Below are 143,443 nucleotides of genomic sequence, written 5' to 3'. Positions count from 1 at the left end.
GCTCTGGTACTAATGTAAAAGCCCGGCGTTGAGTTCCGCCACTCAAAACACAATGCCTTCAGAAATAAGCCGAAAGTAGGGAACGGAGTGTCTTAACACTAGGTTCTCTCTGCTTAACCTGCTGTGTGCGAGATACAGCGTGAAGCTAATTTAATTTTTAATAAGTTATTAAGATAATTACCTAATTATAAGACCATATAGCGCTGAAATTTTTGATACTTATAATTAAAATATTAATTTGTCTCACATATATCTATAAACTGTTATAAAGTCTAGAAGCTATAAATCTCACAAGGTCTTCACCTGCATTACTAAATACAGGTCATAGGAATCGTATAATAAAAAAAAATGGAATAAATTTTATCTGCTTTCAGAATTCAACGTAAAATTGGTAACGGAGTGTCTTACCACTAGTTATCCTTTGCCTACCTTACATGCCTGCTGTATACGTTATACAGCGTGTAGCTATAAAACAACCATAAGTGATAATAACATTTGTCAATTAAATTTTTTGTCATGTCTGTCGAAATATCCAGAAGCCAGGTGAAAGGGCCGACCGGCATTCGCAAGGTTAAGTACACAATGCGATAACACCGCCTAATGCACTACTTGCGCAGCTCGTTACATATATATATATACACACGGTACGTCGTTATAGAATGAATAGAATTTAGTGTTAAGACACTCCGTTCCCAATTTTCCGCTGAATTCTGGAGGCATTGCGTGTTGAGCGGCAGAACTCAACGCCGCACTTTGCCTCGACACCAGGGGGAAGAAATGGAAATGTAAACATAAATAAATATTTCACTTCCTCGAGTGGGGATCGAACACAACCGTCGTCCTTTGGGGAGTGTAGGGGAACATTAGGAAAGTATTATCTGAAATTATTACGAGAATCAGAAAAATGGCATTTTATATTAGTCCACGTAGAAGAACTACTTTCATAAAGTCTATACTTATAATAAAATCGTTAGAGAGTCGGTGTCGGTACTTGGAAGATATAAAAAAAAATGTTATTGGGAACCTTTATTAACCTAGTAGAACCCAAAATAACGATTTTTAAAATTTTTGTCTGTTTGTCTGTGCGTTTGTTATCGCTAATCTCAGAATCAACTTAACCGATTTAGATGCGGTTTTCATTATTGTATTCTGGTTTTATTACAATCGGTTCATAAATAAAAAAGTTATGTCAATTTAAAGTATTTAGTTCTACAAATTTGCTAATTGCTGTAACAGTTATTTTATACAACTGTTTTACTGAATTGACTGAATCTTTAGTTTTCAATTTCTTTATTAATATTTCTATTTCAAGCGGGCGTAGCCCCGGACGGGCCCAGTAGTTAAATAAATGTTCGGTCGCGCGTTGAATTCTAAAATATGAACGTTTAACTTTTCTCGTCATATTTGATAAGATACCTAGATCGCTATCGTAGCAAATCAGTTCACATAATAATATTAATCTATATCTCAATTTATCGATTAATTTATACAGCTATTCGTATTTTCGTACAATATGGTACATTTTACAACTTAATTATAAGAAATTGTAATAGAATCAAGTAGTAATAGAATAGAGTTTCTTTTTTCTTAGAATATTGTTTTTAAAATTTTATGCAAATATATTTTTTACTTTCTTACATACGTTTAATGAAGTTCTCCATTTGGACCTAAAAATGGACTTTGTGAATAGGACAATTTAGAAGAATCCGCTGAAGTTCACGAACACAGACTTCATCATCATGTGAATTTTGAGGCTCACCAGCTCCTCGAAGACACTGACAAGAAGATGAAGTAGACGCTTACGTTACGAACAAAAAGCCTTAGTGACTAGACTAAGATTTTTCTTAATACCTATGATTATAGGTAGCTTACAATCCTTAGCCCTTCTATAGAAAGATGATATTTTAAAAAAATCGTTTCACGCTGTATCCCGCACACATCAGGCAGAGGGAACATAATGTTAAGACACTCTGTTCCCCACTTTACACCGAATTCCGGACGCCTTGCGCGTAGAGTGCCGGGACACAACGCCGCACTATGCCTCAACACCAGAGCGAAGAAATTAAAATATAAATATAAGTAAATATTTCGTTTCTTCGAGTGGGGATCGAACCCATGTCCACTTGGGCCACTAAACCTCGACTGGCCTCAACATCTTAAATGTTATTAAGATTTTAAAAAACTATTTTCTGATATACTGCCAATTCCTAATATATTGTTTGCTTTATTTACACAAGGCGAATGTTATCTGCACATTTATCTTAAGAGTAATTCTGTTGTCGAGTTCGAATAAAAAAATATTATAAATTGATCAATAAGTATCTATGTCGAAAACAACGTCGTTATGTTTCGTTAATACTTACTATGTTATATACTATGAAATATATGTTATATTTTTACAATTTTAAAGCGTTTATCCATACTGAGGGAAAAATATTTTTTAGAAAACATATAAAAAATTATTGTAGCGGGATTTGAACTCGCGCCTCTTGGAAACCGGCCCGTTGGGAGGCCCAACCCACACATCGAACAACTACCGTCGCGTTTATAGTCACACATATAACTAGAGTGTGTAATGTAAAATAATAATAAACTAAGAACGCTTAAATATATTTGCCATCTAAATTATATTAAAGCAACCTAAAATAATATAATTAAAACGAAGCTTCTAAGTAAAAATAAAATAACCCTAGCTGATTTACAAATTTTAAATAATTGCCATAATAAAAGCAGGTCAAATAACCAGTAATTATGATTTAAAGTGTTTTATTTCCTAGTTCTTAGTGATTTAAGATCTCGACTGCCTTCTTAATAGTAATATATTAGCACTACACATTTTTAACTAGAGTTTACTCTATAATAATATCTAAATCGTTTTTATTTAAATTATTTATTTAGCTTGCGTATTATTTGAATATGAAAAGGAAATCAGTTGGTACAAAAACAGCAATGGTTGCTGTGTTTTTTAAATAAATTATTTTTAGTAGAAGGTTAATCAATTTAGATACAATTAGAACTGAAATCACGATAGAAAACATTATATTTGGCCAGAGGCATGGACGGTTAAATATGTTGTTATTATGAATGTCGACATTTACATACGGTAATTTGAAGTGTCTTAATGGATTTGCTAAATAGGTACCTATTAGTTTTAAAACATCAGCTTCACGCTCTATCCCGCACACAGCAGGGTAGGCAGAGGGAACCTTTCCCCATTTTCCGCCGAACTCTGGAGGCATTGCGTGTTGAGTGGTGGTTGAGTTCCACCACTTTTTAAATCACTTGCATTCTCTTTAAAGATCTCTACATATTTTTATATTTTTGTCTTAATTATATGCATATATAATTCTGATTCGGACCAAGTGTTAGGCAAAAAGTCAACATGCCTCCAGAATTTGGCTGAAAGTGGGGAAGTCTCTTAACACTTGGTTCCCTCTGCCTACCCTGCTGTATGCGGGATGCAGCGTGAAACTGATATTTTAACTGATAATCAAGTATATCGAAATAATGATATTTTTCAACACTTATTTACATAATATTTATCTACGCAAGCTATCGTAATATCCCCCGATGTTTCAAAGATAGAGGCATCCTTGTATATTGTCGATTGCAAGAGGCTCCATTAGTACAATAAATAATGTATGATAAGGAACATTAGCAACTATAAACATTATATATATAGAACCTATTTGCGTGTGTTTTTTATTATCTTTATTTATTTAATAATGTTAGTTGATTTTTTTTACAATAAATAAATCAGCTAAGTTTTAATTTTATGTCTAAATTCATACATTTCTCTGGTATATGTCAATTTATTTTTATTTTCTTATTTTCACGAGTTTTCGTCTCTCGTTCCGAAGAACGTTGATATTAAAAAGATAATTTTGAACGTACCTTAGGTAGCCATCTATTGAACACTATAATTGCCTGAACTATCTATTATTCTCTAGAACTCGATCTTCTAATTTCTTGTTTCATATAATTGTGTACCTTATAAAGCGATATAGAATACAACGTAATTTATAATAAAAGTCGGCTTCACGCTGTATCCCGCACATAGCAGGGTAAAGGGAACCTAGTGTTAAGACACTCCGTCCCCCATTTTCCTCCGAATTTTTCAAGGCACTGTGTGTTGAGTGGCAGGATACAACGCCGGGTTTTTGCCTTGGTGCCAGAGCGACGAAATGAAGATATTAATAAATGTTCATTCCCCCGAGTGGGGATCGAACCCATAACTCACTTTACTTAATTTATTATTATTTATTATTTTTATTTACTTTTCACTTTACCTTTGTACCCCGGCGCCACGAGAACCTCTTATTTATAATCATGTTTGTAATATTTCATAACATAAAATATTTTTCGATTAACTTTCGTTTCGTTGAAAACAATTGCTCAATAAATCGTTCTAGATCTAAATAAGTATTTAGTTCAGTTTCAATACTTCCGCAGAATTTTATTTTTTTTGTTTATCGAATATTATAGTTTGGCAAAATAAAATAATTATTGAATTAGAATTCGATTTATGCTAGACTTGACCTTTAGTGAAATATGAAATATTGCCCCATATATTAAATATAAATGATGAAGGAATGTACTACATCAAAGGTTTTTGAGAAAATTAGAATAATATTAAATAGAAAAAAAAATATAATAAAACTATGTTTTTTTTTTGTAATAAAAAAATAAATAAATAAGTAAATCACGTTGTGTTCCGCAACCAGCAGGGTAGAAGGAGGGAAGTGTGAAAGGTAATGTTCACTCCGCCGAATTCAGAAGGCATTGCGTGTTGAGTGGCGGAACTAAACGCAGCGCCTGGAAACGAAAGCGATGAAATGTAAATATTAAATATCACATTTCTTCGAATGGGAATAGAACCCACACCCTGTCGCGTTTATAGGCAGACGCATTGGCCCCTGCGCCAAGACTAGCCTCATTTAAATTTTATAAATAAAAAGTATGCTCTTATTACATATTTTCTTTAAATTTCAAAAGTAATATTTAAGTCTATCACGACTTCACGAGTATGTAGCAACAGGTGCTTCGATAAATGACTTCTGAATAGACTTCCTCTGTTTCTGTATTTCTCTGCATAAATCTATTACCTAGTGTGTTAACGTAGATTTAGAATAGTTTATATAATTTATATATCTATTGTTCATTCGTAAAATGATTTCAATTTAATATATACAACGTACGTATATCTTTGGAAATTTGTATGTCTATATTTTTCAATGTCTAAGTCACTTAATAAAAAGCAGCTTAGGTTTTTTTCTCTCTAGCGGAGTAGATCGAGAGTACGTAGAGCAGTGGCGGACTAACCCCTTCGGAGGCCCGGGGCGGTTAATCCCGGCTATTTCCAGGGTCTGCCTTCCTACTCAACCTACTCCATATTGCACGGTCTTAAGTGCTTCGATGGTGAGTCCATTGGTTCTCATGTCAGCACTTCGTTCGGCGTTCGATAGGTCTCACTCCAGGGGCTGATATAGCATAGCGCTTGCATCCGCGTAACGTGGCCAAACCATCTCAGGCGATGCTCTTGGAGTTTATCCGCTACGTCACGGACTCCAAGACTACCTCAAATGAATGTGTTACGATTGCGGTCATAGCGTGTTACGCTGTACATCCACCTTAGCATCCTCATTTCCGGGACGTGAAGCTCCTGAATGTGCCGAGATAGTGCTGGCCAGCATTCACTGTCGTATAAAATAACAGGTAACCTCTCGTATATCAGCCGTCACCTGCTAGTCAGTCTGCATCGGTCCATTCGGCTACCACCACTTGATCTGAGGCTTACGTTTCTCGGCTACTTTTTTCTTCGGGGTGACGTTAAAGTCCAGAAGAAGACGATGTTGGGCCGTCAGGCTTTCGCTTGGAATTACTTTACAGTTAGTTACTCTGCCCATATGACACCGTCTGGTCAATAAGTAATCAATTTGAGTTGAGTGGGACCAAATTTATACGTAATAACGTGCTGAGGGTTCTTTTGGAAGAACGTATTCGAGACGGCTAGATCAGACGCAATATATCTCCGAATATTTTCTCCCTCTGTATTACGAAGACCGTATCTAAAACCCCCGTGAACACGTTCATACGGCTCAGCAGCCTTACGGCCCGTGACTTTTCAAGTCTTCCTCAACAAAAAACAACCATATCGGTAGACGGTATAGCAAGTAGAACCTCTTCATTCTGCTTACAGAATGACTCTTTTTTGGACACGCTACAGCCGGCCTGCGGCGCATGGGCATAGACCTTCAATCAGCACCCTTATACGCATCAAGGTCGCTGCAAATTTATTGCAGCGACCATCAGCTTCAAGAAGCCAGTTCTGAAGCTCTTCAGAAAGAACTATTGCCACACAGTTTTTACCTGAGGGTGACCCGGTGTATATAAGCCAGCAACCCTGTCCGTTATTGCGAGACTTATTGCCCTTCCAGCAAGCTTCCTGGAGGAAAGCACAGTGGACCCGAAGTCTTATAAATACATCTGCGAGTTCTCTGCATCGTCCGGTTAGAGAGCCAATATTCCACGTTGCAAAGCGGAGTTTCTGTCTGTGTACTAGCGTTTTAAACAGTGTTCGTACTTGACATGTTGTTGCGTTCCATATTAGCGGCGGATGGCGATTTTTAAATGGAACAACAGCCATTTGACTTCCAAAACCACTTTAAAAAGTACGCTATAATTTTACATATATTATTGATGGACTATTTTAAGACCCCTTATAAGCACCCAAACCGATCTGATGGCTCAATCATCCTCCCAGACACAGATGTACTTTATTTTGCGCTACTTCTGGAAGGGCCCCACTTTCAGGTTAGTGAGTACGCAAACTTTTATAAAATGACGTCGGTCTGGAGGCCCTCGGAACTTGAAATAAAAAACTACGAAACTGGAACCACATGCAAACTAAATGATTTACATTAGAAAGATAAAACTAATTTTAATTAATATAATGTAAATTATCGGTACAGGCTGCACTAATCCTTGTACTTATTTGTTTATTGGAGGCCCCCTCCAACCTCAAACTTCCTTTTAAGTAGATACTATGCGTTTTTTCAAAGGCTTGTTTAGGATTTGATCAAGGGAATTTGCACCATTTGGAGGCCCCCCAGGACCCGAGGCCCGGGGCGGACCGCCCCCGCCGCCCCCCCCCTTAGTCCGCCACTGACGTAGAGTAAGGAATCTATTCTCCGTTTCCGTGACTCGACATAGAGTCATCTCTTTTTTATCATAAAAGCTTCATTTACTCTTAGAGGCTATTGTAAACGCGGCTTGTGTGTTTATTATCTCGCGAGGAAATTAAATATTCAATACTTTCATTTCTTCTCTCTGGTAACGAGGGAAAGCGCGGGGTAGAGTTGTGCCACTCAACACGTAAAGCCTCCAAAATTCGGCGGAAAATGGGGAACAGAAGTGTTTTAATGGAGACGGAGTATCTTAACACTAGATTCTCAGTTTCGATCTGAATATCCTGTTATGTGCAGGATAGAAAGGAAAACTAAAAAAAAGCTTCATTAAAACGAGGCTTAGGTCGGGCTAATAAATATAAAAATGAATAAAAGGTAATCCACAAGGTCGGTGTTAAAAACAACTCCTGTCAACAAAAACTCAAGTAGGTGCAGAAATGAATAATTCACTAGAATATACCCAAGCAGTCGTACTCGGTCAGTACATTAGAAGTAATAAAAACTAACAACAATTTGTTGTTGGAAATAATAATATTTAATACTTGCAATATAATTGAAACATTTTCTTTAACTTTAAATTATTTAAACGTTTCTAGATATATATAGGTATATGTTAATTTATATGATTTTCTATGATTAGTTATTACTTTTAATGAGGTGAACTAGTTAGCATTTTGCAACTAAAATGTCAATGTTAAATACAAACTGACAGTATTTAATGGCGTAATTTATGAATTCGCTTCTTAATCGGTTTATTGCTTCTCGCTGTATCCCGCACTTAACAGGATAGACAGAGGGAATCTAGGAACCTATGGTTAAGATATTCTGTTCTCATTAACACAATTCCGTTCCCAACTTTCGACTGAATTGAACCCTCAACCACTCGTGTCCTGTCGTGACTCGTGCAGTCCTACTGACTAGCCTCTCAGTGTAAAATGTTTAAGAAAAATATAACTATTTAAAAAACGCTAATTACATTATATATCAAAATCCTGAACGGCTAGATTTCTATATATAAATGAAATCATCATTAATAAGATATCGAACTACTAACAATAAAGTTTGACTATGGCATAATATGTCTTTTTTGCAAATATATCAAAGAAATTTATTTACACTTTAGACTTTTTATATGAAATATTTATTTAAATTTATATTATCATTTCTTCGCTGTGTTGTCGAGGCAGAATGCCTACGAAATTCGGCGGAAAGTGGAGAGCGGAGTGTCTTAACGAGGTTCCCTCTGCCTATCCTGCTGTGTACGGAATATAACATGAAACAGATTTTTACTTTTTCTATTACCAAGCAAATATAATGTATATTATATTTAATTTTAACTTTTACACCTTTTTTTCCACTTGTTACACATATTAGCAATTAATAGACATTCCTGGGTCGCGTGGCGCACGCTCCAATGCGCCCCGGAGTTGCATTAATTGGTCTAAACTATCATCAAATGTTGCATTGGAAACAGTTTCCGGTTGGAGTGCAAACAGGAAGATACAGTGATGGATTTTGACAGCACTACTTTAATGTTTATTATTCCTACAAAATATTATAGAATATTTTCTCTAATACCTCAGATCGCGCTCTATTCTGCCAAATTGGTTCTTAAAAGCTTCCCTCTGGTGTATGGTATGGTTCATTAAATCTGGCGTTCCGAGCATGCCAGTTGAGCGCATATCACTTCGCCAATAGCTTCCCTCTGCCTACCCTGCAGTGTGCAGGATATGGCGTGCTACAATTTGCCTTAGCAGATTTGTAAAATGAAAATATTTATTACAAAGAAGTGAAATTAATTAATAAGTAACTAATACAAACGTACGTCATCAATACAAACGTGTTTTAGTTAAGTTTCAATTTGTATCCCGCACACAGCAGGGTAGGCAGAGTTCCCCACTTTCCGCCAAATTCCAGAGCCAATGCGTGTTGAGTGGCGGACCTCAACGCCGCGCTATGCCACGACACCAGAGCGAAGAATGAAAATATAAAGCTACTTATTTAAAAAATAATCATAAATATCAATATTTTATATGAATTGTAAATACTATGCTATAGGAAGCTATATTAAAACTAACTAATTGTTTCAAGATAAGTAACATAATAAAAATTTATTGTTACCATTAAATTTAATGTGGAATGTAATTAATCACTCGAAATTTTATAACAAGTAGACATATAACTATGGAGCTTATAAAATTAAAATTTATAAGATACATTTGATTAAATATAGACTTAGGATGTATAATTAATATAATATACTTAAATATTAAATATAGCATTTGCAATTGTTAACTATTAAGCCTAACTTAAAATCATTATCGTTTATTGCTTCTAGTTTGTACATAACTTTAAATTTATAGGTTGACTGAGTCGTTCTGTATTAAAAGTAGATTTTAATTGGCATTACACGTAAAATTGAATTAAATTGTTACCTTTTTGTATCTAGAAGTATTGGCCGTGTTTAGATTATTATATCTCTATAGATTATTGGATTTTTTTGTGATTTTTACTAATAGACCGTTCAATGTATCAACTTAATAAAAACCAAAAGTTATACAATAAAAATGCAAGCATATTTAATTTATAATATAACAAATAGACAAGTCTTGGGAGGCCAGTCGTGGCGCAGAGGCACAGAATGTGACTGTAAACACGACTGGTTGTGGGTTCGATCCACACTCGAGGAAATGGAATATTTACTTAAATTTATTTAAATCATTTCTTCGCTCTGGTGTCGAGGCGTTAAGTTTCGGCATTCAATGCAATGCCTCCAGTATTCGGCGGTAAGTGAGGAATGGAGTGTCTTAACTAGGTTCCCTCTGCCTACCCTGCTGTGTGCGGGGTACAGTGTGAAGCTGATTTATTTATCGGTATGCTAAATATTTCAAATATGATTTTGTAGAGCCATGAAGCCTAGTGCTTATGAAGAGTAGTTATATCTTATTGACTGTACAAAGAGAACGTCAGCAGTGGGCGCGGTAGGTTTGTATCGGAGAATTAGATTTTCGTACCACTTACACTGTTACTTTTAATATAAGGGCGAGTACAGACTATCTATTTGTATAAATGATAAATTATATAATTTAATAAAATAAATAGATACTATAATATACTCACTAAAAGATGAAAATACATAATATTGAATATTCGAATATAAAACTTTTATTAAACAAATACTTTGTTAGCTTTGTACACTCGTTGTGATGGACGTAGCGGCGCAGAGGCACAAAGGTACATCTGTAAACGCGACAGTTTATGGGTTCTATTCCCACTGGAGAAAATTAAACTGTTAAAATTTTTTTTCCCTGCTAAGGTAACGAGGCAAAGCGCGGCATTGAATTCCTTCACTTAACACGCAATTACACCAGAATTCGCGGAAAATGGGGACCGGAAGTGTTTTAATGGGAACGTAGTGTCTTAACACTAGGTTCCCAGATTCCCTTTAGGGTAGGCACCCTGCTATGCGTGAAGATTTTACGTAAATTATTACATGAGAGACTAACTGTCGAGGTTCCAAGTGACCCTTAACTCTGTGTCTGGTACTACAACCAGCTGGTACCACAATTACGATAAACGCATTGTCATTATTGCGTACAGGCCTTTTTATTTAGCCGTCTTGCTTCGTAAATATAGACATAATAATTACATAAATACCATTCCTACCATTTCATACATATTGATTTGAACTGATTGAAAATATAATTACAGTGGCCGCCAGTATATCTGTCACAAATTACATATTTGTCGCTTTATATGATTTATTTTATGAATGCATTGATTTTAATATGGTATGATATATTAATTGATAGATTATTTTTTAGATTTTATTTTTATTCTGTTTTACGTTATTGTAAAATTAATAATTGGAACTATAAAAGATAAATGATTAAATTAGAATATTTAAACATTTATAGAATATATAAATAACTTAAAATCAAATATCTATTAATATATATATTAATATCAACATAGGAATTTATTTTTATCTATTTCTATTTTTAATACTTTATTTTATTATGGTGTATAATTGATATTAATTAACTAAAACACAAAATTTAGTATGGGGATATGAGATATCCTATTAAAAATTCCACATGTCCCGTGATATAAAGAAAGAGAATACTCTCTTTTCTTCACTAAATTTTAAACAAAACAACGAAAGCTGGCAACCCTATTAGTGAACGGGTGATACCTACCATCATAATGTGGTCTAAGTACGTGTAATCAAAAGATATTAGGGCAAGAACGCGGGATTGGGTGTGTCCCGCCTTCTATTATGAACGTTCCAGACCGTGTTGGCACATTGTAAATTAGATAAACTATAAAAGATGTAAATAAATATATATATATATATATGCTTATAATAACATAAATTATGTTAATCGGTATCATTATGTTGTAACAATTTTCCTTTGATTGTTATAAATACAAATATTGAGATATATATAATATCTCAATAAAATACTATTTAATTTTTGCTTTGACGATACATTTTTTTAAATAAGATAAACTATAATTATTACTGTATTTGTTTATGTGTTTAAAAAATCTTTACAGCGTATTCCACACACAGCAGGTAGATGAAACAGGTGTTAAGACACTCCGCTCCAATTTTCACCGAATTCTGGAGCTCAACGCAGCGCTTTGCGCGTCGACACCAGAGCGAAGAAATTAAAATATAAATTTAAATAAAACCAGTCGCATTGACAGTTCCACACTTCTAATAACCTATTTACATTTTCTTACTATCATCCTTTACTTTCTTCATACTTACAGCTTTCGATTTTTATCAGCTTCACGCTGAAGAACTTTGATTATAGGATATAGGATAGGCAAAACATACAAACAACAAAATAAAGAGATCTTATAATGCATCCACTACACAAAAGTATCCACTTTTTCCTTTGAACTACCCTAAAAAAGGGAAGCAAATTTAAAACTTGGATCTCCACTTTTCTCATTTTAGAGACATTACGTGTAAGGTGGCTGTCTGTCGCTGTCTTAACTTAATATACTTTTATCTAACCAGACCGGAGGAAATAATTTGAATAAAAATATGTCCATAAAAAAAATCGTCATTAATAACTTTATATCAGTAGTATCTACTGCTGATTGATTGTTATTTAAAGTATAAATATAGAATAATATACAAGCTATTATTATATAATCAGTAACTTTTTCAGATTTACTACATTGCATATCCAAAAGAATGAAAGGAAATGAAAGGGAATATAGAATGCAATGAAAGGGAATATAATAATTATAATAAAATAAATAAACGTATAAATTTCTTTTCTATTATTTATTTTGTTTGATTTTTTCATTAATAAGATTATATTACAATATAATAATTAATGATAATAATTATTAAAACTAGAAGTCGATTGTGTTATTATTTAAATATATAACAAAAAAAATAATAATTAAAAGAAAACAACAGTGCCGGAGACGTCGCACTTTGTCGCACCTCGCACAAACGTGACTATACATACAATGGTAAAATATAAAAATAATAGTTACAATTTACATAATACGTGAACACTATCTACTAGTTTGGTAATTATATAGTATTTATTTTACGTCTGTCGCGACACAGTGGTTAATAAACGTTCTTAGTCCAACTAGCAAGTGGTGGGAGGTTTGGAAGAGAACCGATGCGCCTACACTCTACGCTTGTACCTCTCGCCGATGCAGCTAATATATTGACGTCTCAGTCGAATTAATTAAATTATCTCTATAGTTGGGATTTTTAGATTTTAGGCTAACAAGTGAACGCGTGGCTCGTCCAGAGAGAAGCTACTCGCCTAACATTTAAGTACCAGCAATCTAACGCACTCGAGCTAAGTTAGAGCTTACAATTCAATTCCTTAGTGCTTCGCTCCCAAATATTGCTACGAATTTGCCTTTGTAGTGTACAACGGTGGCGATACAGATACTAAATGCTTCCGCGTATAAAACAGTGTTTATATATTACTACACTATTTATATATATATAGATATATAAAAATATCACTGGACTTACACAGCTAACGAAGTCGACCAATACATAAATATAAAACCTGCATGAAATTTCGTTGCGATTAATTTGTAGAATTTAGAATATTTCGACGGTCCCTGGGTAAAGTATCGAAAGTAGAAAATTGTTTTAAACTACTAACAACGGTAGTTTTCGATTCCTGCACACAATAAATAACTATTTATTTTAAATTTTGAAAAGAAAATCCTTAAAACTACATTTCTTAGTAGGTAGTTTAAAAGAGTAATAAAAACATTCGTGATTTTTCACTTTCGATACTATATCTAGGGACCATCGATGTGTCTGTTATATTTTTGTCTTAAAAAAAAAAACATTTAAATTAAGACATATACATATTTCAGAGAAAATATTACAAATAAATTACATAAGTTTAATCAATAATTTTTCTAATAGAACATTTTTGACCACCGCTGCACTCTCACGCGTGGCCCTCTGTAAAACAGTACGTACGGAGACCAGATGACGAGTCTAGTTAGGCTGTATATAAATTATTGTCATTAATTTTGGTCAGCTCGGGAGGAGGGTCGAGTATAGCCTCGTACACATACATAGGTAGGTACAAGAGATGTCACACATCAAACAAACGGAAACTCACAAGGAATACATATATAAAAAAATAATATTAATATTGGGTAGAGACGTTATTGTCAAAAATATTAAAACATTTTATATTCATTTTCATTGATATTATTATGGAATCTTGAAATATCTAAATAATAAAAATTATGGATTAGATAAATATCAAGTAGGTATCTGTGAGAAAAAAAAATAGTACAAATAATAATAATTAACTAAATTTGGATATTTATGACTAAAATCCTCGTTAAATTAAATAATAATAATAAGAATATGTATTCGCCTATACATATATGACTGGTAAGCTTAGTCGAAAATACAGTATGTATTAAGAACACTAATTAAAAGAAAAGTAATTAGCACTGTTTCCCGCACACGCACGCGCCTCACAGAATTAACAAACAAGCTAATACTATATATAGTATAGTATAGTAGTCGACTATGTACAGGCCGCCGACGCGCCCCGCCAACGTAAGGCAAATCTCGTGCTTTGCTTCATTCATATACATATTCATATATACTTTATATTTACAAATTATAAATGGCAGTCAGTTATACGACATACAACAGCACCTGCTCTTTTCGTACAATAAAGCGTCAAGTATAAAATTTTAAAAATTATTTATCGCAAGCGACAGATACCGTCGTACCGCTTCAGGAACGATCCGTCTAGATAACCTATATCTTAGTTCAGATCGAACGCGAATTAATATTGTATTAAAAAATTCAACATTGTCATATATGCAAAAATAACGCCTAAATTATAAACTAATGATATGAATATAATAATTTTGACTATCTAATATTATAAATAATAATATATCTCTGTGTTCGATAGTCGCAAGCGTGTGGGGGCGCGCGGTCGGCGGCTCGCTCTCCGTGGGGAACCTAAGCTCAATTCCCGATTACACTACAAAGTTTATCTTAGATTTATACCATTCCACGGTTTTATTTTTTTTTTTCTATTTAGGAATTTTTCAATCGTGAATTATCTGATAAGATGGAAAAAAATAGCTAAAATCACTATAGAAACTTACGATAGACTACATATTATACAAGAGTAGATCGAAAGTGCTAGTATCATAGTTTAAATCATGCCTACTACTGGACTCCGCTCTGCCTTTATATGGAGTATGCACAGTATGCACAGTACAAGATGGACGGCCTAACTTTTTGAATGTTCGACTTATCATTGTTCCGTTTGCAAATTCTACAAAACAATTGATCACAATAAATGAGCAAAAATAATATAATAAACGAATTAACAAATTTTGATTTTATAATCATATGTATAAAAAAACTAAAACCATTTACCATGTAGATACACTAACTTACACGGTGCAAAAATGCTTATGTTAAAAAGAAACTAATATTTTTTGCTAAAAACGAGTGATATCTTTGGGTAAATTCTGTAATAATTTTTAAAACGACGTCCGTACAATTTAGTAACAGTCAGTGCAAAAGTTGTTTATATAAATAAACAGAGCGAAGTTACTTTAGTAAAACTCTAATAAAAGCGTCTCATGCTCACTCCACTGTTACATTCAACCATCCTCTCGACAATCGCGAACAATCTTATCATATTATCCTATAAATATCATCTATACCTGCAACTGCATCTTTGACACTAAAGCAGTTATATAAACAATAATATACATCGACTGGCATTTTAAAACATTTGTCTTGGATCCTTCAATGGATTTATAAAACTCAATTTTATTAACGTTTAAAATAAAAAAATAAACCTATGGTCACAGTGTATTAAAATGTGACTTGTCATATACATAAAGCGATAAAAATATATTCAAATTGCCAATTTGTCCTCTTGTCTTGCATTTTTTTTCCATATTAATAAAAGCTTAATAAAGAAAATATTCCAATACTAACAAATGTTAAATAATTTATTTTATTTAATTATTGTATGTCATGCATGTAATAATATATTATTTAATATAACAAATTAAATATCTATCTTAGTGTCAGAAACACTATTGCGTTCATTAATAAAGTAAATTTGGAGTGCTACAAACTTAATATTTTATATAGGAAACGCCCTCCCGGTTCCCATTTATTGGCTAAATCAAATACTGTCGTATTTATGGAAGACTTAACGAAAATACAATATAACAAAAGATATATTTTTAAAAATAATCGTATAAATAAGCGATAACTAGAAATTATTGCTGTTATCACGAGATTTATTTACAAATACACATGAACTCATGGTAGCAGTAACGCCTTTAGGGGGGCCATCCATACATCACACAATGAGAGACATCAACAAGGAGAAAATTGACGAACTGTAATCTTTGTGACAAGTGGTGGGAGGACTCCTGAATTTCACCACATAATTTTCCCTATATAATATAACAATAATATCCTGCTATAATTTATAGGTATAATTAATAGTTAAATATGTAACGTTTTACAATATTAGCGGCGAAGTCTTGGAAAAATGACCAAGTGTTAGTGTTGATAAAGAGAAAAATCACACAAAATCTTTATTATTCGTGTGACGTAATATATGGAAGGCCCTTAGTTCAACGGAGAGTAAAACCGAATGATTCGTTACTGAATGAAATGACAAAGCAATAACGGGAGGGCTTGACAGTCTCAGTAATAAATGAAAAGGGTGAAATGAGGCGCTGTCGCTAGAAGTGATTTTTATCTTTAAATAATTGAATGAATTATCTTTATATATCTCGAACAGGGGTTAGAGAATACAACGATAAGATATCGCTAGTATGTCATTGTGCATTTTTGATTACTATTAATACATAATAACTATAATACAAAACAATAGATATATCAAAGATACATTTAGATTTTGACGACAGTTAAAATATACTTCATTTGGCAATTTATACAACATGTTACTTAGAAATTGCTATAGTGACATACCTATTTATTTATTCTAATATTCTTATTATTTTTAAAGACAGGTTAGACAGCAGTCATCCATTACGCAATTAACACAGGCACTGCCTACAATTATTACATTTAATTTTCAAATATTTCGTTATATATTCCTAAAACAACTTTGCGCTAAACAAACAATGAGCCATATAGCTACAAAATTCAGTAATATCTACAGTTTCTAAGTATTTATTATCTCATTCTAACACAACTAACATGTAAAACATCGCGTACATTATGTACATGGGGTAAGTGAAGCAGAAAAGACAATATATTTTAATTTACAATTGCACTATAAAATAAACATTTCACATTCGATTATGTACGAATACAAAACACAGTATCAGCACATCAGCATATTTAAAATTCACTTCCATTAAAATCATTCGATTATTCTTCCTAATAAATCTTATGGCTAAATATATTATTTTTAAAATGGTGTTGCGAACTCATGAGACACTTTTTTTATATAAGTGAGTTATATCTACGTACTATTGTCACTAGACACTAGTAGCGACAGCACTAGCTGGGCAGCATGTATGACATGAGAGAGGGTTATTGAGATGGGTCGTGATATATGAATGTGTTTTGGAATATAATTATACACAAAACTGCAGTTTATCACTAGTGTGGCCTAAATAAATTTAAGCAATCTAATATATATAATGACATGGTCATCACTGCGATTGTCACCTAACTACAGCTTTGTAATGAGTGTTGCCAGACGTGCTCCGCAGAGTATAATTAAATAATTATTACATTTTCAATGAACAGGTTGTCAGAGTGTGCTTATTGCGTAACGTTAGAAAGTTATTCCTATATCTGGCAACACTTTTAGCAGTGTGATGATTTAAAGTGAGCCTGCTGGGAAACTGGCTGAAGAATTGCTGTGAGCAAGAGACAACATGGAGCCTGATAGCGACTGCTCCTCTTCGCCGTAACCTTCTCGGCTGCCTTCTGCAATCGCCATTGCACTGTAATATTAATAAAAAAAATTAAATGAAAGTAATAGAAGCTAAAATGAATAGTTGATTTTGCAAGTACATATGCGAAATTTATTTTATGATTTCATCCAGTCTGGACTTTCAGTATGTTTTATAAATAACCAGATTCCTTTGTTTTGTTTGTTAAGTGTAGTAGTATTGCACCAAACGGGGACTAAAGAAAAACTTGGGTAACAAGTCCCAGACACTGCTCTATGGTCCTCACTCCACTACGACGAGAACCATCCATGGAATTCATTTACTAAGTATTTTCTTATTTATAGGGTAACACTAATATTCCGTACCTAAAGCCGAGTCGTGCACTCTCGCTGTCAAAGTGTTCGAGCTCCCGCTCGTGGCGCTCGTGCAGCATCCGCGTGCGCTCAGCGCGCTCTGCCACAAACTGCGCGCACTCCGACTCCATCTGTTTTATGTTATGTTACATATTTAGAGTTACGTGTAGACTATTCTATTAGTCTGGTAGCTAATAATTGTCTATACGTTGTCATATATTTATTTGCTTTCTAACTTTCAAACAAAAATAAAAGTTTGTTTTTCTTTGCATTTAACGGCCATTTGTTATACATTATAAAAATGTATAAAATGTGTCTTCAGCTGACTTTACATTGTATTTACAAATATGGAAACGTAAAAATCCTAGGATATTTTCTGCATAATATTTCATTATATGTGATAGTCTATAGCAAATCCATAAAAATATATTATATACAAACATTTCATTACCTTATTTAAAATAAAGTTATTTCAAAACATAGATAACACAATAATAAGAGCACTAAATGAAATTTAAAGAACGGAAAAATAATAAAAGAGAGCAAAAAAAGTACCTTCGCCTCCAAAAGCGCTCGCCGTACAGCGACACGCTCCTCCAGCTCGCGCCGCTCCCTGTTGCGTTGCGCCTCAGCTTGCATCTTACTCTTGCTCTGGTACGCGGTTAGCATGTCCAGCTCGTGGACTAGTTGCATTTTGAGTTGTTGACACTCCATCTAATATAATAATATAATGTAATTCAATCATATAGAACTAAATACAAAAATATTCATAATTTTTTAAAACCAGTAAGCAGTATCCGCTAAAATAGGTATCGGCTGGTAAAGTAAATAAATATCAGAACAAAATAAAAAAAAAAATTGTTTACCATCTGACTCTCATCAAGACGCACAGTTTGTTTCTGCAACATCTCACAGATACTCTGGTCATACTGCTCACCGAGGAGAACTAGTTTGCGACGTTTCTCATCTTTGAGCGATTTTATCACTTCTTTTTGTTGTTCCTAAAGAATAATATTCATATGTTTAAAAATGATAAATAAAATTATTATTGAAATTTAAGTTTCAATCACCTACCATATCTGTTTATAGTATTATGGTCAATTGCAGGATAGAATGCAGAAAAAATAGGTTTCATATGCACTGAAATGACTGTATTTAAATTGGGCAGAAAGTGACATCGTAATTTTTTGTTCCTAGAGAATAATATATAACACAAACATTGTTGATAGTGTTTTTATAAATTAGTTGCTACCATACCATAAAAAAACTAAATGCTATTAGAAATGCTTAAAAGTTAAGCAAACTTACCTTAGGTGTCATTTGTAAAATCTGCGTTTTGAGTGCTTTGTACTGGCGCGTCTGTATCTTGCAGGTTTCACGGAATTGTTTACGAATTTGCATTTCTTTTTGCTATGAGAAAAAAAATACACAATTAGATAATATAATTCTCCTTAATTTCGATTTGGATAAAACTGTGTTCATATTTTAAAGGGTCCTTGGATGGTTAGATAAATACAATTCAACACTTAGTAGATGCCATTTCAGTCTTTATTTACTGTATTAACTAGGTGTATAAGAAATCACGAGATAGATTAAATAAGAATAATATATAATATATTCATGATTTAAGAAAGGACAACGTTTACAGGGCCTGCTAGTATAATTAATAAATATACCTTTAAGCTCTTGGGTTGCTGTTTAAGCTGCAACGCATGCTTCTTGCGCAATTCGTGCTCAGCACGCTGCATGTAATCGCGCTGGTTCGCCAACTCGGTCGCATGCTGGTTGGCTAATTGCTCTTCCCTATAAATAATTAAACAACTGTAGCTGATGAGTTGAGGAAGCACCCTCAACACTGGGTATATTTTCAGCATAACAGAGTTTTAGTTCATAAAATAAAAAAAAATATAAGAGGCCAGTAGTGTTGCAGAGGCACAATCTGTTATTGTGTGATGCGACAATTTGTGGGTTAACCTCCCACTCAAGGAAATAAAATATTGAATATTTCCATTTCTTCGCTCTGACAACGAAGGCAAAGCGAGACGTTCGAGTTCCGCCAATCAATACGCAATGCCCTCAGAATTCGATGGAAAATAGGAAATTAAATAAAAATAGTGTCGAAACTCATATCAAAGGCATTAATCAAAAACACAAACTTTTTATCTGTGTTTTTGAATGAATCAACACATACACCATGATAAGAAATCTTATATCTTACAACAAAGTGTCTACTGATCAACGCAACCTTTGATCATGACGGCCAGACGTTTCCGTCAAAATGGTACAAGATGAAACAATGTAAAATTTACATTATTTTATTGTATGGTACTTATTGATTACATAAAAATTTTGTATTTTTATGGTTTATCTGGAGATCTTAATATCTTTTTTTTTTCAAAAAGGTCAATGAAGTTATCAATAAAAATCAGTACCTTAACGAATGCACTCCTTTCTGTTGCCTGTACTCTAGATCTTGCGTTTTTTCATGATGACGAAGAAGCATTGAATGTGCTTGTTCTAATTGCGTCTGTCGCTTATTTAACTCCTAAAAGTAACAATATACTTACAATACATCACTATATGTGTTTAAAATATTGCAAACAAATTTTCCAATAAATAATTAAAGACATAATAGTGGTAGTACTTATACATTACCACAAAAATATCAATCACAGTACATAAACCAAGATTAAGAAATGGAGTTATACAAGGAATGCATATTAGTTTCATCCAACATTTAATCTACCTCTCTAAGCAACTCCTGCTCCTTGTGATGCAGAGCGAGCATACGACGTCGTCGGAACCGTCGCAGTTCGAGCTCGAGGTACTCGCGTTGGGAACGCACTAGCCGCGCTTCCTCGACCGCCTCCGCCTGCTTGAGGTTATCCTTTTGGGACCTGGGGATTGTTTAATGTTTATTGTTATTCACATAAAAAGGAAAGCCAGATGTTCAGAATTATTCTTTCTTGTCAAATGATAATTATTAGCATTAATCTTGGGATAGTGGAAAGGGCAAGCAAGATTTGAATAAGACAACTGCACTGACTTTTAATACGATGATTGCAGAGATTTTCATCCAAATTATGGCTAATTCAATTTTTTTGCCCAGAACCAGTATAGTAAGGGATTTATGGAGCACACAATCCTTAACATAAAGAAATATTTTCTCAATATCTATCAAAGATAGATTTTTCACGGGACGGAAGATATATTTAAATTGATTGTGACTATTCATATGCTCATTAATAAATATTACTTTAGTGCTTTTGTATAACTCCTCGTGGATTGAACTACCAAAATATGCATAAGTTATAAAACAACTGAAGTGGAAATGACTTGAAAATAATAAAAACCGTAACCACCCGTTACATTTAATATTTTTCAATAGATTTAGATTATAGTATTAAAAATTATGCAGTTTTAACACTCACTGTAATGTAGCATCCCTTTGCCGTTTAGGCGTGGCATCGTCCATACTAAGTTCTTTTTTCCATCTTTCCTTGTTAGCCTTATATTCGCGCTTGCGTTGTGTCTCGAACGCCTTTTTCTCCTGTTCTTGACGCGCTGTTATATCTTTTACGAGCTTCTTTTCAGCCGCGGCGTTTTGTTTTTGCTTTCTCTCCAATTCTTGTACGTGTTTTGTCTGAAATACAAAATAAACTTTTGTAAAATTATTTATACCAAATAGTCTATTTTTAAAAGTGTCTTGCATGGTTTAGAGGAAATGAAAATAATAATAATTTTATAAGAGCAAGTTTGGTTTTATTTTGACAGATTCGCAATTTTAGTAATAGAGAACGGAATGAAGTCAATGAGGTCTTCTAGTTTAATAAACAAACTGCAGAATATCTTATATGAGATATTAAAAATTAAATAAAAACATGTGTGGTCTTCACTTTTCGTCAAAATTCAATAACACGTTTTGTTCAACTAAAATAATTCATTCTCATAAGTGGGAATCGAAACCACAACCATTGCCCTATAACGGCGGTTATTGAGTTTTTCTTGTTATCACTTCAGCCCCACAACCAACCTGCAGCCGCTCCAGCTCCCTGCAAAGCTGCTGCAACAGCGAATCGTACTCGCGGTCGAGCTGCGCCTTGTGCGCCTCCACGTCAGCCTTGCAGCGCTCCTCCAGCTTGAGGAGCGCGGCCTGGTGCTCGCGACGCATACGTTTGTAGCCGGACATTTGTTCGTGCATTTCCTGAACGAAAAATATTTTATTAAATCGAAATATTTATAATATCACGTTTATTTTATTTTTCACATAAAAATATAATATTTGCAGAGATCCTAAAATCCTAATAGGTTAATTTTTTACATTTCGTGATGAATGATGATACGTTTTTTTTGTTGTTGTTGCTCTTTATTTATGGCATTCCGAGCGTGAGCGTTTTTTTTTTTTTTTTTGTTTCGTATAGTGTACAATATGACAACTGTCATATTTTAATTCAGACGTGTCTTAAAAATGTCATAGTAAGAATTCAATTTCATACAATTAATTTCGTGGTAAAAATATTAGAAAAATAATGTTAACTGCAAGAAAAATAAAAGTAGAGCGTATATAAAAATACTTATGAATAAATCAACGAACAAATCAAAAAAATACCTGATTGTGTTCCTTCTGCTGTTTCGTAACAATACTGGTGGTTCGTATCGTAGCAAAGTTGTTCGCGCCGTGCTCTGATACCAGAGATATTGCGGCTGACACATTATTGCTAACGCCTGAAATAAAAGACATATAGTTAAAAAAATACCATCTTTTTCAGCTTCACACTGTATCCCGATCGACGTTCCATTTATTCCATTTCCATTTTTTTAATTTCCATTCCCTTTTTCCGCCGAATTCTTGAGACAATGCGTGTTTAGTGGCGGAACACAACGCTGCGCTTTGTCGCGTTCCCATAGAGAAAATGCAAATATTTCATTTCTCTTAGCTCCCATAAGTGTCGCGTTTACTTACAGTTGAACTCTTAATAAACAAAAACAAAACAAATAAGAAACTCAAATAACCTCTATGGGACTGTCTACGCTGAGTATTCCTATTATCATCACCACTGTCCTGCTGCCAGGTCGACGGCGCGTTCACGTACTCCCTATACTCATTCGCCTGCTTCTCCCTCTCCCTTTCCCTCTGAGCCTCTCTTATCGCTTCGCGATTAGCATAATCATCGCCATAGTCGTCGCACAAGGAATCCCTATTCGCGTAGTCCCGTAATACTTCTCTGTTGACGTAGTCGTCGTGGGAGCCCGGGACCGGCGACTCGCTGTCTCTGCGTATGAAACAGCAACATGAGTAAAGCCAACCCTTGCTTGCTCTGAAAGGAAGAGGTCTAACTAATGCGTGAGGTGCGTATAAGATGGCGCAAGCGTGATTGGTGTGTAAACAAGTTTCTTTTTTACATAGCAGGTTAGATAGAAGCCGCGCTTTACCCACATATGCGGGGTAGGCAGAGGGTTAGTGTTAAGACACTCTGATTCTCACCTCTATTGGCAAACGAATGGGTTTTAGCGGAGCAAGAAAATAAAAACAATTCTTTCCCCTAAGCGGGAGCTGAATCCATAGCCGTCCCGTTTACAGTCAGACGCTGTGCCGCTACTTTATAAAAAATCGATATTTCTATCGATTCAATAGTGCATGCAAAATATTTAAAATATAAATAAAAAAAAATGAACTAAGTGTGATGGTTTGGGTGTTAGTGCACATGAGTTGGTTAGTAAAATAGTGAATCCATTATAAATAGAAAATATTTTTCATAAAAAATAGTTAACAAAAGTAAAGAAGAAAATATATATTTAAACAACAGACATAATTGATACATAATTGTTTACAAAAAGCGGTAGGTAAAGCAATAATACATATAATAATCATTATTGTTAACTATTTACAATGGTTTAGATTATGCAAGTGATGTGGTACCTGGCGGAGTGGGCCGGTTGGTGGTTGTATTGCTGGTATGTCGGCTGTTGCTGGTTTTGGTGGTTTGCGTTCAGCTGTAAATGGTACAGGAGTTGTCAATTTTGTATTTGTTTAGTTTGGTTTGTATGAAAAAATATTAATTAAAAAAATAACAGATACAATTAAAGAAAATAAACATAACCTAGTAAGCATTTAAACACAATACAATTATATGAAAGAATAGATCATATAAATCTACACATATAATACATGAACATAAAAAAATCTCTATTTTTCAAGCAACATAATTAAAATGGAGACCAAAGTACAGCGGCACAGCGTCGGAGTGCAAACACGACAGCTTTATTTTCGCTCTCCACTACAAAAAAAAATATTTTCATTTCCTCGTTCTGGTAGCAAGACAAGGTTCAGCGTTAAATTCTCATTTTAGTTTCAGTTAATTCACTTCCATTTCTCACTTTCCGCCGAATTCTAAAGACATTCATTGCGTGGTACGTGGAGGAACTTTGCCTCGACAATCGAACTCACAACCTATCGCATTTGCAGTCACACACATGTGCCACAGGTCCACAACTGGACTTGATAATGGCTAATTAATTTATTTATAATAACTACCGGTCGCCGCCTTCTCAAGCTTCCAGAAGATGAACTCTGGCTGGAGGCGCCCGCTGCACTGTGTTCTGAAGTAGCGGAGTTTGACTTGGAGCTGTCACCGCCCGAGCGCTCCTCTGCTGTCTCTTCACTGTCGCCTGGAAGGTAAAAAAATAAAATTAATCTTATATTGTAAATATTATAAGAAGTATGAATTAATATTATTTTCTGTATTACTAATAGTATTCCAGATAAATTGCTAATTAAATAAAAAACTATTAACAAAGTTTATATTCTGTTTATGTCTGTGTGTGTGTATTTATATGTGTAAAGTAATGTAAAAAAAAATACTTTTGTAAAGTTAATCTTTATAAGAAAGTCCATTTGTAATCGCTAACCGCAAGAATAAAGTTACAAAATATGTAAAACCTTAAGTAATTTTTTTTTCTGTCAAACAATGCTTACCAATTGCACTTTCATTATCCGCATCAACCATCAATATCTTCTTCATTTTCCTATAATTCAGGTTGTCCAGATCTCGTACGGCCGCCTTGGTCCTCTGTATGAGGTCCACAAGTACGTTGGGTGACCGAGGCCTTGTTATGTATGGGTGGGAGAGGAGCTTGGTAGAGGAAGGACGATCTTGAGGATTCTTTTGGAGACAAGCTTCAACGAAATATCGGAAGGTGTCCGTCCATTCTGGCGCCTGGTGAGTGGATGTGTTAATGGTTTTAGAATTTAGAGAGATTTATGTCATAATCTATACAAAAGTCCGGAACGGAACGGACGGCACAAGCGTGCGAATTGCGTGCGTAAATGTGACCGTTGTGAGTTCTATTTTCCCTAGGTAGATGAAATATTGATATTTTTAAATTTCTTTGCTATGGTAACGAGGCAAAGCCTTGCGTTGAGTTCGCGCCAGCGCATGTTGCGCTACTCAACATGAAGCCCTCCAGAATTCGGCGGAACTTGTGGAACGAAAGCGTAACTTAACGGAAAAAAAGTGTCTGAACACTATGTCCTCAGGTTTCCTCTGTCTACTCTGCTTTGTGCGGGATGCAGCATCAAGCAAAAAAAAATAGCAAGGTACGGAACCTCTCAGCCCCATCTATGAAGAGGAGACTAGTAATAAACATATTTATATTTCTGTGTGCAAAAATACACGTAACTTACTTGTAATGGAGGGGAGTCATTTTGTGCAATGTGATAGAGAGCAGACATAGCATTCATATTAAAATAAGGGGGTTTTCTCTCTGCCAGCTCAATACAAGTTATACCGAGCGACCATACATCCACCTGAAAGTTGACATTTAAAATTAATACAAAAATCAAAGATACACAGAAGAACTAGAATATCTTAGTAGCAGTGTAGTACTACACTCAAATAAAAAACACACTTTCAATGTGAAGTAAACATAAATTAAATAATAGCTTCGGCTATTTATTGACATTTTAAATTTTCTACAACAAGATAACTACACGTCATATACTTAAAATTAATTAATATCAATAAATAAAATTCTAGTAACTTAATTTATATTCAATATCAACACAAATATAAGTCTAATGAAATATTCTCAAGTGTCCAATCTGGATCACAACATTTAACATTAAAAAAATGCAATTTTTAATAGTACTACAAATAAAATACCTTTCCATCGTACTGTCCTTCATCCATAGCTAGTATCACTTCAGGTGCCATCCAGTATGGAGTACCAACAAAGCTGTTTGCCGGACATTTTATGCTTGCACTGCCGAAATCAGCTAATTTTACAGTGCCATTTTCCGTTAGCAGAATGTTACCAGCTTTGATGTCACGATGGATACGACCCAGGCTGTGCAAGTATGATAGGCCACAGACTACACCCTCGCATATTGCGGCTATTTCTTCTTCACGTAAGGGACGCTTGTGAACCTATATTATCATTATTATAGTTTATTATTGAGAACATAACGGACTAAAAAGGAAACTCTTTATTAAATAGGATATACTGATTCAATAGTTTCATAAGCATGTGTAATTAATATCAATTTGAATATATAATTGAATAGTTTAATATAATTAAACAAAATAGTCAACAATTTCATGAAACTTAAATTTATCTTTTACAGCTTATTCATTTCAATATATGTATAGGTATAAAATTGACAAAAAAGTCAGTCTTCTATTATAAAAGTGTAGCATTATACAGAGAATTAAGGAAAAAGAATTTTACTAGGAAATTTTTATAAAAAAATAATTACATATATTTTTTCAATTAAAACGTTCCAATTATAGCACAATATGGATTACATTATTCGATTGATTTTAAATATTCACAGCAGTTAGTGAAGCTAGTACAATATACCGATTAGTAAAAAATAAAAAAAAATCTGCTCCACGCTGTTTCCCACACACATCAGGGGTGACAAAGGGAACCTAGTATTAAAACATTCCGTTACCCACTTTCCGTCGAAATTCTGCCTCGTCAGCAGAGGCAAGCAAAGGAAATATTAATTTAAATAAATATTGAATTTCCTCGAGTGGTGATCGAACCCACAACAAGGCGCGTCTACAGTCACACTTTGCACCCCTGCGCCATGACTGGCCTCCGATTAGTAAACAAATAAAAAACAACACGTCCCCTTGTAGGTCGAAAGCTCAACTCATATCCTGTGTAAAATAAACAGGAAATAAACTTCACATATTATAATAATAATTACGTAATTAGCATACAGCGATTCTATCGGGAATGTGTCTTGCATTAATGACATCGAAACCGATATTAATTACTTTTTTATAAATAAAAACTAAAATGTTTAATTTAAAAATAAATGCAAGCGTAAAAGGCTAATTTTTTTTTCTGTTTCACAAGAAACAATAAACGTGACGTTCTTAGTGTGACGCTGTATCCCGCAATTAACATGGTAGGCAGAGAGAACTTAGTGTTAAGACACTCCATCTCCCAACTCACAACTGTCTGATTCATTATGAACCTTTCAAATTCTGAGTATTTCAATATTTTTAATTACAAATCGGAAAACTTGAGGATTCCCCGGAGGACATGTATGAAGAGGTTGATGACAGTGGACGAGGCGAAAGAGGGATGTAGAGACCGTAGCGTTTAGCGTCCCGTTCTCTCTGACTACCCCGCTAGGGATACAGCGTGAAGCTAAATCGGAAAACTTAGAACAATATGGCTGATTTTGTGGCACCTTTTTTGTGGATTATCTCACCCGAGTAAAACAATCTTTTTTTTTTAAATTTCAACCTGTATCCCGCACAGAGCAAGGTAGGTAAAAGAGGGAACCTGGGAATCTAGTGTGAAGACACTCCGTTCTATTCAAGATGCTTCCGCCCAATTCTAGAGGCAATACGTACGGAACTTAACGCCGTGCTTTGTCAAGGAAATAAAATATTTACTATTTCCATTTTCGTTCCTCACCACGCAATGCCTTGATAATTTGGCGGAAAAAGAGGAATAGAGTCTTAACACTTTTCACTCTACGATCGGATACAGCGTGACGCTAAAAAAAATCTGTAATTACACATCTCTAGTTATCGTATTTCTACCAAGATCATTAAAATATTAACGGCATTTTAAGGTAACTTGGTCTAATTATTAAATCTAATTATCCAATTATAAGATTAGGTGAATGGGAAGTGAAAATAGAAGGCGGTTTATTGGCTTAAATCAATAAATAAATACTACATTCAACGAAGTTACACAATATGTAAGTTTCTCGATAAACAAATAAACAAAAAAAAAGATAAAATGATAGAATTCCAAAAATATTAGGTACCTACTCGGAGCAACTAATTAAAAATTGTCAGTATTACACATATTTGTACATATTTAAAATCGTATTAGCCGGCAATATATAAGCTAGTTGTGGGTTCGGTCTCCACTCGAGAAAATGAAATATTTATTTAAATGTAATTTCCATTCCATTAGTAATTCCATTTCCATTTCTTCGCTCTAGAGTCGATGCAAAAGCGCGGCGTTGGGTTTCGCCACTCAACACGCAATTGCGTCCAGAATACGGCGGAAAGTGGGGAAAGGAGTTTTTACAGTAGGTTCCCTATCCTATCCTGCTGTGTGCGAGATTCAGCGTGAAGCTAATATAAGCGAATACGTTTAGTTCAGTTTTTTATCTATAATAAAGTGGAATTTTGATAAATCGATGATACATAGTACCTATATCTGCAGTCTGATAACGTGATATAATAACAGTTACGACTGTGATTGGGAGATGACTCAAAAGCTCATGTGTATATTCTGTTAAATCACATCTCCTTCTAAGAAACAAATGACCTCATTCGGAAATTGCACATATTTTGATCCTGCATAAGAGTAATTCTACCGAATTTCAAATAAGTAATAATATATTATAGTAATTCTTTTATTATAAAAAAGTTCATGATATGCAACCTGATAACAGACAGGCCCTTTTACCCGTTTTGGCCGTTTTACCCTTTAGTTGCGGAACCCTAAAGACATACCCAGCTCTCAAAACTATTTGTATTTATAAGCTGAAATTTGGTTTCAAGAATGTATTATGTAGGCAGTTTATACAGTACATACACTTTTAAAAAAATTAGGAAGTCTTACCTCAATGATATCGGAAGCTGAGCCTACACAGTACTCCATGACAAGCCATGCTGTATGCTCTCTTTTGTAACAACCTTTGTATTCTATGGTATTAGGATGATCCAGTTGTTTTAGAAACCTATAACAATAATTAGTATTTACAACAAAACAATACCTAATAATTTATTTGTACAAATGTATAAACTCTGCTTAAATGATAAAGATAATTACAAAAACATTTTTTATATATAGAATTTTTATGTTTGTTATATAAATATGGTTTTGCTATTTTTTTTCTAGATAGCTTGGTAAAATCGGGAAGGAAGAACACAATGATATGTTACTAAGATTTGGAGACCATTGCAGTGCAGCATATGTCTGTAAGCACAATGATGGAGAGTTTGATCCACTCAGGCAATTAATTAATTGAATTTCCCTGTTTTGTCCAGACACAGCATTTTGTTGCACAAAATTTCCCAAATCCAGGCAAAGGAGTTATATAAACTTCAAATTTTATTCATATATTGGAAGCTGATAAAAAAATATTTTATTTGACATTTCCCCATTTAATAATCATTCTAATATAAGGCTTTAATTTTAAACATAAAGGTATTATAGATCTTACTTAATTTCTTTTAAAATGTCCTGCCACTTTTCCTCACTCTGCTTTCCAAGATATGACATCTTCTTAATAGCCACAATCTCTTTGGTGAGATTGCATCTGGCATAATACACAGCTCCAAAGGAGCCATGGCCAATTTCACGTAGATCCTCAAATATTTTATCAGGATCATGTTTGCTGAACAATTCTGCTATATCTGGGTCCTTGAGACTGCCAGGACGAGGCATTTTTCCCTATAATTTTTATTTATGTTATTATTCATTTTCTTTGAGAGAACTACTCAAGCATCAATAAGATTTACCTGTATACACAATTTCTTATTAATACTGCTCAATAACAGTATTGATAAGAAACTGTTTACTGTTACTGTAATTACTATTTAGGATATTTGAATGTATACAAAAAATATATAAATACATTTAAAAAATAAACACAATAAAGAATAGTACAATCAGATATCATATATTACTTAAGGATTAATTTTGTTATTAGGTTCCCTCTGTCTACCCCGCTGTGTGTGGGATACAGCATGAAGCTGATTTATTTATTTTTTATTTAATTAATCTTGTTAAATATTAAATAATTAATAAATCATAGTTGCTTTTCTTTTTTAACATAAAAAGGACTGGTGATAGGAGATACTTTAAATTTTAAGTAAGTTATCCTTACAATAAGATGTATCTGTGTATAATATCATATTTCATATATATTTTATGCTAATTTAAATTCAAAATTAATGAAATCAATTATAATAATATATAGGTGATATGAAATGATAATTTTAGAAATCAGAATACACTTCAAAATGCCATAAATTAAACAAATGAAAATATTAAGGATTTAAGTTTTTAAATTTAATATTTTCAAATTATCTACATTGTTGGAATTATAGTAACTAAGAAATAAAAATCAGTATGAAATTTAACATACTACTTGTGCCAGCCGAAAGCCGGCGGTGTCCGTCAGTTAATTAGAGCAATTCTGCCGCCTCGGGCCATCCTCCGCACCCGCTATCTGCAATAGTCGGAAACGACACAGATAACAGGCCACGCCGAATTATAACTCTTTTCTTATATACCAAAAAAAATATAAAAACATACTTCTTTATATCGTGCATTTGAAATATTCAAGAAAGAAACAAGAATATCTATAATCAAATTAAATGGTATCTTCAGTCAGTCTGAAACCAACCTACCTCGGGACATCCACGATCCCGACCCAACAATGGGGTATTTCGAACTAGGTAGAAACAGCCATGAACGCCTTTTACACTTATATATATAAATATAAGTCAGTAATACCCATTACGAGGGTTAGAAAAGAAAATATTGCGAAATACTTGGCACTTACAATACAAAATTTCGCCTCAAAATGGCGTTGGGGTAAAGTATGCGAAGATAGCTTTTTGTTTTACAACGCACACACTTTATGGTTTTCCATCACTTTCGCCACTCATTTATTACACATCTTATCACTTTTTATTTATGATACTCATTTGTTACAAATATTAAGTCCAAATTTTATTGAAAACTATTTACAACTTTCCCGTACTGGAAAATAATCTCTCTCAATGACTTCGATTAAGAGCGCCCTCTTCTGACGCTTATTGTAAGTTTGACATGTATTTTTTTTAATACAATATGACAATGATTACCTTATTTATGCTATGCTTCTAGTCTATGCATCAAGAACATGGTACTCTATAGAGCATGGCATCTTAATAGTTTATTATTTGGTGAATTAAGGTCCGGTATTAAATTTATTAACTCGGTATTGCTTTATATCTGATAATAAATAAAACAAACATAAATTTATATTTGAACTCGCCTCTACTTTGAGTTTCGCCCCTGGACACACAATGCCTCCAGAACTTGGCGAAAGTGGGGAGCGGAGTGTCTTAACACTTGGCTTCGTCTGCCTATCCTGCTACATGCGGGATACAGTGTAAAGCTTTAAAAAACTCGCTTACTATACTATCTATAATTAAAGTATAAATTTAGGAAATTAGAAGTAACTCAATAATGAATATTACAAAGTTTATATTTGATAACCGTCCATAAAGGAAGTAATTTAATTTATAATTAAAAATTGTAGCTAGCCGATTTACAATAATAATTATCCTGATTTTATTATACACTAGAAATACAACACACCACGTAGGACTCAAAATTTCGTACATCCGTTTTTGAATGTACCGTTTACGAGTTACATTTAGAAAATTATAATTTTCTGTTTTTAATTAATAAAATTAACATTTGAAAAAGTGCAGTTTCTATAAAGCGATAATTTAATTGTTTGAAGTATATGTAACGATACTTATTATTTTGTTTTTAGAATAGGTGAATAAATATAAAAGAAAAAATATAAAAAAATATTGAGTTAACTGGCTCGCGTCATGAAGTTTTATTGTTTTAAAATGTACTTTTCTGGATATAGATATTTATCTATTATTTTTTAATATTTATTAAATAATATCTTATTCTAATATGTAAGAATAGTATTCTTTATTGTGTTTATTTTAACATTTAACAGTAAAGTTGTGGCCAATGGCCATACGCCATAGAGCACAGAATATAAAACAGTCATATTGTGCTTCATTGACTTGGACACAGGGCTTGAAATAACGTTAAAAAGTTGGTATTGTTATTCCGGGTATCGATACTTGAAAAGAAGCGCTATCATATTTACCATTATATTTAGATAATTTTACCGTTAACTTGAAATCCACTGTATCATTAGGTATCGTTATAAGCTAGTTTTGTTACCGTCGCTCTCGTCTAATTCCGAGTTTTGAGTGTTTTTGTGAATATAGGTACATCGTTGGTTTAAAATAGTTAAGCATTTAATTTTTTAAAACTTAAATAGGTAATTTTAATAAAATTATTATCATTATAAAAAATATTTTGTGAGACTTTCTTTGTTTCTTTTTCTTTTAGCTTCACGTTGTATCCCGCACACAGCAGGGTAGGCAGAGGGAACATAGTGTTAAGACACTCCATTCCCCACTTTCTGGTGAATTCTGGAGGGATTGCGTATTGAGTGGCAAAACTCAACGCCGCACTTTGCCTCGACAACAGAGCGAAGAAATGGAAATAATGTAATGTAACGGAATAGAACCTACAACCGTTGCGTTACTGTCACACCCTTACCTATCACCTATTTTAGTTAAGCCGCCGCATTAAACTATAATTCGGTTACTATTTTCAATATTAACGTAAATTACTTTTGTGAAAAAATATTTATTATAGAATTACACTTTTTTGTCTTATTATAGTATAACCCATAATACGTACGTCCCATCTTTGCTTTTAACAAAATGAGCAATTGTAGCGAAATAAAATTTAAGGGCAACGTCGCATAAAGGTAACAAAAAAAAGGATGATTTATACCGCTACTTTTATCGGTACTTTCGATGTAACACTAAATTTAACGTTTAGATTTAACTCAAAATTAACCTTATTATAACAGTATTATTCCGTTAAGTTACCAAGTATCGCTACAAAATTGTAACTATACTTAGGTATCTATATAAAATTACCGGTAACCGGTAATTAAAGTTAATTTAAGTGTGAATTGGTAACGTTAACAAGCCCTGCTTGGACAGCATAACGCTTTGCCGGTTTAATTTGTTTTCTTCTATTTTATAAACAATATAAACTTTTTCAATAAAGGTGAGTGATCTTTAAAAAATTTACTAATATAATAATAAATTAAAAGTCAACAAATGTTTTTGGTCTAAGTTTACAATTTGGTTAGCTTACTTGCTATATAATCAAAATGGCGGTTTAAAATTAGACATTTATACAACAATATTGTTAATTTCTCGTTTTTATTATGTGAATAATAATTTCAGTTGTCAATGTACATCTTATTTCAAGAATAAAACTTTGGGAAAGTTCAATTTACTCAGCACGCCATGGCATACCAAACAACTTGTGTTATTTTTCTGAATTTGCGCGGCATAATTTGTATTTTATATACCGCTTAAGTCTTTGAGAACTTTCAAGCGATTGTGTACATTACTTAACCATATCCAATTCAGATTTACCTGTACTGTTGATATTTTTACTTATCAATATTATAAACAGATGGCTGACAAGAAAAAAGAAGGACCTGAAGCAGAAGGTGAAGAAGAATTTTCCGTAGAAAAAGTATTGGATAGACGCGTGAGGAATGGAAAGGTGAGCAATTACTAGTGCACAAGATCTATTTCAGTAAATAATTTATTTTAATGTTAATTTACGAATGCTTGTAAAACTTCTTATAACTTTATTTATAATTAGGTGGAATACTACTTAAAATGGAAAGGTTATAGTGATGAAGATAACACATGGGAACCAGAAGAAAACCTAGATTGCCCTGACCTTATTCAAGCCTTCGAAGAAGCAAGAAAGAAAAAAGAAGCAGGTAATTGTATTTATTTTTCCAAAAGTGTGGTGTAGATACATATTGTCAATATTTTTATTTACTGTAACATAATTACAGAGGGAAAGGGTAAGATTGAAAAAGATGCTAAAAAAAGAAAATCAAGTGCAGCAACTCCAGATCTTAAAGGTGCTAAGAAAAGTAAAACTGATGACAAAAAAGCTTCTGGATTTGACCGTGGTCTAGAACCAGAGAAAATTATTGGTATGTAACATTCATAAAATGCTTAATAATTTAAATTTAAAAGTAATTGGTGATTTATATACCATTTCTTAATCCAAGTCTTGATAACCAATGGATCTCCTGGATGCAATTTAAATTGTGCTTTGCGGTTATCCTCCTAAGCACTTTATTTTATAAGCTGTAAAGTAAGTTGCACTATATCATAGTGAATAGAGAAAACCTAATAACAATTCTGTTCTTTTTTTAAATTTGGTTTTGAATCTATTCAATAAAAGGTGGTATGCAGGCTGCCACAGTCAGCATGTACAAACAAATTAAACTTGTTAAATAGAGAATGCCTCCCTCCCTATATGTTTTAAGGTCAAGTATGTAAATACTGTGCCATATGATATTTTTCATGCAAAGTCAACCATAATTGCTTTCTTTTTAAGCAGTCAACGTAAATCAAACATTTGAATTGGTTACAATTAGTTAGTAGTATCAATAAATTTAGGTATTTCTATTCAACAATGAAATGAAGCAAGTATTTTCACTCCTGGAAAATTTGTGTGCATATTGCAATATATATAAAATACACTGTAAGAGAATAGGCATATAGAACCTGGGAACCAATTGTTAAGACACTGTTCCCAGTAAAACACTCCTGTTCCTCACTTTCCACTAAATTCTCGAAAAATTCGATGTGGAGTGGTTGAATTGATTGCCATAATATAATTACATATATTCACTAAAAGACCAAATGCTAATTGTAATTGCAAATATATTTTTATTTTGACGGTTCCGATACCAATTAGCTGAAATCTAAAATTGTGTTTAGTTTCACAAAAACCACATATAATATTTTTAACATCCATAGAGATTAGAGAATTAGATGTAGCCCAACTGCATCACTACAGTCTTAAATATGTTTCATATTCTTTATTGCAAAGTGTTAATAGAATTTATGCAGACATATACTTTATAACTTGTAAAGAAATATTATTATTATTTATAGGTGCTACAGACAGCAGTGGAGAGCTAATGTTCCTAATGAAATGGCAAGGCACAGATGAAGCAGACTTAGTGCCAGCTAAGCAGGCAAACATCAGATGTCCACAAGTTGTTATCCAGTTCTATGAAGAGAGATTAACATGGCATACACCGGCGGCAGACGAGGGAAATACTGAGGATTGAGGTAAACAATTATAATACTTTTTTTTAGTTTTACCCTGTATCCCACATATATGTGCCTCTGCACACCAGTTTCCCTCTGCCTTCCTTACTATAGTAAGGGAGGCAGGGGGAACCTGGTGTGCAACTTAGTGTGTTGACAACCCATTCCCTACCTTTCACACAAAGTGGCGAAAGTCAACACTGCTTTATTTTTTTACCAGGTTCATGGTGGTCAAAATAATTTATCCTCCAAGTGGGTATCTGGCCCAGAACTTTTAAACCCTACATTAGTCTTACGTCTCAACAACACAAATTACAATTAAGCAAATTCTCAGGAAACTAGAAACTTTAAAACTATTTTATCAGATGGTTTGAAAATTGATTTGTATTCCAGTAGGGATAAAAATTGTGAAATGATAAAAAAACCTATGTCTAAACTATGAATGAATTGGATATTCCTTCCTTCCTGTATACATATAAATTTTCTTAGGTCTCATTGATGTAGGTTCTATAAAAAAAATATCGATGTTGATAGTCTGGATAATCGTGAATCAGTTATATGGAATAACTAAGGTGCAGGATAATCAAGTTCCTACTGTATTTGTCTTTTAAATTTTTTTAGTTTCATATTGTATCCCATGCATAGCAGGGTAGGCAGATTGAACCTAGTATTAAGACACTCCGTTCGTCACATTCCACCAAATTTTTTGAGGTATTGTGTGTTGATTGGCGGTACTCAACGCCGGCCTTTTGTCTTGGGGCCATAGCGAAGAAATTAAAATATTCATAAATAATAATTTATTCCCCACAGTGTTAAACAACCGTCGCGTTACAGTCATACCCTTATGTCCTTGCGCCACATCGGCTTCATTCTATTGTTATATAAAAATTGGAGATCTGGAACATCTGATGAATAATCGAAACAGTCTCAGATTCATATTGGAGCCCAATTGGAACCATATTGAGCCGTCGTGGCGCAGCATCACAAAGATGTGACTGCAACGCGACGGTTGTGGGTTCGATCCCCACTCGAGGAAGTGAAATATTTATTTACGTTTATATCTTCATTTCTTTGCTCTGGTGTCGAGGCAAAGCGCGGCGTTGCCTCCAGAATTCGGTAGAAAGTGGGGCACGGAGTTTCTTAACACTAGGTTCCCTCTGCCTACCCTGCTTTGTGGGATACAGTGTGTAGCTGGAACTATATTATAAATAAAATAAAGTGACAATAAAATATCTTACTGGACTGTGTACAAACAAACCAGAGTTTGTTAACGTTATCAATTCACATTTAAATTAACGGTAATTTTATATAGATACCTAAGTATCGTTACAATTTGGTAGCGATACTTGGTAACTTAACTATAGGTATAATAAAATAAGGTTAATTTAAAATAAAATAAGGTTATTTAAAATAAGGTTAATCTTAACGTTAAATTTAGTGTTACATCGAAAGTGCCGATAAATGTGGCGGTATAAATCATCCTTTATTTTGTTACCTTTATGTGACGTTGCCGTTAAATTTTAATTCGCTACAATTGCTCATTTTGTCAAAAACAAAGTTGGGCGTACGTATTATGGGCTATACTATAATAAGACAAAAAAGTGTAATTCTACAATAAATATTTTTTCACAAAAGTAATTTACGTTAATATTGAAAATAGTAACTGAATTATAGTTTAATGCGGCGGCTTAACTAAAATAGGTGATAGGTAGATACACAAGGGTGTGACAGTAACGCGACGGTTGTAGGTTCTATTCCGTTACATTACATTATTTCCATTTCTTCGCTCTGGTGTCGAGGCAAAGTGCGGCGTTGAGTTTTGCCATTCAATACGCAATCCCTCCAGAATTCACCAGAAAGTGGGGAATGGAGTGTCTTAACACTAGGTTCCCGCTGTCTACCCTACTGTGTGCGGGATACAACGTGAAGCTGAAAGAAAAAGGAACAAAGAAAGTTTCACAAAATATTTTTTATAATTATAATAATTTTAAGTTTACATTTAAGTTTTAAAAAATTAAATGCTTAACGATTGTAAAACCAACAATGTACCTATATTCAAAAAAAACAATCAAAACTCGGAATTAGACGAGAGCGACGGTAACAAAACTAGCTTATAACGATACCTAATGATACTATGGATTTCAAGTTAACGGTAAAATTATCTAAATATAATGGTAAATATGGTAGCGCTTCTTTTCAAGTATCGATACCCGGAGTCAAGCCTTGCAAAAAACTAACTGAAATTTACAATTATTTGTGGATGACATATTTTATTTATTTTTGCTGTTATGGTTCGTTATATAGTTTCGGTCATAGTAGTCATAAGTCAAGTACAAATAATATATTTGGAAGGTTTACACTCTAAGCCAACGATATATTATTTCATTTTGCTTTAGTTGCATTTTTGTAAGACAAAGTTTCTAATTTCTCGTCGTCCTTGTGCTCGGATAGGTATTTAAGACATATTGATGAAGATAACAAATTGTTAGTTTTTTTTAACATATGCATGAAAGTTTAAAATAAAAATAATTTTACTATCTTATGTTTCAGGTACATCATTCTCCATAACATGTTTTACAGAAAAAGCTGTCATAGTGAAAACTAGACAAAAGTTTTTATATTATCTTTATAAGTACTTTTTTGCACAGATATTATTTTTCGTATAATAATAAAAATGCTGCATACTGTAGATGGCATGGCATTTGTAAAAAGTAAAATTGTTCACTTTCAGAAAAGACAAAATTCAATGTAATACAGATTTACATTAAAATGTAATGACAGTAAATACTACTTAAAATAGTTATTTCCTTTATATATCGAAAAATGTTGTATAGATTTAAAAAATATGCTATATATAGAGAAATATTCTTTTACTTTTTGACAAGTACTGAAAATTTTACTAATAAGTGTAGCAATAATAATTGACATAACATTTGACTTTCAAAGAGAAATTTTTTATTTTATTTTATTAATAGAATAAAATCATAAAAGAGACATGGATCAGAATATTCTTGGTGATTATAAGTATCTTATTTGGTATCTTAACCAATTAAGAAATAACATTCGATAAGTAAAAAAAAATAGCTGTATATGATTAGATATAAGATTTAAAGCAATAAAAAATATTTGCCAATTCTTTTATTTATTTAAATTACCACATATTAATCCTCAATGCTCATACATCAACTGCAACTACTGGAGTTGTGAATTCATAAAATATTCCTAAAACCATATTCTAAATCTTAATTTAAACTGAGACATATTAATTATAGAAAAAAAATTAACATTATTTATGAAATTATTAAGTAAATAAAAGACATCAATATATTTATATATATATATTTTAATTACATGATTTTAAAATCAATGAAAAAATGCTATCTATCCATATTTGGTGTAGATAACAGTATAAAACATTTCATACAATTTTACAAATTATTTACATTACATTTTGATTCCATTTGGGATGATATGCTGTTGGTTAAAGAGAACCATACTAGCATTTCCAAAAAAAAATAAAATAAAGAAAATCATATAAATGCATATACATATGACAACAAAATCAGCTGCATGTTGTATACAAATGATATTAGAGTTGATGGTATTTTTCTTTTATGAATTTCTTAAAAATGCTAGTGTGATATGCATTCTACCTGCGCTTCTATTGTGTAGGTGAGAACTCAGTGGGTTCGAGAATACGGCAGTGCATTTCTCGAATAAGGGGTACTGTATACGCAACACATTCATCCCAACCTGGATTGCGCCATGTGCTCTCACGGGTTTCACGACGGGCTTGCAAATCTTTGTAGCCTAAAAAATATATAATAAAGAACATTATTAGATTTATTAATATCACAGTAACAAGAGTATGGAAGAACATGTGAAAACTATTGTGGCCCAGTGGAACAGCATCTGACTGCAAAGGTGATGGTTGTAAGTTCAATCTCCAGAATCTCCAGACTCCTCTGGTCGGCTAAGTGCTGCATTAAGTTTTATTAAACTGTCACGGTCTGAAAGTAGGGCAAACAGCAGAACATAGTATTCTAGCACTAGATTCTCTACCTAACTCACTTAGTCGGGGGCGGCATTAAGAGGGTTTCTCGAAATTCCTGAGGTAATAAGAAAAAACTTAAGATTTTTCATTTTACATCTTCAAATTAGTAAAAACAAAACAAAGTCATGGACGATAACTAGAATAACATCATATTTAACTTACACCAGATATGATGAACATTATAAAGTCTGCCAATTTGAGAAAAGTATCCTGCAAATGCTTCGTTTTGTGAGCGTCGGTAGGTGAGACCACGAGCCCAGTTGTTGCCCCACTCAATCATGGTGCCTGGTTTGAGACTAAAATTGTGATTATTTGAAATTAGTGTTATATTTGTATATTTTAAAATTGTGATTAGATATTCTTTTATATATACCTGTAGGACCTAATTTCATAAATATTTTTGTCTGGGCGTGGTTCTCCTGATGGCCAAAAACTAAATGCAAGCAAATACTGCAAGTGACGAGATCTCACAAAGTTACCTCTCTCTTTTTCTAATGCACGGTAATCCTAAAAAAGAATAGAAAAAAAAACATAAAAAAGAATAGAAATAAAAATACAATATTTCATAAACATAGGTTCATTACAATATTTAAAAAAAAGACTGTTACTTTATATTGTTAAAATCATTTATGTTTAATATATTTTTTACAAAATATATATATAAATATATATATGAACCGTTTATTTTGAGAGTGGTGTAAGTCCATTTTCTTTTGTTTCGAGAAAATTAAAGTTTAGTATGTCGCTGATTATGCAATTTCATTGACCAACCGATTTTAAGTTGTTCAAAACATGGGTTTTTTTTGAGAAATTAAACACGGACTAGTTGTATATAAAAAAATTACATTAAATTAAGCATGAATTATGTGATAGCTCATTTTTCTCAAAAATGGACTTACACCACTTTCAAAATAAACGGTCCATATTATTCTCACTTGTCAAATGATAATTCTAGGGAATTATCTTTGGGAATTGGAAATTTGTAAAAATCTCCCTACAGAGATGCTAGCAACAATAAATATAACTAAATTGTTAAAAGCTTGTTACTAGCTTATAACAATTTAGTTGGTCAGAGTGTTGGATGGTTTCTGAGAGGCTGCGGGTTCAAATCCCGTTACATTGAAATTATTATTAGTCAATAGCAATTATTATAAATTTTATACATTATTTAAAAAGAGTTTTTCTTTCCTAATTGTGGAAATAACTAAATATATTAATATAGTTTAGTGTATATTTTTTTTATTTCAATAAAAAAGGAGTTGACTTACTGGGTTTTCTTTAAATAATATTTTTGCTTTATCAATTTTCTCAAATCCACCCACATAGCGCCAGAGATGAAGAGCTTGATCCATGTCTCCTACAGATACAGTCCATGATCCAACTAATTCACATCCAAGTTCAGATTTGCGAGATTCAACAAATGCCACTGATGTTTTGCTATTTAAAAATTGGGTGAATTAAATAATGACAAGAAAAAATAGTTATATAAAATTATATAAATATTTATGAATCTATTAATGTTTAAGTTTACCAAAAAACTTTGATTAAAAATGTTTATTTATAATAAAAATATATATATTACAGTAAAAGGTTCCTTAAAAATGCTTGCAAATATTTATATTTATGAGTATATTTCATAATTTATCTTAAGGGTCATGGACATCTAGAGATAATTCATAATATTTGCAAATAGATATATATTTCATATAAGCAACTGACAAATCTATTTAGGGAATGTTGCATAATCGCAAACTTATTTGATGTACGATTAGAGTGCAACACATATAAATAAATGTATACAATGTACGTACTAATTTTTTAAGTATTTATCCACCGAATCGGGCCGAATATTATGAGTGTGCAACGCATACACTATCTCCTTGTCGCTAAGCATACGACTATGGGATTCTTTCGTCGGTTCTATCTTTCGCACTAATAACTTCGACAGCCAGCCATCATCAGCATTCAATCTTGTACTTGTTGTCGATATTAACCTATAATATAAGCCATTGTACATGTTAGATTTTCCATAATAAAATTAAACAACACATATAATTTACATTTATACCTCGAATTTTTAGGTATTGCTGAATTTAAAGCTAGAACTCTATTAAGAGAATTCATCTTCACAAAACTCTAATAGTGTTTAAATGTTTTGCAAAATTCACTTAATTTCAAGCCGCCAATATAACTACTTGCTGTTATCAATTCATTTGACTAAATCACTTGAAGGTTATCTCGAAAATAGAATTCGGTCGAAAAGTGACATCTGTTGTAGATGACCGCAAACAAAATGATAACAAATTTGACAATATATTTTAAAATATGACAGACTATAAAATTGTATTTACTTGAAAACATTTTGTGAGCCTATTGTACACCACTATATTAATACGCATTATTATTTTTAAATTACTTTAGCAATTTATATCTTAGTGTATGCTCTTTACTTTTCACAAGAAATTGACACAAAATTATATTAAATTTGAAAATTTGAATGAAGGTAAAGTACCGTAAAATAGCATGGATAGTAATTAACAATACTCCCTTATATATGCAACAAGTAAAAAGTATACTATAATGTAATATTACTCTTTAAAAATATATAATTTCATACTGACTAGACTGTATAAGTATTGTAATTTACACTCCGGTGTTTAGCGGCTACACCGGAGTGTTAATCATTGACAAAAGAATTGTCAAATGTCATTTTCATCGTTAACTTGGAAGTAGATTTTGTATTTTTATTTTGATATATAAAGCAATAAAAAAATTGGCCTTTATTACGAATATAATTGACTAATTAGACCCCGTTATGGGTGAGTGTATACAATTATTACTAAAATATTCTCTCTTTATTTAAGTGGGCGGTGTTGTTAAAATCTCTAATTAAAAGCGATAAAAACTTGAAGTTATGTTTCTATATACAGCGTCGAGTGAAGTAACAAAGCTTCAGCAACATTTGGCGCTACTGAAAGAAGAATATGGGAAATTGCAGAGTCACTGTTCAGAAGTGGAGCGAAAATACACTCTCGCTGCTGCGTCTGCTGGTGACCTAAGTGAAACCAGTTTTGTTGCTAGACTTCTTATGACTGTATCTACATTATATGGTCGAGAAACTTATTCTGATATCGTAATTAAGCTCCAGAATAAAACAGTTCCTGGACATAAGTTTGTTTTGAATGCTCGTTCTGATGACTGGAATGAAGAAGCCCTAAAAAATTCATTGGAACTAGGTAATTTTCACTCCTACCATTATTCATTACAAATATAATTCTCATTATTTGGTAGATGTTATTATATGTTTACTAATTTTTGTAGATTGGTCAAATTTGCCAGATGATGTTGGCTCAGCCTTGTTAAAATGGTTGTATACTGATGTGGTAGATCTTTCTCGTGGTGATTCCTTTGCACTTCAGCTTATGAAATCGGCAGCAAATTTCAAGCTGTATGGACTAGTTGGAAAATGTGAACAAGCACTAATTGCATCAGTAGCAGTAAGGTAAGCTCATAAGAAATATTTTATTTGATACATTTCTTTTAAATTTTCTTTTCTAAAAATGTTCAAAATATTATAATCAATTTTTAGTGTTCCATATTTTAAAAACTGGCATTCTTATAGGATCACTCTTATTTATGTATCAAATACTCAAACCTACTGTAAGTACAGAAAAAATTAAGCATCTAAGTCAAAGTGATCAAAAGATTGAAACATTTGTATTAACATATTTTTTGTAATAAATTTGCTCTGACATCAAAGCAAACCTATTTCCCATTGACCTAGAATTATGATAAATTAAGGAAAAATTCTAATTATGTTATTTCAATAAAAACTTGTGGTAAATTATATTTGTAGTTTACAAAATGAGTAACTAAATAAACAAACTTAAATTTGTCAACTTTGATAAGTTGTGATCCTGTTAATCTATTAATAACCATGAAATTGGTAGAGAACCCCCCCTCAGTTGGTACACACTGTTTTTTTTTTAAATATTGAATTTGACACATTAAGTATGCAAACATTAGGAGTTCTTGGTCTTGTTGTTGTTTATCTATTTTTTTTTATGTCCCTACTCGGGTTGGCAAATTAATGCATTAAATTTTGACACTCAATAAACAATTTGTTTTGAAAATTCGGTAGGTTAATAAAAAAAACCTTTTTTTCTTTTCAGAACTTGTGTCAAATTTTATTCAGCAGCTGATGAAATTGGGGCATCGGCATTAAAAGAGCACTGTTCTGGACTAATATCAGCTCATTGGGATGATCTTACAGGTTATATTTCTTATATGTTATTGTTGTTTTTAAAGGGAGATCTTATTCTGAATTTGAAGTTTTGTTATATTCTATGAATGATGTTGAAATACTTCTTACTGTTTCATATCTTAAAAGAAAAAAAAACGAAAGCCATGGAAGATCACTTTCTTGTATGTCTCTTTGTCTGTTTGTCTGCCGAGATCATCCTATCGTAAGATAGATATATTTCATACAAAATTTCTGCATATACCTGCAAACTATAGTTTGTCAACCTTTGTATCTTTTACTTCACATTGACCTACAATCCATCCATCCATCCATCAGCTACTAAATCATACATACATCTTCACAATTCATACTTTGCAAAATTGTATTGTATATTAAATTCTATAAATGTTTTTCTTTTCTTGCTTATTTATTTATTGACAGGTAATGTAAATATGTAAATGTTGTGCAAATAAAAAAATCCTTTAGAATGAGGCTTCAAGTCAAAAATATATATAATGTTAGAAATTGGAAGCAGTAAACATTTTTAAAAAAACATGATAAAAACGAGAAGAACATGATAATAAGAAAGAGAAAGAGATTGACACAATTTCACCCTCTTTTACACAATTTCATTAACATTATATGTAAAATTTAAGTCCATAATTGCAACACTATCACATAGCTATGTATATGAACATGTTTCAGGATTTTCAAGTCATGTAAAACCTGGCCCTGAAAATTCAGTCATTAATCATTAACACTTCAAGTAGACGTCCTTGATGCAAATCTCTTCTTTCTTAAAATTTATTTTCTATCCTTAAACTTGTAAGGAAGTAAATACTATGGAATTAGGCTTGTTTTCCACTTAGGACAAATCTTAAGATTATATTAAGCAAAAGGTGACGTTGGATTCCTCTACCTATCGCGCACAAAAAGAGTGCATTCTCTCAAGGCTGGCTAGATATTTTTTCAGCTAAAACATAAGGAAAAAGACATTGCTTCTTATTGTCAGACTGAGAAATGAAAATAATTAATTCCTCACATAGAACAGTTTATAGATAGACGATCTGTGCTCCGCCACAATAGACCGAAACAAAATATATCTAAATTTATTCCAAATGATTTTCTTTTGTCCTTTATATAAATATAATTGTGTAACAGGAGAAGACTTTGCACACATGTCATCAGCTCTGCTGTATCGTATGCTGAAAAGTAAAACTCCGCAGCCCTTGCATGGAGCGGTCAGGTTGCTGCGAGAGGATGTCGTGTTTCTGTGCCTCGTTGAAAACCATTCTAATGTGAGTGCTTTTATTGTTTGTATTTGTATAAAATTCCAAATATAAATCCTTGTATTAACAAAAATCTTACTGCGCGAGTTAACGGTTTCTTTGCCCATTATTACAAAGACTGTGGGGTAGCACCAACAACATCCTAAATATGATAGACTAGACTGTGTTTACGAAACTTGCTGCGCAATTTCGAGTGGGATGGAGATGCAATTTACTTAAAATACGAGCATAGATAATAAGTTTTTATAAATGAAAATAAATAAATAAAATAAACAATTTCCCAAATAAAACTAAAAACGTTGGCATTCATATTTTTAAAAATATTATATACTTATTTATCAATAATTTGTAAATCGAATTGATGTTCTGTTAGGGTGAGGATTTATTGATAATTGAGGATTTATTCGTATTATTTGTCATCACGAAAAATATAATTTTCGTTGTAGATAGGCCTGGGTCGTCATAGACTCTTGGTCAATACACCATTAATTATATTTAATGTGTACACGAGCAACCTTTATGGTAGGTTAACCCTACTAATATTATAAATATGAAAGTTTGTGAGGATGGATGTTTGTTCCACTTTCACCCAAAACCCACTAAATGAATTTCGATGATAAATTATTTTTTAACAAAAAGAAAAAGTGACTTCAAACAACAAACTAAAAAGTAAAAAATAATTTTACAAAGATTTTATAGTCGAGTATTTTGAAATCGGTGTCAAGTAAAACAAACAGGCTTAGTAATTTGATATTGTAGTAAGGTTGTAGCATTAGCTTGACACCGACTTCAAAATTATAAATTTATCTATCGATTTACATCTTTGTAATATCATTTTTTACTTTTTAGTTCGCTGTTTGAAGTCAGTTATTCTTTTTCTTAAAAATTAATTTATTTTACGATTTTAAGTGATGTGGACGTACCGTAGTGAGATAGAACTTAAAAAGAAGCTTCTCACACGAGTAGGTAGTGGTTGTTAGGCCTATGTCAAACTTCAATCTTAATTAGGTGCCTTTATTTTTGTGTAAAGTAACAATTCGGCATATGTATAAATTTAAATAAATATTTCATTTTCTCAAGTGGGGATCGAACCCACAACCAGTCGTGTTTACAGATACGCTTAGTGTCCCTACGCCACTACTAACCTGGAGATCTCTCTGTTTCCTATACATACTTTATTCATGTAGAACTGAAAAAAATAAACTCAACACCATAATATTTTCAAATAGCCTTAAAGTAGCCGTATATATGGAAACAAATTTATAAACAATCTTCAAAATATACGCAAAATATATGAAATATTATTACCGTTTACTTAAATAATAGTATTCGTGCTACACTAATTTTGTTTGAAATGAAAATGAAACTATTTTTAAATATAGATTTGAAATTGTTATAAATGTTTACTTGTCGTCGCCTTACTAGCATTAGAAATACAGTATACAGTAAGTTATACATACAGTAAGTTATGTACTTAATTACCTAAATTTAAATAATGATAAAAAAGAGCGTGGCCGTCACGCCGTGAAACAAGGAGACTTTGCACGCGGTAGTTATGCTTTTAACCCGGTTTTTAAAAACTTTTCATTTCCCCGCTCTGCTCTGGTAAGACTGAGGTAAACCAATCGTGTTTTATTTTTTTCTAAACAAGACAAATTTGGGAAGGAAGTGGAGCATAGAATGTACTGACACCAGCTGGCTTCATATTTAGAGAGTGTAGGAGAGCAACTTGGGCATACTGAACTGACTGTATAGGGAATAGGTAAATGTATTCGCATGAAAATTGAACTTACTATGAAGAAAAGGAGTTAATAGAGTGGTTATGAATATATTCGTCAAGACGCCGATACATATGAAATAACTAAACATTTATCTATTAAATATATGTTTTTTTAAATTGTGATTTATTAAGTATATAACAGTAACAGTATCGTATCGTAAATCGTACTAAAATAACCAAGCAATTTTTCCTTTTCAGTTAAATATTGTAAGATAAATAAAGCGCCGTCTAACTCGTACACGTAACACTATTATTTAATTGTTTTTTTTTATTGGAAGATTGACTTTTTCTTCGAAAGTAAGTTTTTAGGTATTTAGGTATTTATGGCATAGACAGAGAATTTAATGGTATGCCCATTGCCCATCCCATTTACTTCGGCCTCACTTCGTTCGTTGAAATTGTATTCATGACCATCGCATAACTGCGTCATTATGGCACGATCACGTTTTTTTTTGTAATATAGTAAATTCATTCACTTACAAGCGTGGAAAAGTGGCGATGAGTAATAAAAGGAGGATGTCTATACAACGAATCTTCGATAAAAAAACATTATAATTATAACGATGATACATTCATATGTATATTTTATATTTATAACAATAATTACAAACTTTTATATGTAGTTCATTTCAAATAAAATGGGTGCGGGCGTATTGCACACTTAAGTTTGTCAACTTTTTGAAGCTGTACCATAGTACATACTTCACGTTAACTTACCTGAAATAGATCCCCTCCAGAATAGGAACCCTCGGAAGTTAGTGTCGGAAACAATTGTTTTGCGTAAAGGTACATAATGAGTAAATAAATATAAAGTGGATTAAACTAAATGCACGAAAAATTGATAATTTATTAGGCCAGTGACAAGCTGTTTTTGTACATAATATGATATGAGCATAATAAACCTTAACATTATATATATAATGATTACATTCCTATATTACACAAAAATATATAAAAATTAAAGATATAAAAACAAAAATATACAAAAACGAAATATATAAAACATTACCTCGTGCATATTTTACAAACAAACAGGTTTAAACTTTAAAAGTACTAAGTAATATAAATGTATGTACAATATAAATGCATGTTTTATTAAACTCAAAACTATAGACTACTTGATAAGTTAACTTGTTTTTAGCATTAACCAACGTCGCGCATTTAATTAATATTTAAATTACAGATAGCTTTAAAAATTTTTTTTCTATTTTCCTTTTTTTTAGCTGTTAAAAAAAACGCAATTCTTATATTTCTATACTTTCTTTACACTTACAACTAACAGAACTTTCTTCATACAGTGGCTTCATAAAGTATAATAAAAATATTTAAAAAAAAATTGCTTCACGCTGTATCCCGCACTCAGCAGGGCAGGCAGAGGGAACCGAGTGTTAAGATACTCTGTTCCCCACTTTCTGTCGAATTATGGAGGCATTGCGTGTTAAGTGGCAGAACTCAACGATGCGCCGCGACAGCCTCTAAATATTTACACATACCTATTAATATATGTTATACCTTATGTTAAGTGGTGGATTAATTATGTAATTATCTATTATTAGGCTATTTTGACTAGTTGTGGATTAAAAGATTGATTGTTTCTTTCTATTTAGAACTTAAATGCATTTATTTAAACTTAATTAATTATTATATTTGTTAAAAGCCATACAAATACAGATTACATCCGAGAATTCCTTTTGTGTGCTTATAAAATTATTACCAATTAACTTTAGTGTATTTAAATAAAGAGGTTTTTTGGTTAGCGATGCTTATGCATTAAATCCATCTTTAATATAATATTATTATTAATATGAAATAATTACATAAACTTTCACAGCAATAGCATAATTTGTTTTCTTTTTATTTATATGACTAAAATAAATTATTTCTAAATGTCTTAACTAGCTAATGGCATATACTGTTAGAATAAATAAATATAAGCTAATGTTAGTTAAAACAGCACGAGCGCCATTACACAGGTGTCCTCTGCAGTAACAATTGAGGATTTTAGCTAGTCTCATGTCGGAAGTGTCCTCCTTGCAGTCTTCTTCGTAGACTTCGTACGCAGTGTAGACATGTTGCCATTTACCGTTTATTTTTGCCTGGTCGCCGTCTAGAGTTTGTGGGGCGCACCCCCTTTGTACGATTGTTACGGACGATGCTGCGTAAGAAAAATATATTTTTAAAAAATATTTCTTTATTATTCTTCTTCTAAAAAAATATTTCTTTGTTTATTATTTAATGCGTTGGATTGTTATTGTTATTAATAATACAAAACATTGTAATGTGAAGTTCATTACTATTTTTCCTCATCATTAAAATAACCTTATAATTAGGTAGATACATATATTATGCTATCGTTTAAAGTTAATAAATCGAGTCCAATGCACTAATTATGTTGATATAGTTGAAAAGGAAAAATGTACGTTGCAAATTAATTTTAATAGCTTCACGCTATATCTTCATACAGTGTTGACTGGCGGTTCAAACCTCGAGTGGGCATTGACTCCACAACCTTCGCGGTTACAGTCAGATGCTGTGCTATGACGGTCGGAATAACATTAAAACAAATGAATCACTGTAAAGGCCAGTCCTGTAAACACGGGAGGTTGTGAGTTTGATTTCCACTCGAGGAAATGAAATATTTCTTCGCTCTGGAGTCGAGGTAAACTGCGGCGTTCAGTTCTGCCACTAAACATTCAATACCTCCAGAATTCGATCAAAAGGGGACAGAGTGTCTTAACACTAAGCTTTCTCTGCCTACATGCTGGATACAGTGTGAAGCTAAAAATATCACTGTCAGAAATATTGCATACTTTTGTATCAAAAGTGATAAAAAAATCACAATATAAATAATTTTAACTCGAAGGATAAAGTTGTCGTTCCAATTAAAAGTTAAATCATTAGAGCGGCACACATTACGAGAAAGCGTGATTTGATATTCCAGTTTTAGCTAATGGGAAGTAAGTGGTTAACGAGAACAACCAGCGTAGTGATGTAACTCGCACTTGTTAATTGATCTCTACTATCAGCGGTTGCTGTAAAATAATACAGACGCCCTTTGTGTAATTTTTGTATTTATCTTCATACTGTATCCATCACACATCAGGGCCGTAACCACCCCAGAATTTAAAAAAAAAACAACATTTACACGAACATATATTATCTGTGGTAAGCTAGTCTAGACCCCCCAGAAAATATCTCTATATACGATAATATATTTTTATTTATATTCTCATTATCGTACATTTCTTGATATTCAATAGTAGGTTAAAGTGTTTTTTTTTATTATTCTATGAAATAAACTTTATTATAATATATTTTTAGCATCGGCCTTTATCAAAAAAACCTCATTGGAATGATTTGATTTTTAAAAACGCTTTTGCATATTGAAACATCTGTTTAGTGGTTTGGCGTTTTTCGATGACTTTGAAACATACGCCCATGTTTTTATAATGAGTAACATCAGGCGCCAAGGCATAGATTTTTTTTATTATTACCTACTTATATTATGTTAGTATCTAACTATTACTAATTTGATATTTAAACAAAAAAAGATTTAGAAAAGTTTATAGTGTTTATCAGCTTCACGCTGTATCCCGCATGTAGCAGAGTAGACAGAGGGAACCTAGTGTTATGACATTCCGCTCACCATTTTTCGTCGATTTCTGGAAGCATTGCACATGTTGAGTGGGGAAACTCAACGCCGCGCTCTTACCTCGATACCAGAGCAAGAAGAAATGAAAATATTAAATATTTCATTTTCTCGGCTGGGAATCGAATCCACAACCTCAAAATACAAATATTTGCTAAATTCAAAAACGAAATACCGTATATCTAAAAGAACAGTATAATATCATAGTTTGTGAGTACCTTAAGTAGTACTGTCATAATTAGAAATGTTGACGGTTCCATATAAAGATTAATAGGCCACACCTAATATGAGCTTAAAAATCTAAAAAGGCCTTACGTGTCCGTCCTTACGTTGTCCTGTCTGTAAAAGTAGCAACTAGATCAGAGCTATTTTAAGTTTCGATATATTTAAAAGTATATATGAAATTTAGAACAACATAATTTTAGAAGATTTAGAACAGCTTAAGACTTATATTATCATAATAACTAACGGTATGTTTTGCTTTAATTTATTAATAGTAGATATATTATACTACTGGGATTTTTTTTTATTATGGAAAAATGTACTAAATAATAAGGAAACCAAAGATATTTATTATATTTAATAAAGAGAAACGGAATTCCGGAATGTGTGACTAATTGGTTTTTATTTGCTTCTCAGTAATATTAATTTATAAAATTATAATATACTTGAGGGCAGTCGTGGTGCAGGATCACAAATGTGCGACTGTAAATGCGACTGGTTGTGGGTTCGATCCCCATTTCTTCGCTGGTGTGCTGGTTGAAGTGGGGAACGGAATGTCTTAATTAAGTTCTCTCTGCCTATCATGCTGTGTGCGGGATACAACGTGAAGCGGATTTAATTGTAATTTTATAATAATATACTCACTGGAATCCCCAAATGATAATGTAGTTTGTCTCTTAAAACACATGGTAGAGTGTTCGCAGTCAATTAAAAATCTATCGCTACCATCGAAATGTTTACATAATAATGAACCGTCGTTCGCTTCTTCCTCACATTTATAACATCGAAGACTCGATGAAACTGAAATAGAAAACCATACAGTATTTAATTATGTTTAAATATTATTTATTTCTTTATTATATTGAAGATTTAATATATATTTCTATATATATTATGGTCATACTTATAATAAAATCGTAATGGATCAGTGTCTGTACATGGAAAATAATATAAGAACAAATATTATTAACCTTTATATAAATATTATTATGTAACAGAACCCAAAACAATGATTTTTATAATTCGTCTGTTTATCTGTGCGTTCGGTTACGCTAAATCTCGGAAAAGGCTAAACCATTTTAAATGCAGTTTTCCAATATTGGATTCTGGTAAACTTCACTTAACATGTAGTGTTCGTTGTACTTCATATCGGTATCGGTTCATAAAGAAAAAAGTTATGACAGTATAAAACTAATTGGCTAAAACTTTAGCTACTAATGTATGGATATTGGCTTAAAAATTATAATTTTATTAGATCAGGAAAGTAATTGGGATGAGAAAATAAATAATTGTGTTGTACAAGCGGGCGAAGCCCCGCGAGAACGCCACTAATGATATAATATATGTAGTATGGTAGTCCATAAAATATTTAATACTGTGGGAGGACTAGACTATAATGGTTTCGTTGAATTTTAATAAGGCTTCGACAAAGAATCATTTTGTTATGTCCAAGGACTGTGAAATAGTATGTAGTCACGCAACAGACATTATTGATTAAATGTATACGTAATCTATTAACAAATTGTTTAATTAATTAACACAAAGATCGTCACTGTAACGCGACGGTCGTGGGTTCGATTCTCACTCTCAGGTACAAATTATTATTTAATAATATTTTCTCTGGTACCAAGACAAAAGCCCGGCGCTGAGATCCGCCACTCAACACGCAATACCTCGAAAAATCCAGTGGCAAGTTGAGAACGGACTGTTAATACTAGGTTCCCTCTGCCTAACATTATATGTGCGGGATACAGCGTGAAGTTGATTAAATTAAAATTTAATTAACATGTTGCTAATTTATTAACAGTGACTGGAATTCTAAAACAATTACACACACGAGAGGAATGTTATAATGCTTTTAAACGAAACCTAATTAAATTAAGCTATTGACAAATTTAAAAAGACGTTTGGAACTTGGATTGTTGTGTTTTTAAAACTATAGACAGGCTTACTTATATCTTTGAATCTATATATTACAAGTGTATAAAAGTTAGCATTTTATTGTTCATAGCTTATATTGCGTTTTCTGATTGAAATATTTAATTAAAGTATTCCATCAAAAACGTAAATGTGAATTGAGAGCCAAGTTAAATGTTAAATAATTCGTCATTAAAAAAAATAAAACCAAAAAAATATTTAAAAAATAATTTAACTCGTTTTCTAAAGAAATCTATAAAGTATACAATATAACGTTTTCTAAAGAAATCTATGTATCGTTTATATTAATTGTTTTAACTTACTTTGTATATAATAAGTGATATTAGTAGATCATTAACATAGTGATCGTCTGTATTGTATTTTTAACTGCGACAACTTAAGCAATTTTTTTATGCTATTTTGTAAATAAATTCTATGATTGTTTCTGAAATTTCAGATTCATTTATTTTATATAATTATTAAAAAAAATAATAAAAAAATTACATGTTCATTTTAACACAGATTTTTAAAAGGTATCCAAAACAAACTGCTCCTTAGTCATTTATTTAATTGTAATAAATTTATATGGATTCATTGATCTAAATAAACTAAAAAAAAAATTAAAAGTGCCTGCAACCATATTTTATCCTAAGAATGGGATTCAATGAAATGAAAACTAAAGGTGTATATACCTACGTAAATGCTATCTTTTATATCCAACCTATGTACGTGGGCCTAAAGTTACTTAACTTACGAGCGGCTTTGCTTAAACTTATAGTTATATTATAAAAAATATATATATTCTGATATATATAGGTATCAGTTATATTACTATAGTTTCATTTAAACCCGTTAAGAAGTTTTTGCGTGAAAGTGGAAGAAACATTTATCCGCACAACCTTTCTTATTAATAATATGTAAGATACTATATGTTCACATATAACCGTTTTAGGTATAAGGAAAGGTTATAAACCTTACAAAACCATACATTTAATATTATATGGATGTCAATAAAATAAATAACAAAAAATCAACTTCAGCTGTAAGTAGGGGGGATCGAACCCATAACGTTAACCTTCCGCCACAACTGACCTCAATAATATAAACATGAAATATTATAATATAAATATCAAAATATTATTTGAACAAAATAATTATCAGTATGTTTATTTATTTATTAACTGTGCCCATTAAGCAATCGTTACTTAGAAACAATAAATTTTCAACAAAATTATACTCTTTATTTTATATCATAATATTGTGAAGGTAACTCACGCTTAATAAATAATGATAACGCCAAAAAATAAATTGATAAATCCATTCTATATATGTTACACTTATTTAGTTCGTGCCGATAAAGTCCATTGCCAAATTCCTCACTGTACGGCGAAAAAATTTCGAAATTATAAAATAACAACACCGAACGCACGCCGTACGGTTGCGACCGCGCACTTCGCGCGTATGGTGGCTCGTGTGGGTTGCCGAGTTACTGGCTGATTTCGCTGCGGGGATGCAGGCGCTTAGACCATGAATCACAGGAAGGAAGCCCAGCGGCGAAACGGGACATGTTCGAACATCGTCTTGCTTCTAAGTAAGGCTCCAAAGACACGCACAGTGTAACGCTTGAGTCACGCGATCGATGCTGGCGCCGGCGCGACACTGGCCAACTTTTGGCGGTCTCGTTGACGTTTTTTTTTTTTTTCGTATTTTTGATGCTCGCACTTCGAGCGATTTGAGTTTTTGCTTTGTCTTTTTATCAAATGTTTACGTCGAATGTGTGTGTTTTATAATTATTTATAATGTTTTCGTGTACTTTGTTATTTATTTTTAATTAGATAATTACGATTATTAGAAAAACAGTCGTTAGAGGACGCAGTGGCACAGCGGCACAAGGGTGTGACTGTAACGCGGCAGGTCTGGGTTCGATCCCCACTCGAGGAAGTGAAATATTTATTTACGTTTATATTTCTATTTCTTCGTTCTGGTGTCGAGGCAAAGCGCGGCGTTGAGTTCTGCCACTCAATACGCTCCAGAATTCGGCAGAAAGTGGGAACGGAGTGTTTTCTTAACACTAGGTTCCCTCTGCCTACTCTGCTGGGTGCAGGATACAGCATGAAGCTGATTAGAAAAACAGTTTTTGTCGTATTTTTTTATTCGTAAATAATTATGTTTTTCTAAGTCTTAATAATGTTTATATATGTAGAGTAAATAATGTTATTCGGTTCTCAAATATTAAATTAAAAATATGTTTTTTTTTAATTATCATAGATTATGGATACTTTGTTAATTTATGAGTTTTATGCATTGTTGTGAAACGTTTCTCTTGATATCAGAATAATATGTCACATCCTTTACTTCTGTCGATAAAATGTCAACATGATATGATCTGGCAATTTTTATTTGTCACGCGCGTGACTGTTTTATACAAAAATATTTAGCGGTATTTAATACTTATTTTTATTAATTTTTATATAAAAGAGTCGAGAGGAAAATATAAGATGCTACTGAGTCCTTATAGTGTGTTTATGGTTATTGGAAGCAAAGGTCGAAATAATTAATAATTTATAATTTTCCGTTTTAATTCCATATTAATTCAATATTTAATTCCGGGCTCTTTTTAAAAAATTATATATGACAAAAAGGGGGATGGGTTTGTGGGTTGAGGTTCTACTTCTGACGATCTAACCTGTTACCACTGGCTTTTGACGCAGCGTTTTAGTGTTTTAGTCATTTGGTAAAATACGTAAATACATTTATATATACTTTTAAAATTATAGGAATATAGATATTTAGGAAATAATCAAGTAGGGTATGAGTGGATATAACAAGACATAAATAGGTTAAAAAAAATATAGATAAAAACATAGAAATAAAACAATTGAAACATGTTTTGACTACATTTTCATCGTTTTTGTTTATTTGTGGGGTAAGAAAATCTGTTTAAAATTATATTTTCGCGTAATTTAAGAATATAACTTCTTGTATAAAAAAGTTAGTACAAACACAAGCAAGCCTATTCAATATTAAAAAAAAATCATTTAATTATGACATGGTTCTTTATAATTTACTAATATATAAATGTATTGTTTTATATTAAGTAAAATAAGTGAATTATAAGCTAAACAAAATAGTACCCAACTGTTAAACTAACTGCAGTACCACTCGCTCCATTAAGACAAATCGAACGACGTATCATGTCAAAATCGTTTCACCGATTTAAAATTGTAACTTTAAGGGAACAAAAGAACGGACATACATACATATACGCTAAAGCCATAACCAATCGTAAATAGCGTGTGTAAGAACTTAATTTCATTAAGCAATCTATTACATTTTACGGCGTATTACTTTTTATTAGCGATTATTCGTCATTACGAACGGGTAAGACAAGTTGAAATTTAATTTAAGTTGACATATATAATTAGGTTTGCATTAAAAAAAAAGATAATTTAGCAAATGTACGCTTTATTATATTTATTCTTTTTTGATGTATGAATAAAAAATATGATAAACTTTTATTGTTCTATTTTTTATGATGTCCCATATATATTATCTATACTATCTATACTTAATATAATAAAGCGGAAGAGTTTGTTTGTTTGTTTGTTTGAACGCTAAGATCTCTGGATCTACTGGATCGATTTACTTTGTTTTTGTTTTGTATGAAAGCTGCATTCTTCAGAAGTGCTATAGGCTATATAATATTACATTACACATATATACTAATAAATAAAAATACTTTCTAATTTGACATGCAATTTATTCTGCCATGTTAATAACAACCGTCGTCGCTACGCGACCGCGTTCGTTACCGCGTCATTTTGATATTCATCCTTATAAAATAAATAAAATAGTATATTTCTATAGAAACTATACTCTTATATTTCAAGCAGGCGTAGCCGCGTCCGGGTCCGCTAGTTATTAATAATAATAAATATCAAAAAGGCACGGGCAACTATGCGCCCGTGGATGTAGTTTTTAAAATAAAAATAATAATAATAATAATAAATATCTAAAACAATATATTTAATCATCACATAGAAATAGATACAATAATAAAATTATTAACACAAAAAGCGATTAACTAATTTTACTAAAATATACATTCGAATTGTCATAAACACGGTATATAAGATTACTGTGTGGGTAACAAACATCACATTATATCACATATTTGCTTATACCGTTTACCCTAATAAACAATACTTACATAATCAATTATATTATTAATATTAATCAAATCATGAAAAATTTACATGTTCCCAGCACACTATCAATAATAGAATTGAAAACAATTATTTTAAAGATTAAATTGGAATCATATTTTCAGATATATCTTTGTATTATACAAATTACAATATATTTCTCAATGTCGTCCTAATCTATATATATAAAAGGACTTGTCCTCACTGACTGAGGTAAGACATGAGGTAGAAATTCGAAATTTGGACAGATGTTTCCTTTCGTAATCTGGACATCCACTAAGAAGGGATTTTGAAAAATTTTAACCCTAAAGGGGCGAAATAGGGACTGAAAGTTTGTATGGAAATTTTTTTAAATCTGCACCGATTTTTATAAAATTGTAAATTCAGACTCTTAAAAATATTTAATTGAACACGTGTTTCACGGTTTTTTAGAATTTATCCCCTAAGGGTGCCAATAAGGGGTTGAAAGTTCGTATGGAAAAATCTTTAAATCGCCACCGATTTTTATAAAATTTGAAATTTAGACTCTTAAAAATATTTCATTGAACACGTGTTTCATAGTTTTTTAGAATTTACCCCTAAATAAGCAAGCGAAGCTGCGCGCGTCCGCTAGTCTAATATATTTACATTTTTCTAGTAACAACAAAAGTTTGTCTTGTCTATATTTTTTTACAAATTATTATACTGCAAAGAACGAAGAAACACATACTTTATATGCAATGTGCGTTCTTAGAGTAGTATGCGTTGCCGTCATATGCCGAATGAATATGCCTTACAAAAAAAAAAGAAGAAAATAAAATATACATTTACTTATTACAAGATATTTTTGTTATATTAATTATAAGGTCACATTTATTATCGTACATGTATTGATTTAATTACGCTAAGATATTATTATTAATATTTATTTTATCTAATGCTATTAATATATTTCATAAGATTGAAAACCATTATCACACCCATGATGTCTGTATAACCCTCGTGATTGGAAGTTGGCGATGAATTGCAGAGACTTTGACGACAGTAGCAATATCTGGAAAAGAGATAATTTGATGATTATAATAACTAATTGTTTAATTAGCTTTAAAAAAATATAAGCGGGGTTATAAAATTAGAGATTATTAAATAATTGAAAAAAAATAATAATAATACAACATTTTCTATATTCCTGTAAAATGCTATTATTATATAGTAATTAATAAATAGCACTGCTCAATCTTAGATACTATTGAAATGGAGCTTAAATAGAAAAGTAAAACAGAAATATTAGTACCTAAATATATAAAATTCTAACATCCGACCATGAGGTCGTACTTGACAAATAATCATTTATAATAAGAAGAATCATAATATTTGCTGCTTTTATTGTACTAAATTAATTTATTGACATTGTAAGGTTGTAGAACGTCTACGAATAAATATGACACAAAATATCTATTTTAAGAAGTAGGTCGGTAAAAAAGTTTAAAATTTATATTATATAATTATATACAACAAGCGAAATTATACAGCGAGTGCTTCGTGTATATTAAATAAAACGTATTAAATATTACCAAGAAAAAACTAAGTGTAAAACTCAACTATGCTAATTTTCTTTCAATTGCTCGTAAAATGTCTTTAAAAAATGTATTGTTTTTATAATTAATTCATCATAAATAAATTAACCTTGTGGACGTGGTCCTCTGTCCTTTGTCGTCGATTTGAGAACAACCCTCTGTATATGGCTCTAGTATTTCTGTTTTAGATGACCACCGACCGTTCTTGTAGTCTTGATACTCATTCTTTTGTGGAGCGCAATCTCGAAGCACACCGGTAATTCTTACTGAAAATATTAAATGTTTATTCTTTATTTACTGTATTTAATATTTATTTTAATAAATAATTTACTTATATAGAAATTCTAAATTCGACCATCTCCATATATGAAAGAATTAAACAATACTAAAATAAAGTTTGTTAAACTAAAAAAAGCTTAAATTGCAATATAATATAAATGTACCTCCGTCTTGTATATCCAAATGAAATTCTTGCTTCATACACATGGTGGAGAAAGGACAATCAACTATAAATTTTTCAGAATGGTCAAAGTGTACGCAAAGCCGCTTCGTAGTGTTGTAGTATTGACCAGGCGGTGGATTGATGAGACACTGGTAGCACTGTAGTGACGACACTTCTGAAGATAAAACAAAATTATTCTGTCAATATAAATAAACAAAAACTTTTTTAATTATATAAAACTAACTAGCGGCCCGCCCGCGGCTTTGCCTGCGTAAACTACGTTTTTATTAATTTCTGTCTCCATGAGTACCTACGTCCCATAAGTGACGTCCATGCAAAATTTGAGACTTCTAACATTTGTAGTAACGAAGTTTCATACAAACTTTCAACCCCAAAAACAACTCCTTAGAAGTCGAATATTACAAATTCCCGTCTTAGCGAGCACCTACGTCCTATAAATAACTCCTATGCAAAATTTGAGATTCCTAGCACATGTAGTTTCTGAGATTTCGAGATGAGTGAGCGACCTTTCGATTTTTTTTATATATATAGATAAATACTTAATTAGAAATTACGAATTCATAATAAATAGAAAAAAATATAATTGGCATTATAAAATACATACTGAAGTTGTTACGAGTTAACACCATTTTGAGATAGTATTGGATTTGTGGGCTATAATAATAATAATAATCTTTATTTAAAATTGTAATAGAAACTAGTAGGATGTTTATTTAAACACAGTATGTCAAATTGTAAAATGTTTCTAAATATAACAATCATAACGTGGCTTTTATTTTATAATAAGTGTTTTTGTATCAGTGAGGAATATTATAACGATGATTTTTTGGAAAAAAATAAAAACATCACTTTTTACAATCATACAAACTCTCGAGAGACAGTTAAAGAATTTTCATCTAACTTGGAATTAAATAACAATTTTTTCGACCCTAGTAATTCACGAAAACAATATAATTTTAGCAGTAAGAAGAAAAATAATATATCTAATAAAGTTGAACCGCATGGAGTCACTGTTGGAGCTCTGGAACAGGACTGCAAAAACATCGGGAATTCCACATATCTTAATTCGGATAAAATTCAATGCACACAAAAGATATCACAGGTCATTGACTTAAAATCTTTTAGAGATTATGAATATGAGGGATTTGATACAAGAACTGATAAGCTATTTCCCATTTCAGGCCTTGAAACTAACCAAGGCATAAAAAATCAAAGTCAAAATGACCGTCAAAATCAATCTGAAACAATGAAGTCACCAAACGTAAGGTTTTACAATTTGGAATCGGCAATAAGTCATGTTGTAAAAGTAGAAACAAATAAAACTTTACTACGTAACAACATATGGTATGTGCCGCAAGAGTTCCCGTGTTGGGACTTACCCGTTATTTATGGTAAATCAGGTGAAAAGAAAAATAAATCTGAAATTTTTAAAATATACGGTGGCAATCTTGTTAACGTCATAGACAATTGGACTGAAGCACAGAGTACTTTTAAAGTCGGAGATCCTCCTATCTCGCATAGTGTTAATAAATGGTGTGGATTACAGCCATGTTATGCAGACCATACTCTTTGTCTGTTTCCAAATGCCGAGGTGTCAAATATATGCGATAAAGGATACAAAGTTCGGGCACCAACTGTTATGGATCAAATAACTATAATAAGTACTATAAATGCTATGCGCAATCGCGTCGCACATGGGCTAGCTGACATTTATTCACACCTGCCAACTGCTGCAAATATGCAACAAATAAACTATGATTATGATTTAGAAAAAATAGCTGAAGCATGGCTACGCCAATGTCTACCTGGTGCCGCGCCTTGTTCTGCTCTCGATGGACTAATGGTTTCCCAACTAGAATGTATGAAACATATGAAATTTTGCTGCTTAAAAAAGTTCAAAACTAGCTCTCATTGGTTTGTCTATTAAATCTATTTATTTGTAAATTTTCTATAAATAATAACATCAATATCTAATATTAATATATTTATTTTAGCACACCATCACCGGAATGCTTCATTCATCCTGTTATAGGATGCATTCACGTTTGGTTTTCTAGTGCTGGAAATGAATTGTCCAAAACAGACGTATTATGTGGTCGGAGCACTGTAAGAACATTTAATACAGTTCAATTGCTTTGGGCTAAAACAAGTAAAATTGGATGTGCCTATGGAGAAAGATCTAATGGCAATATTAGAGTTGTTTGTAAATTTTCCCCAGCGGCACTATTTCATCTGGACACTAAATTATTTTGTGGCATGATAGATCACGACGATATTGCATATTTTCGCAATAATGAAAACGTTACAAGTTTAAAATTTTTGTCGTCCTTCGGAATAAAATGGAATCATGTACGTATTGACAATTTTGAAAAAAATATTTCAATAGGAAAAGGGACAATTTTGCACAATAAAGTAGTGTCCACAACTGAATCCTTTCATTCTCAGTGGGGGGTGGATAGTTTGACAAAAGTTTATAGTGAAGGCTGGATAAGGAAACAATTTGATCATAACTCCAATGGTACAAGAGGTCTTGTTGCTAGATTAGTTGCGAGACATAAATTTACTGATGATAGTGAATCAAAATGTGATTCAGAGGAGTCAATATATGAAGTAGGATCCCCTGGATCTTCCTGTATAGAAAAAAGTAGTGTATTCGATGGATTATGCTATGAGTTTAGAGAGCCTACAGCAGGGTTCAGAGTTATTGCTATTGCGGCCCCCATAGCCCTTTTTTCCTTAATATTATATGATCTTTTTAGTGGTGTTATAAGACAGACAAATTATTAATCATAAAATCAAAAAATATGTCGTTGAAGTTTATACGGAACATATAGTTTATGTAATGAAACTTATTTAATTATTATACCTAGAGTTATATAATTTGGGTAGAAATAGAAAATGTAAATTTTACAATTAGCTCTCATGAATTTTCACACATTTTTGAGTCAGCTAGTCAGCCGTCTCAACTGCACTGCAGCTCAAATAACGTGTGCCATATTTATTTTTTGATAACTGAACAGAAAATTGATAAGTGAAAGCTGTAAGCATTTTTAATTATTTTCATTCCATCAACTTAAGTTTTGTTTGGAAATTGTCCACATTAAAATATTAAATATCCCGCCAGTCTCAAGGTAAACAAGCGATTTTTAAAAATTATAATATTTATTATTCATAAGATACTATTAAAATTTTATCGTTCTTGTTATTAACCTGAATAAACCCTCACTCATTTCAACCACATCCTTTTGATAATCAGTAAACATGTAAAATGTAAATAAATGTAACCTTATCTATGTTATATATTCTATTTGCCTTTAAGCTTCCACGAATTTCAATTAACAAATTTAATTAAGAAATCTTAGAGTTTTTGTATTTGCAGTTGTCAGTTATAATCTTCATCTTAGTTTATAGTAAGAATAGATGTATAGCAATTTGTGTTAAAAGTTTTTTTCAATTGAAAATCAAGTGGCGATAGTGACATAATATTATTTAATATGCATGCGTATTCTTACAATTTACATTATTTTAAATTGTTAATTTTCTTTGTAAGTTGGTGAAGTTCAAATAAATTAAATTAACAATGTTAATTTTAATGGGTCAAAATAAGTAAAAAGCATCCTCAAATCGGCCTCATTTAAGATTCATTTTAATATAAATGAAAATACGAATATTTATTTTTTGTTATTGTTCAGGCAGTTAATATAACGTACTTTCTACGTTTACTTTTAATTTTAAAATAGAAATTGTTTAAACGCTTTAGACTTTGTCTGGTCCAAATATAAACATATTCTTAGCCAAGTTTTATTTTTAGGCATTGTTGTCATTTATTAGTAAGTACATAGTCTTACTAATTCAGATATTATATTATAATAAATTCTTATGTTTTTTAAAATTTTATTATTATTTATGCATATTAGACTCGTAACGACCCTGAACGATGAGGAAATAAAATTGATTAAAATTTGCAAGTCAATTGATTATATAATACAGTACGGTCAACAAATCGTGGCCGCCCTGAAGCTAGCCATGGATAGCTGCGCGGATTTGATTTTGGGCATTTTTGTTTGAAATTTTAACACCAAGGCGGCCACAACTCGTAGACCGTACTGTACTCGAATAGGCAATGCGAGATATTAAAAAAAAACACACCTGTGCTAATAAAAGACATAACAATCGCTATACTTAAAGCGAATTGCTCCATGGCTATAAATCTTGTCGCCAAAAGTTGTTTGGTCCGGTTAACGTTTTCGTAATAGACCTTCTCATTGAATCAGCTGTTTCTCTTGCGTGGGAGGCTTTTTTTTTATAGATTTTCCCTTTCTTGAAATCTGCAATACAAATTAAAAAAATATAAAAAAACAATATTATCATCTACTTAGTTCTTAATTAAAGTTACGTTATTATTTTTTGTGTGTAGTAGAACTCAACTCTGTGCTTTGCCTCGACATGATGGCAAAGAAATATAAATATTTTTTTTATATACGACTACTTGCTTATTAAGCTCGAAAATAATAAACATACTTTACAAAAAATCCATTTTTATATCATAATAAAGTGAAAAGTAAAAACATTTTATTAAAATATAATAGTTATTTTATTATTCCAGTTTTCTGATTTTGTAACTAAATTCAAGTATGTAATAAACGTTACCCAATCCTAAAAGATCAATTTGAACCATCAACCTCAGGTCCATTAATAAAATAGTAACTCTATATACTTAATTATGCATACTGACATTGAGTTATTATTATAACTTTTAAAACGTTTTAATGTTTGAAAAATGGTCATAAATTACCAATATAAGTGCTAGTCGAGTTATTATCTCAATTTAATTATCTTCATTTGAAAATTAACTATATCTTATTAAGAGTTTTATAATAACTTCCTAATTGTTTTTAACTTAATCCATTCATTTATTTTCCTAATTCACTAATAATAATTGCAATAATTATTATAAGATATATTAATACTTTTTTATATTTAAAAATGCATGTTCATATTTTTTATTTATTTATTTATTTTAACACTTTATTACACCATAATTAAACTTAAATTGAATTTACAAATATAAATTACCTTAAACAAAAAAAAACAGAAAAAAAGAAACAAATGAAAAACGGTGTAAAGGCGGCCTTATCACCCACAGGTGATCTCTACCAGGCAACCTTTAACTTAAAAAAAAAAGAACTGCTATTATATATTATAATTTTTTATATTACATATAAATGTAATACAAGAATCATAATTTCTTTTAATTTTATACAATTGCTTACATATTGTATACGCTATCTAATTTCATTGTGCTTATTTCAAGGTTGTACTAACTGAGCCGCTCGTTGTTGCAACACTGTGCAAAGACAAGTTTCAGTGAATAGTAGGCACACTAGCATGCAGGTCGAACTGAAGTTATATGTTAGCGTCGGTGGCCATAGGACCTTGTAGATATTTTTATAGCGTCTAAAATATATTTTTATTTCTATGAATAAAATCATATAAATCAGCTTCACGCTGTATCCCGCTCTATTGCAGGATAGGCACAAAGAACCTAGCATTACGTGGCGAGTGGCGAAACTTAACGCAGCGCTTTCGCCTCGACATCAGATCATAGAAAAGAAAATATAAATTAAAATAAATATTTTATATCTTCAAGTGGGGATCGAGTCCACAAACACTCGCGGTTACAGTCCCACTTGGTGCCCTTGCGCTATGGCTGGCCTCTATTCCTCGATTTTAATTGAAAATCTAAATAGTTCATCTAGTTAGGATTATTATGATACATACTAATTAAAAATATTTTTTCAATATCAATGTCGAAACAATTATAACAGTTTAACCTTCATTCAAACAAAACTCCATTGGGAAAAGGCCTATGTTGAAATTTCCGCCTCAAGGTCTGTTAACACAGTTTTATATATAATATACAAGTTATATTTGTAATAATTATTATTATTAGCTAGAAGAAACACATAAACACAATCTGTGCATTTAGGACAACTTTACATAAAGATTTCTTCATATTTTAACCATGTTATTAACAGAGAATTTACAAATGAAGTGATAAATATAGCTATTTTTTTTTTTTGTAAAAATAAAAAAAATATTTAATCTTGAAAAAAGCCCCCCCCCCCCCTATAAATATGTGGAATATAACATTATAGTATATCAATATAAAATTGGTATGTTATTATATTTAAATAGCATAAAACATCTGAGATCGTAAACTAAACGGAGCTAAAGTAGGTTATCATTTTCTATTTCATACAATAGCCCACATTATAATGAATCTTCATTTGTCGCTATATTTTTAGCTAAAAAGGAACAACTCGGCGTTTGATAACCTAACTGCACGCGTAATACAAATGCTTGCAAATGTTTATTTATTTTATAACTACGAATGTTATTTTATATTCTATAATTAAGAATTACTTATAAGTCTATATATGTCCCACTTTTTGATGAAACAGATTATGCAAATTGGTTAGTACTACAGATGGTTCCAAATTTGGCAAGAAGAATTATTTTTTGTTTGAAGATTTTTTTTGTTTACTCTAACAATAAGTGAAAATAGGCGAAAAAAAGTCGCTAATACAATTATTGTAAGAAAAATTGTTAGAAAATCAATTTTTAAATATATATATTTTTTTGAATTTGTATTATATAAGTTTTGTTATAAAAAATTTTGACTGTACGTTTATCGTTAGTTAGGTTTCCTATGATTGCGTTTGTTGAATTGATCTCTTCTTACGCCATGAAGCTTTGTATAATTAACGCATTAACAGTGACACAGATTTCAATGACCTAACATTGAAAATCAAGTTTAAGTATATGCTTACACATTTAGAAACCTCCATTTGTAAATATTTGTTATATAAAAACAATATAAATATTATTGGCAGAGGGAACCTAGAGTTAACTTAAGTTCCGTTCATCAATTCTATAATTTGTTATTTTCTTTTATTTAATGACTCATTCTAGACTGGGATCCGGCCGTTGAATCCTGCATAAACGAGTTTTCTTAATTAAACCTATATTAATGAATAATACATGATTAGTAGAACAGATTACACCTGGGTTGCCTGGAAGAATCCTGCCGCAATCACCTTTAATTTCATTTTTTCGTAACTCGTTTTTGGAGATAATTGCACCAATACGTTTTTTATATGAATCGCACATCATTTGAAAGATAATCGCATAAGGAATTGGAAAATTAAGGGTTGCCAGCTCTCAGTCTGCCGCAAGTCTAGGGTTGCCTGGTTTAAAGATGTCACTAAATGTTAATAATTTGCACTCATGTGTTTTTTTAATGAATTATATATCAAATTAAAGCTTATTTTTTTCTGAACACTATAAAACAGGGTTGCCTGGAAAATTCCTGCCGCAAACTGGGGTTGCCAGCGTTTGAAATATTTTATTCCGGTTCCGTTTGACTATGAGAATAGACGATGAAATGCGCGGTCTGCCCTATGTTTTAAAGTAAAATATTATATAATAGAAGGTCAATCTTAAAATCAATGTTTATTCTAATTGTTCACCTGTTAAATGATGATTTTAATCATATTAAGTACACGTAGAAAACTATTTAAAGATGAAATCATCCTTATTTTTCAAGTAAAATAATGAATGTATAATATTGAGTCTTTGCAAAATCTATTTTCTAAATACTAATATTTATTTAAATTACCATTTTGAAACAACTAAAATATTTTATTAAATAAATGTTTACAAATATCGATCTACTATAAGCTATTAATATACATACATATACATCATGTTTCCTTAATATAATGAAGGGTGACCATTATTGCGGATATTTTTTAAATTAATTATATTGAAAAATATATTTCAATGAACTCTCTGTCTCTCTCTCTCTCTCTCTCTCTCTCTTCATCCTCTACTTGTTTGATTTGACAACGCTTGCCGCAACTTTTTTTTTCTCACGCAACTTTTAATAATTTGCATAGGAAAAAAAAATATATATATAATAGAATTATAATAAACAAAACTAAGTTAGCAAAGATTAATTCCAAGAAAATTCGGCAGTAATGCCGACTAATAAACGCTATTTACGATTTATGACCAGGAGTCGGCAAATATCAATTAGTTAGTTCGCTATTTTTTACTATAGATAAACATTTTGCAGCGCGAAACAAAGCAAACCACATGCAATAAAATTATTTTCGAAGATGTATTGTTTCTAAATGCAATAAAAGGGCAGATGGCCAAATGAGTTGTTTTTGAGCATATTACTTAGTTACTTACCTTTCGTTTTAGAGTAAAGACGTTTTTACTTGACAAAAATGAAGATGTGTTTTTTGTGCGGCCGGAGTGAAAATGTGATAGAATTTAACGAGGAATCTCTCCAAAAGTGTAAAATTATGCTATTGTTTCGCCAAAAAATGAATTTTAAATACAGTGACATTTTTTTTAATAGTGACACAATGCACGGTTATCATTTACAGTGTTACAAAAAGTTCATTGTTTTAAAACAAAAATATAAAGAAGTATTTTTTAATTATTTTCTAATGCAAAACGTAAGTATACTTTAATGTTTAATATTATATATTTTTATCTATGTAAATAACTTCTAATACAGAATAAAATCTAGACAATTGTGGCAGTGGGATAGTTGCCTCAGTTTTGATTACACTAAGTTAGGGACGTTAGGAGTGATTGTGCTTTATTATAATTATAAGAACAATTCTTTCAGACCTAAATGCCTTAACACTAGAAGTGCCGAAGATTGAGACCCCCCTTGAACCGCCGTCGTGACAAATTTGTCCCATTCTACTTATTATGTTGATTTTTGGTATAATACAAAAAAATATTATTAAAATAATTCGTAAAATATGTAGATCATCTTTAATGATCAATTTTTGTTCTTTAACACACATAAAAGTACCAAAAAACCAAACACAAAGAAAGAATCAAATATTTCAAATACGTTCTAAGGTCGTGACAACTAACTGAATAACTCTTACAAAATTATAAGTTATTGAAATTAGTTAATATTATTATTAGGCCAAGTAATGCATTAATATATTCTTCATCAGTGATACATCACAGATGATTTATAACATTGCATAGTAATGGCTCAAGAATTCGGCGGAAAATGCCAGCGGAGTGCATAGCACTAGGTTCCTAGGTTCCCTCCACCTACCCTACAATTGCCCACATTTGGTATCGAGTGATTTCTGAAATTCAAGCCTAACTTAGTCATCCTTTCATCTGATACCTCACTTGAACTAGCGGCAAAATTTAGTGTTGACATCAATTTTACCCCACTTTTCAGGCTATTATTTTTTAAGATTTATGCATAAATGTATAGTTTTCAGATTTTTTCCTGTACTAGTACTACATGTAGATGCTAACTGCCAAATTTCATAATTCTAAGTTAACTGAAAGTACCTTATTAATTTGATTCCCTTTATAGTGTCGAAATACACGTTTTTTACTATGTAAATGGTCATATCTTTTTTTAAGCGTGCTTTTTCAGGAAATCAAGGGACTGTAGATCGTCATATAGTTGATATTCATATACTCATATGAATATTAACTCGATTTCTCCAAGCGTTCCTGAGATAAAGGCAAAGACAGCCGGATGGACAAAAAATTATCTTATAAGGGTTTTTTTTCCCTTAAAAGCTACAGAACCCTATAAACTTAGGTATTGACTGCTAAACCTACTATTAAATTTTTTTCCGCCCCCGCATCGTCCTTTCACCTCCACCTCGTCCCTGAGGCATGAAAATATGTCAAATTATGCCCTCAAATAATAAAATAATAATGGCGGGACAAAAATGACCCAGCGGCAGTTCTAGGTAAATCTAATTTTTTTTCAAAAAGTATGACTGCTATAAAATTATTTATATTTTTAATTAAATAAAGGTGTAAAATTGGTAATAGTCAAAAAGTTTCATCTACATAAATTAACAAATAAAAAAGTTATAAACAATCAACCTTGCGTTTGGGATAAAAATGGGACGGCGGCGCTTCTAGTGTTAAAAACTATCAGCATAAACGGACAAGTTCTTGCTAGTGAAATTTTTTATTTATAATTTTTTAATAGTTATTATTAGTTGAATAGTTTTTCTTGGAATTAATCTTTGCTAACTTAGTTTTGTTTATTATAATTCTATTATATATATATTTTTTTTTCCTATGCAAATTATTAAAAGTTGCGTGAGAAAAAAAAAGTTGCGGCAAGCGTTGTCAAATCAAACAAGTCGAGGATGAAGAGAGAGAGAGAGAGAGAGAGACAGAGAGTTCATTGAAATATATTTTTCAATATAATTAATTTAAAAAATATCCGCAATAATGGTCACCCTTCATTATATTAAGGAAACATGATGTATATGTATGTATATTAATAGCTTATAGTAGATCGATATTTGTAAACATTTATTTAATAAAATATTTTAGTTGTTTCAAAATGGTAATTTAAATAAATATTAGTATTTAGAAAATAGATTTTGCAAAGACTCAATATTATACATTCATTATTTTACTTGAAAAATAAGGATGATTTCATCTTTAAATAGTTTTCTACGTGTACTTAATATGATTAAAATCATCATTTAACAGGTGAACAATTAGAATAAACATTGATTTTAAGATTGACCTTCTATTATATAATATTTTACTTTAAAACATAGGGCAGACCGCGCATTTCATCGTCTATTCTCATAGTCAAACGGAACCGGAATAAAATATTTCAAACGCTGGCAACCCCAGTTTGCGGCAGGAATTTTCCAGGCAACCCTGTTTTATAGTGTTCAGAAAAAAATAAGCTTTAATTTGATATATAATTCATTAAAAAAACACATGAGTGCAAATTATTAACATTTAGTGACATCTTTAAACCAGGCAACCCTAGACTTGCGGCAGACTGAGAGCTGGCAACCCTTAATTTTCCAATTCCTTATGCGATTATCTTTCAAATGATGTGCGATTCATATAAAAAACGTATTGGTGCAATTATCTCCAAAAACGAGTTACGAAAAAATGAAATTAAAGGTGATTGCGGCAGGATTCTTCCAGGCAACCCAGGTGTAATCTGTTCTACTAATCATGTATTATTCATTAATATAGGTTTAATTAAGAAAACTCGTTTATGCAGGATTCAACGGCCGGATCCCAGGGTATTCGTATTGTGCGAATTGCGAAGCTAAAGAAACATTTCTCACATGTCTGATTATGAATAGGTAGGTACATATTGAATCATTCGTCACATACCAGAATATATCAGTATTATTATGCGACTGTATCTGCGATGGGTTGTGGGTTCGATTCCCACTCACACAATGAAATATTTATTATTTTCATTTCCTTGCTCTGATAACAAAGCAAGGCGCGGTGTTGAGTTCCGCTACTCAACACGTAATGCCTTCGGAATTCGGCGGAAAGATGGAAACGGAAGTGTCTTAACTTACCCCACTATATACGAGACAATATGTAGCTAAAATAATATTTATATAACGTACGTGATCGAGATTTGTAGTTGATAAACAAATATTTCAATATATACTACGTATGTCACTATATTATTTAACGTCACTTGCACGTTATTTTAATTTTAAAGGTAAACACCACTAAAATGGGGATATTAAATGGATTTTAGTGTCATTATTGGTCTATGTCTCACCTATATTTTTTTATAAAACACTAACACATTTACAACAATAATTTTTCGTAATTTTTCGTTGCCGGTAAATCGTATGAGAACGACAAAGGGACGCGCGTCTCTGTGCGTTGTAAAGTCTTTACTGGGCATGCCAATGGTCGACTCGCGGCATTCTAGCAAGGATTTGTGTCATTCTACGTAACATGGAGTTGGAGTGTACTTGACCGCTCTAAAAAGAGACAATGTGAACCTTGCGCCAGTCTGATGGCTATAGCATGTTTGTGAACGAATTCCTCACGATTATTTTGTTTTCAGAAAAATTATATTGAACTTAAATTCCCGACAAGGTTCGAAAAACCGGCTTCGCGGAGATTGAAACTCGAGCGAATTAAGAATTATTATATTTTGATCTCGACGATAATATTATGTCTTGTAACCTTCAAATATTGAAAGTATAATCACCTCGGTTTTTGTACTTGTAGTGGTATGGGATGAGAATGATAGCTGTAATTAATTAATAGTAAATATAATAAAAATTGTATGTAATAGATTCGTTATATTAAATAATTGTTCTTGTTAACATCATACAATTAGATATGAACAATTTAACAATTGAAACTTGTAGGACCTAACTTGTGTTTTTTTCATCTTCTTAATCATCCATATTTAGTTGTGTGGACAGAATATCAATAATTATTCAATTCGCGACTTTCATTGCTTTGCTTGAACCTGATACTACTCTATATATATATATAAGGGGAATCTTGATTTTTAGGGTTCCGTACCGAAAAGGGTAATACCGAAACCCTTGTGGGATCACTTCTGCAGTCTGTCTGTCCGTCTATCAAGACTTTATATATTAAGAGATCTTATTTCGAGATCGCATGGAGGTATCAAGCTGAAATAAATATTAAATATGCAAATCGACGCACAATAAATTAATCGACTTCTAACAACGATCTAAAAAGTGAAAAATAATTTTACAAAGACTTTATAATTTTGGTTAATTAAAAAAATTGCAGTAGAAAGTGAACTCATGGTTTTGATTCAAATCTTTAGAATTACAACGGATTTTAATGTTCTTTTTTGTTGTATAGCTAATATTAAGCCTGTGTGAGTATAGCAAAAAATTGAGGCCATCTTGGCGCAACGGCACAAGGGTTTGACTGTAACGCGACGGTTGTGGGTTCGATCCCCACTCGAGGAAGTGAAATATTTATTTACGTTTATATTTCCATTTCTTCACTCTGGTGTGGTGATCTGGTCGAGGCAAAGCGCAGCGTTCAGCTCAGCCACTCAATAAACAATGCCTCCAGAATTCGGCAGAAAGTGGGGAGCGGAGTCTCTTAACACTATGGTTCCCTCTGCCTATTCTGCTGTTTGCGGGATACAGCGTGAAGCTGGAAAAAATAAATAATAACACAACAGTATTTAGTACGAGATTTTCAAACAAATTAATTATATAATTGTGAAAGTTGAACAATTGTCATTCATCACATTTGCTGTGAACGTCGCGATGCCTTGCATTGTTAAGGAGGTGGTACATACTACACACACTACATACATATATCATTTATCCGATTCTGCTCGCGACTTGTGACGCGCATCCAACTAATTATAGTTGCATACGCATAGGTAATGGTAAAACGTCGCGCTTCCGTTACCTCACCGCACCGGCGCGGCGTCATTGTTTCCGCGATGATTACTTAATGCTTGCCCAAGCATGACGTGAGATATTTTCAAAATTTTATTAAATACGCATGTTTAAAGTGCTACGTGTCAAATTTAGTGATTCGCTTTGTTATTTTGCAAACGTCTATCAAACGAGTGTCTGTTTGTGATCGCGGCTTCGCCCGCTTATAATTGTTAATTTAGTGTCATGCGTAGTGTAAAGACAATTTCGTTTTCGAATAATAATGTTATTTTAAAAGCAATATGTATATCTATATTGAAAAGTAATATTTCAGCCAATTCAATAAAAAGGTTATTTATAACAATTTTACCCAACGTACTGTTGGGACTCACTCGGTTCCCTACTTTCCGCTGAATTCGGAAGGCATTGCGTGTTGATTGGCGGAACCAGAAACTCCAAGAAATAAAAATATAAATTTAAATAAATATTTTATATCATCAAATGCGGATCGAACCCACAATATTAAAAAGTTTTTTTTTAATAATGTAAAAGGTACTTAATAAATACGTACGAACAAATACATATTAAGTTTAAACAACGAACCGAGTTCATTATAATATCAAATTAAACTACTTAATTATGTTATTGAGCAACAAAAGGCATATTTAAAACCTAAAGAAGCTATTTAACTGCTACAAAACAACAATATCTCATAAAAAAATTATGTAAAATTATTGCGTTCGGAATATTAACTCATAATCCATTGCATAGGCAGAAAATAGTTACGAAACTATTATAATTTGTTGTATAATTAATTCATTGCTTAATTTGTTTATATAACTTCTAATGCATATCGAATATGTTTTTTTATTACAGTTAACAGATATAGTCAATGCGATGTCGTCACGAGGGGAATTACCTTTAGAGCTGGCGCTTCGGGGGAGAAGTTCGTCAATTGCTACAACCCTGCTGCAGCACTCTGCTGATCCGGATGCGCGAGGTCCTCGGGGAAGAACCTTGTTGCATAGAGCAGTGGATGCCAGGGATGCCTTCTCCGCTAAATTCTTGGTTGATAATGGAGCCGATCCTAGTCTTACTACTAAGTAAGTTGTCTTTAATTTCTTTGTTCGTTCGATATTATTTAATATTCATTTATTTAAAATAAATTCGTAGAATTTCTTGCAAGCAACAGAGATTGTACTTATTATACCCGCGAGAAATGAAGTGTAAATGCTATACTTTAGTAATTCTTTTCCGCTATACTTTGACGTACAATAATAATAGTATTAATAGGGTTTCCGCAAGTTTTATAACTATCGGTTTACTATATTATTTATATATTTAAACTAAACGATATTTATTGTAATGTTTTTTTATATAACAAAAAATATTATTGCTTATCGTTTGATTAATTTAATTTACCTTATTTAATATGTACTGAATACAACAACAAAAAACTTGTATGTATGTAACCAAATTCCTCGCCCACGTATCTAATGATAGCTTCACTTACAAGGATTCATTGGACCGGTTTTGTAATGTTTCGAAAACGTTTTTTTTTATATATATGACAAAGTAAGACGGAGCTTCGTAGGTAAATTTTGGGTTTCTTAGATATTTTGCTTATATTATTATTAATTTCAATTCATTGAATTGTTATCGATTATTAGAACAGAAGTTATTGGAACAGGATGATGTGTACTATGAAAATGACTCAGTTTAATTTAATCGGTTTATTAATATTTTACATGCAGGAAAATATACCTAGCTATAAAATTTTTTTCTTTATTTGTATTGTAAGTTCTTAAATTTCATAACTATAGGTCCACGATAAGTGTAATTTTAACTTTCATAAAATATTGTAAAAGTTTGATATGAAGGAAATATTAAATATAATGTTTATTCTAAATTAATAATGAATTCTAAATATAATATAATAGGTGGATATATTTACTAAATTTTTTATTATTAAATTTTTTTATTTCCAAAATATTATACATTTTAATCATTAATATTATAACTTAGGGAAGAAGGTGACACAGTGCTACATTTGATAGCAGCACTCACGTCAAGTTCCTGCGATCCAGAGACCATGGAGCAGATGGTTGAAATAGCAGAAAGTGCCGTCAATAAAAAAGCCGATATAAACCGGCAAAACAGAAAAGGATAGTAAGTAATAGAATGATAATTTATTGTCATTAAGTTGTTATAATTTTGTATTTATCTATCATCTATGATTGAGGCCGTCTTGGCTTAGCGACGGTTGTATCTTCGAGTCGAGCGATCAAATTATTTTCTCGCCCTGGTAACAAAATAAAGCCCAACAGAAAGAGAAAATTGGGTGGAAGGTGGGAAGCGGAGTGTTTTAACATTAGGTTCCAGTTTTCCTACCCTGCTGTTTCCTGCTATGCGGGAAAAACCTGAAGCAGAACAAATCCATAAATATAATATTTATATAGAAAACTGTTAAACTAATGACATTTGGAAGACTAAATTTATTGTAAAACTGAGAGAGTTATAAATTATATTTATTTAAAATACATAAGCTAATGGTTCATTAAGTAAATAAATAAAAACTTACATACAAAATATAAAGACTATTAGTTTTTATATTGCAATTAACAACATGGCGGCAAAAAATATAAATGTGGTTAAATATTGGTGATTAAGCACATTGAGTCATAATAAAAATACATAAAATATATAAAATATTTTAAAAGAGGGAACACGAAGATTTTACGTTATAAAATATTTTTGTGAAAAGTGATAAATTATAAGATAAAAATAAAATTAAAAAGAAAAAACATGGTAATATTGCGTAATTTTTTAACTTATCGTTTTAGATGCGGACGCAAGTTATTGTAATAATTTAAATATGTTAATTACTTTGTTGGGCATTATGACTGTAAACACGATGATTTGTTTTGTTTTAGCGAAAAATTGTATTTGATTTTTTTTTATTATTACAGCCTGAGACAGACACACACACTGTTCCTATAGAGATACTTCCGTTTTCCATTTTCCGTTGAATTCTGGATGAGTTGCGTGTTGAGTGCCAGAACTCAACGCTGCGTTTTACCTCGTTAACAGAGTGAGGAACTACAAATATTAAATATTTCATTTGCCCGAGTGGGAATCAAACCCACAACCTGTTGGCGGCCAGGATTTGAATGATTTTTATAAGAAGAATTATCACAAAAAGCATATAGAATTGTAGGTACGAGCGGTTTCAGTTCTCTATGCCGACGATACTTCATGTGGGTGAGGCTAAAAAGATTAGTCATGAATAGAATAAATAAAGTATTTTAGTCATCTTTCTGTGTTGCTAAACAAGTAACATTACTTTATTACGTAAATTTTATTTCAGCACTCCACTCCATCAAGCAGTAATTGCCAGAAACCAAAGAATATTTGACCTCCTATTAAAGCAACCTTCCTTAGATACGAACTTAAGAACTATATCAGACGAGCATCCTCCTCTTTACTACGCCCTAGTAGACGATAGACGTGCCTCCATATCCTCGAGCGAAACGTTAGTTATGAACGGCTCCAATCCATTTGATACTCCCGTGACTAATAAAAATGCATTCTCTGAAGATCCTGTTGAAGGGAAGTCGGAGAATATAGTAGAGAGAGATTTTGCAGCGAAGTTACTGGAGAAAGGGTGTCAACCAAATCCTTTGTACTCTGGTTCTGGGGATAGTCTACTGCACATTTTAGCTCAAGGCTGGTTTGAGGTAAATTTGTCTTTAATTATAAATTGATAATTTTATTGAAATATAAATGTACAAGGATTAAATTATTTATAAGGATAAAAAGACATGGCAATTAAATCACATTCATTGCTGTATCCCGCACACAGCCGGGTATGCAGAAATATATAATTTGGTGGAGTAGAGAGATGAGCTCTGTCAGTGGAAATGCGTGTTAATGCATATCTTTAACCTATACTTGGATTGCAAGTCCCACGCACTGCTCTGGACCCTCACCCTGCGCCCGTACTTCCTCATCATGGAATACTAAATAATTTCTTCTCAAAGGATTCAGCAGTATTCCTCACATCGCACCTGAACGGGGACCTGAATCACAGTAACGAAGCAGGCTTGTCCGCACTCCACGCGGCGTGCGCCAACGGCCTCACGCGTCTCACGGCGGCGCTGCTCGAGCACGGTGCGAGGCCAAACTTGCAAACTGCGTACGGAGAACACGAGGATACTGTGTATAGGTAATATTTATTACTGTATAGATATTATGTGGTCTTTGGCGCGCGGCGTTAAGTTCCGCCACTCGATTTAATATCTCGAAAATTCGAAGGAAAGCTTAGTTTCTCAATGAGGCTACTGCTGTTCTACTTATAAATATACGGGATACCGATTTTTTTTCATGTAAAACGTAAAGAAACTAAAATAACCCTAGCACACTCACTCTTACTACCCATCCTAGACTATGCAGACACTTGCTACCTGGATTTATCGCAGCAATTACTCAATAAATTAGAGCGCCTACAAAATCTTGTCATAAGATTTATCTTTGCACTGAGGAAATTTGATCATATCAGTGAGCATCGATCGAGGCTCGGATGGCTTCCTATCAAAGAACGTCGGAATGTTCATACTCTAACTCTTCTCTACTCTATCCTCTTCCATCCTGAAACTCCAACTTACCTTAAAGAACGCTTTACCTTTCTCGGCTCTGAATTCCGTCTTGCCCCAACTCTCCGATCCCAAAGTGATAATGTCCTGGAAATACCTTTGTGTCGTACCCGTTGCTACAGTGAGTCATTCACTGTCCAAGCTGCGAAGCTATGGAATACGTTACCGCGAGCTATAAGGCAGTCTAAATCTTTAAATATATTTAAATATAAAGTTAAAAATTACAACCTTAGTATGTAGTATTTTTATATATTTCGACGTAATTGTCATGTATCTATGCACTTATCTATTTATTTATTTATTTATTTTTATTATGTATGTGTATTCTATGTAGTTTATGAGATAGTATTTATGCAGGTGTATAAATATATATATGATTGATCGCGCCATGCCCTGTCTTTTAAATAGATTCTTCTAAAATTAGGTTGCCTGGAAGAGATCACTTTTAGTGATAAGGCCGCCCTTTCACATTTATTTTTTGTACGTTTTTTTTTTTTGTTTTTGTTAAATGTTTAATATGGTGTGAAATAAAGAGTTTTTATGTTATGTTATGTAAAGAGACTTCTTTATTTCTTAAAGAATCAATATTTTATTACAAATTTTGCCATACATATTCAAAATATTTACAAATCGTTCATAAATTATTATCTAATGTGAAAAGATGAGAGGCTTAAAATTTTAAATCTAAACCGGTCTTAGTTCTGCGCCTTATTATGCAACTTCTAATAATGTTACTAGATACATGCATAATTATACGTAGGTAAGTTCATTATTAATAACAAAAATGATAAATAATGAGTAAACATTAAACGTAATTAACGAAAACTTCTATGTAAGAAAATATTTATTTTGATATTTGCAATTTTTTAGACATTAGTCTATTTTACGATCGTTCCTCAGTAGTTAAAGAAAATAACGCAATAGACGGATAGACTGACGCAACGATCCTTTTTTGCTTATAGTTACGTATGGTTTCTTTTCTATACATTCTAAAAAAATTATTAATGAAGGTAAAAAGTGACAACCCACAAAAGATCCTATTGTAATATAGAAAGTTAAGACGTGAAAAGATAATGCCATTTAAATATCAAATATTGTAAGCAAACACCGAATAAATACTTTTTGTGTATTAACGATTTTCAAATATTTATTTTGACTGTAAAGATAAATCCGACAGATACTTAAATATTATATAATAATTGTGAAACAATGTGTAGGTATATCTGTACGTCTGTCTGTGGCATTGTAACTCAAATGGATGGACCTAGAAATGACTTTGATTTTTTTTTGAAAGGTGACCTTATCGGGACTGTTCTAGGCCATGGTATAAGAAAATATGATTAGTCGTCTAAAGATTATCAGCACTTTTCCAGGTTTTTGTTTACTTTTTTGAAGTCGAAGGATTTTTTTTTTAATCCGATTGTGTAATACAGGCGTCCCTCGTATAACACGGTACTTGTACAACACGGTTTCGATATTACACGGTCCAAGAATTGCGACTAATATAACACGGTTTCGATACTACACGATGCAAGAAATGATATTAGTATAACACGATTTTGAAAAATATGCATTTTAAATTTGAACTTTTTTTTCGTTCAATAAGCTGTTTCTACTTGTTTTATACTATGTAATTATTATTATTAGTCTTTGAATATATTTTATTGTTGTATTTTTTAATTATTGTATTTCATCATAAAATAGAATTTAATTTATTTTTCTTAATAAAAACTTCAAGGTAACTTCCTTTTTCATTTATGTAGTATTTGGAACGAAATTTCAGCTATCATAAAATTTTACACCTTAAGATTTGGTTTCGATATAACACGGTACGCATTGCCTTTATTTGTATGATTTCAAAGTCTCGTATAACACGGTTTCGATATAACACGAGACAAGGTCTCGATACTACACGGTGTACAGTATGGTATACCTGGTTTCGTATAACACGGTTTCGATATAGCACGGTACGAATTAACCGTGTTATACGAGGGATGCCTGTATCTATATCTACCTACAATCACAACATATTTCAATAATTTCCAAGATTCTGTTTTCAATTAAAACAATTATAAAATATCTTGTACATATATGTGTACATACTGGTGATGCAACATATAATAGTTCTGCATACATATTCTAATTATAAATTACAAGCTATTAGTACCTTTAAAATACACTAAAGTAATCTTTAGATACACGAGTTGTTTATTTTAGTTTCACACAGTATCTCGCATATTAGACAGTAGGAAGAGGGAACCAAAGAACTTAGTGTTAAGATACTCCGTTGCCATTAAGACCATTTCCGTTCCCCACTATTCAAACGCCACGTTTTGCCGTTACCAGAGGAAAAAAAATATATTTCTTTTCCCCAAGAGGAATCGACCTTCGAATCGAATCTTGCGATTAAATAATTAAACATAAATAAATAGCAACAATTAATAGAAAAATTATATTTAAAAAAAGGAGTAACAAAAAAGTTTAAATAGACAATAAGGATTGTTATAAATGTGTTAACGCTCTCTTCTCGTTTTGCAATATTAAATTCTCTTTACAGTGACATCTAATAATATTTTACATATTAAAATTTTCTTAACAGTAGGCTTAACAAATCGTATATTATTACTCTAACCATTTTCTAACTTATTGTGGGCAAATAACTTGTGAACTTTATTACGTAATAACTTATCTATTTTATATTCTTTCGTCTATAGGTTAGTTTTATTATTTCTCACAAATATGTTAAGTGCATACCATAGTAAATTGTGTAGAATAAATACAAATGCTGTCTTAAGTATTTCTATATGAAACATGTAGACGGACATACACATGTATGACGGACTGTACACGCACAGGTTTATGGTTCTATTTTTACCCTAGGAAATGATAAAATAATATTTTCATTTCTTAGTTCATGGTCAAGGTAAAACGCGGCGTAAGTTTCCGCCACCCAACATGCTAGATATCAAGCGGGAAGCTAAATAAACTATATATTACTTCCAGACAAACACCTCTTCACCTAGCGGTTCTCAACAATCACGAAGGTTCCGTAACAGCTATAATAGATCACAAGAGACTTGTGGAGAAAGGCGACCTTCCCGCGACAGACCGGTCTAACGTGAGTCTAGTGCCTAATCTGAATTTGAAAAATTCTGAAGGTGATACTCCAGTCAGTCTAGCATTAACAGAAGGTAAAGAAAACTCATTATTATTTCTTAATTAATATATTTACCACATTGTTATATTAAAAGACAATTTTATTTTGTAGGTCACAAACATCTGGTCGCACCATTGATAGAAGGCGGCGCGGATCCTAACATTCGCAACGGAAAAGGCTTTACTTTATTGCATCAAGCTATAGTAGAAGAAGATTCTAGAACTTCAATATTTTTACTTGATCATGGCGCAGATATGAATGCTTTGTAAGTATAACCTATTTATTTATAATAATAACATTTTCATATGAGATATATAAAAGGCCTTAAGAGAGAGTGAATGATAAGAGAGGCAAGTTGATTAAAGTGGACGAGGTAAAAGGGATATGAACAGATCGTTTGGCGCTCGATTCTCCCGGGCTACCCCGCATTATTGAAACGAAAATCTCTACAGTTTTATAAAGAAGGAATAATACATGTATTTCCTTCAATGTCAAATTTACACTGAATTTTACTGTACAATCGCTTATATTATGAAATAGCATATTAGATCACCTTATAAAAAAATAACAAACCGTTGGCCCATAAAATATTTACATTAACCTGTTTAAATTCTTACTAATAATTAACAACAGGACAGACGCAGGTGAAACGCCCCTCCAGCTATCAATCCACTGCCGCCTCGGCCTCGTGGTAGAGGCGTTGTGCGTGCGCGGCGTTGACATGAGTCGTTTAGACGCTAACGGGGTACCGCCATTATGGGCCGCCCTAGATTCTGGACAGGAGGAAGTTGCTAGTGTTAGTTGGTTTTTAGTCTTTTCAGTTTAACGCTTTTTTAGCAGTTTAGGTTAGGTAAGACATGGAATGTTGTGTGGCGGAACTCAACACTGCACTTTGTTATACAAGAGCGAGGAAATAAAACTATTTTTATCATATCCCCGAAGTGAGGCTTGATCACACTGCCATGGCATTTACAGTAAGACCCTATCCCACTCTCCTTGTATTGGAGCAATTTGACATGACACAAGATATTTATTTCTAAAAATGAATAATAACGTCGTTTTCTTTTTAATACAATTCATGTTAGAATTCTGAAAAAATATCCAGAAATACATTCGTTCACGTTAATTTATTTAGTTTCACTATTGTTTCATATTTAATTCTTTCTCATATTTATAAAAATATAAATTATAACATCATTATCTTTCTGTAGATCTTGGTACGTAATGGAGCAGATGCAGACTGTTGGGGACCCGGACCTGATGGTTGCTTACAAACTTTATTACACAAGTATGACTCAAATAAATATAAATATTTGAAAAAAATATATTCATACCGTATTATAATTACTAAAATAAATATATTTTTAATTCATAGGGCAATAGATGAGAACAAAGAATCATTAGCGACGTTCCTTATTCGTTCTGGCTGTGATGTGGAAAGTCCTAGAAAAACTGGACCAAATGGTGAAGGTGGGGAAATAGCCGCTGATCGCCAGGCGCCATTACACCTGTGCTGCACTTGGGGTCTCACTGAAGTTATACAGGTAAAGAATATATTAATACAGCTTTACGTTGTATCTCGCGTAAAGCAGGGTTAGCAAAGGGATCCTAGCCTTATGCTCTGCGCCACGACGGGTAGCAACAAGCAAGATACATTAAGGTTGCTCGCGAAATATAACAGTATAGCTTCTTAACACTAGAAGTGCCGAAGATTGATACCCCCCTTGAACCGCCGTCGTGACAAATTTGTCCCATTCTACTTATTATGTTGATTGTTGGTATAATACAAAAAAAATATTATTAAAATAATTCGTAAAATATGTAGACCATATTTAATAATCAATTCTTATTCTTTAACAAACATAAAAGTACCAAAAAATAAAACACAAAGAAAGAATCAAATATTTCTAATACGTTCTAAGGTCGTGACAACTAACTGAATAACTCTTACAAAATTATAAGTTATTGAAATTAGTTAATATTATTATTAGGCCAAGTAATGCATTAATATATTCTTCATCAGTGATACATCACAGATGATTTATAATATTGCGTGGTAATGCCTCCAGAATTCGGCGGAAAATGCCAGCGGAGTGCATAGCACTAGGTTCCCAGGTTCCCTCTACCTACCCTACAATTGCCCACATTTGGTATCAAGTGCTTTTCTAAAATTCAAGCCTAGCTTAGTCATCCTTTCATCTGATACCTCACTTGAACTAGCGGCAAAATTTAGTATTGACACCAATTTTACCCCACTTTTCAGGCTATTATTTTTTAACATTTATACATAAATGTATAGTTTTCAATTTTTTTCCTGTACTAGTACTACATGTAGATGCTAGCTGCCAAATTTCATAATTCTAAGTTAACTGAAAGTACCTTATTAATGTGATTCCCTTTATAGTGTCGAAATACATGTTTTTTACTATATAAATAGTCATATCTTTTTTTAAGGGCGCTTTTTCGGGAAATCAAGGGACTGTAGATCGTCATAAGTTTATATTCATATACTCATATGAATATCAACTCGATTTCTCCAAGCATTCCTGAGATAAAGGCACAGACAGACGGATGGACAATAAATGATCTTATAAGGGTTTTTTTTTTCTTAAAAGCTACAGAACCCTAAAAACTTAGGCATTGACTGCTAAACCTACTATTCAATTTCTTTCCGCCCCCGCATTGCCCTTTCCCCTCCACCTCGTCCCCGAGGCATGAAAATATGTCAAATTATACCCTCAAATAATAAAATAATAATGGCGGGACAAAAATGACCCATCTAGGTAAATCTATTTTTTTTTCAAAAAGTATGACTGCTATAAAATTATTTATATATTTAATTAAATAAAGGTGTAAAATTGGTAATAGTAAAAAAAAATCATCTATATAAATTAACAAATAAAAAAGTTATATACAATCAACGTTGCGTTTGGTCAAAAATGGGACGGCGGCACTTCTAGTGTTAAAAGCTGTCCCGCGATCGTCAGCGTGACCGTCAGCTTTGTAAGCAACATCCCAGCACTAGCAATTTAGCATCCATAATTCAATATGTAATCTTCGGAAGAGACCAAAACTACAGTACGGTCGACGAGTCGTGGACGCCCCTTGTTTTCTTAATAAGTATTTTACTTTCGTAAGTGTGGAATAATACTTTAAAAATGTTAAAACTAGATATACTTGAAAACCGTGCGAATATCAATCACCCAAGACGAAAAAGGAAAGAGACCACTTCACACACCAATGGAAAGCCAACACATCTATCTCTATACTCCTGATCCAGAGATAGAGATATCCTCTGTCAAAAGTATATCAATAATATTCTGTGTTAAGATACTATTTGTTGCATTATTGTATTTATTATGTTTTTTTTGTGCCCTTAACAAACCAGACGCTACTAGAACACGGTGCCAACATAAATTCAAAAGACGCAGAAGGCAAGACACCGCTTCACATAGCAATAGAGAACCAACACGCGGGTATCATCTCTCTGCTGCTCTCCCAGCCGGGCATTGATCTCTCCGCTAGGGACAATAAGGGAGTGACTCCCTTCGCGGCCGCCCTCACAGCAAGAAACAATAAGGCTGCTCAGGCCATATTGGAGAAAAATCCCTCGGCTGCTGAACAGGTATGGTTATACAAATAATAAAAATGTTACCGATCTTTGTTTGTACGTGAAAGATATATTAGAAAGGCTCTTATTGGGAGGTTTTATAAATGTAACAGAACCAAAAACAATTATTTAAAAAAAATGTTTGTCTGTGTGCTTGTGCTGTTTAGTTTCAGAAATTGCTTAACCAATTCAAAAGCTAGTTTCATTATTATATTTTGGTGAGCTTTCCATTTTAATCAACTATATTGTTATAATAAAATGGGAATACATTGACAGTTTTGTCGAACTGACAAAAGTTTTCAATGTATAGCTATTGTCTTCGAATTGGGTCGCTAGTGTTTATTTTTTTTATCCCATCCTCCTATTCCTCATAATATAGAAGGGTAGATGGAGTGAAGTTACGTTTAAACGGACGGAGAAAATGAAAATATTAAATAATTCATTTCCCTGAGTTGGAATCGAACCCACATTACAGCGACAAGCTTTTGCCCTATGCGCCACGGTTGCATTTAATATTAAGATGTTGAATAGTTGTTTGTTTTAAATGTACATGTTTAATAATTTTTAAATTATGTTTTTAGTTTTCCGTGAGAATATAATATTTTTATATCATTAATACACTTACGCATATATAATGTTTTAAACCTTGACTATAATGTGATTGGGTAATAGTGCAGCTAAATAAAAGTTAAAATTATTGGAATTACATTTCTGACCTTGTAACAGCGCGGCGGTTCTAACATTTTAATTTCACATAATTAGTATAGGTATGAAGATGTGCCTAAAATGTGATGGCGATTATTGCATCATTTTTATTTAGTAGTATAAAAAACATGTAGTCCATTATAGCGCAGGGGGGCTGTGTCTGATTGTTAAAGCAATGGTTGTAGGTTCGATCACGCATGGCTATAAATTATTATTCGGCGTTGAATTTCGCGACTCGAATGAACTGTCCCGAATTTTGACATAAAGTAGATAAATTTGTCTCAAGAGCTTTCCTCGTTTATTCTGCTATGCCGAAGGTGTACAACTTAAAAAAAAAATACGAATGTATAATTCCGCTAGGTGGACAAGAAAGGCCGCAACTTCCTACACGTGGCGATCCAGACGTGCGACATGGAGAGCGTCATGTTCCTGCTGTCAGTAGAGGTGGACGTGAACTCGCGCGTGCAGGACGCGTCGCTGGCGCCGCCATTGCACCTCGCGGCCGCTGCCGGCAACGAGGTGCTGCTGCGGAGTTTGCTGCTGGCGGGCGCGCGACCCAATGACAGGGATGCGCATAAGTATGGGGATTGTTTTTTGTTATTGTTTTAGTTTCTTAAGGGCGGACAATGCACCTGTCGACGTACGACAGTTACGTACTTTCCGTTTGACTAGTCGTCAAACATGTCTTTTGTTTTTTTTGACGTTAAATTGTACAACTTGTGCAATATGTATTTAGACGAAGGAATTGACTTATTATAATAATAAAAAAATTAAAAATATATTTATTTCAGTTTCACATTTTCTTTAGCTATGTGTGAAGTAATGAGACCAATTATTTTTAACTAATGTATCAATAGATACAACAATACAAATAGTTTTTTTTTTTTTTAAATTGACCATATGGTCGTATTAGGCTTTTAAATAGTAAGTAAAACTGGTTTTATTTAAAGTGGTGATGACAAAAACACTATGTATATTCGTCAACAGACGAACAGCCCTCCACGTGGCCTCTAGCACGGGGCAAGCGGGTATCGTGAGCGCGCTGGCGGGTGGCGGCGCGGAGTGCGGCGCGGTGGACGCAGCCGGCGACAACGCGCTGCATGTGGCGGCGCGCGAGGGGCACACGGCCGCCGCGCGCGCCCTTCTCGCCGACACAGATATTGATGCTGCTGCTAGCAATCTTAAAGGTAATGGGGGATAAGAGAAGTGTGTTTAGGTAATGTTGTTTTTAAATACGCGTTATAATAGCTGCCATGATATGACGTCATAGGGTCTTATAAATAAAATGTCAAGTGCTCAACGCCACGATTGTTCATATTAGTAATAGCAGCGCATCTGTTAACAAGACTAACTGCGCGCCGCTACCAGGCATGAGGCACCTCATATTTAAATTTCATAACACATTTTTAATATTATAATTTTTAATTTATTTTTTTATGAAATTTATATCCATTGTGTCATTTGATTTGGAAAAAATATTTCTTTTTCCAACAAAATTTTAAAGATATGATTTATTACATTATAATTATATACACATTTTATACACATTTTTCCTATCTAGGTCGTAATCCGCTGCACGAACTGTGCTGGTGCAAGAAAGATAATGCTGCTACTATATGTGAAATTTTCCTAGAGTTCATGCCAGATTATCCCATCAATAGGACTGATTTACAGGTACCAAGTTTAAATTAAAACAGTTGTTTAATTTTATTTATATACTACTTATTTAAAAAAAGAACGCTAGATTCTCTTTGCCTACCCTGCAATATTCGGGATACAGTTTAAAGTAAAAATATATATGTTTAAAGGGTAACACGGCATTACTACTTGCGTACATGAATGGTCAAGGAGCGTTGTGCCGCGTGCTGGTGCGCGCCGGCGCTTGCCTCGCGCACGAGAACAAGGACGGCATATCTATATTCAACTACCAGGTATTTAGAAATATTTAACTGATTTTCACTTTTTACAATATTTTAAGCACCTTTCAAACATAAAAAACATTATCAAAATTGATTCATCCGTTTGGGAGCCAGTTTCATGCTTCAAACGGACAACACTTTTCTTTTTGCACCTGGGGTTAAAAATATAATAAAAAAAAAATTTTAAGTTAAACGGTTTTATATTGCAGATAAATGTACTAAAAGCTAAAAAATAATTTCATAGAAATTATGATTACTAAAATTTAATCGTGGGGCACGTCCAATATCTACAATTGAAAGACATAGCGTGAGACTTCACCCACCTAGTGGTAAGTAGCAAAGGTCCCCACGATTTTATTTTAGTAATCATAATTTCTATGAAATTATTTTTTAGCTTTTAGTACATTTATCTGCAATATAAAACCGTTTAACTTAAAATTTTTTTTTTACTTTTTTATTTTTAAGTTTTTAGTTTTTATTTCTCATGCTATTCAATTCGTTGAAATGAGGCTCGATGTCTCATTATTGCAAGGTTAATGGAGAATGTTACGAACGACCCCCCCCAGAGGTCCAATAGAGGGACAAGGCTATGTACAACAAGATGTGCCTGAATCTTGAGGGGAAAACGCTAACGACATATCATTTTTATCCACCTAGTGCCATACAGTTCTCGGCGCGCTTTTACCTTTTACCTTGGGTGGTACCCCTAGCGACGTATCATTTTTAGGCACCCTATAGCCACACAGTCCTCGACAGGATACCAGATCTTGACTTAGGTGGGAGATTCATATTGTAATTGTGTATAGTATACTGTATTATACTTACCAAGCCCTTTATTTTGATACCCATATTGATGGGATTGAAAACTACATTATCCGCCATTTTGTAGCAGTGGCCATCTTTGATTTTGATTTTGTATAGTGCACTGAATTCTACTTGACAAGCCCTTTCATTTGATACCCATATTGATGGGATCGAAAAAACTAACTTGTCCGCCATCTTGTAGCGGCGGCCATCTTGGATTTTGATTTTGTATAGTCCACTGAATTCTGCTTGACAAGCCCTTTCATTTGATACCCGTATTGATAGGATTGAAAAAAACTAACTTGACCGCCATCTTATAGTGGCGGCCATCTTGGATTTTGATTTTGTATAGTCCACTGAATTCTACTTGACAAGCCCTTTCATTTGATATCCATATTGATGGGATTGAAAAAAACTAAGTTGTCCGCCATCTTGTAGCGGCGGCCATCTTGGATTCACAATAATATTGAATATGGATAATTGTATTGTCACCAGAATCAAAGGCGTATACCAAATTTCAGATCAATCGGTTAACGGGAAGAGGGTTAAATTTCAATTACTAAATTTGACCCAAACAAACAAATAAACGGGGTGAGCTAAATAAAACCGTTTAATAAAAATCACAACATTACAAAGGCTTATTGTAACCTATGTAAATTATCCTGGTGCGGTAAAATAGGAAACACGAGTCCGTCATCACGTTGTTGCAATCTTTCTGACCGTACCTGCAAGGGTAGTGGGTGCTATCCCCTGACGGAGTAATATTTTGAATGGAATTATTTCATCCATATGTCCAGCCAGGTACGACAAATCATTGTAGTTCCACTAGTCAGCGCACAATGTCTATGTAAATTAAAAATTTAATGTATAAAATGGAATGTCATTCGTGATTCCATATAAATATTGTATAAACAAAAAAAAACATATATAAATATTATATATGTTATAAACAATGTTATACAATAATATTAGGTGGCGACGAAGCAGCTGTTACACCGCTTACTGGACGCACTGCCAGCGGAGGCTCCGTGGGCCGAGAGCGACCTGTGCCAGGAGTGTGGCACCAAGTTTACACTCACTATGCGGAAACACCATTGGTATGCATTATTAATATAAGTGTGACTACTACTTACGTAATAGTTTATATAGAAATATAGAATTACTAAACAAAAAATATTTATCATTTAACTATTCTCCTTTTTTAAAGTATTATTACTTATTAATTTATAATTTAATTTAAAAACGAACTGTAGTTCTATGTTGTTATAAATATTTTTATGTTATAGTATCAAATTATATGAAAAATTGTTTTTCTTTTCAGCCGTCACTGTGGAAGAATGTTGTGTAATAAATGTTCCAGCCAAGACATCCCTATTCTCAAATTCGGAATGAATAAACCTCAACGTGTATGTGAAATATGTTTCAATGTCTTACAAGTCGGCGCCAGTTAGTTAGCAACCTGTAGAAACAAGTAAAAGTGTGATAAGATTTTATTACTGAAACGGAGTAAAATTCTTGAGTTTTTAAAATTTTGAATTAAAGCATCATACAACAAATAAAAATGCGAAATACTTATTAGTTAACATAAATAATAGACGCCGTCGTTGCGCAGCGTTCACATCCAGCGTCCGAATGTAAACGCGACGGTGGTTTTTCCGTTCAGCGCAATGACTCAAAAATTCAGCAGAAAGTGGAGAAGTGAGTGGTAACACTATGTTCCCTCTGTATGCTCTGTGTCTTGCAATATGAGGAACAGAGCGTGTAGCTAAGAAACTATTTATAATAATAATAGAAATTGAATTAAACAAGAATAAACCTCCGCCGTGGCTTTTTGTTTTATAAATGTTTTAACACTTTAAATCAGAGGTCGGCAACGCGGCGGCCCCGGGCGGCCTTAACTACTGTTAATTTAGACAAGAAATTCAAAATGTAGAACTTTAAATTACTAGAATCTACTGTACATGCGCGTTTTATAAATATGAATATTATTTTTATATATTTGTTAGGTCAAAAAATTGTTGGCGTCCGCCATGAATTTTAAATTAAGTATTTCACTTTTTATATTTAAAACGTTGCCAACCTCTGCTTTAAATAATAACTGAAGTGTATTGATAGCATTTTGTAACATGATAACTCTGTTATCACATAATTTGTTTACAAAAAAAATGAAACTTTGATACGGCTTAGGCTTAACATGATTGTCCATGGTAAAGTAAGGTAGTACTGCTTGTAGTACTTTTGTAAGAAAAACCATGTAAGTGTAATTTAAATGTTATTTTCACTTTTATAAGTTAAGTCTTGATTCACGATTATTTACTTCTTTCTTATAGAAGGATATACTGTACTATGCCAAAGCCACAGAGTGCTTTTAATTCTTTTGACATATTATATAGCTTTAAGTATGTTACTTATTAACTTTTAAAATATTATTACATGTTTGTTATTATAAATATCTAATTTTGTTTATTTTTGATAAATGTAATTGGCTACATAAATTATTATATTTTTTATACTTACCATTAATTGGACATATTCCAAATTGCATTTATTTATCATTCCAAAAATACTTGATGGAAATAATATATTTTTTTAAATTAAATTTTAAGTGCCATTTTGAATTGAGTTTATGCACCAAATTGCTGTATAGTATTATAAAACAATAAATTGTATTTGTGATTATTTTAGAAATTCTGATATAAAATATAATTTCTGTTTATTAACATATTGTCTTTTTATTTTTTTCCTTATTAATTAATTTTCTTCATATTTTAATTGAGAAGTAAGAGTTTAAATGACAGGTTTATTTTTTCAGGAAACCAGGGTGGTTTCCAAAATTGCAAGTCTTAATTGTCTTGTCAAAATAACACCATGCTTTTAATATGAATATTATTAAAAGCATGTTTCTTTTTATTGTAAATGGAAAAGACAAGAAAACAAGAAGTAAACAATAAAGTGATTATTTATTTACAACAATGCCAGCACTCATCTTTTCTGTTTTTAAGGTAAAATAATTTACTAACAACCTACTTGCCTCCAAAGAAAATATGCATTCAAACAATTGGGTTCTTTGTGTTTAATGAAGGCGGGTACAATATTGCTAAACAATAAATCTACTTAAGACTTTTAAAAAGATCTTTAGTAACACAATGATCAAGGACATGCAAGTAGTCCCTCAGCTCCTCTTCACAAGTTTCTGCTGTGTTGGATCTGGAGTTCACTCGGTCATTGCACTCTTGAAATTTAGACCACAGGTTCTGGGCATCTTGTTTCTGGCTGCATTGTTCCTATTATTAAAAAATATTTAATATATAGCAAGCAATAGCAATAGCAAGTAAGAATTTTTTTAATCAATGTATAAGTAATAATATTATTAAAATATAATCATCCATATATCATAGATGATAATAGGTATTAAAAAAGTGTGCCCTACAATTATGATATATAGAGATGGGAATTAGATACTGACGGTATGAATAGACCACCAGTTGATAGTTCAAGAAGTTATAAAGAAGGCTATACTTGGAACACTTCTGAAGAATTGAATTCAAAAGTTTCATCCAACAAGAACTAAAGTTAAAAACATAATCTTCTGATTCAAACCAATAATTGTTGGGGTAAACTCATTCTGCATTGAAGACCACACCACAGCAAATAGGAATATAGTAAAGGACAATCTTGGGCTAGATTGACTGATGATATATACTTAGCCTAATAGCACACATATAATCAAGCTTATATGTGTGGTAATAGGCCAATGTCCAGAAAAGACAGGACAGGCCAGATAAAAACAAGACAAGGGGAGGGGAGATGGGCTTATAATGACAATAAATAAGATAAGTTATAATTGAAAAATAATAAAAGTTATAATCAAATAAATAAAAATATTTAAAAAGGACTATTGTTAATAGTGGTATTTTCTTTGGACACAGATGATTTCTTAATCAGTAATGAAATATACAATACAAATAAATATCATACTCCCTTTGACAAACTTTTAAAAATATAATGAAAATATTCGATCGGTGTTATTATTTAAAAAAAACACCATTAAATAATTAAAGGTTAGAATTATAAATGAAAAAAAGCTTAACATGTTTGAGAATCGCGAAATAATATAAATGAAATAGGAAAGCAAATTAAAGTAGTAAATTTATGGCTTACTCGTAATTGTGTCTGGGGATCAACGAGTTCTTCCTCCTCTTCCTCAGCCCTGACCACAGGGATCACTTTTCCAGACATTATTTCTGCAATTATAACAAACACAACGATGTTCAATCTGTTATACTGTTGAAACTGAATAACATAGGTGAAATTTGCGTAAAATTATTATTTAAATATAAGATTTTTTAAAAATAATTTGTACCTAAATCGATGATGCAACAACCAAAATCCAATATCTTATCTAAATGTGCTACCAGTTACAATAATTAATAATCATTGTAAATTTTATTATTATGTAAGTACAATATAGAATCAATTTATTGAGAATTGTGAAACATTCAAATTTATAAATTTATTGTGTACTTGGTAATATATTTCTTCACAATATATGATTTTCAGTATTTCTTTAAAATAACCAGTGTATGTGTAGCTTTATAATAAAATAAGTATTATTTTTATACTGTACAACATTATGCAAGCTATAATAAAAGTAAAAATATGCTTTATGGTACATATTATCTATATAGTCAAATCAGTATCCTATTAATTGTTTATTTTGATGTACATTACTATAAAAATAATATTTCCTTCATTTTTCATCTTTTCAGCTAAAAATATAAGGTCTATATACTTTCATAACCAATGATGAATTATACGTTTGATATCTGTTACTTTTCATCATAGTCAAGTAGCCGTCACCATGGAGAGTGCTTGCTGTAAAAAAATATTTTATAATTCGATATCATTGTGTTAGCTCTATAAATTTCATTATTACAAAATAATTGTTCATATATAAAAGTCGTATTTTTTATTTTATATCATGATGTTACATTTTTTACTTCAATTTCTCTCAAAAGGAGAAATCTTTATTTTTTAACATATTGTTTAAAAAACATTCAGGTTTGTTTTTAGATAAATAACACATATTATTAAATACAGGTTAAATGTAGTTTTTTTATTATTTGAAATTCATTCTGTAAAATTTCTTGTTTTAAATAATTTTAAGGTTATGTTTAATAAAACATTATTTGTATTTTTATTTTTCAGAATGAATGGAGGAATGGAGCTCAAAACCCCTGGACATAACACAGTGCTACACAAAGCACCTAAAAACTATAAATTGCTGATAGACCCATTCCTAGTAAAAGGAGCAACAAAATTATACAGATATGATGGAGTTGTTCCTGGAGACCAAACATATCCAACAGTACAATGTAGGGATCCAAGATCTCAATTGTCTAGGATATGGAATAAGCTGGAACCTGCTGATTTACCAGTGCCCAGGTATAAAAAGAATTGATTACATGTACAACTTTGCAATAACAGTGCAATTCTCATTAGCATTGAGGTTACTTTGATATATGTTGTAAATGATATTCAATAATAATTTATTCTGAGATATTAATGGCATATTGCTGAACAAGAAATCCAGTTTAAAAATAATCTACTTTCTTTTTAATAACCACTAGTATTGATTGCAAATTGTTCCTTTTTTTGTATCTTTTCTAAGAATAAATACTTGTTTACCTTAACGTGAACATATTTGACTTATTAAAATATCGTAATAATACATAAAAGTTATCAAGAAATGTATAGGTTTCTTTTATATTTGGTTATAATCTCCTTTGTTTTTATTATACCATTAAAATTTCGCTGCCAACACTCAAATATGACAGGTGACAGATGGCGGGAAATTTGAATTGTTATTTATTTTTCAGATTCAAAATAGATAAAAACTATGTTGGCGTGCCACCACAACTGGAAATCACTATTGGAAATTTAAATGATAATATAGATAAAGCCTTTTTAGCAGAAATGATGACTAAAGTCGGTCCCTGTGAAGAACTAACTATATTTTACCATCCAGTTACAAATAGGCACTTGGGATTCGCCCGAATAGTATTTCAAGATGTTAAATATTCAAAAATATGTATTGAAAAATATAATGGCAAATCTGTTATGGGTCAGGTATGTATATTTAATATTTACTATTAAATCAGCTTCACACTGTATCTTGCACACAGCCAGGTAGGCAGAGAAAATCTCGTGTTATAAGACACTGTTTCCCACTTTCCGCCGAATTCAGGAGGCATTGCTTGTTGAGTGGCGGATCTCAACGCCGAGCTTTGGTTCGACACCAGAGCAAAGACACGAAAATATAAATTTAAATAGATATTTTTTTTCCTCAAGTGGTGATGGAACCCACAACCATTTGTTTTTGCAGCACACTTTGTGCTCTTGCACCACAACTGCCCTCAATGACTTTTTTTTAATTTACTATTAAATTGTTATGATTATTAATAAAGTAGAGTAAATGAAGTATTAGCAGCAATTTTGGCTTAATTTGCACTAAGTAGATGTATTCTAATATCTAATATGTTTGTGTCATCTGAAAGTATCAGTAAGTTATATACATTATATTACACTTAATACAATTTTTCAGGAAATTATATCTTATATGTAAAATAAAAAATAATTTTAACATTTCTTTATTAATGCAACATAATTCATTGGTAATTAGTCTTTATATTATAGTATTGAGGACATTGTAAATGTAATGCTTGTGGATTCAATCTTAACAAAGATAAACAAAATGCAAGAACATTGAGTGTTGCCACTGACCACGCAATTTACTTTGAAAATTGAGAATGAAGTTGTAAACTTAATGTCTTAACATATAGGTCCCCTCTGACAACCAAACTTTGTGGGTAAAAGCTTAAAGCTACTTCTTTTTACTAAAGTATTATACATATATAGGTGCTTGAAGTGTTTCATGATCCTTTTGGAAAGAGATGTCAAGAGATGTTTGAAGATAAGACGATGGAGAGAAAGCCACAGGTAGCAGCTTCAATTCCAAAATTACCTGGAGTCATTGAGGATGTAAGAGCTCCTAAATTGGACCCATCCCTCAGTAAGAGATTAGAAGACAGTAAATTAACAGAAAAGGTTAATTTGTTTTTTTTTTACTAATTTCTGTAATATGTGAGACTTAGGTATATTTTTTATATATTAAACTCGTTTTTATTTAATAAATAGAAAAAATATATTTAGCCATAAAAGGCTGGTCAAACTTATTTTTAAGCATTTTTCCTACCTTTGAATATTTTCTTCCTGAGTGTACAATGCACAAAGTTCAGAACACCCAACTTTAGGACGACCAAGATTCATTAAATTATTCAGTACTATACCTTGCATTACACCATAGTATTACCTGGTTTAAAATTTCAATTTATGTATGCATGATTTTAGGAACCATATAATCGATACAAGGATACGGAACACAGTGATAGTAACACACGGTGGTCTGATGAGGAAAGGGAGTATCGACACCGACACCGTAACCGTAGCGAACGGGACAGGGACCTAGATAGAGAGAGGGAGAGAGATAGAGATAGGGACAGAGATCGGGAGAGAGATAGAGATAGGTGAGCAAAAGGAATTTTGTTTTAATCAATTAAGATTTAACTGTGGCACAGATTGTTGAGATCGCCATTTTTAATATATTATCTGACACCAAATAATAAGCGGAAAGATATTTCTTATATTGTCAATATAGACAAATTGCAATACATTCAATACTTAGTTTAGTTTTATTTGAATGATTAGATAAATTGAAATGATCTATAACTATAAAGTGTCTTTTTTGCAAGCCGACATTGTAAAAGGAAATGTAAACGAAGGTAAATACAGTATGCTTAAGAAAATTTATTTGTATTCATTATAAGCCATCAAGTAATTTTACAAATTATTTTTTTGCAGTTTTATAACACATTTCATTTCTGTGTGTATAAATTACTAAAAATACATAGTTAATACTTTTATTATTACAATTCTGCATTTTTTTATTTAATCTATATATATAAAAGGACTTGTCCTCACTGACTGAGGTAAGACGCACGCACAGCCGTAACTGCTGATGGTAGAATTTGGACAGATGTTTACTTTCGTAATCTGGACATCCACTAAGAAGGGATTTTGAAAAATTTTCACCCTAAAGGGGTGAAATAGGGGTTCAAAGTTTGTATGGAAAAAAAATTAAATCAGCACCGAATTTTATAAAATTTGAAATTAAGATTTTTAAAAGTATTTAATTAAACACGTGTTTCATCGTTTTCTGGAATTCTCCCGCTAAGGGTGCATATAAGGGGTTGAAAGTTTGTATAGATGTTTTTTTAAATTGGCACCAATTTTCATAAAATTTGAAATTCAGACTCTTAGAAGTATTTAATTGAACATTTGTTTCATGGTTTTCTAGAATTGACTCCCTAAGGGTGCAAATGAGGGGTTGAAAGTTTGTATGGAAAATATTTAAATCGCCACCGATTTTTATAAAATTAGAAATTTAGACTCTTAAAAACATCTCATTGAACACATGTTTTATGGTTTATTAGAATTCACCCCCAAAATACGCAAGCGAAGCTGCGCGCGTCCGCTAGTTACTTATACAATAACAACATGGAATAACAAATATTTCAGTTAAAATTTAATATAATCTTAATAACATATTCTATTCTATATTTTTTCCCATTCCATTAACTCAACCTTTCAGTTACATATCAGACAAACTCGTTAGTATATATAATAGTGGCTCCGCTATGTAACAATTTGATAATCTATTATTTTCTAAAATGATAAATAATAAGTTTTTAATATAATAGGCATAGGGAGCGCTACAGTCGTGAATCTAGCGAGTCGTACGCGAGCGCGCACGTCGAGATGCCGTACGCGCCCGCACCCACGCCTTTACCCTACGACCCTTACTATCAATCTAAGTAAGTGTACAAGAAACTATTTCATTTAATTTTTTTAAGTTCAGAGTAAGCAGAGGGAACCTAGTGTAAAGACACTCCATATATCTATATAGTACATATGCAAATACATGCATTAATCTTATCTAATAATTAATCTCTGAGTAGTTACTCAGAGACCTCTGGACAATTACATAGTTATGTAATTGTCCAGAGGTAGTCATTGTATCATAATTATCATTATAGCAGCTACGGGTACGGGTACGGCAGTAGCGCGGGCCCCGTTTGGTGGGGCGACTGGCGGCAGCCACCGCACACGTCTCACCATCACCATGTAAGTTTATTAACTGACTTCTTTTTTTTGTAATTTTATCATTCATCAATTATAATCTGGAATAATGGTTAAATATGTTGCCTTTTTCATACGAAATATATTAATTTCTCGTTTTTCAAGTGTAGTAAACATTATTAATATCATATATTGTAAATATAACTTTATTATTGTTTCTGAAGCTTCACTGAAAGCTATTTTTTTTAGGATACTCTAGTATTTTTTACTTACACATTGTATAATTATGTTGTGTGACTAACTTTGTCCGGTGGACTTGTTTTGACAACTGCCCTACTTTTGCTTTTTGTCTATGCCTATAACTAACAAAATCATTCCTGCTTTCATCCACTTTCATTTTTTGTGTTCTAACCATAAAAAAAAACATGTTGTTAGAAAAAAAACAGATTTATTACCATACAGGAGAGTAACACCATTAACAAAAATATAAAAGCAACGAGATGCGAATATAAAAAACTGTGCGTGGGCTAGTTTTAAAATGCTGTTTGATATAAAGTCGGAGTCGTCAAGCGCGTGGAGCGGGCGCGAGCAGTCGCCCCGTGCGCCCCTCACGCCCGCTGCCGCTCCGGCCTCCGCGCCCGCCCCCGCCCCCGCAGCAGCCACCGCGCCCGCGCCCTCGCCCGCGCACTCATTCGCGCCCGCGTACAATGATAAGGTTCGACTGGGGTCTGGACTTGTTTTTATACAGTGTGGCCACACGCTTAGCACTATTTTAATGTATGAGGTCGTCGCCACTCTGTATATTTAGCGGTACATTTAAGTAGAGTTGAAAATTATAGATTATGATTGATTTGGTATATATTTTGTGTTTTGAAATGATGCAAATTATGGAATGTATTGTCGATTTATTTTTTAGATATTAGAAAATAATTATGTAAAATTAAACTTTGAATTTTAAATGTAGAGTATTGTTAATTATGTTATTGAGCATTGATCATATTTCTGCATGTCTTGTCCATCATATTTCATCCGCATTTCCGCATATCGTATCTTTGTCATTGTATTTACATACATACAGAATTTTACCCAAGGCATGTCTTATTATTATTGTGGTAGTAAATAAAGATTTTTACAATGTCTTTGTCCCATTGTGTTCATTTAATAAAAATTAAAGAAAAAAAAGTTATTTATTGTGCATGATTTAAGAATATATAGAAATTATGAGTGAAGAATATAAACTTGACTATTTAACATGAATTAAAATAATGTTACAGGAGGTGAAAAATAAAAGTGAGGAACCAGTTCCTCCTCAAGAAACACCTGTAGTCACAGAGCCTGAGGTTAAACCTCCTCCACCTGCAGAGGAACCTAAAAATGTTGATTTAGATACCAGGTATAATAAGTTTAATGTACGAAATATTTTTGTTCATATGAATTATTGTACCGTATAACATAATAGTAAATTAATGTCGCTGTAAATAATTTTGTAAAGAGTAAACAAACTAAATATATTCGACTTAATTTTTATAATTTTTTGTTACTTCTATTCTGGATTTGGTCAGGTGGTCCATGTCCATACCAGATTACTCTGGGATAGGCATGGACCCCTTTGCTACGCTAGATTATAGATATAGCCCACTTACGGTAAAAAGTGCCGTGGCGACTTTCTCAGATAACCTACATTTTAGAGTAGAGAAAATATTGTTTTCTTCGATAATTTTCGACATAGCCTCATGGCGTTGCGGCACAGTGTCTGGATGTTACCGTGAAATAAGAAGTAAGATAAATAGTTAAATATTTTAATTTCATCGCCCTAGTTAAATGGGTGTGGGGTTCCGCTACTTAACACGCAATTTCTTTATATAGCCCGGCGATTCGTGGAGAACGAAGTTTTTTAAAGTAACCAATATTTCCTTCTCTAAACAGAATCGCAATGCTCCTGAAGGGTGCAAGTGGCGGTGGAGGCCTGGCGCCCCCTTTTCTATCGCTGGGCATGTCCTCTGAAGAGGAGGACGATGATCGCCTCCCCGCCAAGATACCTGACCTGGATACGCATAATCCACCTTCAGATGATGATGGTTTGTTGTTTTTGTATTAATATACTCTAATATTATAGTCAATTTATCGAGCATAGCTAAAAGCTATATTACATCAAGTTAATAGTTTCGTGACGTCACCCTTCTTAGTGTCACCTGTGTGACAACTACTGGTACTGAGTAACGGTCAAAAATCTTGAAATTTGTTTGACGTAACTTATGGATAGCTCATAAGTGGAGAAAAGCACTCTTCTCTAAATAGAATCTAAGACACTTCTTAGCATTAGATTTTCTCTGTTTATTCTGCTTATTAAGTGGCTATAAAACTATACTCTATGGATTTTTGTTGTATTTGTTTATAAAGTTTTAAACAGTTTCAGGCAGTGATGACCGGGAAAGTATAATATCTTTTGAACAAAAGAATGAAGTAAACCCGGAACCGCTGTCTACAACTCCTTCTCCATACTTGAACAGAGAGTTTTATCTCGAATGTCTTAAAGTTACCATCGAAAAGGTACTTTCTTAAAAATATTCCTTTTAAAAATTAACCTATAATTTTAAAATTTCATCACACTGAGGATGATAATTTTTTTAGATAATGGGCTATTTTCCACAGGCGCGGGTTCGATCCTACGTTAAAATTCTTAAACGCTTTTTAAAAATATTTGATTTTTATAGGAAAAGTATAAAAAATAAACTTAAATATTATTTTTAAAATTGATATGTATTTGGATGTATATTTTTCTTAATTTAATAAAAAATAAAAACAAGCAATATTATAACAATTGCATATATTTTTATAGAAAGCAAAAGATGAAGAACGTAAAAGGTTCCCGCAAATAGATAAAATCGGATCAGATATATCATCATCAGAAGATGAGCTACTAACAGGGGAGGAGCCGAGACGATCACCCGCTGCACCCCCTGACAAAGATCAAGATAACTTGGATGATGATCAGGTCAGTTGTTTGTTAGTTATATATAAATATATTGCATATAGCAAGCTACGTAGGAGCTAAATGCAACAGAACACGAACTACTAAGATGATTGTAATAAATTAAAGCAAAAAAAAAGAAAGACATAACTATAGTTAACTATTATTGCCACTAATTAAATGCACAAAATTTATAACAATTATAGATATATAAATTTTAGGACTAACATTTGAATATATTTTCAAATTGGGGAAATTGGGACCTGGATGGCACTACCTCCATGGCGGAAGACATGACCGCATTTCTATGTTTTATACTCACATACAAATTTGTTCCATTGCCTTTCGTTATTGCTACCGTCGCTTTCCGGATCTTTAACCAATTTTTATAATGTGATTAATTGATTATTATTTTTTTTAAACTATTTTATACAATGGCAGATGTCACTATCATCGTTATCATCCACGGAGGCAAAGATTGAAGAGCAAGTGCCGGCGGAAGCCTACTACTACCCGCCCGCGCCGCACACGCATTATTATCAACCTGTGTGGCCTACGACTGGTAATAATTTAAAAAATATATAATATATATAAAAGAGAGAGAGAGAGAGAGATCTTAAAACTCAATAATATTCTATTTTAGTGGGTTATCTTGCGTTCAGACTTTAGGAAAAGAATGGATCGTTTATTTTGGAAGCGGCATCTCTTGTGATAGAAGAGAAAGATATTAAAATTACAAGGCGAGGAACTTAGTGTTACGATATACTTAGTGATACGATATTACGACACTCTAAATTTCCATCCAACTAATTCCGCCTTCTACCTACTCTGCTATATGTGTATTATAGCATGAAGCTAAATAAAAAAAAAAGATATTTAATTACATCTTAAAATTACTACTTATTTATATACTTACAGCGTATCCAACACCGGCAGCTGCTCCATACCCCGGCGTGGACATGTCTCTAGCGTACGGCGGTACGTTTGCCCCACCTCCCATAATGCCTCACCACTATCCCACTCACGTCGACACTCAGGCCACGCCCCAGGTAAGAATATTTAATTATGATAACGATCATACCACACTGCTTCTAGTGCACTAACTTTAAGTTAGGGTCCTGCCGCTTTATGTACACTACTGTTTATTTAGTGGTAGTACAAAAAAGTGATAGAAATGTTGTGATATAATTGCCGCTTTTTTTTCTAATTATAAAACAACTTGTTATTTTTTCTTTTATTTGAGGAAAGAGTTCGTTTGAAATTGTAATGTTAGGAAAAATTCTATCAAGTATTACCTTACTTTACTATTATCGTTAAGAGAAAATATTAAAAGTATTAAAACGTAGCCATATCTTATATTTTTATCATAATAAAAAAAAATATTTTTTCCACATGTAATCGATTTTATTTTATTTCAGGAATTAGACAACCCCTACTATCCCACAATTAACAGCGTAATAGAACGTGTTACGACGGAATTAAAACAAATTCTAAAGAAGGACTTTAACAAAAAAATGATAGAAAGCACTGCCTTTAAAAACTTTGAGGTATGGTGGGACGAGCAAAGTCGGAAGACACGCACTATCAAGCCTCAGAAAGAAGATGGTGGACAGCCATTGCAGGTAATTTACTATACATTTCGTTATATGAGGTTATAAATGACGTCACACATTATGGTGAGTAGAGGGGGTTGACAAAAAGTGATATTGAGTGATAAGAGGTGGGGAAGGGTTAATTTCGTGACATTTACTAATATAATATGTCAACATAATTTCGGAAATGTTGTTTTAATTTAATAATTTCTAGGGCATAAAGATACAAAATACGTGACATCACACTAGTTAATGTTAATTGTATTTATCACTGAAAAAAACATTCATAAACGCGCGAGCGCACTTTTATGGATACAGAAACAAATGTTTTAGTCTTTTTTCCCTGTTTGAAGTACTTGGTACTTTAAATATAGCTAGTGTATAAGATTTCTTGTTCTGAAATTGATCGATGATTTTTTGGAGGTAAGCGTTAATAACCATAACTCAGTTTCCAATTAAAGTAGAATTCCATAGCCCACTATCAAAGTCTAATATTATGTATAATTTATATTAGTTCCTATAAAGATTTTCTATTTTTTAAATATTCTTATTGCAGGATATTTCAAATAAAAAGGAAGAGGCAGTGGACTCTATAAAATCCATCATGGAATCTCGGGAGTTGGGTCTAGATCTAGGCGGTTACAGTGTAGGCATTGGCCTAGGACTACGAGCCGCGATACCTAAAATGCCCAGCTTTAGGAAAAAGCGGAAAATACCGTCACCTGTTGTCATGGACGAGGATTCGTCTAAAAGGCTTAGTGATCAGGTATTTATATAATGATTTTTTTTTTAATCCCACATATAGACAGAAAAACTCTGGGAGGAGACCTAGTGTTAAAATACTTCATTCTCATTAAGACCGTTCCGTTTCCTATTTTCCCCTGAATTCTGGAGGAATTCAAGCCGCACTTTGATTCGTTACCAGAACGAAGAATGTTTAATTTCCTCAATTGAGAATCGAACCCACAACCGCGTTTACGCAAGTAATACACAAAAAATACAAATAATATATAAATGTAACACCATTCACCATAGTTTACTATAAATGTAACAGGTTACGAAAAATTGATAGCCTGATCAAGAAAAGAGTTATACTACATTATTTAAGCAAAAAATATTTTTTTTTCTAGGAGGAAATCGTACAGAATTCAGATGAAGAAAAAGAAGTGCCTACTAGTCCAAGGAATAGAACTACTGGTTCGTACTTATCTACGGGCAGACGGAGACAGTCCAGCAGTTCCTCTAGGTTAATTAATACATTCACATTTTTTATCGTAAAATCTAATGTTTTATATAAACATTTTTATTGTAAATTGTCGTATAAAATAGCTCATTCGTGAGGCTTTGGGGCATTGCCAACATGTACGATAGCTGAGGGTTCATTATTTGTCCGATAGTAGATTGTCAGAAACTTAATTTTCTTTTAATTTAAACCTTTCCCCAGGTCGTCATCGTCGTCCTCGTCGCGGTCGTCCTGGTCAGGCTCGGAGCGCTCCGCGCGTAAAGGCGCAGCCCCTCGCATATACTCCGATACTGACGACTCGGAACTTGATGAAGCTGAGGTACGATGTTTTCTTATTAACAGCATATACTTTTATTAAATTAGCGAATCAATTTTACATTTTTAAATATAAATTATTATAAAAAAAAGATACATTTAAAAATAAAAAAAAACCACTCTTCCGAGGGCGGGACAAGGGCCATTGGTGGCTAGGGCTCCAGAGAGAGGAACCGCCGCACAATACGTGCCGTCTCAAGTAATACTGCCTTCTGTATCCGGTTCTTGATCCAACAGCTAAGCGATAGCCTCTTAAGGTGTTGGTCGAGGCTTTTCGCTATTAAACCGTTAACCGAAACCACTATCGGCACAATGATAGTTGCATTGACATCCCACATGGCGGTAATCTCATGGGCTAGGTCCAAATATTTAGGTTGTTTTTCTTTTTCGGCCTTCACGAGATTTTCATCATGTGGGATAGTAACGTCAACAATCACTGCGCGGCGCGCCACTCGGTCTACTAGTACTATATCAGGTCTATTGGCAACAATATACCTGTCAGTAATAATAGACCGATCCCAGTAGAGCAAAGCACAGCTATTTTCAAGAACTGACATGGGATTGTACCTGTAGTAAGGCACCTCCAATTCTACAAGGCCATACTGAAGAGCAAGTTGCTGGTGTATTATCTTGGCTACTTGATTGTGTCTATGCAAATACTCACCATTAGCAAGATGAGAACAACCAGAGACAATATGTCTGAGGGACTCCCCAGGTCGATGACATGCCCGGCAGATGTCGATAGTGCCATCTTTCATAATATGTCTCTGGTAGTTCCGTGTCTTGATAACTTCATCCATAATTGCACAGACAAAACCTTCAGTTTCTCCGAAAAGATCCCCGAACTGTAACCAAGATAATGATGAAGCAGTATCCACGTCCTGGCCCACTAGGGCTCTATGGAATCTACCATGCAGCTCCTTGCTCTTCCATACAGCCAAGCGATCAGAAGTAGTAAATACTACAGGCCGACGCCAGTTCTCTTTGCCCAAGGAAAGAGGAGTAAGGCCTTTGTCAACTGTTACCACATCCTTGTGCATATCCATGTCAATCTTGAGAAAATATTCTCTAAGACTGCATACCTCGTGGTTATGGAGGTTCTTGACATTCAAAAAGCCACGACCTCCACACTTACGCGGGATATACAGCCTCATTACAGACGAACGCGGATGGTGCATTCGGTATGTCGTTAACAATTTACGTATTTGGCGATCTACGGAGTCTAACTCAGTCTGCGTCCATCTTACAATGCCAAAAGTATAGGCTAAAAGCGGCATAACCCAACCGTTGAAAGCACGCACCTTGTTGCCACCAGATAAAAGGCTGCCAAGCACTTTTTTCAGGCGACTAAGGAAACGCTCCTTCACCAGTTGCTTTATGCTCCGCTCATCAATACCCAATGCTTCAGACATTCCAAGATATTTATAAGTCTCACCTTCACCAAGAGTTCTGAAGGAAACAGAATCTGAAATGCAAATATTATCAGATCTTATCACACTCCCTACACGCATGCTAGCACATTTATCGACGCCAAATTCCATTCTTATATCACTACTAAAAGTTTGAGTTACCTTTAGTAGCCACATAAGATCAGAACGTTTTGACGCAAATAATTTCAGATCATCCATGTACAGCAAGTGAGATATGACCTTACCCCCCCGGCGAAGACGAAAGCCTAAACCTGAATCCTCTAACATAGTGCTATTATTGTTTATTGTTACTAAAGTATATTTTAAGAAATCACGAAAAACTTATTTTTGTTTTATCGTGTATATTTACAATTTTTGTCGGGCAAGAACTTTATGATAATTTTAATGTGAATATTATGCGCGCGAGTTGACTTGTTGACTTGAGTTGACCTGTGTTCACAACCTTTATAAGTATTTGCTATATGTGTGTTTGTAATGTATGTAATGTATAATTTAGATTATTTTTTTGTTGTAGTTCAAGGTTGTGTCAAACAAAGAGAGGCTAAGACGAGTGTACTCTTCATCGTCAGATAGTGAAGAGGAACACAGGAGAAGAGGTAATTACATCTTTTATGAGGCTTTCGCGGCGCAACAACATAACGTCTAATTGTAATCACGTTAGTTGTGTATTCGATCCCGTTCCAGGAAGTAAATTATTTTCATTTCCCTTGCTCTGATAGGCACACTGGGTGTAGTTGTAGTATAGTTGTGTATAGGGTAGTATAGTTTTGGCACTCGAAAATTGGAGAAAAAGTCAGAGTATGTGACAATCAGTGTCTTATACTAGGTTTATATCTGATAAAGATGAAGCTTTGTTAACAATTAATTTCTTGATTTCCCATACAGAAACAACGCCAATACCACCGGTGGAGGCGTCTGACGATCGACTCGGTTCCCCTATTCTATCCCCAGAAGAAGAGCCTAGAGATCTGCTATTAGATCGGGTTTACTCCGACTCCGAAGAAGAAAGGGAATACCAGGTTATTATTTACTAACTAGTTTTCACTTGCGGCTTGGTTTCTGGCTTCGATAAAATTGGAACAAGTAAAACTAATGTATTCAATAGAATTGGAATGAGTAAGACTTGTGTATGTATACACATGATGTATTCTATATATCTCTTGATTGAGGAAATTTTGATCGTAGGAAGTGGGTTGTATCGATACGATTAACCTTGGAGCATTATCAATTTCCAATTAGAACCAGTACTTACTGAGATCCGAGTATATGAGGATAGTCGCTGCACAGGAGCGCAAGCGTGCCACTATAAAAGCGACGGTTTTAAGTTCGATTCCCACTCGAAGAAATGTAATGCTAAATATTTTCATTACCTCGCCCTGGTAACAAGGCAAAACGTGGCGTTGAGTTCCGTAACTCGACACTCAGAATTCACAGAAATGGAAGAGAAATGTCGACGGTAGAAGGATAACTGATAAAATTTGTATAGATATAATAAAAATGGTTGTCGTTATTGCATAATATATATTCTTAATTTTTATAATATGTTTTTAGGAGAGAAGGAGAAGAAATACAGAATATATGGAGCAAATTGAAAGAGAATTCCTAGAAGAGCAAAAACTTCAAATGGAAGTAGATACTGGGCAGCTTTCAGACAAACCTCCCAATGAAAGGTATTTTAGTTATTTAATAAAATACAGTAGAGTCTTTGAAAGTCCATTGAAAGATTGACAGTATTGTTATTAATGTAACAGAACTCAATATTAATTAATATCTTTTCGGTTGTACAAATTGTAATCATTATTTAAAAATCTTGCCTCAGATCTGTTTCTTATACTTATATACGGAGAGATATATTCGGGATTCGTGCCAGATATTGGTCGTTTCGATTATATCGAAGTGTCGGATTAGGAAATTATTCGTATATTAAAAAAAAACATTAAAATAGTATAAATATGTTCGTCATACTGATATTTTAGTGTATCTGAGCCTAAACAAGAAGAACCAAGAAGTAGTCCAGTCAAGAATCATCTCAAATCACCAGAAAAGAGTAAAACTGAGGCTGACATTGAAGATGGCGAAATTACTTCAGAAGAAGAGCCTTTGGAAACCAGACGGAAAAAAGAGAGGAGACAAAAGAAGAAACAGGAAAAGAGGCAAAGGGTTGTGTCAGTCAGTGACCACAGTTACACAGAGTCAGCAGTCAGCGTTAATGGAGTTAAAGAGGTTTGTTGTGTTTTATAAATTATTCGAGTTTTAGAATTCCATAGTCGAATGGTAAATCAGTAATCTTTAAAAATTCATGTATGTCTGTCTTTCTCTCTGTCTTTCTTTCTATCTGGCGGTATGTTTGTCTAACCGTATGTGATAGAGATTTTTGTATTATTGTATATCATTAAAATTTATATTAAAATGTATGAATTTATTATCTATTTATAATTAAATAATTTGAAATGAATCAAAAATATGTTCTATTCATTTTTTATGAATCAAACTAAAATTTAGTACTAAAATTAATTTGTTAGTGGAAAGTATTATATACAATGAAAACAGTATTGTAATCTATTTAGTATAACAAATATTTGATATGGTATAATGAGACAGTGTCTGTAAACTGTAAATACAATTATAATCTCGGGGGCTAATGTTTATATTTAAAATACTTTTATTTGCTCTTTCTGAAAAGACAAACATACTGAAAAAACAGCATAGCTGCATTTTCTGCATTGTAGCTTCATGATGTATGCTGTATATAGGAAGGTGAGAGTGGCAAGAGGAAGCAACCAAAAAAAAAAAAAAAAGAGAAGAGCACAGAGTAAGGAGATGAAAATAATTCGTCCAAATGTCGTCGTCGCGTTTTCAGTCAGCCATCATTAGCATCTTTTTAAATCGTCATCATCTTAAATAATCTTTTAATAAGTATATATTTTCTTACCAGAACGTCAGTAGCGCGCTATCAGAGACATCGTCCCCGCAGTCGCAGGCGTCGCAAGCGTCACAGGCGTCGCAAGTCGCGCTCGACCACTCGTACTGCAGGCCGCCTCCCAAAGATGCGCCGAGAGCGAATCATTTGCAACACGATCATGGTATATACATTTTTTAACTTTTAAAGGATAGGAATACATTATATATGTATATTTTTTTAGAAAACTTGCTAATATTTTATCTTAGCGAGTGTCAAACGCGCGCCATTAATATTTTATTGTTTTATGATTTTTGACGTTTAATATGAAATATTACTACTTAAAACAAATTCTATTAAAATTTATAAAGTAAGAGATTTCTTTATATGTATATTGTAATGATAACAAATATCTTAAAACTATTACAACATTTTTTATTTCCAAAAATATATGCTTTCCAGATATCCCTTACAGAGTTGTGAGGTGATGTGTGAGTTTTTTTAGGGATTTTACTCGTACACCGAGCTTAGTCAAAGAAAAACCGTATCGTATGTAGAATAATTATCTCCACGAGATGTCATTCCAGCAATGGCACCTGGTGCTGAATTACTTAGACAAAATGTATATCACCTAAATTAAAATGCTATTTTCAGCTTTATGGTATAAGAATATACCATTATTTATACAATGAACAAAATAATCAATATCACAATGAAAAATTAAAGCTACAACGAAAAGAAAACGTTCAAAAAATTTGAACCGTCTCAGGTTTCCTAGAGGTGCGGCTTTACAGGGTGTAATTCAAATGAGGCTAGGTTGAAATTTTCATGTTTTCTAAAAAAAAGTTAATATTATGAATTGAATGTATTTTATATTTTATGATACCGCTTAATATGAATTTAAATTTTTATCATAGGTTACACGTGGATGGCGGAACCAGAACTTGAGTCGACGCGGATTGAGCCTGAGGAAGTTAAACCGCAGAAAGAGAACACGAAAAGACCATACAAAAGGAAACATGAAAGTAAAAAATTGGCTGAGATACAGAATAAGTATGTTAATTGTTACTTAGTTACATAATAACTTTATTGATATTATAAATGAATATAGGCTAAAAAGGTATAGAGAAAAAAATGTATAAGTCTTAAGTTATTTTATACTAATCTAGGAGATCGAGATTTAAACTTGATTTTTTTTTTACGAACAAACACTGATAAAGTAAATTTGAACAAATTATGGTCCTTCGAGACATCTAAATAGAAATAATAATGACTTATTAATAAATCTATATTCGCAGATTACACTCACGGCTGAGCGACTCGCCATTAGAATATACAAGTAACGCTATGTTCCCACCACGAGACATAATGGCGGAAATGCAAATTATGTATTCTTTCCTAACCCGCGGTATCGATCGAGAGGACGTAGAGTATTTGAGACGAGCCTATGATGCATTACTAGCTGAGGATGCACAAGGATATTGGTTGAATGACACGCATTGGGTGGATCATCCACCAACTGATCTCACTTATTCACCGCCAAGGAAAAAGTCCAAGCGTCATGGCAATATATATGAGGATTTACAGGTTGGATTTTTAGTTTCACATATATATTAGGATAGGCAGGGGGAACCTACCTTAACCTTAAGTGGATTGTCTGGTTACTAGGCTCCCTCTGTTACTAGTTACTTTACTTTCCACCATATTTTCGAGACATTGGGTGGTGAGTGTGTACAAATTTATTATTTCAGAATATAGATTAGAATGTAGGCGGAATTGTATAGTACTTAAAATCATTAAAATCATAAATAATTATAAGTATATACATATACAGGGTCACTCGAGCGGCTCAGCGCGCACAGAGGGCTACTACAAGATGGACGCGCGCATCAAGGCCAAGTACAAGTACCACCACGGGCGCGCGGCCGCGCTTCCTGCGCCCCCCGACGACAAGAAGGCCTCGAAGATGCAACTGCTGTCTCGAGAGGCGCGCTCCAACCAGCGGCGACTGCTCACGGCCTTCGGTAACTTATAACTGTTGTTTCATTCTTTTATTTGTTTATAAAGAAAGAGGCGCAAGGGCCACGCTAATGCGCGTGACTGTAAACTCGACAAAACCCTACCTGTTCGATTCAGGATATGAAATATTTAATATTTTTATTTCTTAGCTGGTGTCGCGGTAAACCAGCGGCGTTGAGTTCTGCAACTGAACAATGCCCGCAGAATTCGGTAGAAAGTGGGAGTAACTTAAAACGCAACTTCATAACGTACAAGATAGGTCACCTATATTATTCTAATGGGGTTTTTTTGTATAATAACAATTTATTTTCAGGAACGGACACGGATTCTGATCTGCTTAAGTTCAATCAACTTAAATTTAGAAAGAAACAACTCAAATTCGCCAAATCGGGCATTCACGACTGGGGTCTGTTCGCACAGGTAACAATTCTGAATATTTTATATACAGGGTATATATATATATATATATATGAATATTTTCTTTTAATTATACATGAATTTCAAGAAGTGCTGAAATCTTGTTACATTCATTTAAAATGTTTCTTGTTTGTTTTAAATGCAGAAGTCTGTTGTCAATGGGTCGGGGCCTCAATGAAGTTGATTTTACCGTTTTTTTTTTAATTCTAATTTTAGAGACAAACACTTCAGAAATCCTAACTTCGGCGGGGCTACTACTCCTTGACCGTACTGTACTTTCTGAATAGAAATAAATGGTGTTGGTGCTGCATTTATATATTTCGTCATACACTTTAGATAAATTACTTATGTAAAGACCTCTTAAGTAAAAATAAACATCAACAGGAGCCGATAGCTGCTGACGAGATGGTGATAGAGTACGTGGGTCAGATGGTGCGCCCCATAGTGGCTGACGTGCGCGAGGCGCACTACGAGGCGACCGGCATCGGCAGCTCCTACCTGTTCCGCATCGACCTGGACACCATCATAGACGCCACCAAGTGCGGGAACCTCGCGAGGTTCATCAACCACAGTTGTAATGTGAGTGTATTATATGGAACCGAAAAATTAGAGAAAAATGGGGAATTGAATGTCTTAACAAATAAATACAACGTGAAGAATAAAAGACTTAATAATTTGCTAAACATGTATAAAAAATTCAACAAGTTAAAATATAAATCTTTATCAAACAGAAAGCTTAATCCTATGTTTATTTCCCTTTTCCAGCCCAACTGTTACGCGAAGATTATAACAATAGAATCACAAAAGAAAATAGTAATATATTCCAAGCAACCTATCGGCGTGGACGAGGAGATCACGTACGACTACAAATTCCCTCTCGAGGACGAGAAGATCCCTTGTCTGTGCGGAGCGCCACAATGCCGCGGGTACCTCAACTAGGCCCTTAGGCAGCATTGAGGTTCTATTTGACTTCAATTCTCTTATGTTTATAATTCTTCTGTATGTGTGTTTGTCACCCTATTTCCTCCTAAACAACTGGACCGATTTGGATAAAATAAAAAATTATGTGTATATTTTCAATAGCTTTTTCGATGGTTTGAAAATTTAACTAGGCCCGGAGGTGGCATTGCACTGTGTACTGTAATAGATCAATTATAAGAAACCATATTTAAAAAAAAAAAAATTTCTTTTCTAACTGCGGAATAACAGTTTAAAAATGTAAAAATTATAAGAAACCATGTACTTCATGTTTATGGTGACGCTTTTTTCCGGTCAAAACAATGTCTGTCAGGCCAACTAGTATATTTATATATATTATTGTCAATCAAATTGTAAATAAAATTATTTTAAGCCCCGAGAAGTAGCATTTTTGTTCTTTAGTTAAATTTTCAATAATGTAATGCGAGTTGGGAACAAAGTCTTTACACTAGGTTCCCTCTGTCTACCCTGCAATAATGAAATTATTAGTTTTTTTTCCTGTAATTGTCAGGTGAAATTGCTTTTGCTTAATAAGCATTATAAGCTTGACGTTTTTTCGTTTGTTATTTTATAGGGGTTTAATTTACTTCACAATAAATAAAAATAAGCGCTGTTAAATGAAATTTGTGTAAATATGCATTCAGTTTGCAAGTGTGAAAAGTATTTAGGCTTAACGTATATAAGTGTGGAAATGGTCTGAACATCTCTCTTAATTCTAATATATTAAATGAAAAATGGAACCTATTTTTTCGAATAGTTTTTGTGTAACAAACTTGTTTTAAAATATTTTTTATTGTATAATAAAGTATATAAAAATCTATGTTATGTCAAAATATTTGATTTAATTAAATAATCTCAACAGTAAGATTTTGCTAGAAACTAATATGAACATGTAAATTTTCTTAAAATATAGAAATGGTCATAATATTATTGTATAAATCTAATATATTGTGTTGCATGGTAGGCCGTAGCGGCGGAACGGCACAAACATGCGAGGCGTTTACATCCACCAGTCAACACGTACTGTCTTAAATCAGCGGTGCATGTGTAACGGAGTGTCAAATTCTAATTATTCTTTATCCAAATAGACTATTATAAGCACTTTTGAATCGTCAAATGAACATATAAACAAAAAGCCACCGGTTCGGAAGGCAGTTCTGCTGAGAAGAGCCGGCAAGAAACTCAACAGTTGCTCTTTTCAAAGTCAATGGTATAGTTTAATTATTACATTAGCTCTCAGCTATCCTTCATGACATTCAATAGATATTAATTCCATACATATTTATCCCCTAGATCTTCTAGAGTCTTAACTCTAGGGTTCCCTCTGCCTGCCCTGCTTTGCGGGATACAAAAAAAAGTCATTATGCAACTCTTCCATTTCGGTTTGACGATGACACAATCTTGTAGTACGTCACGTTCGTACTTGAGCTATTTTTTCTCCTATATGTATTTTAATGTGTGTTAAAAATGAAAATCGATGTATCTTCTGTCGAAATATAAAAAAATATGCTAAAAAATAATATATTAATATTCTATATTATGATTTTTTACTGCTGAAAGTCCAACGTGGACGAAATATGACTTTATAAGAGCAGGTAAAGTAAGGTAAATTATACCAACCTTAATATGTAAATTTTTATAATAATTGAATATAAAACTAATTTCCAATAGCGCAAATAGCCGAATACGGGCCTGGTTCATTTTTATAAACGACTGCCTCATAATGAAATAGTGTACAAACTAAGATCGTGGAGTTATTTTCAATGTAAACGTAAATCCGCGCTGTTTGTGATTAAAAAAAATGAATTTACAAGTCTTCTTGTATAATACTTGTATTGACTGATTTTATGATATGGTTCGTTAGACGTAAGTCATGATTTACACGTATATATAAGTTCGTGGTGTACATTGTGTTTGTTTGTAAATGGATCTCTGCTGCTTGTCAGATTATATAATATAGTACAGTGTTCAGAGTACATGTCTCGCGGGTTGAGTGTTATCCTCTCAATGTATAATATCCTAGGTACGTTTATATTAAGATTGAAAGAAATTCATCATAATTATAAATCCTACGCTGGCTTATAAGTCCTTCCAAAATGCACTTTTTACTACAATGTAAAATGTATAAGAATGTAAATAAAAGACTTCAATTTATACGATTTTTTTATTGAATACCAAACAATCTTCAGGATAATTAAGACCTGTCACAGTTAAATTTAAAAAATCAAATCACCTTCATGGTGTATCCCGCATACCGCATACTGCAGGGTAGGAACCTAGTGTTAAGACATTACACATGAACAAACATTCCCTCGAGTGGAGATCGAAACTACAACCGTCGCGTTACAGTCACACCCTTATGCCCCTGCGGCACGACGATTTCTACGCTTGTGATAGTTTGTTTGTCATTATCTAGTTAATATAAAAATAGGATTCAGTAAAAATGCATATGATTACAAAAGTATATTTTATTAGTAATAACTAATATTATATATTAAAATAAAAACATGACTTATCAAATCACAGTAGAACTATGCATAAGTTAGCTACTTTTAATTAATATTTACCATATAGTAAGTGGCAACAGGTAAACTTATATAAATGAAAATAGCTTAAGTACAATTTGGCGTAAATTCTAGTCACAATAGCATAAAATAACTATACACAATTATAATATGGAAATCTAAAAATAAATAAACGAACAGAACAAACAATTACTTAAAAATAACTAAACAATAGGGCCAATTAATAATGAATATGTCAATAAATGTTATTAATACAAAATAATATGAAAACATTCATAATAATGTTATAAAAAGATCCATATTAGTTTAATAGTCGACTACAATAATTATGCCTGTAATTCAACGAAAAAAAAATCAAATTAGCGAGTCCATGTTAGTTATATATTTATTATTATTATTCAATAAATTTATATCAATGACTACTGAAAGCGTACCTGCCTTGTGAACATTTCGGCGCAGACATCCGCTGTGCACTTAGTAGAGCCGGTGCCCTCTTCGCTCTCGAATTCCGATTCCGTTTCACATTCCGATATAACAGCTGGAGATTTCCTTCCGTTGGATTTTCTAGTTAAATCGACTTCTGTGTTCAAAATGTGCTTTATAACGTCATCGGGCGTCCTTTCTTCCCTTTGTTTAGTTCGCAACTGTCTCGCCCTCTGTCTTATGTCAGCGAGGAATCCTGTAGTCAGTTCAACGCTTTCCCTGGACTCCTCGTGTGGTGAAAGGTCAGTGAGAGACTGTGCCAAGTCCGACGAGGAACCTTTAGCATCCGAAAATGTATCCAAAGATTCTAAGGAAGTGCCTAAACTCCTAAACGCTGCTGCGCCTTCGACAATCAAAATTTTATATTCGTCATCGAATTTAGCTCTTACAATAATGCCGTTCGCGGTGGTGCCAAGTAATGTTGGCTGATTTATTTTATAATTAAATATCTCGGGCTGATAACATTCTGATGCTGACGAAGTGAGAGAATTAGTGTCACATGTACACGGCGGCGCCCTATATGTTTCTTCGTTGATATAAATAATAGTGATTCTGTCTTCTCCTACCGCGTATAAGAACGGGCTGACGTACTCCCAGCCGTGGACCGCAGAACTCCATTTTGGATCTTCATTGCGAGTTCGTTTTCCATTTTCATTCACAAAAATGCCGCACTCCGTGTAACAAAGCAAGATCTCGAGCGGTTTGCTTCGTATTTTAATTATTGCTTTGGGCGGCGAGTGTTTCTTGAAGGCTGCAGCCACTATGGGTTCTTCCATTCCAAATGATTCTAGAGCCCCCGATGGTAAATTAATTTTCAATGGTTTCTCCCCAGCAATGTATAAAACTTGGTTTGTGAGAAGGAGTGAGGCCGGCGGGCGGTCCACTGTGAGGGAGCGTGAAGTCTTAAACTCCGCGCAGCTCGCGTCGTATCGGAGAAGGAACACGCGACGTCCGCACGCGACCGCCGTACACAAGCCCTCGGTGGAATCGGGAAGACCCTGTTATAATTATGTTTAATGAATTATATTAAAATTTTATAACAAAAAACTTAAACGCTATTTAAGTAGATAGCTAAAGAGGCAATACTTAAAAATTCATTTCATTCGATTCATTTTTCCAATGCAGTAAGACAAAGCATAGCATCGAATTCCGCCACCTAAGAAAAATTCGAATTCAGGCGGTAAGTAATAAAGAGAGTGTTTCGACACTGAATATGTTCAATTTATCTAGTGGAGTAGAACTATCGTATTTTAAGAGTACTAACAGTAACAATATGCGGCACAATAGTATCAGGCAGCTGCAGTCGGGTCAGGGAAACCGTGGGCTTCAAATGATCAGCGCGTCGCAGCACAGAGGCGAGAGAGAGGAGCGCGCAGTGGGCGAGGTGTGAACCGCGCAGTAGTAAAACGCGCCCCGCTGCCGCTCTAGCGATCTGCACGCCCGGCGCGTGGCCCCGCGGTGGAGATATGTCAGAGTCGTGCTCGAGGGCGATGGGGCCACGAAGTGAGTGTAGACCGTCGGCACAACCTTTAAATATTACATAAATAAAAAAAATATATACTTTTTTTAATAGCTATTAAAATATTATTATTTGTCAAAATAGTGAAATAATAAAGCTTTCCGATTGTGGATATTATAATTACTCTCTTAAATAATTAGTTTTTATCATATATTTGTCAAATTTTGTTTATACTCTATAAAAATTATATTTAAATATATGGCAAAATGGTAACAGAACATACCTATAGCAATAGCGTTAGGAGCAACATATAACGCAGTGTTAGGTTCAACCTTGCACTGTAATATAACTTGTGGGTTATACCCGGTGGTGGGCGCGGGCGTGAGTTTCTTAATCCATTGCGAACGTTCTTCTATACTGGGACACACTATCGCCGCTTCGTTACCACGATCACAGTATTCAAACTTAACCTGAACAGCAAAATTAGTTTTTAAACATTATTAATATTATCTTGATGTAATTAATACAAACGTCATCTTGTCGTAGTTATCAACACCTAAAATTGCGGGTTCGATTCTACCCGAGGAAAAGGTTGATATTTTTTTTATAAGAATATGCTTTATCTCAAAATAGTCTCCTAGAATGTTTTTTATATATTGTCAAAACAAGGAAGACGGGTGAACGAACCCAAAGAAAATAACAACAGAATCACTCAAAAACAAGGCTGAAATAATTATAATGAAAGTAGACTAAACAATTTACTTGACATATACAAAAAGAACATAATATTTACAGTAAAAGTAAAAAAAAAAACATAATATTTACAGTAAAAGCACGGTTTGCTTCATTGTGTGGCAAGTTCTTAGCCTCCGTTGCAAGGAGACGCGCTCGTAACGACCTCTCCCCACTGCTTAGTTCCAACAAGTGGTCTACACAGCGCGCTTGCATACGTTCACGGGGCCCGTCACTCCTGGAAAATTATTTAAAAGATTAGAACAAATATTTAAATTATTGTTTAAAATCAAGAAACTATATTTTGTAGACCAGTTGTGGCTGTAGGAGCACAAAGTATATGTGACAGGTTTTGTGTACGGGATACACTGTACTACATAAAATTAGTCAAACCTATTTCAGCTATAAGATAAATTTCTTGACTTAATGATAATAATACTTAAAAAAAATGTTTACCATATTACGAGTAATGATTCTTTGTCCTCAGGAGCATCCAAGTCGAATGTTCTGGAAACATACATTTATTTTAAAACCAATTAAGATGATAATGTAAAAAAATAATCACGTAAATAAAAATAAATTACCCATGTACAATTTTCTTTGGCTTATTATCAGTTTTGCGATCTCGTCTTGGTGTCGGTGGGAAGCTGGAATTGTTTTAATATATTTTAATTTATAAATTAAATCAATCTGCAATATTAGTTGTAAAAGGAGTAACATACTTTGCTTCGCAGTTGGCATGTGCAGCAGATAATTTTGCTCTTAAACGTTCTACTTCTTCTCTCAACTCCCTGTAAAAATAAAGCATGATTTAATATATTTCCTACAAGCGCACTCATGCATGTAAAATAATAAATTATTTTAGCTTCTAGAGTTAAGAGACTCAGTTCCCTATAAAAACACTTCCGTTCCTCACTGTCCACCAAATTCTGGGGACATTGCGTGGCGAATCTCAACGTCGCACTTCTCTACCAGAGTGATGAAATTAAATAATAATAAAATATTTTCTATCTATCCACACCCATCATTTATCACCCATCATCCGTCACCCATTAGCCGCCATTTGTCATAAAACAAGGATAGAACTAGGGAACTTCCCCCTCACCCTTGGCTTGCAAAATAAATAATAAATCACCACAACGATGTTGAGACGTGAATTAAATTGAAAAATAAATAAACGCCCGAACAACTTTATATGGTATACTTCAAAAAACACTTTTTTTATAATAGAAAGATGATAAAAACAATTACCTATTAACTCTTAGAAGTGGTGGTGAAGCTGCGGAGCGACGTCCCGAACGACCAAATAATTTGTTACTTAGAGAACACTTTTTGCGCCCAACTTCTTCAACCTTAGCCTGTAAAAATTATATAGTAGTAGTAGAGGCCACCGTGGCGCATCGTTTGGCTGTAAACGCGATAGTTTTGGGTTCAATTCTCAATCGGGGGATCGAAATAATTTTGAAAGAAAAACAGAAATAGAAATAACAATATATGCAATATTTAATTTTCATTCCAAATTATATAGGCAAATTGGAATCTTGTTGGTCTAAACGACGATGGTTGCAATTAACATTTATAAATACATTAATGCTAAGTATCTAAATGACAAATAATAAATATATCGTAATATTTTTAAAAAATGAAGCAAAAAAACGAATATCCGATTCTGCATGATCTGCACGACCTAGATTGTAGAAATAAATAAACATTACCTGTAAAAAGTCAATAAGTTTGGCCTGTTGTCTCAGCGTAGCGTCCGCCTTGGTCTCGCGGGTGCGCCACCACGCCGTGGCCGCCTCGTGCGCCTCGCGGGCCGCCTCCGCCTCCTCCTGCGTATCAAGATATATATGTTATCGTAAGATTTAAAAAACCAGTCAGTTCATAATTTTACTCGTGAAATTATAAACTATCGAAAATTTGTAAACTCTTTAAGCGCTGGTCTTGATTGGTCGTTTTTACTGCAAAATCGACCACGCATTGTGACCACAGAGCTAAGAATCTAAAAAGGTGTCAATAAAATGAAACTTTATTTATTATATTCCATATCTAGGTATTATTAAATTGAAACAGTTCCTTCCGAAATTATATGTGTAACAGAAAGTTACTTTGTGGGTACCTGTGCATCAGCGAGCGCGGCCTGCAACTGCATAGCACTGGCGTGGTGGTGATGGGCGCGAGTGCGCAACGCTGCAGCCTCTTCCTGCAAGTCGCGCATACGCCGTGCGGCGCTGTTTAACGCCGCGGACTGCGACGCCGCCTCGTCTTGCACGGTCGCTAGGCGGGTTTCTAGCTCTGTTATTAGGGTGTCTCGGTTGTCTAGGCGTTCCTGGTGCAATATTGTTTTTATATAGTAAAATTATAATATAAAAAAATATGTTTTGAATGTATAGAGTAGAATAATTAGAAATTTACTTTTTATATTACAGGTAAAAACTTAACTGTTTTGAGTTTTTATTTCATATTTTATAGTATACATACATAAATGAAAGTGATAGAAAACAATAATTAATATAATTTTAAATAACAATTATTCTAAACAAGTTTCACTTTAACAAATTATCACTACGACATTTACGCAAAATTATACAAAAAAAGTTCTATAACATGACATACCTTTATAATCTGCAATTGCGAAGTAGCGAGACGCAGCTGCTCCAGCGCGTCGTCCCCGCGTTGTAACGCGTGGTTCAACTCCGCCGCGCGAGTGGCCGCTAAACGTTCTGCTTCCGATAGCTTTGCTCTACAAGTTTCTAGCTCAGAACGAAGGCGACTTAACTCGTTCTGATAGAAAATATGATGTATGTTATTTGTTTAGTATGGTACTTTTAGTTTTTTTATACTTCACGCTGTATCCCGCAAGTAGTAGGGTAGGCAGAGGGAAGGTTAAGAAACTCCTTTCCCGCATATTCCATCTAATTTTTTGAAACTTATTCATTTTGTGAAGATCGAACGCACAACAATCATGTTAAGCCAGAGGCTGTGCCAATGCACCACATTGGTTTTATTTAAGTAGATATTTATAACATTAGTATTTATTAGATATGATACTCAATAAATACTAATATATTATATTACGTATATATAGATTATGCAATACAAATTTTGCAAAACAAATGTTAAATTACTTCAAGGTCTTTATTCTTCAGTTCATGAAGATCTGCTAGTTTCTCCAAATCAGTCAACTGCTCCTCCAAAAGGCTACAAGCTTCTTGTAGCGCTTTATTATTCTGAAAATGATATTATTATTAGTCAAATAAGCTTCGCGTTGTATCCCGGGAACCTAGTGTTAAGACACTTCGTTCCACACTTTTTCGAAGCATCGCTTGTTGAGTGGCGGAACTTAACACCGGTGTTATTTTACATTATTACATGTCATATAAATTTTTATAGCACACAATTTATTATTACAACTATTATTTACAGTATTTAAACGTGCTCGAGAGGCTACCAACGCAGAGTCAACAGCACGGCACCGGCCCCGCAATAAGTCCGCAGTAAGTATAAATCGCAAACGTTTCGCCCATACAAAACTCCTTAAATATGGCGGCTTGGGCCAAACGATCGGTTTTTCTCCAAATATTTTAGCCGAACGACGATGTGGATAAGCCATATTGAACTTCCCTACACGATTACACTTCCTATAATATGATGAAAATGATTACATAAAATTAATACTAAATATACTATAATATATGAAATTTATGAATAAAATTTTGAAATTTTTATGCACGCGTCTAGTAAGAGAAGATACAAATACAAAATGATAATAATGTGTATAACGCGAGTGTCATGGTCTTGTGAGTTATTGTTTACTAAACAAGAATACAATGGGTGTTGATCTAATTATTGTTGTATGGAAACTTTTTAATATTAATATTGATTGATTTGTTTGGTGTTGTTCACTGTTATAAACTGTAGAAGACATCATCTTCAAAAAATATTTAATAACTAAATTATACGTACACTACACTTCCATGATGAATGATTTCATTTAATATGTGTAATTGTCAAGGCCATTATTTTGTATATATCTTTAATTTTAAGGCAAAGTTGGTGCAATTATTCATTAAGCGATTCAGCGTTGCGTTAAACCCCGCCGTTCAACACGTAAAATCTCAAATTCCTGTTAATAGCGAAGAACCGTAAAGTATCTTTTTCTACACCACCAAATGAACAAAATAAGTTACAATAAAAAATCTAATAATATCAAATACATATAAAACGTACCTGTATTAAATCATTATTACTAGCACGCAATGGCACTAGTTCGTCTCGTAGTTGCGCTCGTTCCCTAGAAGACAACTCCTCTTGCTCTTCCGCGTGAAGTCTTCGTTTCTCACTGTACTGCACTTCGCTCTTCAATTTACGAATATCGTTACGTGATCTGTGTAGCAAAAGTAAATATTCTTGAGTTTCACGCTGTATCCCGCACGTATCCCGAAGGATAGGCAGAGTGTGAAGACACTTCTCTAACTATTTTCCGCCGTATTTTGGAGATATTGCATATTTAGTGACAGAACTCAACGCTGCGCTTTTTCTTGACGCCAGAGCGAAGAAATTAAAATATTTCATTTCCTCAAGTGGGGATAGAACCCACCACCTATCGCGTTTACACTCACAAACTTGGGGTACAAGTGCGCAGGAATGGGCTCAATAGTAATAATTATCTTTAATATATTGTTTGCTACTAAGACATGTTGCTACTATTTTAAAATGAAATCATTATTTTTATTCATTCTTGTCGCATTCATCATTTGGAATATTTTAAATGTGACAACAAATTAAGTAGTATAAATATAATTTAAATAAATAAATTAGAAACCAAAACAATTGATTCTAATACCTGTCAACTTCAGCTTGAAGAATTTCATTGTGTTTCTTCAATTTATCCAGTAACTCCTTAAGTTTCTCCGCCTCTTTCTTTACTAACTCATACTGTGGTTTCAAAGTGGTTATTTCTTTGTGGACTAAACCAGCTTTATGTTCAGCAGATTTACGAGCTTCCACTGCTGAGTTGAGACGTTCTTCGAGTCGTTTCAAATCTCTTGTTTGTACTTTTGAGTTTAATGACAGGTCGTCGAATTCCTTGTCCTGAGAAAATTTAATTAGATAAAATCGTATAGTTAATATTGATTCACTGTGCGTAAGTTAATACTTATACTTCTGAAATCGTCCAATTCCTTCTGCTAAGAAAATTTACATGAAATTTACAGTGATATCAAAATGTCTTCTTTTTTATTTATTAATAAATAGACCATATTTGAATTACTTCTTTCTTCAGAGATATATTACATGTTAATTTAAAAGGAGAGATAGTATTTTTTTTTTACTTTGAAATACCTGTGCAAATGAATGTAACTTATAGATATTACCTTTCGCCATCTTGCTAAGTTAGCAGCCCTAGTTTCCTGACGCAAAGCTGCGATTTCTTCACTCCGTGCCTATAAAGATATATCATTGTGAAATTGTAATTTCCAAAATGTTGTTACGGATATAGATTATAGATGTAAACACATTTACAATTACTATACTTATTATTTATTTAATATAATTTTGATGGTTGTCGGTAGTTTCTCATTTCTGGGAATGGTTATATAACCAATAAGAACGGAGAAACGAATATATTGGAATGTTCCAATATATTAAATTCCCCGTTTATTGTAGGTAAAGCGCAGTAATAAGTTGCGGTACTCAATCCACAATGTTTCGACAATTGGGGAAGCATGAGAAACGGATTGTCTTAACAATAGGTTCCCCCCTCTAGGCAGAGGACGCCTTGCTATGGTAGGCACCTTGCTATGCAGGAAAGAGTGTAAAGCTGTAAAAAAAGAAATGTATTCAATATATTTAAGAAATAGAACCACTTTACCTGCAACTGAGCTTCAGCACGTTCCAGTTGCTCTTTAAGAAGCGCGACCTGCGCGAGAGCTGCGTGCGCCGGCGCGTCCGCCACACTCTCCGTGTCACTGCGCGTGTCCCGCATGTCCTCTCTCTCCACTCTCTCCGCCTCATCGCGTGTAGTGCAGCGCGCACACTCTCTGTTCTCGAGTGCGCTGACTTCGCGTTCCAGTTGACGTACTAGTTGTTCTAGTGTACTGACCTTTGGATTAATATTGTATTAGTACCTACTCTACAAATGATAATTTTTATGTATGATTGGATAATTGTAAAAAATAAAAAAATAGAAACTACCTTTTCCCTATAACGTGCGTCGTCATGCAGTGCGGCCGAAGCTCGTGCTTCAGCAGCTTCTAGGCGTTGCTGTAGCCGCGCCTCAGTACGAGCACACTGTTCCTCTAGCGCGGCTTCACGAGCCCCCGCCTCGCTGATACCACGTTCTAGCTCCTGTAGAAAATAATATTAATTTAAAAAGATTGCGTTTATGAAAGAAAAAAAATATATTTTTATCTAGGCTTAGACAAGAATTTTACGAAATTTAAGAATAAACTGCACGGACACTTATGCAGTATGCATTTTTTAGAGACCTACATAGGGACGCCCCCGCTAACACCGTACTTCACCACTTCACTCCCCGCGAGCCTGAACATGACACTAAAGCACATTAGAGCGCGACGATAAGTGTCATTTATTGTGCCAGTTTGCATATATGACAAAGTGACGCCTAATTCGACATATTGAATACTAGCGGACGCGCGCAGCTTCGCTTGCTTATTTAGAGGTGGTATTCTAATAAACCATGAAACATGTGTTCAATGAAATATTTTTAAGAGTCTAAATTTCAAATTTTATAAAAATCAGTGATGATTTAAGAATTTTTCCATACAAACTTTCAACCCCTTATTTGCACCCTTAAGGGAAGAATTCTAGAAAACCATGAAACATATGTTCATTTAAATACTTTTAAGAGTTTGAATTTAAAATTTTATTAAAATCGGTGACGATTTCAGAATTTTTCCAAACAAACTTTCAACTCCTTATTTGCACCCTTAGGGGAAGAATTCTAGATAACGATGAAACACGTATTCAATTAAATACTTTTAAAAATCTAAATTTTAAATTTTATAAGAATCGGTGCCGATTTAATTTTTTTTCCATACAAACTTTCAACCCATATTTCATCCCTTCAGAGTTCAAATTTTTCAAAATCCCTTCTTAGTGGATGTCCAGATTACGAAAGTAAACATCTGTCCAAATTTCACGTTTCTACGCACAGCGGTTACGGCTGTGCGTGCGTCTTACCTCAGTCAGTGAGGCCAAGTCCTTTTATATATATAGATTATGCACACTATTGTACATGCACGAGTTTGACTCGTGCCTATCTTCACAGCACTCATAAAGATTTTATCCGGCTATATTTTACTTATTTTAAAAAAAACAATTCACAAATAATAAAATTACAATAAAAAATAAAAAAAGAACTGAACTCAATAAACATAATACCTGCACTTGTGCTGTAAGTGTTGCGATGCGCATACGTTCCTGAGTGAGTAGTACTTGCGTCTCACTCAGCTGTTGACTGGTGGCAGTAGCTACACGTTCTTTCTCCAGGGCAGAGTTCTTCATGGACATGGCAAAAATAATATATTTAATTAAGTTATCTTAAAATGGCATAAATCGGATAAATTCTTAACGTAAGGTACGGTACATACATTATTTTCAACCCTGTCAAACGTTAATAAAATAAATATACATGTATAGATTTCATTAAATTTTAACATAAATATGATATATTTATAAATTTCACCCTAACTGCAGGGTAGGCAGCGGACAGGAGATCCGCGGACCTCAACCCCACGCTTGGTGTTGACATCACAGAGAGAATATAAAAATAATATGCGTGATGACAGATTTTGAGAAACTTCTATAATGTTGATTGAATATGTTATAATCACAATGTATATAATATTTCTGCATATACAAAGGTCTAGTATAAAAAAATACACTTTTATTTATGTCAGATGCTGGTCCAGCAAATAATTTATAAACTAATATTTTTTCAAAATAATATTTTTTCCCAGTTTCACGCTGTATCCCGCATGTGGCATGGTAGGCAGAGGGACCATTTTAAAAAGTTAAGTTTACTGAAATCTCAAGCGATCGAAAGCATTGCGTATCGAGTGGCCGCATACTCAATGCCGCGAAATCAATATAATTATTATTGAAAAACAAAAACAAGCAAAAGTACCTGAGCAGCAGTAATCTGATCGCGCATCTCCTCAACGGTACCGCGTAGCTGCTGCAGCTCGTGTTCGGTGGCCACTAAGCGCGCGTCCGCGTCTTTGCGCGCGCGCCCCTCCCGCGCCGCCGCCGCCTCCGCCGTGGCCACACGCATCGCGTCCGCATCGCCGCCGCTTAGCGTTTGACGGCGGAGTGCTCGTTCTTTTGCTACCGTATCCTGTATAATTAATAGTTTTATAATTATAACGAAATTAATATATTTTTTTAATATATTTTATGTAAACTTCAGGCTGATTCCCAATTAAGTGAATTAGACAGAGGGATCCTAGTGATGAAAATGAAGGGTCATTTTAGATATTGCGTGTTGAGATTGCGAAGTCAAGGCATAATTTAATTAATAATAATAATTTAATTTCATCAGTGAGAATTGAACCCATAATTGTCGCGTATTTGCTATGAGGCTCTGCCCCGTTTCTATTACTACTTGTTTTACTTGTTAGTAATATTTACTGTTAATCTAAAAAAAAAATGCATCATAAGCATCGTTTAATTCTATTCTAACTCTAGAATTATACTACAGTTACTTTTACGAATATTACTTAGCACAACTATACACTACTCATTATGAAAATTCTGATAAATTACTATATATATTTAAACTATTTGGTACATAATGCTACATGTTTTCATTAACTTACTATAGGCTTCACATTGACTTCTGTAAGCCATCTATGACTTAAGTCTTGTACATGATGTATAATCTCCTGATTGTCAATAAATTCACAGTTCAATATAGAAATATACAAAAAAACATTTTCACGTTTTTTCTCGATTAGTGTTAGGATAGGCAGAGTGTCTTACCACTACGTTCCCTATTTTCCGCCCAATATCTGAGACATTATCCCCAATTTACAAGACTGGGACTCAATATAGAGTTCTTAACAAAGCAGGAAAATGAAAATATTTTTTTAACAATTTTAAAGTGTTATTACACACTTGAGAAAGACAAATACTTATTAGAAAACCTGCCTCTTGGACGCACGCTCAAATTTTTATACGTTTTCTAAAAAATATTTTAAAATAATTATAATATAATCATTCCCCCAAGTAAAAATCGAGTCCACGACGATTGTTTTGACGCGTTTACTGTCAGCGGTCCTAATACACCAACATGGCCTCAATACAGAAAAATCGAAAGTGCTTCTTTTACTAGAAATAATAAATTTACAATTTCAAAGTTAACTAAAAACAAAAATATAACATTATTTACCTTATAATGCTTATGCTGGGCTCTAGCATCATCCGCCATCGCTATAGCACTAGAACATTCCGCCTGTAACTCCCTTACTCTCTCCTCGGCTCTTGCCAAGTTATCTTTGAGTAAATCTCTCTCAGATTTCAACTTTGATGATTGAGCCTGAGCATTTCTTAGATCTGCGTTGTTTCTCTCTGTGATACCAATGCTTAGTTCTTGATTAGTTCGTTGCAAGGCCATACGTTCTTCTTTTTCTACTTCGATTTGGCGTTCTAAACGTCTGGTGGATAATTTTAGCAAGATAAGACAAATATATGAGATGAAGTAAAATTGCATGTTTTACTGACAACAAAAAGCATAAAATATATAAAGACTACAAATTTTGTTTATATGTATGGCCTCGAAATTTATGAAATAACAACACAATAAATTTGGTAATCATGTTATACTATATTATAGCAACCCTTAGACTAAAGTTGCTTAATTAAACGTTTATATATTTGTAACTTTACATTTTGTTAAAAAGCCATTAAAAATTTAAAATATATATTCTATGTTTATTAACACAAAATTTAAAAATAGCTTAATTTATTGTGCTCCTGCCTTTTGAGATTATAATCCGCGCCTCTTGGAAACCGTTCAAACGCTTTGACCACTAAGATACTCATCAAGCTATTTCGAAATTTCTATACGCTTGTTACAAATTATGTTGTTAGTTTTGTGACTTATAATACATATAACAGGAATAAAACTTTAAAAATATAATATAAACAGATCATCTAACTTATTCTGCAGCGTGAGCGCAGTGATATCGGCCTGCAGCGCCGCGCGCACGCGCTCTGCGTCCGCATCCGCCGCCCGCCGCGCGCGCTCTGCGGCCTCGCCCGCCGCCGCCTCGGCCGCCGCCAGCTTGCTTTGGAGAGACGACACCTCCCTGCCGCGCATCGCTGCCAGCTTCTCTGCTGATCTGATGTTAAATAAAGTGCAATCAATGCTTGTCTAAGCAATACTTGTAAATCTTTTTTTTTGGTGAAATGAATGAACTTATTGTTAAGACACTCCGTTCTCTACACATTGACCCAATGATCGGAAAATTGCTTGTTGAGTGACGGAATTCAAAGTCACTTCTTGTTTTCTTAGGAATGTAAGGAAATAAAACTAATTCATTCTCCTAGTGGGATCAAACCCACAACCGTCGCCCTTTCAGACAGATGCTGTTCTGCTGCACCACAACGGATTATCTAATTGTGATATGTTAAATAAAATAAAGTAAATAAGATAATGATATGTTATTTAAAAAGATATATATTATTAGGACTTTAAATCAATTATCATATTATATTACGAAAGATCATTAAAACATTTCGAAGAATATTTATAAATGGCAATAATAACCAATCAATATTTCCGAATTATTATTTTATTATTATATTTATTATTATTATTTTAATATTTAATTATTATTTTTAAATGTAACTATATATTAATTACTATTATAACAACAATATAAAATTACATTTTTAATTTGTTTAATTCTTTTTAAGAACAAACTATTATAAAACTAATTAACTTTTAACAATTTTCATATGTAAATAATAACTATCATTAACTAAAACTTACTTGTAAGTAGCCAAGTCAATAGCTGTACAATCGTGTGATCCATTGAATCCACCACTGTTGTCTTCATTTTCATCAATGGCTACATACGAGTATCCTAAAATTATAAAAAAACAATACTTATAATGTCTACTAAATAATATAGACTATTTACAAAAAAAAATATTAACTATATCAATATCTTAGTAATAAAAATACACTGCTACGTCAGACATTAAGGGCGAAGGAGGGAGTTGATTAAGTGTAGGGAGTTGTGTTCGTGACATCATATTGTTTCCGAATTTTGCTAAATAATTGACATCATATTAGTGATGTCATGATATTCCTGTAACATAATTATGGACAATAGTCGGACAAGGAATATGGAATACCATATGGTCATTTTAACTTACCAACAAAAGGTAAATGTCCAGCAAAAGGCGGTCGGGTGCGGAAAGGAGCGGCAGATGGCGGAGACACCTCACGATTGGGACACGGTAAGAACGTAGCGTCCTCTGGCCCTCGTAGATGTGGTACCCATGGTGGTACCTAAAAATTATGTTTTTTAGTTATATTTTTCAGATTTACGGTGTATTACACATATAACATGGTAGATAAAGAGAACCTAGCCTTAAGACACTCCATTCCAGACATACAGCCTTATTTACTAGAATCTGCGCACTAAGAGGCGGAACCCAACTCCGCGCTTTGGCTTGTTACCAAACTGCCTTAACTGCCATCGCGTTTACAGTCAGATGCTACCCCATGACGGCGTCTATATATTTTCTCTTCTCTATATATTCCCACGCCCATGACTAAATGTCATCTTTTCTTATTAAACAAAAATTCTATTAATTACTATTAAGGCCGCGGCGACACAGTGTCTGACTGAAAGCGCGATAAACGTAGATTCGATTTCCAATCGGGGGAATGAATTACTTTCATTTTCTTGTCCTGGTAAGAAGACAAGGCAGGGTGTTGAGTGTCAACACTCAACAGGCTATGTCTCAAACGGAAGGAGAGTCCTTACTAATAGGTTCCCTTGTTTTTCCTCAGCCTACCGTGATATGTGGGATACAGCGTGCAATTTAAAAAAATAACAAAATATACCTGATCCCTAATGGCATGTAATTTAAGATGCGCCAGAGCGGGATGCTGTAAAGTATCTAAATAGTTAAATCTGCGTGCAGGTGATACACGTAAGAGACCAGCGACGAGCCCACGCCAGGTACTTGACGGTCCTGAGGGTAGAGGGTCGAATGGAGGTTCGGAGTTTGGTTCTCTTTCGTATCTTGAAGTAAGAAATGATTTCAAATTATTATTTTGTAGGTGAAACCTGGGAACCAAGTCTCAAGACACTTTGTTTCTATTAAGACACTTCTGTTTCTCACTTTCTACCGAACTTTGAAGGTATTGCGTAACCCGAGCAAGAAAACGACAATATTGAATATTAAAGTTACTCAACTAGTGATGATGATGATGCATACCAATATGAAGAAAACGGTTATTCCCAGCATAGCACAGTATGCAGAGGGTTAACTAGTGTTCAAGACAAACCATTCCCCACTTTTTGCTCGATTTTCAAGATATTGTTTAAATATAAAGAACAAAATCTTGAAATTTTATTGTAAATTTTTAAAAACAATTATACATGGATTATATACTTGATAAATTTCTAAATAACTTACTTTTGTATATTACTAAGAATTTTTGCTGTGCTGTCGTCATCACTTGAAGAAAATGGTCTTCTGAGTGTCACCAGTTCAAATGCGACGACGCCCAGTGACCAATAGTCGCAAGCAGACTAGAAAAAAAGTTTCGTTATTATAATAAAAACAATTCTAAATAAAGTATATGTCTCGCACTCCGATCCCTATTTTCTGCCGCATGGCATGTTGAGTGGCGAAACTCAATGCCTTTGCTTCGATATCAGAGTGAAGAAATGAAAATATTAAATATTTCATTTTCTCAAGTGGGAATCGAACCCACAATATGTCGCGTTTAGTCACACTAACCGTGCCAGGACCTAAGACAGCGTGAAACACAAAAAAGGGCGTGTAATATAAAGACCTTTTGATATTTTTCTTATTCAAAACAAATTTAAAAATATTTAATCTCTGAGTATCGTATATATAGTAAGTACAATGCCAGACCCATCATGTCATTTTGATAATTGTGTGTTATAAAAATATTATTTTATTAATTGAAGTCATAATTATTTTAATATAAAAAAAGAAATTGAAAATATTTAGTTTAGTAAAAACATTGAATAGTTAGTGTGTGCACAATTACGTAATATATGTATATATGTATAATAAAAAATACATTGCGAAAATATTAAAACAAATGTCCTCATGCAAATTTGCTCTCAAACTACTTAAGTACTTAAACTACTATAGGTGCTAATTATATACCAAATATACTTCCTTATTTTGTTATTGAAAAAAAATAAAAAACATTTTCTTGTTGTGTCATGCTTGCATATTTTATAGTTTCATGCTATTTTAGTATTCATATTGCAGTCTTACTATGGATAAGAAATTATTCTTTGCAACTACACTTTTGTTGAATTTATAACTAAGAACTACTAACAACTTCATATGGGCTTTTTAATATAATTGGTATTATCTTTATAAATATAATAAAAAAGTGACTCTCATGACTCAAAAAAGAGTTGTTGAAACCAACTGTAAAAAACGACTATTTATTGCTTGTTCAAAATATTTAAACTATTTTAAAATTACATAAGTATATAAATACACTTAGGTCTTTAAAACATTGCACAATAAAAATGTACTTATTGTGCAATAAAACAATATGTACAATATTCCTCCACCCATACAAAGTGCTAAAGCGTTAGTAAACACCCACTATGGCCATGTTAACCCGTCGGCAGTACTCGAGACACACAGTGTGGACAGAGCAGTCAGCCAGCAGCTCTGGGGCCACGTAGTCCGCGGTGCCGCCTGCCACGCACCCACCCTCGGAGAGCCGCGCGCAAGTGCCGAAGTCGCCGAGCTTTATGTGGCCGCATCTATTTATATTGTATAAAAAAATATATATTGATGTTTTTTTCGTATTTATTTTAGTTTCACAATGAATCCCTCAAATAGTAGTGTTAAAGAGGGAACCTAGAACTGCTAAGACACTCTATTCCCCACTTTCCGCCGAATTTTTCATCGTAACTTTTATCGTTTTTTTTTTATCAGAGCAAGGAAATGAAAATAATTCATTTCCTGATTGAGAATCGAATCCACCGCCGTCGCAGCTTACGCTCAGACGCAATGGCGGTACTCCACGACTACCTCATATATAGTTGTTATCAAAAATGTGCAAAACCTACCTGTCCAAAAATATATTTTCAGGTTTAACATCTCTGTGTACATAGCCCATTGCGTGCAAAGCCTTGAGAGCGTGTGCTACTTCAGCAATATAAAACGCCGCATCTCTCTCAGAAAGTGGATTATCATGACGAGCCAGTAGACCAGCTAAGTCACCGCCATTGCACAATTCCATGACAAGGTAGAGATTGGAATTATCCTGCAATTGTATACAAAAATATTTTCTTTTAGCTTCATACTGTAACCCACATAAAACATGGTAGAAAAACACTTTGTTCCACAATTTCCGCGACACATTGCGTGTTGAATGGTAGACCTCAATGCTGCAGTTTGTCTGTCTGTTACTAGAGTAAAGAAAATGAAATCAAATTCTTTCAGAGTGAGATATCAAAGCCACAATTGCCATAAATCATGATAGTGGTTCATTAATTATTTCGCCACTTCATTATAATTTCCTGGTTTGTAATACTATGTGTAGACTTGAAATCTATCACTTTAAATGGAAAATAGAAATGCTAGTATAAGTTTTCTCTGGCTTACAAGGTCAGAGAGAAGAGAAAAATATTAAAGTATATCATTTTTTACAAACTTGAAAAGCATATTGGAGACGTGGTGTCCATTGGCCTGTAGCATTTGCTAGTATGTCTCTTTCATCTTCAGCACCGGTGACTCGCTTGCGTGCTTGCTCCTTGCGGAGACTTTTAAGAGCATAAACATCCCCTGTTTGTTTTTCTCTAACCATCTAAAAATATCAAAGGATTTTTTTTCAGATCTTTTGAAAGTATCTTTTTTATACAAAATTTGATCTTAATTATCTTGCAAAAGGAGGAGGATCTCCATTTAACAATTAATATAATATTATTTTCTAAGTCTACTTTTGTGTGATCAAAATAATGAGTATAATATATTACATGAACTTCCCCATAATGACCACGGCCAATCAACTGAATTGTTTCAAAATCTGTGAGACAAACACGAGTCCTTCGTAAATCTGCTAATACACTACGATCTGAAAATATATAAAATCTCTTTAGTTAACTTTTCCTGTAATATTGGTGATATTGTAGTCAAATGGAATTAACAAAGAGTTGCATATGTTTTAACTATGACTGAAGGTGGTGTGAGCTAATGTGTTACATCAAAACAATATACCTAATATAATCTTTTAAGTTTTACTTGGTAAAGAAGAGAAAGAGAATTTTTTTTATTCAACCCACTAGCTCCTGAGAACTAAATTAACTCTTTAACTTTACATTACTATAGTTAGTTTATACAATATAATTTAGTCACCATATAAAGACTTATATTTCAATGATACAGATATGACAAAAGAGAAGGTTTACAAGAGAATAAAATAAAATTATAAACATAAGTGAAAAAAATATGAAAATTTACAGTAGTTACTATAGTAACTATGAAATTGAAAATATGGCAAAAAGGTATAAATAACTAAGCAAGTGTAGAAACTTGCTCCCAAAGATGTTGAGCAGGTGCAAATGAGACAGGAGAACAATTCCTTCAAGTTACTCATCAAAATTTAAATTCTATGTTTGAAATTCATTACATGATATTTTTTGTGCTATTGAAAAATTGTGTGTAATGCTGTGTACCTTTGTGTGTGTTCTTTGAGAGTGAGCCTATTTCGTGTCTACCTATTTATTCTATGCTCATAAAAATGAGGAGCTCACAGAAATTAGGTATTTCATTAAAATAGTAAATATAATATGCAATGGGCGAATAAACTGAAATTTAATGAAATTACTTTTGAACCTTTGAGAGAAAAATTATTTACATTCATAAGGACAGGTGCTACATATGTTGAACTTTAACTGACTTACATTTATCGAGGAAACTTCGTACAAGTTCATCGCACTTTTTAACAGGATCGTCATTACACTCTTCATATAAAACAGTTAATGCGTCTAATAATGTCTCACGATCTATTTTTCTACTAAGTTTACTAGTTCCATTAGTCACTTTGCCTATTATCTGTCGGTTTAAACGAGTAATACGAACAGCAATAGCTTCCTTGGATGGCTCCATAGTAGTCTTGTAGTTTAGTATTATTTTAAAGTATTTTAGACATTTTAAACTGTTTTTTTGTTTATATTATACTTTGGAGTCTAAAATACACGCATCAAACGATAGCCCGGTTGTTACCGTTATTATTTAAAAATGGAAGTTGAAATGTGACAGCAAAAGAAAAGTGTTGCTAGTATATTATATATAGAATATACTAAATTATTCTAATTACAGTACAATAGAGACCTTATTAAAATTATTTTTATTTTATATCTAAAAATCTAGTGATCCCGTGAGTGGAGAATAATATGATGTCTTATACAAAATATTATTATAGCTTTATTTCTACAATTCATTGTAAAATAATGTTTATCAATTAAAAGCATGTAATAATTGTTTCAATTGTTGGTGGCCCTTATAAATAAATAAATAAATAAAGGTATGAGCACTTATGCTACATTTTGTATAAAATCCACTGCATAATCTAAATCCACAAAGGGTACAGTACGATCAACAAGTTGTGGACGCCTGAAGTTAGCTGTAGGCGCGGATTTGATTTTATGATTTTTCATAACTGAGGGTGGAGGAGGAAGAACTTCAGGGTGGCCACGATTTATTGTCCATACCGTACTTTCCATGTTTTTACAGTTGTAAAATTTAGCGTAAATTCAAAATAAATAAAGGACAAAAATGTGAAAAGTGAATTTATAGACATTTCATGCAAAATATAATTACAAACTTCATACAAAATCAATATATACAGTTTGTATTTCTTTTTATAGCATATAAAGCATATAAAGTTAAAACTTGGCCAAATTGAGTTCGTCAACTTTTATAAATTGCACTTCCCGTTGACCTACAATTTTGAAATTGATACAGAACTTTCAGTGAGCGAGTACGACTTACACTTGATCGGTTTTTTAATTTAAAATAAAAAGTCATCACCAACGCCAAATCATCCCAGAGAGCGCCCGTTGGCCGGCTGCGAGGTTATTAGCTAGCACATTCAACTGTAGGTTAGATGTCTATTGCTTAAAAAAACTTTTTGGCTAAATACATAATGAACACAAAACTTACCCACATCGAAATAATTTACACATAAATGCACATGACTAGAGGCTGTGAGAAGATCTGTTCATTTCATAACTTTTAACCACTTTTTCCGAATTTTGTTATTAAGTATATGTTACAAACAAACTGTTGTCGGGGTACACATAGGAATAAAACAACATTCCTAACCATTTAATTTTTCAATATAGAACAACAATCAAATTTATATCTAGCGAAATTGCGGAAATTCAACGAGCAGTACTTACTCGTATATAGGTTAGAGCGCTTCGGCGGTTTCCAAGAGGTGTAGGTTCAAATCACTGGCCTGGGGCCTGGGGCAGGTAAAAACTACCGTACAGTACAAAAAATAGACCATTATATTAAATAAATATATGCCGTATACATTTATTTATATTGATAGTTCACAATAGACGTCCGCCACATTGTTACTTAAATTGTCACTTAATAACTTTATATTATGTATTATAATAACATTTACATTAAAAATAAATGCTTATTTTTATTATGAATTATCATTTTAGCAATAAAGTATATTAAATAAGTAATTTAAAAAAATTTATATAACATATAAATCATAGTTTAATTACGATATTTTTCTCATCATCCTAAGGTATAAAAAAAAGAAATAATTTCATTCACGATATCGGCAATGGCTAATGAGTGAGCAATAGAGCTTGTTTATAAAAGACGTTGGGAGGCATTTATTGGCAGTTTTGTTCTTGCTTAGCTAGCGTTTACTGTGTTGTATTATAAATTCAATATTCTAATAGTTTCTTTGTGGTGTTCTCATTATGGCGTTTCTTGAAGGACCTTCGATAAAACAAATAGAAATGATAAAACAGGAACTCGGGGAGGGGCCCGATGACTTGGAAAGGGGTGTTAGAGACCTTCGAAGTATGTGTGCGGCCAACCCTTATTTGCCAAATGCAGATGCTTTAGGTAAATATTTTATTTAATATTTTAATTTAAAAGTTTGCGTAATATAATTATGGTGCACGTTTCAATTTTACAAAAAAAATATTTTTACGGTTTTTTAATACCTTTTTTATTTTATTAGTCTATTAGGTATTATTCGTTTTATTAAATCACGTTTAATACTTATACTTTTAATAAAGATAATAATAGATATAATCTATTATAATCCATTTTCTATTATAATTTTTGATTTAACTAAATTTAATTTTTCTATTTTAATAAATAGTTTAAATTAAAAATCGTTTAGGTACGTATTTATATACTTTAAGCCGGATAATTAATCATATAATGATAAATCATCTTGCACTCTAGGTCTTTAATACTTACTTTACTTGACTATACTTGGCTCTATTTAACTCTAATGCAAGTTTCAATTTAAAAGAAATATTAAACTAGAACAGAACTGCTAGAACTGTTTTGGTTTCATTCCGATACATGATGATGATCATTTAAAACATCGTTTCCGATTAAATTTAATTGTATAAAAGAAAATTAAAGGCGATTTTCTTTTTTCGATATCGATTTTTTTTATAAAAAAAATACATTGAATTTATGCATAATTATTTTAAAAACAAAATATTAAGAACTATATATCTATTACGAATTGCGCTTGAATAGATGAATAATATAAAGTATTTTATTAATGAACATTTACATAACTTTAATGGATGTCTTTATGTGGATATAAAGACATCCACGAATTTGGGAAGCCATTTCCGTATCTACTCGGCGATACGTTTTGCCACTATGATGGTGATACACGTACGGCATTTTATGTCCAAGAGCACGTCTACAATTTTTTTAATCTAAACAAGTCCTTACAGTAACTCTAATCTACATGTTCGATTGAAATCCTTATTTTGAACTTTGTTTAGATTTCTACTAGGACTTTTGTTTTCGTAGAAATATTTTTCTCGACATTTAATTTTTTATTTACATTTTTTATGATTTAAATTTTTCCTGCCCATTTTGTGCTCAGAATTCCCTTCCTGTATAGTTTCGTTCTTTTAAAAACATAACATTTTGTATATTTTGAAAAATAATTCTCTCATAAAATCCACCACGAATCCACAACGCTATCATTTGTCATCATTTCATATCATCATACCACTCACGGGAACAACGTAAGTCACTGTATTTTAATTAGTTACTCCATTTCTGAGATTATCGTGAATAACAAACATTTTAAAAATCATTGTTTTGGGTTCTACCTACTATTAATCAATGCCCCCAATAACGTATTTTCTCTTATATGTATATTGCATGTACAGAGCGTGGGAAATTGAATACAACTACGATATTTTTGTTGACATAAGTTTTATTTTGGACTTATTTTTTTTCCATTTTTATTTTCATTAGGTTTCAAGTTTATTCATATCAAGTTTAATTAAAATCAATTCTGCGATTTAGCCGTGAAACAATAACAAACGGACAGAGCTACTTTCACATTTTTTATTTTACAATATAAAATATATAACAAGTTTACATTTATAATTCGGTTCTCAGCCTTCTGCAATCAAGAACCACCAATGCCTTTTTTGTCTGTGCCAGACTAAAACACACTTCCGTATTTTTGACATAATTCGTGTAGGAAACACGGAAGTTGATTTTTTTATCACATAGATCCGATCGAGTTTCGTTATCATTTAAATTGATTTAAATAATCTATTAAAAGTAATTTTGATTATTTTCTGACATCCTTAAGTTGCAAATAATATGTTTTATTGGTTTCGTAAATATTTAAAATACAAACTACAGTTTTACAATAAGTTGATTTAAATAATCTATTAAAAATAGTTTTGTCGATTTTCTGTGTTTGTTTCTTAAGTTGCAAAAAATATGTATCATTAATTTCGTAAATATGTATTTAAAAATAAATATTTTATTTTCTAAATCAATACCTTGCTATGTTAATAATCTTAATTACGAGTCCCATTATATAAAAAAAATAACGCTACAAAAATTTTATTCTTTTTATCCTAAATTAGGTAATACATGTGTAATTATTACAAAATAAAATATGTTAATTATTATATCGGTTTGCCGTTCAGCGTCAATGGTGACTTACTGACCTTGTTCTCTTACTTTTATTGTTTACACGCAATTAAAGCACTAACTTGCATTTTATTCTGACTTTGTGAAATGTTGCAATTGTTCAAGTTCTCTTTTAGTTTAGTATGCGATATCGATGTTGTTTCGTAAGTGCTCTTGAGACGAATATTTTATTCTAAGAACGTTTAGTTTAAACAAATAACTGTTAGTTTAACACAATTTTAAATTTATCTATCTTTAAAAATATTTTATTTTAAGATTTTTGTATTTTATTATCTACTAATCAATAAATGCTTGAGGAAGTATGCTTATGTTTATAAAATATTGTTAAAATAAGTAATAAGCACCTAATATCCATCGGCCTCACAATTAATATGTAATATTGCCGCAATGGGACAGAGTGTGACTGTAAAGTCGATTGTGAGTTCGATTCCTACTCAGTGGAATCAATTATTTTCATTTCTCAATTCCAGAACTCATATATTGATATAATGTCTCGCAAATTGTGCGGAAACTGGGAAACGAAATCTATTAAAAAATATCACTACATTTAGAAATTGGTACGGAACCCTTAATGGGCGAGTCTGAATCGCATTGGATCAGTTTTTTATCCACAGATATCAATTAGGTAGGCCAAGAACAAGAACATATAAGTAGATATGACATTCCCTTCTCAACTTTGTATGTATTTTAATGATTGAAGTACCTATTTGTTAAATGACTGTGTTTTCAGGTGTGAGAAACAAAAAAATCCTTCATACTTAAATCTATATAGCAAGAATCGAACCATCAACCATCGAGTCTTTAGTGAGCTATTTATTAACTGCTCCATATGTTAGATACTTATGTTATTTTAAATACAAAGTAATATACTGTTCAGCACTTGGCTCATCCTGATGACCGGTTTAACAACTAAAGCTAAACAAGAATAACCCTTCTTAAAATTTAAATTAAGTATACGTAGGTATATTTTCAATTTTTAAAAATTTTTTTTACAAGCAACGATACTGTGACAAAAATATATTATATATTAATCAAATCAGCTTCACGCTGTATCCCGCTATAGCAAGTAAGGCAGAGGGAACCTAGTTTTTTTCCAAGGTATTGCGTGTTGAGTGGCGGAGCTCAAGACCGGGTTTTTGCCACCAGAGCGAAGAAATGAAATATTAATCAATACTTAGTTCATTCTCTCAAATGAGGATCGAACCCACAGTTCACGTTACAGTCACACCCTTGTGCCATATAAAAATATTAATATTATTTAAATTAATTTGTGTGCGTACTTTTCCGTTCCACAAGGGGACATAATTATGAACTTTGAGAGAAATATATTTAAAATACTAACAAAGTGTAAATATAGATATAGGTGTGTGATAATAATCAATTTACATAGCAATGAAATATTTTTTTAAGGAGTACCTAGTATTTAAATTTGTCATTTAACCGGTATTTCCACTGACTCGTTCCATAGAGCGCTTATTAGAGCCTCGAAGTATTGTTTTGAAGAAAAAAATCCTTGAAAATTCTACATAGGTAATTTTATTTTATGTCCTACATTTATTATATAAATATTACGTTCGAATTCCGCGTGCCATTGATAAGTACTTAAATATTTAAATATACATATTACATGCATAAAGAGACCTTAACGTGACGCAGCGGGACAGCGTGATGGCTGTGGATGCGATCCCACTCCTAGCAATTAATTATTTATATTAACAAGTCAAAGCACGGCGTTGAATTCCGCCACTCAACACTCAGTGTCATTGACGATGCCGATGTTGCCTACACAATTGTAATTGCTTCAATTTAGCCCTGATCTTTGATGCTCGTGTCGTTAAAATTAAATTGCATTGATTCTGTTAACAAAAAACCGGCTAAGTGCGAGTCCTTCTCATCCACTCAGTGGTTCCGTACTAATTTCATGATTGTACAAACCTATGTTTACGGGCAGATGCACTCATCATTTATTAAATTAACTACAAAAGTAAATTTGTAAATCTTTTCTTTTTCTACGATATATCTATCTACCTATTAATTTCTATTTTTCTGACTTCTTCCCTTTTTTTGTAAGTCTACTCGCTTATTGCTAAACTTCATAATTGTAACTCCTGGTAGTATACTCTATAGTTAGTACATTTTTATACTAATTTTATTCGTAATGCAGCATAAACGGTCATATCTTTTATTTTTGTCGTGCTCCAAGGGACCGTAGTCCTCGATATTTGATATTAATTTCAGCCTGATATCTCTACGCGATCCTGTGAACACAACGAAGGGTCTCAAAAGACGGACTTACGGACGGACAGACAAACACACAGATGCATATCAGTGTTCCTATAGGGCTCAGTTTTTTTTAGCTAAGACCTAAAAAGGAGAAAATATGTATATGTGTATCAATAGTTATAAATAAATATTCTACTAACTACTATTGACAGATTTTTCTTAAAATAATATATATTATATATGTATTGTGTTATTAGTCGACCAATGCAAAGAAAATAGATATACTTACCTAGGTATAATTTATTTTGTAGGTACTATTAAAGTTTCTATTCAGTAAATATTTATTTTGTAGTAATCTAAATAGACTTAAGTACATAATTTTTATTATTGACAATTGAAACGTAATTTCTTATTATTAAGTAAATAGGTACTTACAATAATTTATTTATAATAATTGTGACGTCATCATGACGACGATACTGTTTAAACGAGATGTGAGGTGATAATTTAACTCGTGCATTATTAAAATATATTTATTTAGAGGAAAAAATAAAATAGTTTTTACATATAACGATATTTTATGTTTATTTAGAACTATTCTCTACAAAATTTAGATTTATTTAAACCTTAGCATTATAATAGGTAGTTTACTCTTGCGAGTTCAACGTAGTCCTTAATGAGTCCGCTCCGCTCGCAACGGAAATAAAGAAGATGATATGTAGGCAAAAAATATTATTAATTTTCATAAAATATATTGTCCACAGAAACACAATTACTGCAGGTGTTTCTGCGAGGCTGCCGGATGGACTTTGAGAGAGCACGAAAAAAATTGGAAACATTTTGCTACGCTCGGTCGCGCTTCAGAGATCTGTATGAGCATCGGTCTATTACAGAACCGCCTCTAAACGAAGTTTGCAAATTTTTGTAAGTACCTTATTATTAGAATTATAATATAGTAGGTACAGTTACAATACGCAATGTCAAAATGGGGAACGGTGTCTTAACGCTAGGTCCCCTCTGCCTACATTGCTGTGTGCGTGAAGCTGATTTTTGGGATCCCTATTTTTTGAAGAAAAAAAGAACCCTTATAAGATCGTAATTATTGTCCTTACAGCCATCGTTTTTAAAAATGAATAATAGGTTTTTCTTAATAATAAGCCCTCTATAAGCCCTCTTTAACGAGAACAGTCCTTTTTAAAGAAACATGAATAATTTACACGTAACTCGTTATACGGGAATACTCCTATAACGCAGAACCAATTTGACATGTTGTATGAAAATGAAATCCCCCTAGGATTACCTATTTTTAGTTCAATTAGGAGCAGGACAATCCTAAATCTAAAAAACTGTAATATATGCTGTCCGGAAGTCTTAAGGAGATAAGTAACGATAATTATAGCTGCTGCATTATATCACTTATAAATAAAAATATTAATCATTATATTCATTATCCATCCAAAAATGAAGGCCAGGCCAGTCGACGCACAAACGTGCCACTGTAAACGCGAAGTTTGTGGGTTCGATTCCCATTCGAGGAAATGTAAAGGATACGGAGTTTCTCAATGCTAGGTTCCCAGGTTCCTATTGCCTACCCTGCTGCCATGTGCGGAATACAGAGCTAAAAACATGTTCACAGTCCTGGCTTGTACCACAATACATATATTTTAATAAATCATAGACATATTAATTAAAATATTACTTCCCTATTATAATTTTTATGAAAATAAATTTATCTTCCTCAATATCTTACATAATTGATACAGAGGATGAATATTAAAATATATTCATTAATATACCTAACGTCATTTAAAAATGTATAAATTAATAATATTTCTAGTTATTAGGCTTCCTATAGTGCATATTAAATTAAAGTGTTAATTAAATTTGAGATTTAAGTTATAAGTAAATATTTTTTTTTTTATTAAACCATTTTTATAATAAATATTAAATTTATAATAATAAATTGTATAATATTTATATATAACTACTTTATAATCTATTTCATTCAATGTTAGCGATTTGACGCTATATAGCTGACTAAACTCATATTTTAATTTTCCTCAAGATGCAGGTCAAGGATTACTTTCTTAGCCTTTTTCTTTATTATTGCGAAATAGCGAATAGTTGTGCATGCATTTTTCATTTATAATATTTTGCTGCCATTTTTGTATTTAAATGCATAATAATTGAAATATTTATCCTGCATGTAGCAAGGGCGGCAGAGGGAGAATAGAAACGTAAAAGAATAATATTTCATTCCCTCGAATGGGAATAGAATCCACAACCTGTCGTTAACAATCACAACCTTGTGCCCCTGCGTCACTGGCCTCTATTATTATATAAATATTTATTGCGTCGACAACATAATTATGTACGTACCTTGTAAGTAAGCGTGTAAGCAAATTGGCTAAGCCAAAAAATAAGAACAAATATTTATCTATAAATATATCATGATGATGAGGCTAGTCGTGGAGTTAAGGATTCGATCCTCACTCGAAGAAATGAAATATTTATTTAAATTTTTTATTACTTCGCTCTAGTGTCGAGACATAGCGCGGCGTTGAGATCCGCTGCTCAACAGGCAATGCCTCCAGAATTCGACGTAAATGGATTGCCACTTCCCTTTGCCAATCCTGCTGTGTGAGGGATACAGCGTGAAATTGATGATTATATATATAATCAACCAAATATTCTTTTCACAGAGATATAATACCTCTTCCCAAGCTAACAGATGAGGGTCTCCGGGTAACAATATTTAGAGTACGACCAAACTATCCTGAAAGTGCATCAGATATAAGCGCAGCAGTGCGCGCCATATTACTTATAAGCGATGTACGCATGCACGACGAAACACTCATCGCTGGTGACGTCTTCATATGGGAGGTGGGGCCTTTGAACTTATTTAAAATTCATTTATTTTCATTCTATATTATCGTTTTATGATAATTAAGCAAATAATATTCTCTTAGGTGACATATTATATAGTCAAATATTTTAGAACAAGGTTTTAAACTAGTTTTGATTGTGCTTTAAATAAATTACTGCCTAGAGGATTGAAGGTTGCGCGTTCGATTCCTGTTGTAATATAAATATTGAATGTGCAGTTTGTTCCGGTACGACATTAATTTTAAATAATTAGCATTTGGTATGGATTTATATACTATTAATATAAACTAATAAAAAAAATTACATGAATATATAAGAAAAAAGATAAAAAGATTATAAAATAATTAATTTTGTTATTCATGTTTATTATAACTTCAAGCTGTATCGACAGCGGAGTGGCCAAAGAAAATGAAGCGCCAAACGCTAAGGTTTCTCCATACCTCTTTTGCCTCGTCCACTGTCATCAACCTTTTCATACTTACATTCCAGAGGGTCTTCATGCTATTTACGGGACCTTCCTCCAGTATCTCTCTTATTGCTCACTTTTCCGTCATAAACCTTTTTTGCCATTCTTTCCACACTCATTCATTCGACGTGCCTAAATATCTGTTCGCTATGCGACCATTTACAACGATAATACATACTTATATGTATAATATAACATAATATAAGCGTTTCCCCAGGCGTCGCACGTACGCGCGTCCATAGCCGCCCGCGTGGCAGCCTCAGCCAGCTCCGTGCGCCGGAGCATCCAGCTCGCGCAGGCCGCGTACCCGCAACGCATGCGGCGCATACACGTCGTGGGTGCTCCCTCCCTCGTCGCCTCCTCTCTGAACCTCATGAGATCCTGCGTCAATGAGAAGATAAGGAAACGGGTAAAATACGTCACTGTTTTTATTGTTTTTTTAATTTCTACTTGTTTCCCATATACGGTATGGTAGGTAGAGGGAATACAGTATTTAGATACTCCTTTCTCCATTTTTCGATTGATTGGAATTTAACGCAACTCTTTTGTCTTCTTTTCCTAAGTAACAATAGTTCTTGTTCTCGGGTAAGAATCGAACCTATAACCGTCGCGTTTACTGCCAGTTGCTGCGCCAACACGGTTTACTTATTTGTATTGTAATATTGTATTTAGGAAATTAAGTATTTAAATGTAAAATTAAAACTTGAATGGTGAAATCATTTCTATACCTGCCACGAAGACCTTGACAATGAACTCAATGATCGGGGACGTTATTCAGTTCATAGATATTATAAATGCAAATAATTATAATTGCTTTTGTAACTTATAAAGTCCTTGCTTAGGAAAATAGGAACTAAGTAGTAAAGTGATTATTGTTTTCAGTATTACTTGCACTCTAAAACTGAAGAGCTGTTCGACCATTTCCCGGCACGAGTGCTGCCTGCTGAGTGGGGAGGAGAAGAAGAATCGATAGAGATTTTAAATAAGAAATGGCGGCGTAGGGTCGACGAAGTAAGAGATTACCTTCGTGATTTAAGCGAAGTGTGCAACGTGTGTCCAGATTCACATTATGACAATGATATCTATGGAGTCGTTGGCTCCTTCAGAAAACTAGATATCGATTAATTGTGTGGCTTATTATATTTTTTTTCATATTTAAAAATACCATTTAATTTGAATAGTTGTTAGTAAGTTTAGCTTTGTAGTTGAAGTATTTCTAGTGATTTTTTTTTAAACTTATTTTTTCTATTAGATATAATTATAATATACTCTAAAATATGAGACGTAACTACATATATATTTTTTTAATATATAAGTAGTTGTACCAAGTGAAGATGTTTCCTTAAACAAGATAATAAACAACGCTATATAACTATAATGTCTGTTGTAGCAACTGGCTTTGTGCCAAAATAGGATATATTAGCATATAGTGAAAAAAAATAAAAAATACACGAACATTATACTCACATGGTTTTTTATTTACCTTAAAAATTATAGACTTTAAGAATTGTACTCCTAAAAATTAGGCAAACGTGGCAAAATTGCGTAACTTCACTTAACATGTCTTATAGACATAAATTTAACCCGTTTAAAAAGGTTTGTTTTTTATTCTAATAACAATAATTATTATGTTCTTATATGACGAAATTAAATACGGAAGAAAAACGTAAATCATTCGTCGTGGCCGTCGTGTCGTTCGTGGCCAAATGTATATACAGAGTGTCCCAGGAGTCAACGATAAAACGAAATCAGGTGATAGACCAAGTCGTGACAGTTATGAGAAAAATATAAAAAAAATCTTTGTCATGTATTTTTCATATTATATTGATTTTAAAAAATATCGGAAAAACCGACACCCTGTGATGATTTTTCAAGTCCTAAGACTACAAATATTACTCTTTCTTTATTTTTTTTTCTGTAATGTAATCATGAGTAACCCTTCTGTGAATTACACTTTAAGATTTAATCGTACCTGCATCAGTTTTCAATAAAATGTGGTGTTTTTGCCAAACATTAAATTCAAAATATTTACTACACCCAACTTTAACCGACTGTACTATAAAAAAAATGTACTACACTGTTTTTGCAAGTAACTTTAAAAATTGGCGCATTTAATCTGGACTCCGAAATGGTACGACATTTGCTGGATTACTTCTTTGTTGAAGAGAGAAAAATCGAAATACACGATAATCGGGATGACGTTCAGCTTTTT

At 32.8% G+C, this 143,443-nt stretch overlaps 11 protein-coding genes across 31 annotated transcripts; 5 read left to right on the top strand and 6 right to left on the bottom strand.

Moving 5' to 3' along the window:
• Window positions 1–14,749: 14,749 nt before the first annotated feature.
• Tao (Serine/threonine-protein kinase Tao) lies at window positions 14,750–31,257 on the bottom strand. 5 transcript variants are annotated; one of them, XM_085207022.1, is made up of 21 exons: window positions 30,895–31,257; window positions 30,630–30,713; window positions 29,703–29,932; window positions 29,099–29,216; window positions 26,158–26,421; window positions 25,680–25,802; window positions 24,972–25,212; window positions 24,531–24,664; window positions 23,916–23,989; window positions 23,009–23,268; window positions 22,605–22,720; window positions 22,029–22,199; window positions 21,427–21,638; window positions 20,742–20,892; window positions 20,428–20,540; window positions 19,672–19,798; window positions 19,304–19,405; window positions 18,862–18,996; window positions 18,551–18,709; window positions 18,008–18,126; window positions 14,750–17,693 (listed from the first exon to the last, which is right to left on the bottom strand). In XM_085207022.1, exons 3-21 carry the CDS (start codon window positions 29,924–29,926, stop codon window positions 17,570–17,572), a joined length of 2,967 nt encoding a protein of 988 aa, XP_085063148.1. In that variant the 5' UTR covers window positions 29,927–29,932; window positions 30,630–30,713; window positions 30,895–31,257; the 3' UTR covers window positions 14,750–17,569. The 5 variants fall into 5 exon arrangements, with proteins under 5 accessions (XP_085063148.1, XP_085063132.1, XP_085063146.1 ...); XM_085207006.1 differs by having other exon boundaries at window positions 23,009–23,313; window positions 31,050–31,191; XM_085207020.1 differs by having other exon boundaries at window positions 31,050–31,191.
• Window positions 31,258–33,213: 1,956 nt separating this feature from the next.
• LOC146540474 (chromobox protein homolog 3-like) lies at window positions 33,214–39,260 on the top strand. Of its 2 annotated transcripts, none has more exons than XM_085206961.1 (6): window positions 33,214–33,370; window positions 33,788–33,880; window positions 33,983–34,106; window positions 34,185–34,328; window positions 35,302–35,481; window positions 38,011–39,260. In XM_085206961.1, the coding sequence occupies exons 2-5, from the start codon at window positions 33,788–33,790 to the stop codon at window positions 35,478–35,480; spliced, it is 540 nt and encodes a 179-aa protein (XP_085063087.1). In that variant the 5' UTR covers window positions 33,214–33,370; the 3' UTR covers window position 35,481; window positions 38,011–39,260. The 2 variants fall into 2 exon arrangements, with proteins under 2 accessions (XP_085063087.1, XP_085063089.1); XM_085206963.1 differs by having other exon boundaries at window positions 33,265–33,370; window positions 33,769–33,880.
• Window positions 38,777–41,813, bottom strand: Nipsnap (protein nipsnap). The gene is made up of 6 exons (XM_085206953.1): window positions 41,583–41,813; window positions 41,326–41,508; window positions 40,783–40,951; window positions 39,888–40,021; window positions 39,677–39,810; window positions 38,777–39,270 (listed from the first exon to the last, which is right to left on the bottom strand). The coding sequence occupies exons 1-6, from the start codon at window positions 41,636–41,638 to the stop codon at window positions 39,122–39,124; spliced, it is 825 nt and encodes a 274-aa protein (XP_085063079.1). The 5' UTR covers window positions 41,639–41,813; the 3' UTR covers window positions 38,777–39,121.
• A 363-nt stretch (window positions 41,814–42,176) lies between these two features.
• On the top strand, window positions 42,177–89,658 carry LOC146540469 (ankyrin repeat and FYVE domain-containing protein 1). Its single transcript, XM_085206949.1, has 21 exons — window positions 42,177–42,333; window positions 42,445–42,750; window positions 42,836–43,016; window positions 43,687–43,787; window positions 44,919–45,055; window positions 72,968–73,194; window positions 74,117–74,260; window positions 75,459–75,828; window positions 76,132–76,316; window positions 79,747–79,934; window positions 80,012–80,165; window positions 80,534–80,696; window positions 81,112–81,188; window positions 81,276–81,444; window positions 83,289–83,525; window positions 84,576–84,793; window positions 85,203–85,402; window positions 85,777–85,889; window positions 86,024–86,146; window positions 87,911–88,035; window positions 88,260–89,658. Exons 1-21 carry the CDS (start codon window positions 42,330–42,332, stop codon window positions 88,387–88,389), a joined length of 3,552 nt encoding a protein of 1,183 aa, XP_085063075.1. The 5' UTR covers window positions 42,177–42,329; the 3' UTR covers window positions 88,390–89,658.
• Window positions 47,361–54,286, bottom strand: LOC146540472 (uncharacterized). Its single transcript, XM_085206986.1, has 3 exons — window positions 53,890–54,286; window positions 51,343–51,498; window positions 47,361–48,981 (listed from the first exon to the last, which is right to left on the bottom strand). The coding sequence occupies exons 1-3, from the start codon at window positions 53,933–53,935 to the stop codon at window positions 48,722–48,724; spliced, it is 462 nt and encodes a 153-aa protein (XP_085063112.1). The 5' UTR covers window positions 53,936–54,286; the 3' UTR covers window positions 47,361–48,721.
• On the bottom strand, window positions 56,623–70,627 carry LOC146540470 (uncharacterized). 3 transcript variants are annotated; one of them, XM_085206980.1, is made up of 5 exons: window positions 70,480–70,627; window positions 62,988–63,166; window positions 58,819–58,992; window positions 58,485–58,641; window positions 56,623–57,852 (listed from the first exon to the last, which is right to left on the bottom strand). In XM_085206980.1, exons 2-5 carry the CDS (start codon window positions 63,037–63,039, stop codon window positions 57,729–57,731), a joined length of 507 nt encoding a protein of 168 aa, XP_085063106.1. In that variant the 5' UTR covers window positions 63,040–63,166; window positions 70,480–70,627; the 3' UTR covers window positions 56,623–57,728. The 3 variants fall into 3 exon arrangements, with proteins under 3 accessions (XP_085063106.1, XP_085063095.1, XP_085063100.1); XM_085206969.1 differs by having other exon boundaries at window positions 70,268–70,605; XM_085206974.1 differs by having other exon boundaries at window positions 70,319–70,605.
• LOC146540471 (uncharacterized) lies at window positions 59,332–62,220 on the top strand. Its single transcript, XM_085204656.1, has 3 exons — window positions 59,332–59,335; window positions 59,831–60,752; window positions 60,833–62,220. Exons 1-3 carry the CDS (start codon window positions 59,332–59,334, stop codon window positions 61,623–61,625), a joined length of 1,719 nt encoding a protein of 572 aa, XP_085060782.1. The 3' UTR covers window positions 61,626–62,220.
• Window positions 89,659–89,879: 221 nt separating the features above from the next.
• Window positions 89,880–91,440, bottom strand: LOC146540468 (cytochrome b-c1 complex subunit 6, mitochondrial-like). The gene is made up of 3 exons (XM_085206995.1): window positions 91,302–91,440; window positions 91,100–91,182; window positions 89,880–90,222 (listed from the first exon to the last, which is right to left on the bottom strand). The coding sequence occupies exons 2-3, from the start codon at window positions 91,175–91,177 to the stop codon at window positions 90,049–90,051; spliced, it is 252 nt and encodes an 83-aa protein (XP_085063121.1). The 5' UTR covers window positions 91,178–91,182; window positions 91,302–91,440; the 3' UTR covers window positions 89,880–90,048.
• Window positions 91,441–91,645: 205 nt separating this feature from the next.
• Set1 (SET domain containing 1) lies at window positions 91,646–112,154 on the top strand. Of its 11 annotated transcripts, none has more exons than XM_085198401.1 (30): window positions 91,646–91,720; window positions 92,147–92,383; window positions 92,818–93,067; window positions 93,857–94,045; window positions 94,349–94,524; window positions 94,750–94,779; window positions 95,758–95,871; window positions 96,097–96,181; window positions 96,693–96,851; window positions 97,411–97,529; window positions 98,063–98,214; window positions 98,547–98,686; window positions 98,976–99,131; window positions 99,549–99,669; window positions 100,026–100,156; window positions 100,526–100,729; window positions 101,256–101,465; window positions 101,830–101,945; window positions 102,144–102,261; window positions 104,202–104,283; window positions 104,573–104,706; window positions 105,239–105,357; window positions 105,664–105,910; window positions 106,623–106,770; window positions 107,504–107,639; window positions 107,885–108,173; window positions 108,421–108,610; window positions 108,919–109,025; window positions 109,407–109,601; window positions 109,788–112,154. In XM_085198401.1, exons 1-30 carry the CDS (start codon window positions 91,659–91,661, stop codon window positions 109,959–109,961), a joined length of 4,590 nt encoding a protein of 1,529 aa, XP_085054527.1. In that variant the 5' UTR covers window positions 91,646–91,658; the 3' UTR covers window positions 109,962–112,154. The 11 variants fall into 11 exon arrangements, with proteins under 11 accessions (XP_085054527.1, XP_085054518.1, XP_085054542.1 ...); XM_085198392.1 differs by having other exon boundaries at window positions 96,094–96,181; XM_085198428.1 differs by having other exon boundaries at window positions 91,677–91,815; window positions 96,094–96,181.
• A 296-nt stretch (window positions 112,155–112,450) lies between these two features.
• LOC146540466 (uncharacterized) lies at window positions 112,451–131,692 on the bottom strand. Of its 4 annotated transcripts, none has more exons than XM_085198369.1 (31): window positions 131,372–131,692; window positions 130,445–130,542; window positions 130,123–130,275; window positions 129,536–129,732; window positions 129,064–129,226; window positions 127,881–127,996; window positions 127,303–127,483; window positions 126,606–126,741; window positions 126,217–126,310; window positions 125,381–125,563; window positions 124,612–124,876; window positions 123,349–123,558; window positions 122,604–122,720; window positions 121,395–121,547; window positions 121,072–121,302; window positions 120,575–120,643; window positions 120,046–120,293; window positions 119,430–119,586; window positions 118,328–118,429; window positions 117,816–117,983; window positions 117,319–117,528; window positions 116,915–117,031; window positions 116,451–116,557; window positions 115,922–115,990; window positions 115,784–115,846; window positions 115,656–115,706; window positions 115,293–115,437; window positions 114,751–114,937; window positions 114,273–114,535; window positions 112,960–114,006; window positions 112,451–112,857 (listed from the first exon to the last, which is right to left on the bottom strand). In XM_085198369.1, exons 1-31 carry the CDS (start codon window positions 131,574–131,576, stop codon window positions 112,852–112,854), a joined length of 5,511 nt encoding a protein of 1,836 aa, XP_085054495.1. In that variant the 5' UTR covers window positions 131,577–131,692; the 3' UTR covers window positions 112,451–112,851. The 4 variants fall into 4 exon arrangements, with proteins under 4 accessions (XP_085054495.1, XP_085054477.1, XP_085054503.1 ...); XM_085198351.1 differs by having other exon boundaries at window positions 112,964–114,006; XM_085198377.1 differs by having other exon boundaries at window positions 112,964–114,006; window positions 129,103–129,226.
• A 1,622-nt stretch (window positions 131,693–133,314) lies between these two features.
• Window positions 133,315–142,697, top strand: LOC146540465 (retinol-binding protein pinta-like). Its single transcript, XM_085206944.1, has 5 exons — window positions 133,315–133,565; window positions 138,644–138,803; window positions 140,582–140,762; window positions 141,449–141,640; window positions 142,114–142,697. Exons 1-5 carry the CDS (start codon window positions 133,418–133,420, stop codon window positions 142,354–142,356), a joined length of 924 nt encoding a protein of 307 aa, XP_085063070.1. The 5' UTR covers window positions 133,315–133,417; the 3' UTR covers window positions 142,357–142,697.
• Window positions 142,698–143,443: the final 746 nt, after the last annotated feature.

The sequence above is a fragment of the Heliconius melpomene genome, chromosome 2 (assembly GCF_056956725.1).
Source record: "Heliconius melpomene rosina isolate 202511_hmr_F chromosome 2, ASM5695672v1, whole genome shotgun sequence".
Lineage (NCBI taxonomy): Eukaryota > Metazoa > Arthropoda > Insecta > Lepidoptera > Nymphalidae > Heliconius > Heliconius melpomene.
This window is presented reverse-complemented; position numbering and strand designations above follow the sequence as displayed.

Excerpts from the sequence above, each read along its gene's own strand:
- Tao (XM_085207006.1), bottom strand. The coding sequence starts at position 29,926 with ATGCCTCGTCCTGGCAGTCTCAAGGACCCAGATATAGCAGAATTGTTC. Across the intron at positions 22,721-23,008 it reads GCGTAGACAGTCCCATAGAG|GCGTTAGCAATAATGTGTCA; the intron begins GTTATTTGAGTT and ends CTTTTATTTCAG. Across the intron at positions 19,799-20,427 it reads AAAGGAGTGCATTCGTTAAG|GGAAGAGCAATTAGCCAACC; the intron begins GTACTGATTTTT and ends AATTATTTATAG.
- LOC146540470 (XM_085206980.1), bottom strand. The coding sequence starts at position 63,039 with ATGGAGCAATTCGCTTTAAGTATAGCGATTGTTATGTCTTTTATTAGC. Across the intron at positions 58,993-62,987 it reads TATGTCTTTTATTAGCACAG|AAGTGTCGTCACTACAGTGC; the intron begins GTGTGTTTTTTT and ends TTTTATCTTCAG. Across the intron at positions 58,642-58,818 it reads TTTGGATATACAAGACGGAG|TAAGAATTACCGGTGTGCTT; the intron begins GTACATTTATAT and ends TAATATTTTCAG.
- LOC146540471 (XM_085204656.1), top strand. Across the intron at positions 60,753-60,832 it reads TTCAAAACTAGCTCTCATTG|CACACCATCACCGGAATGCT; the intron begins GTTTGTCTATTA and ends TATTTATTTTAG.
- Nipsnap (XM_085206953.1), bottom strand. The coding sequence starts at position 41,638 with ATGAATTCTCTTAATAGAGTTCTAGCTTTAAATTCAGCAATACCTAAA. Across the intron at positions 40,022-40,782 it reads TATTATTTAAAGAAAACCCA|GATTACCGTGCATTAGAAAA; the intron begins GTAAGTCAACTC and ends ATTCTTTTTTAG. Across the intron at positions 39,811-39,887 it reads TATGAAATTAGGTCCTACAG|TCTCAAACCAGGCACCATGA; the intron begins GTATATATAAAA and ends TCACAATTTTAG.
- LOC146540469 (XM_085206949.1), top strand. Across the intron at positions 73,195-74,116 it reads GATCCTAGTCTTACTACTAA|GGAAGAAGGTGACACAGTGC; the intron begins GTAAGTTGTCTT and ends ATTATAACTTAG. Across the intron at positions 76,317-79,746 it reads CACGAGGATACTGTGTATAG|ACAAACACCTCTTCACCTAG; the intron begins GTAATATTTATT and ends TATTACTTCCAG.
- LOC146540472 (XM_085206986.1), bottom strand. The coding sequence starts at position 53,935 with ATGGATTTATCAATTTATTTTTTGGCGTTATCATTATTTATTAAGC. Across the intron at positions 51,499-53,889 it reads GTTATCATTATTTATTAAGC|TTTCATCGAGTCTTCGATGT; the intron begins GTGAGTTACCTT and ends TTTCTATTTCAG. Across the intron at positions 48,982-51,342 it reads ATTATCATTTGGGGATTCCA|CATCGTCCGTAACAATCGTA; the intron begins GTGAGTATATTA and ends TTTCTTACGCAG.
- LOC146540466 (XM_085198351.1), bottom strand. The coding sequence starts at position 131,576 with ATGGAGCCATCCAAGGAAGCTATTGCTGTTCGTATTACTCGTTTAAAC. Across the intron at positions 120,644-121,071 it reads GTGCTGAAGCTCAGTTGCAG|GCACGGAGTGAAGAAATCGC; the intron begins GTAAAGTGGTTC and ends ATATCTTTATAG. Across the intron at positions 114,938-115,292 it reads AAGCAAACCGTGCTTTTACT|GTTAAGTTTGAATACTGTGA; the intron begins GTAAATATTATG and ends TTTGCTGTTCAG.
- LOC146540468 (XM_085206995.1), bottom strand. The coding sequence starts at position 91,177 with ATGTCTGGAAAAGTGATCCCTGTGGTCAGGGCTGAGGAAGAGGAGGAA. Across the intron at positions 90,223-91,099 it reads ATCCCCAGACACAATTACGA|GAACAATGCAGCCAGAAACA; the intron begins GTAAGCCATAAA and ends TTTTAATAATAG.
- LOC146540474 (XM_085206961.1), top strand. The coding sequence starts at position 33,788 with ATGGCTGACAAGAAAAAAGAAGGACCTGAAGCAGAAGGTGAAGAAGAA. Across the intron at positions 33,881-33,982 it reads GACGCGTGAGGAATGGAAAG|GTGGAATACTACTTAAAATG; the intron begins GTGAGCAATTAC and ends ATTTATAATTAG. Across the intron at positions 34,107-34,184 it reads AAGAAAGAAAAAAGAAGCAG|AGGGAAAGGGTAAGATTGAA; the intron begins GTAATTGTATTT and ends ACATAATTACAG.
- LOC146540465 (XM_085206944.1), top strand. The coding sequence starts at position 133,418 with ATGGCGTTTCTTGAAGGACCTTCGATAAAACAAATAGAAATGATAAAA. Across the intron at positions 133,566-138,643 it reads GCCAAATGCAGATGCTTTAG|AAACACAATTACTGCAGGTG; the intron begins GTAAATATTTTA and ends TATTGTCCACAG. Across the intron at positions 141,641-142,113 it reads ATGAGAAGATAAGGAAACGG|TATTACTTGCACTCTAAAAC; the intron begins GTAAAATACGTC and ends TATTGTTTTCAG.
- Set1 (XM_085198392.1), top strand. The coding sequence starts at position 91,659 with ATGTACATTACTATAAAAATAATATTTCCTTCATTTTTCATCTTTTCA. Across the intron at positions 102,262-104,201 it reads CGGAACTTGATGAAGCTGAG|TTCAAGGTTGTGTCAAACAA; the intron begins GTACGATGTTTT and ends TTTTTGTTGTAG. Across the intron at positions 108,611-108,918 it reads GCGACTGCTCACGGCCTTCG|GAACGGACACGGATTCTGAT; the intron begins GTAACTTATAAC and ends ATTTATTTTCAG.